The sequence below is a fragment of the Gymnogyps californianus genome, chromosome Z, assembly GCF_018139145.2.
Source record: "Gymnogyps californianus isolate 813 chromosome Z, ASM1813914v2, whole genome shotgun sequence".
Lineage (NCBI taxonomy): Eukaryota > Metazoa > Chordata > Aves > Accipitriformes > Cathartidae > Gymnogyps > Gymnogyps californianus.
The window spans coordinates 29,067,959-29,212,137 of NC_059500.1; the positions used below are offsets into that span (position 1 = coordinate 29,067,959).

The following is a 144,179-nucleotide window of genomic DNA, read 5'->3' on the forward strand; positions in this document are numbered from 1 at the left end:
CCTCTTGGAGAGAAGCTGATGAAAGAACAGCCTGTTGTATAAGGCTGTGGCTGCCCTTGTAGATGAGTTTCTTCATTGTATGGTGGACCTTGTGTTTGGTTGTGCAACCCGAAGGGATATAACCTCCAACTTTGCTACCTGCATGTAACCTTGTTCCTACAACACCTGTGGAGCTGTTAGTTGACTGACACTGAATGGACCAGTGCAAGAAATATCATGCCAGTAAAGGCAGGGAAAGAGTTGGTTTGACACATTTATTTATTTATATGACATTACAAGTTATTTTTTACAGTTCCACTGGGGGGAAAAAATACTCATTCTAAGGTGAAATATATGTCTATATTTTGTGCATTACATAGAGTTGTTATTTCCAGGTACTGCTATTTCCCTTATCCTGATTCAGCAAATACTCTCTACCTAGAAAATTACTTCATCACATGCTTAGGTTCCTAATCAAAGTGAGGCAGTGGAGAGCAAGTTTGAGACTGAAATAAGAAGGTATGAGGATCCCTGAGCTGTTGGATTGCATCTAACTAGTATGACCTCTTCAGAGACACATCAGTGTAAACAGCGTAATATTGTAACAGCTTAATTTGCCAGCATCACATATCACACCTAAGAGTAATTGCTCTACAAGTATCTGAAGTATCTAAAGAGATATGCACACATTAATTTCATGCCTAATGAAAAGTTAAAAATAATAAACAATTAAGTTGGTTGTTATGGCTGGGAAATTATGCCTACTGAGGTGAATAGCTCCCTTCCAAGTTGAGTTCAGAACTTGGGACTACCGTTTTTACACAGGAAAAGAACTACAGGCCACAGCATCTGATAGCAAGCTGGTGTCTCAGCTGAGTATGCTGTTTCCCTCTGTTCCTTTTCTTTGCCAAGAGGTAGAGTAATAAAAGAAGGCAAGGCACAGAACTAGCTGGGAAAATGGAAATTCTGTTCTAAAGTATGTTTGACATTTTGAATCTTGCTTCCACTCTAAATTGCAACAAAGAGGAAAAATGTGACCGCTTTTTCCCCCTCCATGACATGGAAAATCTGAAAAAAGAGGTACTCTGATATGGTTATGTGTTTAGTTTTGATACAGACATGTATTGCTAGAAGAGTCAAGGCAAAATGATTTAGTCATTGCCAAAAAGTGCAGCATTTTTGCCATATCAAAGCAGAATGTCTCAACAGCATCAAATACAAGAAAGTAAAAATATTTTCTGTAGCTTGTTTGCCTTCAAACTTCTGTATAAACTAACACATTTCCATAGAATGCACCTATTTGGCTGACTCTTATTTACTCATTGAAAAATTCCTGACAAAAATGCTTGAAATAGTAATCTCACAACAAAGCTTGATATACTTTGGATAGAGACATCATGATTTGATCACCCGAGTGATAAAGATGGATTCTCGTCTTTGTGGACGACTTCTGTCTGCCAAAGAAACCTTATAATGTAGAACAGTAAATCCTGGAGATAAGAGCTACAGGATCTTTACCCCATCATGCCTATCTGCAGGAATCAGAGCCCTGCTGAGATGGGACTCTCAATCTGTCTGGGGAGGCAAAATCTTGTTCAGAGAAGAGGAAACAGAAAGGGATGGAGCTACAGGGACAAGGGGAGTAGAAAAGGGAGAGTACAAAAAAACCCAACCAGCTTAGGAGCTAGAAGCTGTAAATGGCAGCCTACCAAGGGTTGTTCATAAACCAGGCTTGGACACCTGTGCTTACAAAAAAGAAAATATAATATGCATGCCGGTGTCTGCATGTCATGGAGACAGGGCAATCAATACATGTTTATTTCGGGTTTTATAAGCACAGGCAGCTAAAATTTGGTCTTGTGATAGCTGCAGCAAATGCTCATGTAGAAAGGTCATCTTCAAGAAATCTGAAGTGACTTTTTCTTCAGAGCTAGCACAAATAGCTGAAAAGTCCTTTCACTGTTTTGGCTTAAGGGAAACACCCACTTCTTTAAAAGAATATAGGTATGTTTTTCTATTTGGTTGGAAAATAAAGAGCTTACTTAAAGCCTGCTATAAGTTGAGTGGAATGACAAGAAACAAAGCAGTACTTTTGAAGAGACAAAAATGCTTGAATTTTGAAATGTTTTGACAGCCAGAATTGACAGCTGAAGAGCAAGCAGAAACATGCAGTAGGTTTGTGTTCAGTGAACTAAACTGCTGGAGGGACTGCAACTGCTGCCTGCAAACTACCCTTAGGAAGTGTCTGACTCCTCTGTCTCAGTAGCTGTATTGATTAAAAGCTAATCATCTTGCTGCTGTCCAGGTCCTGCCTGCACTGAACAGTGCTGCAGTTACGTCAGTGTGAGATGATAATAAGGTGCCAGGGGGAAAAAAAAAAAAAAAAGAGGAAAAAGAAACAAAGCAGGTTCATTTTGGGCAGCTGCTTAAGTATTTTCTGTAAACTTCATACTTGGTTTGTGAGCTTTCTTATTAGTATCATTTTTACGTGGCATTGATTTCAGTTTAGCAGTCAAACACCATATGGAATTGAATAATCAAACATTGTATTTAAAGATGCTGAAGTGAAACATCTTGACTCATTTAATTTTTTTTCTCTGGAAACAGACGTTTTTCCTTCTTTTTGGAGACCTGAATATACATTTTTCTATGGAAAATGTGACCAAAACCGATTATTGGCTTATTCCACCTTCCTACACAGACATCAGAAAACGCACAGATTCCCAGCTGGTGGCCAAGGAGTCTGAGTTGCATGGACAAAGCTCCATGGAGGAGATCTTTGCTCTGAGTTTTCTGTACTCTTCATTTGCACCAAGCAAAGTCATGGAGTGGATTCCTATTGTTCTGGTTCTGTAAAGGAGGGATAAGCCTGTTCCCACAATCAGGAGCAGGTATATCTCAGTCACACAGTGCAAACCAGACTAAGAACTGGCTTTTGTATTTTTGGAAGTTTCGGAGGTGTCAGTGGTAGCCTCGGTGTGTGCGGCAGTTCTCCTCTGTCCATGGTGCTGGGAGAGATCCCACGTACAGATACCAATCTCTATCCCTTGCCCTGATGAGAAAACATTGCTATTTCTGAGATTTGTTGCTGTCCAGTAAATTGCAATATTGCCAGATTCATATTGATAAAGTATTCTGGACATAATATATTGTTACATGCCATCAGAAAGAAGATCCACGCAGCATTGCTTATATCATTGCTATGGCTGGGCAAACTGTTATTTCTCTTGTAGGAGGAGTCATGTACCTCAGGTAAATCACATAACAGATCCCCATGAGTCCATCCGTCCAGTTGGGTTTCTCACCAAATTGAGGAAAGGTTGTGTCAGAACCCCTCTGTTCAATTTCCAAGGTAAAAAACTTCTCCAGAAGCCTTTCTGAGACCATTAGACACAGATCTATAGACTACATCACCTCTTTTTGACCATGTCCTTTCTTGCCTCTGTGCCTGAATCCTGTGTGGTGAGGAGGGTACTAGTGGGATCTTTACTGACTGATAAATCAGAGTACCACCTGGATAGGAGGTTGTCCTGGTTTCGGATGGGACAGAGTTATCTCTCTTCTTAGTAGCTGGTACAGTGCTGTGTTTTGGATTTACTGTGACAATACTGTTGATAACACACTGATGTTTTAGTTGTTGCTAAGTAACGCTTATCTCAAGTCAATGATTTTTCAGTTTCCCACACTCTGCCAGCAAGCAGGTGTGCAAGAAGCTGGAAGGGAGCATAGCTGGGGCAGCTGACCTGAACTAGCCACACGGGTATTCCATACCATGGAACATTATGCCCAGTATATAAACAGGGGGGAGCTGGCCAGGAGGGGCAGATCACGGCTCTGGCATCGGTCAGTGGGTGGTGAGCAATTGCATTGTGCATCACTTGTCTTTTCTTGGGTGTTGGGTGGTTTTTTTTTGTTGTATCCTTTTTCATTACAAATATTATTATTCTTAGTTAGTAGTGTATTTTATTTTTACTGTAGTTATTACACTGTTCTTATCTCAACCCATGAGTGTTACTTTTTTTTTTCCTTTCCTCCTCCCCACCCCACTGGGAGGGGGGAGGGGGAAGCAGCTGCATGGTGCTTAGTTGCTGGCTGGGATTAAACCATGACAGAGATACCTAAATCAGGCTCACAAGCATTTGGGTTTTCATCTTGAAGGTACATCTTGTGGGAGTTGCTTGGAAGCTGGCACTTGGGGTAGGGAAGAGATGCTGAAGCTGGGACTAGGAGTATCTCAGTGGGGTTTGTGGTGTGGTGGTCCTGTGCCTTGTTCTCCTGAAGAAGAGGGAGCTGTGAAGTAGCTGGTGTTGGGGTCATGTTTCACTGTCTCATGAGTCTTGATTTTCTGTGGCAGCTGTATAATCTGGAAAAAGTGGGAGTAGTTTGGGGACAGAACCATGGGTACATGACCTTTGGAGAGTCAGCTGGTTCTGGGGACAGACCATCAGCACTAAACAGGTCAACAAGAAGCTCAAGGACCTCTTGGTCTTCTCCTTGATGTGCCTATTGTTTTGCCTGGCTTGCAAAAGCCCCTGTGAATGACATCACTTTATTCTCTGCACACAAGGGAGGACATTTGTCATTGCAAAGCTTGTAAGGAGCCTATGGACAGGACGAATGACATTTCTCAGCAGCCCCACTTGGCTGTGATGATCCTTGGCTGCTACAGGAGTTCCTTGACATAGCATGCTCCAGGCTCAAGGCAGGGAGGAGAAACTTGGTTTTAGGCAATTAAGTGTTTTAACTATTAGCCCGCACTTGTGTTTGAGGGCATTTGAATTGTTCCTTCCCAAACTCCAGGATATAAGAGAAAGGTCTGCACCTGGAGGTTTAGTAGTGTGGAGCAAGCACACTGTCCTCCTCTCCAAGAGCAATCACATGATGAAGGAAGAACGTGAGGTGTTATATGACAGACCCAAACTATAAGCCCTGCTGAAAATTATATGGGCACTTGGGGAGGCAACACAGACCTGGAAATACTGTGTTAATTGCACAGGAACCTGGGCACACAACTCCCAGGTTCATTTCTTGGGCACAGCCATCTACGCTGAGCCACTGCTATGGTACGTATGGAAAAGAGAGCATCAAAAAGATGCTAGTATGCCCTTTGGATTGGAAATGCTGGGGGTGAGTTAAGGCTTAAAACAAGAGGGTTCCCCAGCCCCACTTGGTATTAATTTTTCCTTTCTGAAGTTTGTTAGTAAAAGTGCAGCACTTAGCTACCCAGCTGAGCTTCCTAGGCTGATACTAGTGTCTGTTGGAAAAGTGGCTTTCTGGGAGCTCTTTGAAAAGAATAGAATAGAGTAGAATGGAATAGCTCAGTGGAAGGGACCTACAACGATCATCTAGTCCAACTGCCTGACCACTTCAGGCTGAACAAAAGTTAAAGCATGTTATTAAGGGCATTGTCCAATTGCCTCTTAAACACTGACAGGCATGGGGCACTGAGGGAGACCGAGGTGGGTGGACACTGTCCTGAGCGTAGAAGCATGCCCTCCCGCATCTGCAGGTGGCACCCGAGAGCTTTGCAGGCTGCGGAGCCCTAGTGGTCGGCATCACTGCCCCGAGAGGGATTGGTTAGCCTGCCGTGCCTGCTGGACTTGCATGCCTTTCCCCGCGGTGCCATGTGCGGCCTTGGCGCCCTCTCTGACCTTCAGACGAGGTCACCCAACGGGCCGTGCCAGCGCCTTCCCAGGATGCCGGCGCCGCTGCTCTCCCACCGCCGGGCTCCCAATTCTGCCAGCACCATTCTGCCTCGCCCCACCTCCCCCCCTTTTAGCCCCATATCGGTTGCTTGGGAAGCTGCTGTCCCACCTCTCCTGCTGGCGACAGAAGGGCGGATTAGCAGCAGAGCTCGTCCCCTCCCCACCCAGCCCCAAGCCGGCTGTCGGCATCCCTAAAGGTGGGTGCTGGTGCCCGTGAGGGGGTATCGCTCTGCTTTGCCACGTAGCGCTCGCACCGCACGCAGCTACTTCCTCGTCACCTTCAGATGCCGCCCCGAATCCGGGCTGGACAGCGGATCGCTGCACTCGCGCCCTTCAACCGGCAACCTCAGGGAGGGGGCTGTCCCCTCCCCCCCCACCCCCCTGACCTCCTCCTGGGCTGCAAACACCTCTGGATAGCGAGAGAACTGAGCCGAGCAGCCGGCGATCCTTCTCCAGCCACAGTAAAATCCGAGGCGAAGGAGGAGGAAGGAGAAAGCCGTGCTCCCTCCCTATCTTCTTTCTTGCCTCTCCAACTCCCTCCAGGACCTAGGGGATGAAATGGGATCTCCGGGAATGACCCAGAACAGAGGACGCGGATCGCTCTCCCACCCTCCCCCTTTTGTAGGAAGCCGTATTTGCAGAGATTTCCCCTGGAACACACACACTGACTCCCGAGGAGATGCAAGGAAGCAACTGCAAAATGCAACAGCGGGCTGACAACCTCCCCTCCTTCCCCCACGGCAAAGCGCAAGGACACGCGGCTGCTGCAGACAGCCGGGGATGGGGTGGGGGACACGCATGCAAATACACGCACCCCTCCGAGCGGCTGGGGAGCGCTGGGTCCCTCCTCCGCGGTGAGCATCGAGGGGCGAGGGCGGCGCAGGGAAGGGGCGGGGGAGCCGGAGGCAGGGGGAGGGAGAGAGCCCAGCTCCCGCAACGAGGGGAGGAGGAAGGAGGGACCGTATCGGTGGGATGGTCCGGAAATCCTGTGATAAAAAGAGGGGCGCGTGGGAAAAGTAGGGAGAAGCTCTGGACTCATTCTCTCACCCCGCACCCGCAACTTCCCCGGAAGCCCTCAGGCACATGGGCACCGGCCGGAGCCTCTAGGAGCGGAGCGGTGCGGAGCGGACAGGAGCCGCCGCAGCCACCTGCCGCCGGCCCAGCTCAGCTCAGCTCAGCTCAGCTCAGCGCCCGCCGCCGAGCGAGGTATCGGCGCCGGGGCGGGCGGGCCGTGCCGTGCCGTGCCGGCCGGCGTGCGGAAAGGCAGCGAGGAGAGGTGGGGTGTGGGCACGCAGGGATGGGGGAAGCCCTCGTCCTCCCAGGTGCTGGCAGGCCGCGCAGCCCCACGGCACGGCTGTGACCCGGTACCGAAGCCGGTGCCGGGCGGGGGGCGGCAGCCTGTCCCGGAGCCGAGCCCGCCGCTCCCCGCGGCCGGGACCAGCAGAGGGAGGCAGCAGCCTGCGTGGTGGAGCTGCTGTGCTGCACCTGGGGCCGGCCGGTCTCAACCTTGAGCCGTCCCAGCTCTTCCTGAGGAGGTGCAGCCCTCGCTGGCATTGCGCTGGGGGCTTTCTGGGTGAGGTTTCTGAGGGGTTAGGGTGGAGGAGCCTGCCCCGCATCTGTGCTCTCCATCCTGCCGCCCGGGCGGCATTCGCACCCAAGTCGCCCAGCTTCCCCCGCTTGCCCTCCAGGGCACTTGCGGAGCGCTTCACCTTCAAATGCCCCCTCGGCGGTCCGCGGCGGAGCTGCCACTCCGGAGCTAGCCCTCGGAAAACCGAGAGGGCGAGAGGCAGGCGAGGAAACGAGAAAGTTCAAAGGTTTAACGCCTTCCTGCCCGTCTGCAGGAGACAAGCCGGGAGGAGCACCGCACTGCTCCTGCAGGCTCACTCCCGGCCACCTGCCCTGCCTAGGGGAACAACCGTGTCCCCGTATCTCCTCCTCCTCCGACAGGTTCCCCACCTGCCAGCGTGCAGCTCTGCTCCCCAGGTGCCTTGTCCTGCAAAGCCAGGGTCTGCAGGGATGGGAGGTTGGAAACTTGGCTGCACTCAGACAAGGGGAGGGAAGCTGTGGAGAGAGAGCTGAGAAAGACCAGGCGTCAGCCTTTTCTCTTCCTAGAGACACCATTCTTCTTTTGATTGTGCCTCTTTGCAGGCTGCCCTCCAAGGATTCCTGGTCTCTGTGCATGTGAAGTGTGAAGGTGGGCAGCACCCCTAAGCCATCATCATGGATTTTGTTATGAAACAAGCTCTAGGAGGTAAGTGTGGTTGGCACATGAGGGGCCTTGCATACCTCCTACCCCTCCCCTTTGCACCTGGCAAGAGGGAGAGTGGACTGCTATGAGCCTCTGGTAGGGTCTGCAGCTGGAATAGCTGTTTGGGGACCTGAATCAGTGACAGGCATGCCCTTCCATGATCCCAGAGCCAAGTGTTTGAAGAATCTGAGCAGGAGAGGGCAGCAACAAGCAGAGACCAAAGCCTCGTGTCAGGGGAGAGATCTCCCACACAAGGTGTGCAGGCCCTGGATCATGCCTAATCTGGCACCCTACCAGCTGGCTGCATATCCTGTTGTACAGTGTGCAGGTCTTGTTTTGCTTCATGCCATGCCACTGAGGCAGGTATTACAAAGGCTGCAGACAGGTTTAGCCAGGGTAAACCCAAAGAAAGAGTAGCATTTTGTGTATGTGTATGAGCCCCCTTTTCATCCTCCCCCCAAACGTTGGCAAGACCTTGACCAAAAATTGGCCAGTGCAAAAATTTTTGTACCTGGTATTTGGAGAGTTATTTTTAATAAGAATATTGCTGCAATAAGCAGGGCAACAGTAAAAAAGTATCCCCCCCACACCCTACCTGGATTTGAGGTAAACCTTTTATATGGTTTCAATATATTTCCTTCCAAGTGTGATGAATTGTTTCAACCTAATGGTGGGAAATAGAAAAGGCAGTCGTGTGGGGGGGAGAAATTGAAAACAATGCAGAAGTATTTGGGAATGAGATTCCTTTGTTCTGCCACAGTTATGCTGCCTTTCTGGGCTGCTTGGCCTGAACATGCAGTCAAAACAAGGCTGTCACTGAGATGATGCTGAAAGCTGGCTGCTGTTGGAAACTGGAATAGTTGGCCTCAGAGGAAGTCGATGAGGTGGTTCTGATCATACTCTTTTGTGCTGTATCTCATGTGTGCTTTTTCCATTAATTTTTCTTTGGAGAAAATGTAGAGTCATGGGACTGTAGGAATGTTTCATGCATGGTGTTACTGATGTCATATGCAGCTTCAACATTTACTACAGGACTCTCTCCCATGGCATGGAAACATGATTTTCATCTTTGAAAGCAAAGGAACTGGGTTTTTTTTCACCAAGCGAGCGAAATTCTCACAGTTAAGAATAGAGCAAGCAACCCAAGTTTTACTTGGGGTGTTTTGAATGGGAAAATCAAACTGGAGAAGAAAGGGTCTAATCTGCTTGCACAAAATAGCAAGATATGAAGATATCTATACGAGAAGATAACTGTATGGTAGCAGTGTTACATTTCATTACTCTTCAGTGCCTGTTTTGAAGGAGAAATAGTTTTGAGAAGAGCAGATTTTGCACTGTTTACTACGGTGTGAATAACGTTGCTTGCACAGAAATGAACAAGTGGAGATATAGCCACTGCAGCTGGAGATCCGTGAATCCACAAAAGGGAAATAACTGCTTAAAGACTGCAGTTAAAGGTAGGGGGAGGAGAGTTGCAGCAAAGCAGTAACAGCTCAGATGCATGCCTTTTCTTGCAGCTTAGTGACTAACCTGAGTTGGAAGCACTGTCTGCCCATGCTTAACAGCATTTACTCTGGGCAGACATTCATTCTAACATAATGTTGCATGCCAGGGTCAGGATTTGCATTATAAAAGGAGCTGCTGAGAAGGCAAATTCAAAAAGCATCTTTTGGTGAAGCCTGAATTTCTGATGTCCATCAAGATGCTGCTCAGGGCACCAGCTCTTCTGCCAGATGACTTAATGTATTAGCAAAATGTGTCTGGAACTTGCCCACTTACTCAATAAAGGAGAAGTCTCTGCAGAGTGGCAAAATCCAGGAAATGTTAATTCATTAAGCAGAGACCTATTTTTGAATTAGAAATAGTTTCAAAGAGGAAAAACAAGATCTCCCAGGGCAAATATAACATGGAAAGTAAAGGTGGTTTTGGACACTTGTTTCCCACTGGAGTTAAAGCCCAAGCTGATGCAAGCATGCAATCTGGCTGCACTGGCAAAGCAAGACAAGGAGTAAAGGTTAGTTTGTTTCCTTAATTATGGAGCCAGAACCCTTTTTGTCTGCCAGTTCTGACATCCAGAAGGAGATGCTCAAACTGAGCAAAGCACCAAACCTCTGGCAGGTGACAGGCTTGCTTTGGCTAGCATACATGGTGTGATCTGCTAGTAAGCGTTTTTATTGTCCCCACTTTTAGGGAGATCTTGCTGTGGATTTCATGGATCTTTGATTTTAGTTTAATATGGCTTTTCCTAGAACAGCTCTGAATTAATTTTGCTGTCTGCTTGGAATTTTTTGAATGGTGCAAAAGTTCTTATCCTATCCTCAAAATCTCTTCTGGCACTCCTGGAAGAAAGAAAAAAATACTGCAATTTTGTCAGTAAGATGCCCTTGAATTTACAGAGAATCAGACTTGCTATAGATATTGCTTGCAGACCACCTACAGCTATGATAGCTTAACCCTTTCACTGTCTCAGCTGGGGATACCTCACAAAGGCCAAGGGCCAATTGGGTTTCCTTGTCTGAGCATTATGAGCATGGCATTTTCTCTTCCCAGCATCCAGCACGAAAGTGAAGCTTAGGCCAGAGCTTATGGTAGCTAAGAGCCTGGATTTGAGAACTGTTTGCAGGTGAGGTGCTTTTGCCCTTTTCCTGCTGGACAGGGCTTTGCAGGGCTCTGAAGCATATGAGGACTTTGGGACCAGGTTTGGTCATACTGGAGTCATCAGAGGACGTACTGGAAGGAAAACATCATTGCTCTCCCACCTCCTCACTCACCTTATAGAGGAAGAGGAGGTCTCACACTCTGCTTAATTAACAATAAACAGTAGCCTTAGCAGAACACTCCTGTGGGATTTTTCCCATTGCCTTTGAAGCAATCCTTGAAGACATTGCCTTTGTCTCTAATGGCACAGGACAATCAGATTTGTTTTTCCTTGGAGTTTTGCCAGTCAGAGGGGAAGAAGGCAGCAAGGTGTTTTGAAAGGTAGGTGAGATAAGTTAGCAAGCAAGGAAGGGCAGTTTTGTTGTGTAGAGTTGCTTTGTTCGGCAGTCTGTATGACTAGGGGATTTAGGTTTTGTGAAATCGGTTTGGCACATTATTGTATTGATGAAGTAGAATGTGTTCTTTCCCTGACTTGTTGTTAAAGGGGGTCTGCAGAAGCCTGCTGTTTCTGTGCAGTGGAAGGCCGTCCTGTGCTGTGCTGCCAGCACTGGGATTTTGCTGCTAGTGTTGGCAGCAGAGTCTTTGCCTGGCCGTTGACAGGCTTGAAATGTGTCTTTGCAAATCCCTGGCCTCTTCAAGGTAAAATCCTTGACCCTTTCATTAGCACTGGGGACTGTGGTCCAGGAAAAGCAGTACAAAATATTAGCTTAACTGGCCAATTTGCTTCTGTGGCTTTTTTGTGCTCCTGAGACCTTTCAGCACCCCGTGTGAAAGTCACTCCATTTATTGTCTGACATTGACAGAAGCTGTAGAGATGAAATTCAGTCATGATGCTGATTAGCTGTGTAGGACAACAAGAAGAAAATAGCAAGAGGAAACCTAGAGGCTTAAAATTGCTGCTGCTTCTTCCACAGAAGTAACAGAGACAGCAAAGGGATATTTTATACCTCCGACCCTGCCACGCCAGCAGACATTGACATAGGTGTGTAGCCAGGGTGATTGGTCACTTTGCTGTTCCTGTAACAGTTCACCAAATGAAGACAGCCAAAGTGATTTCATGATTGCATTTTACATTAGGATTGCTCTTTACCAAGCCAGCTCAGAGCTCCGGAGCACTGTTGTCATGACCAAGGTGTATGACTTCCCAGGAAAAAGCTGGAAGTGGAGGACCTGAAATGGTCCCTGGAGGAATTTAGCCATAGTGTTTTTCACTGGGCATTGTTTATTTCTTCATAGGTTTGTGTGAAAGCAAAGGGTGCATTAACACCTGACTCCCATGTCATACTACACTCTCTCACTTCCTCTGTCACCGGTGGCTTGGACAAATAGGGAAACTGGACTGAAGTAGAAGACAATAAACTTCATGAAGCTCTGCTGCCTGTCATCTTGTTACTGGGAGACTTGAGGGCCAAGGGTCTTAGGCATTTTCATATAGAAAAAGAGAAGGGGAAAGCCCATGGGAAGGTGAGGAGGATTTGTCTGAGGTGGGATCACCATATGGTTGAAGAGAGAGAGACTTCTTACTGCAGAAACTAGCATTGTGCAGACCAGAATGCTGTGAAGATGTGGATATACAGAACACACAATAGCTATAACTCTGTATTATATGGTGTTGTGCAGGGCCCTTTTAATGTGCTCCTTCTATTGCCATGGATAGGAGAAATGCCTAGCTGGGGTGCCTGCCTTAAACAGTGACTTTTCCTAATGTCAGCCTGTGGATAAGTCATGTAACTCATTTCATATATAATGATGCATATGAGTGGTACTCTCTGAATTTCTTCTTCATACTACCAGTACCCCTTGAATTCATTGTGCAATGCAAGCCCCATCAGGAGGAAGGGTATATTTGCATTTCTGGATAGGTATTCACTGGGCTATATTACAGGCACGATTTTCTGTTTTATTGGCAGCAGCTTAGAGTGAGGACTGCTGCTTGGCATTCACTTCTTTATTTGTCAAGATTCAGTGGAGACTTGTTCTGGTTCGTAAGGATTCTTAAAATACTGTAAGCAGAAGACAAATGCAACCAGATTGCCATCTGGAATATGTCAGCAGGGGGGGACTGCCTACTTCATGTCCCTTACTGGCAGCTTTGGTTCAGCTAAGCATACCACAAAACACAGTCTAGAGGGAGTCCTCTTGTTCTTGAAAGAAGGCAGAGATTTAAACCCTCCTGAAGATAACAGGATTTAAGTCACTGTCCATAAGCTCTGAAAAAGCATCCCCTGTGCTAAGTGTAATTAGCGAAGATGTGAGTGTGAGTGAACGCCAGATAAGCCTGAATGGAAACCGTACTAGTGTTTAGCAACATCTTAGCAGCGGCCTTCTGTGTGGCTTATGAAGCGTATATTGTGCAGATGCATTTGCCTCACTTTACTTGCTTGTGATGTGGGCATTAAGTCCTTGATTTTCCCTGGAGAAGTCAGTGAGATTGAGTGCAGTTAGAGGCAATACAGGCCTGTCCAGGGTGGAACAGGCAGTGAAAGAAACACAGTGGTTTCTGCCTTCTTCTCCAACTCAGCTTCTTGTTTCTCGTTTTTGCAGTTCTCTGCTGAGCCTTTCTCCTGCTCTGGGACATCATGCATCAGCTAGACTGTGCTCCACCGGAACAGGCTTCCTAGAGAGATGGTCAATTCCCCATGCCTGTCAGTGTTTAGAGGCATTTGGACAATGCCCTTAATAACATGCTTTCACTTTTGGTCAGCCCTAAAGTGGTCAGGCAGTTGGACTAGACGATCATTGTAGGTCCCTTCCACTGAGCTATACTGTTCTATATTATTCTATTCTATGAATTCTTAAGTAATTAAGAGTATAAGATGAATTCTGCAGCCTCAGTCTGTAGTATGGTTGTGTTGTTGATCTATTATATTCTGGATCCTTTTTTCTTTGTCTGATGCTTTGAGTATATGCATTTTAATGACATTTTGAAGATGAAGAGGTAGTGTTGATATCTGATGGATACATTTTTCACAAGGAAGGGTCTTTTTATAGGCCTTTTTTTTCTAATGTGTACTGCTGGCAAAGAGATTTTCTTCAAGAAATTGGATTAGGTTGAGTGCAATCATGATGTCTGTTGCCGAGACAAGGATAGAAAGGAAAAATTGATGTAGGTGTCTCAGTGCTTCCAGAAAAACAAAGCAAACGTAGGTTCTATAGCTGTTCAAGGCTGATTAATCTATACCAGCCTTGGATCTTCCTTGTTCATTTATTTGATGCCAGATCATCCAATGGCAACCTGTGGGGCTTAGTTTGTTCTTCAGGAATTTCCATTAAAACCAAGGAGCAAGGTGTCTTCCAAGGAAGCAAATCATTGACTGTGCAGATGATACCAGTGAAACAACTACAATGAGGGTCCGCTGATTTATTCCATCCATGATCCAAATCAGGAGGAGGAAAACTGGCCAGGTCCTTTCTTTCTGTGCTTTTCTTGAGAAACTTTCCTTTTATGTTTGCTTGCCTCTGTTGGGCCTGTTGCTGTTAGAATCATACAAATGCTCTCACTTATATCTGCTGGGATGTTACTTATGTTTGTCTTATTTGTGAGCAGACACTGAGAGCAGAGTGTCCTTATTTAGTATCCTTGGACGAAATGAGCAACCTTCAGCCTTGTAGAGTGATTGTAGAGGTATGCCACAAAGAGCTTAACCAAGATTTCCCCTGCTGAGCCAAGCTTGCCAAGAGCCTGCTTGGAGTGGAGTGACATGGATAAGCAGGAAGTTTTCTTGCTCAGAGAGGGGAGAGAGGGAGAAATAAGGCAATTCCACATGCATTAAGGAGTTGGTCTAGGATTCCCTCATGGCAGAACAAAAGATGCTTCTCTTTGATTCTCTGTCCACTTTGAAGGAAGTTCTGTGTACTTTTCATTATAACATCTGTTGCTGTACACCTGAATATTTCTGGCTTTTCTTATTTTGTATCTTTCATAATTGAAGTTGGTTCTCATGGGGGCAAAGAAAAGTGGTGGTTTCTTGCCAGCTGCATACTTTTGGCACAAATAGAGTTTGTCAGTGCTGACTTTTTGGCCTAGGTTACATAGGAAACACTATCTGCAGGAGTGGATTTGAAGCTGGGCAGGAGTCTAGTACATGATACATTACAGTTATTCAGACCTTCTTGGTGAAATGAGACTCCAAAAATATAAGCTACTGGTTTGCCTTTGTGTTGGTCCTTGGGGAGAGGGAAGTTCAGACTATAGTTCAGTTCAGCTGTTAGCTGTGGAGACCTATTCACTTGGTCATGTGCTGGCAAATGGACAGCCATTAGAGAAGTCTGGTGTATATGAATGCTTACGTACATAGGAGGGCTTTGTGCTTTGATTAGAAGTGAAGATAAAACTATGAAATCAAATTCATGAGGGCTACATGCGTTTAGAATCTTGCTGAGTTAAGTTGAGAGTGTATGGACTGTTTGTGTTTGTTAGCACTGCAGTAATGTACAGGGCTCCAAAAGGCCTAACTAATCTCTGCAAAGACTTTCCATTCTTAAGGGAAGACGCGCACCCTGCCCTTATGGAGGACAGGAATGTGTCGCATTCTGGAGCACCTCCAAGGCCAACAGCACTAAAATCCATTCTAGCAGCAAGATGTTTGCATGGGAAATTGCAGTATGAAATCTGTGGCAGCTGCATGGAGATTAGAAGCTCTCCAGCAGTTTTTGAAGGCCACCAAATTGTTGAGAAGGCCTGGAAGATGAATGGCAGTAAGCAGGAAAGGCTGGCAGAAAGAAAGGGGCAGATGTCTAGTGTGTTGCCACTGGCTTGTCTTATGTCAGAGGGCTACATGCAAATGCATGTTCTTCTGTTTGAACATCATGGTCCTCTCTTTGGACATTAAGTGATAGTGCTCAGAGAGCAAAGAGAAGGAATAGAGGCTGGTGCTGAGACTCAGAGACAGATACAGGTTCTAGTGTTCTCTAGGATGGGAATCCACAGTTTTTCAGGCCCTTGGAGAGGGGATATGGTTCATAAAGTGGTGACTATGGGGCATTAGTCCCTCAAAGCTGCAGAGTTTCTACTCCCACTTCCAACAGCTGCAGATGCAGCTTGCTGAGGCTCTTCCAAGTTCTCTGAATCTCCTCTTTCAGTGGTGGGGCAGAGAGCACTCTGCCTTAGCCTTGGATGCTCCTCTTTGGGAGGCTGCAATTCTGCACTGCCTTTGTATACTCATTCCACGTGCTGAAATCAAGTGCTTGTTCAAGGCTATACAGTACCTTAAACATTTGCTAAGTTATGGCTTTGAGAACTATGTTGGTTGCTGTCTTATTTTCTCACCTACAGCTTGATTGTGAGAGCTTGGATATAGTCAGTTCTGTTTCTTGCGGGTTGGCTTTAGTGGCTGGAGTATGTGTCTCAAAGGATGTAGACCTTTGCTGAGAAGGCTGAGAATTTCCACAGGTTGCTGAGCAGATGATTGTGTGGTTTGTTAAAGGTTAACAGCTGCAATTACAGACATGGCAAAGGTTACTAGTGATCTTCCTATCACTGGTACAAATCACAGTGCATATTAGAAACAAAATACCTTAAACAAATTGTGTCCCTCTCTACTAGGGACAAATCAATGATCACACTGTGCAATTTGAGAATTGATTCCCCCCCCCCCCCCCATCTGCAGTTTTAAATGAGCTGATTTCAAATTGGGTGGATGCTGTCACTGCAGAAATACATTAATACAAACAATACATTTAATCTGCTGACTTTGATGTGCATCTTTTTACAATTTGAATTTGTCATTACCTACAAGAATGAACCTGCTTAGCAGCTACTTATGGTTTTCCAGCATAATTTGAGTCTTGTGGCTTATTTGCAGTGATACTGACCTTGAAGGAATGTCAAACATGCAACATCAACAGAAATTTGGGATTCAAATGGCTGTGAATTATCTTCTGTGGAAAATAAGGAAAGAAACAAAGAAACCCAAGTCTGGAATGGTGGAGCTGTTTTGATAACTCTCATCTCCTGAGAGAACGGGAGCAAAGAAGGGGCAGAAGAAGGGGCAATGAAGGCAGACAGCAATTAAAGGAAAGGGGATGGCAAAGAAATGTGTGTCAATGCTTAGGCTGACAGGTAGCTGAACTGCCATGTCTCTGTGTCCCTGGATCCACCTCTTCTCTTTTGCTGGCAAGCACAGGCAAAGTTGACCAGCAGAAAAGAAGTTTGAACCTTGTGTTTAAGGTAACTGAGTGGGAGATGATTGTCTCAACTGCTGGCCTCGTCTGTGGCAGAACCCTGGGTGTGCTTGGGAAGGTCACTTGCCCTCTAGGTTAGATGGTGTCTCTCCCAGTCCCCTGCCATAGGAAGCAGTATGTGGCTCCATTACCCCAAGAGCAGGACAGAGTCAAGTATGACTCACAGGCACCTAAACACTGCCCTTCTCTTCATGGGAAGGGAATAGAATTCTTTTTTCCTTCTATCACTCCTTCTACTTCTTGATGCTTGTCAGAGCTGAACTTGCATACTTAATGGACTCGAATGTCTGCCCTTGACTTGATATTGGCAGTGAAACTTTCTTGTTCATTTTGCCTCCCTCCCACCATGTTATTGCATGTAGCGTGAGACTTTCTGCATGCTCCCTGAAGGGGCAGAAACTGTGTGGGACTGCCTGGTCTCTGCTCCAGTGCCTGTCCTAAGTGTATGTGTCCATTAAATTCCTTGAAAATTCATGTATTAATTAAAATTTTATTTTGCAAGAAGACTTTGGAAAGGTTTTACTAAAACATTTTTTTTCATGAAAAGCTTTTAAACACACACAGTTTGTATTTTCTCAGCAATCAAGAAGAGAAAGACGCACCACAAACCTGAAAGACTGCATGAGACTAAGACATCTTATCCAAACAGATGTATTTTTAATCTGTGACAGCCATGTATTTTATGCTGGAGTAAAGTGTATCCATGCCACTCTTCCCTGAATCAATGTGTGGCTCTTACTCAGTGAAATGTTTTGTTCTCTGTGAATGAACCGATTTCTCTTTGCAATTTCCTTCAGATTTATTTTTTCATTAAATAAAAGAAATTTTATTTAAAAAACCCAAACAAACAAAATACAAACAAACAAAAAATTGAGGAGAAGGAGAAAATATTCAGAGGTTTTGGTAACTGCCAGCACATCAACATAGCTGCTCCTGTGCACAGTTCTAGCTGGGAATAGAACTGCTTGGGAAAGTGTTTAGAAAAAACCCAACCTCCATTAGAAATAGACAAGTCTTTTTAAATTTTTTTTTTCATTCTGTATATTAAAACAATTTCCTTGTGACATTTGCAACTTTCTCCCCTGTATTTTTCTTACTGCACAGTTAAATATCAGCAGTTCCTGTTCCATGTCAGCCATGCTGCACAGTGACAGATTAAAAGGAGCACAAAAGAGGAAATTTGTAATTACATGGAGATGCATTAAAATACTGAGGAAAAAAGGTTAAGAAGGGACACAACTGCTCTCTCTAAATAAATGGGAGAGGTAAACACTGCAATGAAAGAAGAGCTACTTAAAGTGAAGGACAATATTGGTAAAAGAATAATGTGAACAAATTGGCCATGAACATAGTCGAGTCAGGAATTAGAGGAGTGTTTCTGACTAGCAGAAGAGAAGAGAGGTGCTGGGGGAGCCTGCTGCTGGGGGAAGTAGGGAGAAATGGAAGCTGGGTTTCCAATAATGTATCAGTGTATAACTGAGCATGCCCAGAGAGATAGGGCCAGTGAGGCAGGAAATAATTTTCTATCCTGAGTACCTCTATAGAAAGCAGACAACATCTTGGACTCTTCACTTGTAAGACTGTCCATAATAACAAAATAGTTTTTAAAAGAGGTTTAGTTTTTACACTCAATTTTGATGTTGTTACAATATGTGATAGTCTCTGATGGGGTCCAGGGGTCTGGCCCAGCTCCATGGGAACCAGTAGTGTGCCCCTCTGGGGGAGGTTGTCACAGAGCTGTGGTTAATTTTCACTTTTCTGAAAACTTTTTAACCCTGTTGTGTCCGTATGAGAGGAGGAGGGGTCTGCCAGCTATATCACCTCACTGCTGCAAGGATGATCTGAAATCAGCTATCAGATTCAGATTGAAAGTGATTTTATTTCAAAGGACTTGGTGGATATGCAGAGTCATTTCTAGAATAGCTGGTCAGGTTGCTTCTGAGTAAAGCAAGCTCACAGCTACACTGGATATTTTTCCAACTGTGATGTTTCAGCCCGGGCAGAGATTTTGAGTTTCACGTAACAAGTGTAGCTTGAAATTCCCTCCATGGTAACTTCTACCTGCAGTTCACATGGAAGCAGTTGTTTTCAGTACATTTGTTCATTTGTTTGTTTTACGCTACAGTTGAGAATTAAATCATTTCAGAACTAGGTGTTTCCCTGCAACCTCCTCCCAGTTTTGAACAGTTGTCTGAGAACAAGCTATTCTGTCTTTCTCAGTACCAATATTTACTATTTCACTTGTGAGGGCAAATTGTTAGACTCAGTTTATGCTCCTCACTTTATGCTCCTGCTCTTTACCCTGACAATATATCCTGAACTCAGGCTCACATTTCAATATGACTTAAATCTCTACCTAGGTAGGCACTTTAGGAGGGTGCCTTATGCTGGCTTAGCACTCAGGAAGAGAGGCATGTTTTATATGCAGGACTGACTCCCTTGGGCTCAAATGTCTCCTGTAGCATTGTGAGGCTCTGTCCCCATGGCCAATAACTTTCCACCCAAGTCTCCTTAAAACTGCCTGATTACTTCAGGAGTGCCTACCCAAAGGAAACCTTCAGCAAGGGCACACAGGCAGATGGCAGGACACCAGATTACTGCCATAGCAAGATGTTGGCTTCTGGAAGAGAAGACAAATGTGCCATCCCTTTCTGCTGACTGCATCTTGTTGTATTGCCAGTGAGCACTCTGCCAGGCAGAGATCCCAGTGCAATTCACATCTCTCTGAACCCCATGTCAAGATACTCCCTTTTCTGTTCATGTGGCCTGAGTTCTCCTGTCATGGAGACAATGACTTGCCTCCTGGCTAAGACGCTTGATTCGGACTTCTGGTTTTGCTTTTTAACTGTCATCTGGTAAAACTTTTCAGGTGGTACTGCTTCTGCCTGGACCTCAGTTCCTCTCCTCCAAGACAGTATACATGTGTTCCTGCTATGCTGGCAGCTGCGCTAACAGTTGCTTAAAATAGGTGGGTAAAACACATCCTCTTGATCATCACCACAGACAACAGTGTTCTGCTTCCACACCAGCTAAAGTGATTACAAGGCTGCTACAGTTTTAACTCTGCTTAACATCTTGAATCCTCTCCCCAGGTTAAATGCAGGGTATGTCAGCTTCAATGCTGTTTTAACTCCAGCCAACTGTTGTGAATTGGCCACCCTGAGTTAAGAACATCTATTATTTTTTCTCTCAGCTGTAGACATGCTGTCTTATTGCTGGTTCTTACGTGGTTATTTGTCTGATATTTATTTAGGGCTCACTTTAGTGTGTATCTTGCTTTGTACTGGAGAAGACTAGGTCCTTTTTATGTACTTAAAAAATTAGTCCTAATTAGAAAACAGCAATTGAGCTAATCTGGTCCAACAGAGACAAGTTCTGGATGACCAATGAAACCCAGGGCTTGATTCTGCATAACAGGGTCCTGAGCCCTCACAGGCACTGCTTTGATACAGCATAATGTAATTTACAAATTTCAGCTACTCTAAACATGTCTTTTTTGACAGAGAGCTGTCAGTCTATAGCAGCTGAAGACCAGCTTTTCTACTAATTTCTTGCAGATGCAAGTAAAATAATCACAGATTTTTTCTTCCCCTTCTCCTTAAAAACTCACAAAAATTCCCTCAAAATCTCATGGGTTGGAGTATTTCTTGTTTCCACACAGTCTGAAAAGGATGGGTCAGATCTACCGTCTCCACTGCTGAATGTGAATGGAAGAGGCATTTGTGGCACATTATTAGGGAGGGCTAGCTAACCCAGAGATAGTATTAGTTACATAAGATCTCAAACATACCCCAAGTGCAGCATGGATGCTTTGGAGTGAAGCAATTCTCTATTTTGTTGTGTTAAAAGCAGAGCGACCTATATTCTCTCTTCTTTTTTCTCTTCTTCTTTTTTCTTTTTTTTTCTTTTTTCCTCACAGGGTGGCCCACTTTTAGTTGATTAAACTGCAACTCCATTATAACTGGTTGTGCTACAGTTGAGAATAAAGCAGATGTAAAGAGACTGGAGTTGATAAAGTAATTTATTTTTTGCCTTGTTGGTTAGCTGGAAATTATGATTGGGATTAAGTGACAAGCATTAGTTTTAGTAGCTTTTAGGTAACAGACATCTCACAATAACCTTGGCTGGCAGTAGGGAATGCAAAAGTAATTCAAAGAAAAGTCGTACATTTCATGGTAAGAAAAAAAAAGGTAATGGTCTAATTTATAAAAGATTTGAAATAAGCTTTAAATCAAAAATAAGCCCAAAGTCAGCAAATGCAGTGACAGCGTGCTTCATATTTTGTTTGAAGTGAATACATAAAACACATTGACACTTGTGCATTATTTATGATTTTAATGCACCTGCAAATTCTCTAATAAATCATCAGAGGCATCAGGAGGGCAAATAAATCATCCAGGTAGAGTCTGCAAAGGAGGTGACCAAACGCCAGCTGAAAACAACCCATCCTACACAGTCTTTGGTAACAGAATTATCCTTTAGATTAAGAACATGACAGCCAGGTAACATGTGGTCCATGCTAAAGAATACGGTATTTAATGGAAACTGACATTGGCTCAGTGTTGTATTTGTTTCCTCATCTATTTTTTCCTCTTGCTTAAAAGCTCAGGGAACAGAACAAAAGCGAATCTGTTCAGTGCAGGACAACCTGGAAAGTAAAAATCCTCTTCCCATGAACTTCAAGGAGGGAAAGGACCCAATGAGAGCTCTTAATCACTGAAGACACATAGTAATTAACAATAGGTCAAATTACACTCCTAGGTAGATATCTCTAGGAAGATATGTCTAGGTAGATATCTGCAGCAGGGATGAAGCTGTGGATGGAACCCAGCACCAGATTTATGCATGGACTCCAAGTGGTGGGAGAGGTACCTTCTGTCTCTTTGGGCTGGATGCTTAGCACGGCTTCTTGCTGTATTATTGCATCACCTGCAGCTGAACAGCATGCCTTCACACTATTGCCACCTGCACATTCAAGCATGACAACTTTGCCAGGTGAAAAAGCATCTGGCATTCTGCTCTTATTTCTGTCTCTGACAGTGTGGAAAGCTGGTGCTGTAAATACATTTACTGATGGCAGGACAGAAGAAGCCTACCCATTCCTCCTCTGAAAAGTCCCGTTATCCAAGTTCAGTTGTAGTGTGCTATCTTGCTGCTTACTTACTACTTCAGTCTCTGAAAGTAGTCTTAGAGCTGCAAAGTCTGTTCTTTACAGTGTGAGACGGATACTCTCCTTACCTGCCTGGATTCCCATTTGTCTTCAGCAACACATGAAAGAGGTATCCATCTGTGCCAAAATCTGGCTTTGATATTTTGGGGCTTAAAGGAGTTCCTCAGGGATCAGAGAAGAGCTCAGGGAGAAGGACCTGGGAAAATCCTCCTTCCTGTATTTGTGCTGAACTTCCCGATATCAGGGAGGAGTGCGCTGGTAAGGAAGCAGTATGCAAATATTCTGGGAGACACTATACCAGGCTGATGGCTGAGTTCATTGGTTATGACAAAAGCCAGATCTGCTCCAAGTGCAGCTCACTTGGAGCAAAAGAGAAAGATCACACTCTTCTATCTTCAAACAGTTTGTAAGAATGAAGTGCTGTTCATCTTTGTAGGGAAATTTTCCTCCATTGGGAAGGATTAATCAGAGATACCACAGAAGATAAAAGCCAGTCATGTAATTTGAGGGCCTTGAAGGCCCTAGAAGGCCTTGACTTAAAGATGACTAACATCAAGGGGAAGGCTACACTTGATTTCAAATGGTCTGAGTGCCATTTGAAATTTGAAAGCAAACAACACTTGTATATGATTTCAGATGCTTTTCTGCATCTCCTCCATGTTGTGCTTTTATATTGACTTTCATGGTTGATTTTCTGTCCTCTCTCAATAGCTAACATACACAGACATGGTCATTGGCCTATCTTACAGTTTTCTTTTTCCCCTCATTTCATGAACTCTCCTGTCAGGATGTTATCTCTCTTTGTTTTACTTTGGTGCTAAGATAGCACTAAAACTACTTAACAGGAGAGCTTAGGAACTGTTTCTCGAGGTGTATCCACCAGGATCAAACTATCTGTGTGGTATTCCTTGTCTAATATGTGGTGCCTAGCAGAGGGATCTCATTGGCATCGCTTGTCTCAGCTGCTTCAGGACTGCTGCAGTGCCCTGAGGAGGCACAGAGAGGCCTGTCCCTCCCACAGAATCAGGAGTGCTTTCCATAGTCCATGTGAGAAAGACAGGCAGGCCTTGGCCCTGATAATGCTTTCTTGCCTGTCCTTGTCACGCAAGGTCCTTCTAGCTGGTCTCTGAAGGCATCTGGTGATTCATGCCCATTTTATCGGCCTGCACAGAGCAGTAAATCATGCTTGTCTACCTACGTGGCACTGTTGGGGATCCCTTTCTCATGTACTAGTTAGGAGCAGACATTTTTTAACAGTGCAGCTGGTAGGGAGTAGCAGCATGAATCCACGGACATTTTGCTAATGCTATTTGGTATGGCCAGAGCTGCTGTCTGCGTTTCATAGAAATGTTGGTGTCTGTTCTTCCTGGTGACCTCTTATCAGGACAATGATGGAAGGGAGGAAATGAAACAACAAATCTTGTCCGAGGGCTCAGTACTCCAGTTATCCACAAATAAACCTGTTACCCTTCTTTGGACTGCTGCAACTTCTTCCCTGCAACCATATGCCTGAATTCTGGTACTTGCCGTTATCTGAAGCCAGGTGCTTCTTGGGCCCAGCAGTGAGGATGAAGACAAATAAATGATAGCCTGTGAATTTACACAGCTCAGTGGTCTGGATTACAGGGCTAATATTCACACAGTGCTGCTGACAGAGCTGGGGTGAACTACCAGTGGAGTGTACATATAGGGGTTAATGCTATCAGAGAGCATTTCATCCAGTGAGCTTTGGTTCTGTCTCTGCTCATGATGACATGGTAATTTTGTGATGAACTGGACTCACAGTGGAATTGTAGCAATTTATGCTGGGGCAACGTATGTGCAGCTCTCCCTAAGAAAGATCTGGCCTTGGCTTTAATGAGAAAGCATGGTGACCTTTGGCAGAAAAGTGCATCCTGACCTAGGATGGGAAAAGAATGAGCTCCTTTATGCATGGGGCATGCTTCGGAGCTTCCAGCAGTAAGTGCAGGACCTTGTTCATATGGTGGCAGTACAACCTGTACTGCTGCTGGGTGTACTGCACCATGGAGCACAGCTGATGGAGCCTACTCATAACCTCAATTTCAGCAGATCTCTCCTCCCAGAAAGCCCATAGCACCCTTTGAAGAGCCATTCTGTGCTGAGAAGGCATTTCCTCTCCCTTTCCATCTGTTAGATATGCTCATTGCCACATGGAAAAACCACCAGGCTGGCTTTGCTAAACTGCTAGCCTTGCTGAGAAGGCGTTCCCTCTGTGCCTCCCACTAGTGTGTGTACACAGTAACTGCAGAGTAACGTTGTTGTACCGAGCATTGAATATGAGCAAGAAGGAACCCTTCCTTGACTGTATGGATTATATGAGAACAGTAGCTCAGAGGTAGGAGAACTTTCCCTGTTATCCACCACTCCCCATAACTCTCATTCCATGTGCAAGTTTGTACCACGGAATCAAAAAGACTCACCATGATTGTATCACTGACAGTCTCAGAGTAGTTAAATTCAGTTCAGGGTTCAAGCAGAGAGACCTGAAGTTCCTTATGTTCTGGCAAATGCTCACTGTTCATGTTTGCTAACCTTTTAATTAGAGAACCAAATAGAGAAAGTGATAAGACGTAAGTGGCTTGAAATGCAAAATACTCAATAGAGCTTTCATTTTAACAAGGTCCCTATTCCCATTCTCTTTAACTACAAAGCGCTTATAAGGGAGACAACTCATGAGTCAGTCTTTATTAAGACATGTATTAAAACTGGCAATAACTGCTCTTTAAAAAATAAGAAATTAGTTGTACTGGGCAGAACAGGGTTTATTGTTTTTTTTTCTCTCATTTGAATCCACTCCCATGCCCTTAAAAGCAAACCAAGAAACACACACTGAGGCAGTGAGAGGAGAGAGGAGTACTGGCATAATTTGTCTTCTTGGAGAAGCTTTGTTGCTCAAGGACAGAGAGCACAACACATGCAATCAGCCACTCGGAGACCTGGCTGACTTTTGGCTCATTCTGCGGTCATGAGCACAGGCCAGTCTGGTAAATGAGGCAGAATTGCCTATCCAGGAATTTTTCTCCCTTTCTGGCCTGTTGGATTATGTAATTTTTCACAGGCAATATGGGAAGTCCTATCTGTCTCACAGCATATTCTGGGCCCCCGAGGGATATTGGGGAACAGAAGCTGTGAGCAGAGAGCTTTCTCCTCCCTGTCCGCCACCACCTTAGCCCACTATGAGAAGCAGAGCTACTTCTCCCTTTGCTCTCATTCCTGGCATGTCATTGACTTCTGGTCTCAAATGGCAGTTAATTGTTAGATGTTTTCTCAACACTGTCCATATACTGTCGGCAGGCCTCTGGGTTTTAACAAGCTCAATCTGGCTTATACCTACACTGACCTTTATGTGTATCAGTATGGTTATATTTAGTCATTTGACGAGTGCAGAGATTATGCTTTTCTTCCAAGATTGTGCCTGTAGCCACAAATGTGTGAGAGGAAACCACTCGGACAGGCAGTGGCACTGTTACTCCTTTTTGGGGCATGGCCTTTAGTTTTCCAGTGCAGTGTCATGGCAGAAGTCATGGCAGAAGTAGGTTGGACTTCAGCTGTGATGGTCTATACAAAAAACAATGGTGCTATGGTTTCACTGCTGCACAGTCTATGTTAGAGAGATAAACACAAGCACAGATACGTGGCTGTGTGTTGGGAACCAGTCAGCCACCACAACATCAAAGGATGCAGAGAGTTGAACTGGTTTGGGTGGAAGAATATATTTGCAATGAAAAGCTGTTCATCGTTATCTAAACTTCAGCTTAATTAACTTGTGACAGATTTGTCTACGTAACTTTCCAGCTGAAATATTGAAGTTCCTGAACAAGCTTATTACAGAGCTCAAATGGATAGACCAGTTTGACAATGGAAAGTAACACAAATAATTTTAACTAGAGACTGTTTCATTATGTAACATTTTAAAAATGTGCTTTCCTCAAGCAGATCTCAGCATCTCTGGGGAACACTTACAATTTCTTCCTATGAGTAAGCATGTGTTCCTTCTCTGGCCCAAAAGGTGATAATGAAGTCATTAAAAGGACCTGTGGTAGTTCTTTGCTAGAGAAGGATGAAATACAGCATTGGCCTATATTCTGGCCACCAATAAAAGGAACAGGGTGAAGGTAATTTACACATTTTTAGCAGAACACAGTCACTCAGAACATCAGGATGATTTGCTGCCTGATACACTCACACTATGTCAGGATGAGGGAGAGCTGTATTTAATAGCTCTTCTCTTTAATCTGCAATATGAGCTATTTCCTGGCACATTGCATTGATTTCCATCCCATCGTGATCTTGTAATAATTGTAGAGGCAGAACAAAACCTAATCTAGTCTCATTTTTCTAGTGTCTTCCACGCTTTAGCTGTGGCAGTAGTTTATATCTCTGTCATCTCCTTTTCAGCAGAACTCCCAGGGAGTCCCCACTCTCTTGCGGGGACTGTACTTATACTTGTGCACTTGAATATTCCTCTTTTGGTAGATAACTTTGGTTTTGCACCCCATCTGTTTCATGCCATTATTTGAGAGCACTTGTAATGCTAATTTTGCCCTGTGTGGTAGTCCCTTTTAGCTTGCCATCATCCAGACAAAGAACTGCAGAAAGGCTGGTGTGCTTGAAAGCTGCTCTGTTTTTTCCCCTGGTAATGCAAAGTATTCTGCCCCCTAACAAGCCATGCATCTCTTTCTTACTTCCTTACATTACCCAGTTTACATTTACACTACCGCAACAATGGGATAAGTGTCCATGTTGTCATTCAAGCGATTAATTAAGATGAGGGATAGACCTTGCAGAACACTCTCCCTGCAGCACATCCTTCCAACCTGACAGCAAATCAATTGTGCATCAGCTTCCAGACTTTACAAAGCGATACAAGTGGTCTCCAGGAGCCTTTTTATTGTTGCTTCTGCAAACATACTGATGGATACAACTAACACAGCTAACCAGCAGATTCTCAGGTCCCCTCAAAGAAGCAACATTAACTGACCTTCTAAGGGACCTCCCAGAGACACTGGCTTCTTTCAGGAGAATGGAGAGAACACAGGCAATGTTCCTTTACCATATCTGCTGGATGCCCATATTAGCTGAGATGGATCCTATTAGGATTGTGTTCCTGGGAGAAGGCCCTAAATGGTCACAGCTACAGATCCAATTTAGGTTGGCTCGAAATATTTTCAAAAAGAAGAAGGTCTGTTCTTGCTTTCATGCCTGCTAACTAGCAGTCAGCTTTACAGCTTCATTGCAACAGTTTACTCTTCTATTCCTTTGCTTGCCCCTGTTAAAGCTTGGTAGACAAATGGAACAAGGAGAGGTGCTGTGAGACTAGAGAAAGTTTTGAGATGAACGAGAAGGTATCTTGCCAGCAGAATTTGGAGTCTGACTGGTCTTGTATTATTAGCTGCCTTAAAGCTGTGGGCATCCTGCAATGAGACATGCCCCTGATCTTCTCGAATTTAGATAATAATGCTGAGAAAGCATCCATAAGTTTTGTGATTCGTGTTACAGTCAAGCCAATAAACTAAGCTGTTATCTGTGTTATGTCTTCTAATGTATTGCACCCTTCATAGGTGCAAGGAACAGGTTATTACGTGTTAGCACTGTTGCTATTGCCTCTCTCTGAGTGCTCTTCAGTCTGGTTTGATGGATGTTGGTCCTCTTTTCTTGAGCAAACTAAATCCTTCTGTCAGTCTGGAAGCCTTCTCAGTGAAGTACTGTGTTCACAAAGTGTAGCGTTTAAAGCAGGAGGCATTTGAACCTTAATTCAGTATGCAAGAGGCAGCATGGATGTGGTTTCACGTATTTCAGGGACATTGCTTTGTATTTTGATAGAAAGGAAGACATAAGCAGCATGAGCCATTTCTATGTGCTGTGACTCCCTTTAACTTTTTCAGTGCTGCATACGTTTACCAGTCGCCTGGAGAAATTATAGTAACAAGCAGGAGAGATTTTTTTCTGAAACAGTATAGGGAGTGTTTCTGCACTGGAGACATCTTAAGTTGAGGTAGGTGAACTGGGAGGAAAAGACCTCTTGAATAGCTTTCTCTTCCAAAGCTGGAAGGAAGTCTTCAGAATATCAGCCAGATACCAAATTCCCTTGCGACTCTCTTGTGGGAATTGTCTTCCACAGCCACACCATTTGGGCAAATCAGTGATGAGCTGAAAGTACAGAGATGCAGCAGACTTTCTGCTCCATGGTGTGTCCAAAAGGCCCGCACTGGAGTTAGAACTGGAGCTGTTAAACTGAAAGCAGTTCAAGGATATGTTTCCTATGAGTCTATTTATGTTTTCATTATCCCCACTGCCCTTTCTGGGTACTTACTTCTTCCCATTGAGAGTGTGGCCACAGAAGGAGACAGTGCAGCACAACCAGAAGCTCCCTCCAGGGCAGCAACGAAAATGAGATGTCATACGGTGGATTTCTCTTGGTTCTCTCAGCTGTGTGAATGCAAAGATAAGTTGTCTGACAAGGCTAGCAGAGGATGGATGTTCCTGTAGCTGGTCCGTGGGAGCAACAAGGGTGATAGTCCTGTTTTTGCTTTGTCCTTCCCAACTGGATCATCAGCGGTGCTTCTGAGACAAATTCAGAACCCTTGTCAGAATCAAGAAGGGGCTGGTCTTATGTAAGGGCAACATAATGAAGATGAGAGGTGAGGATATGGGGGAAAGTACCTGACATGCCATGTTCACAAGAAGAGAAGTATGGTTTACAGGAGCTGAAAAAAGAGTACAGTAGCTTGCACTGGGAGTAGGTCCCTTGAACAGTTGCCTGAAGCTACGGTGAATAAGATATGCTGCCCCTCTTTCTGACTATCTGTCACAGTTGCACTTTGCTTGAACAGGAGTAGCTGGCATAAACTTATAAGCGACACATTTGTTTTGAATATGCCCACCAGTCTAGCAATACTTCAAGGTTCCAGCCTAAAGAGGCAGGCAGCTCTTCTTAGTTCTGTCTTCCATTCTGCAAAAGCGTCTAAACCCATGGCAGTCTTCAGGTGTGTGCTGATTTGGGACCACGTCTGAGCTTTTTTCTAGCAGCTTTGGCATTTAATCTCTTTTTTTTCATGCCAGCTGTTAGGGGGAGGTGTGATTTCCCAGCAGTTGTGGTCCATGTAGTGTCCCCTTGTGTGTAGGTTGCCTAGATGGTGGTGGGAGAAGCGTTCTTTCTGTACTGGAGAACAGCGCACTGAGTTCACAAAACAAGTGAACCTGTTCTGTTCTTTTAAAATAGGATAACTGGAAATTTGTTGTTGGTGTTCGCAAAAGGAAGAAACAGAATGGAAGTGACTCAAGGATTAATCAGATTGTCCTATTTGCGGTGGTAATCACAGTTGAGGCATGGCACTCAACAAAGATTTACCTCAAGAGCACTGAAATTGTTCTCTGTTAGTGGTCTTCTCTCTTTTTTTCATTGTGTTTGAAGCTGGGGCTTTGGTTTTGGCTCTAAACAAAAACAAAACTTCAAAGAGGTGTTTTGGTGCTGCTACCTGTTCCCCAGCTCCCCCCATCTCTCTGTCTGTCTCTAAGTCACTGGCTGTCAGCCTTGCCACAGACTTAAAAGGGGGGGAAAAAGCCCATGTTAAGGCATGACTTTCTCTGCAAGCTGAATAATTAGGATTTTTAGCATAAAAGGATGAAGGTAAATGGGATTCCTGTGATCCCAGCTGATGATTTGTGGCTTTAATCTGGAGAAGCTTTAAATTATGGTCCATCAGAATCTATCCAAGTCCCTAGCTGAGAGAAGCATTTCAAAAGTTCACCCTTGTCATCAGTAAGGTAAAAAGCATGGACTAAAATTTAAGCATATGTATAGCTCCTTTGCTATGTTGGGGCTCTATAATTTTCTGTACACAGTGAGAATACTAAAACTTGCCCAGCCTTTATAGCTCTCTTTCCTTGTTGTCTTGGCCTAGACTGAGATCTGTGCATGACACAAAGCCTACCATGAGTGCAGAGCTATCAACAGAGGGCAAGAACATCAGTGAGAACCACAATGTGTTGAGACTTGTGAGGAGACCCAGGCTACAGTCATCAATTACTAACTCCCTTTATAAGACAGTCTTTAAGCCTTGTTTCTTGCAGGCACTGGCATTTATTCTTGGCAGCAGAAAGCCCTGTTTGCCCCTTATTTTAAACATTTGGTGTTTGGCCCATTTGAAGTGTGTGCAGTCACAAATTTTTCCAGCCACTCTTCTAGGTCATGTCCCATCTTTCTTTGCATCAGTTCTCGGTCTCCAATATTGCTTCAGATGCAGCTGTGCTTCTGGGTTCTTTTGCATAGCAGATTTAAAATTGTGATAAGCAGCTGCTAGTTGGAATTGAGGCTTAGGGGCTCATTAGCTCACAGAGACACTTATATTTTCATTTGCATTTTAGGGGAGCTTATGATACCCTATAATTACAATGTCTGAAGGCTCTCCATCCTCCTGGGGCTGAGTAGCCACTGTTTTTCTGCTCGTTTGATAAGTAGCAGCAAAATTAACCATTTGTTTAGAAAACAGCTAAATTTCTTGTACCATTGACAGCCGTAGAGGTGGTACTGTCCCCATCCCTCCTGCATGCACTGGGACACCTCTTCAGTAATAACAATGGATCCTACTTCTTTAGAACGCGGTAGACTGCAAGGTATTTTCCAAAGGATGGGACGGTCTTTACTGCTTTTCACAGAAGAGAAAGCTAAGGCTCAGAGGTAAAGTGCACTCACTGGGATGTGAGTAGGGTGAACTCGCCATCCTGACTAAGAACTAGCTGTGTCCCCAATGCTCATCTGTGCTGTTGTATGTGTGGAGTGATAGAGGGCTGACACAGGCTTGGAAGATGGTTTTCTTCTGCTCCAATCTTCAGTCCCAGGTATTAGCCTTTGAAACAGCAGTTGGTAGACTGACTGGCTTTGAAATGATCTCAGTCACCAAGGCACCTAGGATAGTGTCCCTATGATAGGAGAGAAGAGCCTGCAGCAAGCAAAAAGGAGTGGGGAAGGAAATGGGAACATCATGTGAGGGAAGGAGACAAAAATGGAGATACTGTGAAGTTTCTCTGTCTAGAAACTCAAATTAAGCAAATATGCTTTAAAGAAGATGCAGGTCTGAATTCAGACCTGCTTTTAGCAGAGGTTGGACTAGAGAGGTCTCAAGGTCTCTTCCCACCCAAGTGGTTCTGTGATCCTGTGGTATGTAAAGTCTGCTCAGTGCTGGTTCATGTCAGTCCTTCTGGAGAGAGCACTCAGTGAAGACAAACTAGAGATGAGAACTTGTCTCTTGTCTGATGTGCTGTTTTACAGCCTGAGTAGAAATCCAGCAAGCCCTTCCGTTCATCTCAAAATCTTGTTACGGGCACAAGGGAAACATATGTTACATATGTAAAGCCAAGAATGTATTATTAGTATAATTGAAAGTCTGATGAAAGATGTATTATTAGTTCAGATCTAGTTCTTACAGAAAAAGAAAACCAGAAATGAGTACTGCTACACAGAAAAATTCTCAGTTGTAATAATAATACAGTTAAAACTGTCATACACACTTTCTAGTATCTATCTTCCTACCCCATTTTGTGATGGTATGCTCGCTGTTCTACTGCTCCTCGAGGTCCTAAGGAAGATAGCTTCAATCTTGTTGAGGGTGTGGTTGAGTCATCCGTATTGGCAGTCCTTCACCAGGAGAAACATGATGATTTCCTCTTCCTCACTCAAGGATCCCGCTGGGGTCATTTTTATATGTTTCCTAGCACACTTTTACACCTTGCTCTTTTAATCTATATTCTAATAAACTATGTGTGATGCCATACATGTATATTCTTTGTTCTGTTACCTCTGCAGCTGTTTTTGTCCATCTCCAGGTCTGCATTTCTTTGACTGACTATTAGTGAGTTACAGGATCTCCAATCCTAACCTGTGCTACTTCTTCTATCACATGCTCCTGTAGCAGTCACAGACATGATCTACAAGGGTTTACCTGCCCTGTGGGTATGTAAGATTGTGACTGTGGGGTTCTCAGGATTCTGTAACACACAAGGACATGGAGTTTTGGGTTTCTGTGAATTTCTTTATTATAGATTACTACAAATTACTACTAGTAAAGCAAGTATAGATTACAGGTTACTACAAAATGACCACTAGTAAATATCTATCTATATATATAGATATATAGATATATATATGTATAAGCCCCCAAGTTCTTAGAATCATAGAATGTTTTGTGTTTGAAGGGAACTTCAAAGATCATCTATTTCCAACCCCTCTGCCTTCTACTGGATCAGGTTGCTCAAAGCCCCATCTGTCCTGATGTTGAACACTTCTAATGATGGGGCATCCACAACTTCTCTGGGCAACCTGTTGTTATTACAGAATTACCAAAAGGAAGTATATACTTATGATCATTTACCTTTATGTTCACCTACATATATTATGAGAGGTCTTACCAGTACAACACTCATCAAACTGTTCCCAGGAGTGTGGCTAATCAATGACGGAAAAGTGTCTCTTCACAGATTATCCACATCATGGAGTTTGGAGTCAGCCAGGCATCCCCAGTGAGGGTCCAGTCTAGGAGATGTCATGCAGAGAAGCTTTCTCAGAGAAGTTCATGCAAAGAAGCTCCCACAGAGAAGCTCATCTTGGGTAGATAGCCAGTTAATTTTTATACGGTTTTCGTGTAGACACATAAGTGGTCATAAGACATAGTTCACAGCTTTTTTCGTCATCACGGTTTCTTTGTTCTGCCAGCGGTACCTTATCAAGTATGTCTTGGCTCCTGGAGACCTTATCAGGGATATCCTGGGCTCCCGCTGAGCTCATCATGGAGGCCTCGGGAGGGTAGCCTGGCTAAGTAGATATTCATCTTTGTCAGTAGGTTTACTTGGTCACATTTATGGCTGCTCATATCAACTCTTCTTTACAACATCCTGTGTCTCCACTTCTCAAGGCCCCTGCTTTCTGTTTTCTCCTAAACTATGCCAAATTATGCTAGAGTCATAGATACAACTACACAGAATAACTGCCTGCTTTACTACCTTTTTAAAAAATATTTTACTGTAGAAAGATAAGCAACAGTAAGACAAATTAGCTATAGCCACCTGGTCATTAGAAAAACTGCTGTTAGAGCTAAACCAACCATAACTGTAACTCCAAGAGGGTCAAAACCAGTTCAAACAAAGGGCTGGGAAGCCTCAGCCCTGAGGCCACACAGACTCACTACAGAGTTTGTGCTCTGGTAGTCACACTAGCAGTACTGCCTCTGTCAGCCACCCAGTCTTTAGCCAGGGTGAAGTGGGACGCATGGCCTCTGGCTGTTGTGGCTGTCTACCTGACTCTCATCTTCTACCTAGATAGCTTGGGCCTGTTTGTTTTCTCAGATTTACTGTCTCCAGCTGCACTTAGTATAGTGTAATATACAATGCAGACATTCTACTCTTACAGTGTCTTTAACAGCTCTTTTTTCAGCTCTCCTGAGGAAAGTTTTAGCTCTACCCAAATTTAATTTCATTTGCATTTTAATGACTTGACCTCTCCATGCTGACCTATCATTCATGCAGATGAGGATTACACCCATGTACCTGTGATCTAGGGCTCAGATTTTTTCTTTTTTTCTTTCTTTTTTTTCTTTTTTTTTTTTTTGACTTTTTTTTAATGCTTAGCAAAGCCACATTGGAAATGTTCCATGACTGCCATAATCAACAGCAACTTGAATCTGCCAGTATTTGTTACCAAGGTCTTGCAAAGGAGACTTTCCTGGAGGAAGCACACTGCATTATATGGTGTAGTAAACACTACACTGAGTTCTGTAGCATTTGCGGGATCCTGTGTTTGCCATACTAATCAAAATGTGTGTGTTGCATTGTCTTACTGTTGCAATTTGTTGTTTGTTTTTGTGTGAGATGCAGCAGAACCTCATCTCAGGCGACCCATGGTAGGGACTCCTACAACAGCTTGCTACGGATTTGAGAGGGGGCCCAGCTCTCATGTGGAAACTTAGAGCACTGAAGAAGAAAATTTACGTATGCATGAGCAGGCAGCATCCAAAATCTAGTTGGAAAGGATAAAAAAGGAAAGTGGAGGGTAATAAAAAGGATACAAATATCTTTACTGATAATGAATGGCCAGGAAGGCTATTCTAGGAAGGATATACATAGCCTCTTGATCAAACTCTAATTATGTTACTAGTCAGACAGAACCAGTCCAAAGTTTTATGCAACAAGGACACATGTCTGAAGACAGGGTTTCTTTCTGAGAATGAGCTACAATTTTGACTTCCACTGCACTTGTATGTTACCTATCCTGCACTTCTTCTGACATGTACCAAAATAGATCTCAGGTCTCTAATCACCAGGGCATATTCTCCATTTATGTTGACTTCACAGAATTGCAGGCTAGTTCACAGAATGTAAGAACTCAGCTTTTACCTGTAACTCTCAAGCAGCAGCTTCTGTGTCCCCCTTACACACACTTACTGGTGATGCAAGCTGACTAATGTATGTAGAATAAGATTAGTGCAGTACACACATTATATCTGAAAACAATGAAAGGTTGTAAATGGTTTGAATCTGCTCTGTACTCTAGGTTAGAAATGTAAAGACAGAATAAATTACACAGGGACAGAATTTCTGCCTTGCAGTGAGTGTTAGCAATTTTTGGTATTTGGCATAGCAGGCCTATAGGAAAGCATTTGTTATAAATAAATCCAGGATGAACGCAGAGGGGATCCTGATAGGAACTGAAAAACTGCTGAGCAAGTTAGATACTGCCTTGTGGCACACAACGCTGCTCAGTATGCAGCGGGATTGCCTGGGTCATTAAAACCAACACAGTTGCAATCATGTAAGCTGAAAATCATCACTACAAATCCAGCTGGAATAAGCACCGGGCGGGCAAATCTTAATACAGCAAAGTATATTTCTATGCCCTAGCTCCTGTTAGTTCCTAGCAGCTGCTTTGTGCCTACCATCACTGAAATTCCCTCAAGATTCAATTCCTATTGTACTCCCTCGTGCTGTAAGTTTAATCCTTCCTTTTGAACAGCAGACACACCAGAACTATAGGAATCAGTTTCACTGTTGTTTATAGTCAGTTCAAAAGGATATCAGATGGCAGGACTCTAGCAGATCAAATGAAAGGACCATCTCGCCCAGGGTTGCCTCCAACAGTGGATGTGTTTGGAAGACAGCGACTGGGGAAGCGTGGTGGGGTTCTACCCCGGAACACTGTCCAGCCTCCAGTAGCTGTGGCTTTCAGATCCAGACTTATTACCTCTGTGTAAATCTGAAACGTGAAGATTCTCTGTTTGGGTGCCAGGGAGTGTTTATGTCAAAAATTAATTTGATGTGGGATTTGAATAGAGACAAAAATTTGTTATTCATCAGTCTTGTAAAACTGGATCTCCACCCCCAAACCTGCCTTTTCTATTGAACTAGATTTGTCATTTAAAACAAACAAAGCTCTGCCATTTTATAGGCTGTCCAAAGCAATAGGAGAGTTTAAAAGGCTGTGAAAGTCATTGTGTGGAGCACTCTGTGCCTTTTGCTTCTATAGGTCCCAATCAAAGACTCAAAGGCATTAGACGAAAAGCCTGGGCGATGTATGATTTGGGGTGAATAAAGAATTTTGACATATACTCTCTCTTCTTGTGATAACGATGGGTGAGGGCTATCAACATAAAATTGCTGTAAATCATGCTTATTGTAAAGATAAGGGGCCTGATTGCAGTCAGCACTGAAATCTCTAGAATATTTCCTGGAAATCACTCACTTGAAAGGTGGAATTAAAAGATCTTGTGCTAGGCAGACTCTACTGGAGAATTTGCAACTCATTGGCTGTCCATTTGTGTAACTAGGATACACAGTATTTAGAAAGTCTTACAAAAAACTGTTGCCTACTGTCATTTAGATGCTAGCTTTGTCTGTCCTTTCCGCAAAGAGGTAGGCAGATTTCTGCCTACATCCTGCACCACTGAAGTTAATGTGGTTTTTTTAAGTTCTGAAAGGCTAAGCAAAGAAACACAGACCTTTCTGATCCTATGTGTGGTGTGGGAAGCTCACACTGTTTGTTTCACCCGTGTCTCACATCATCTGCTCACAGTAGGGCCTTTTTACTGATCTGGGATGCAATATTCCAGAAATATGTGTAGGAGGGCAGGTCTACACTGGATCAAAACAATGGTCTGCCTCTTTCAGCATCCTGTCTCCAGTACTGGCCAAAGGTAGATACTTTATGAAAGTGTAAGTACAGGGCAAAACAATAACTTCCCCTAATATTCTCTCATCTCTCTCATTCTCTATTTTTAGTCCAGGGGCTTCCTGGGCTATAAGTAGTTTCTTTGTATTTAATGATCCTCAGTGGAATTATCCACTGTGAGCTTGTCCAGCCTGTCCTTTAATCTGTGGCACCTTCTAGTGTCCATGGCATTTCGTGCAGGTTTTACACCAGCCTGCTACCTGTTGCACAAAGATCCAGTTCTTTCTGATGGTTTTGAATCTTGTTCCTCATACCTTCATCTGCTCTCTCAGCTGATTTTCTGGAAATTAATTCTATGGGGCAGGGGAAATGCATTGTGTTTTCCTGCAGTGAGAAGGTCTGTTGTTTCCCATAGCCCCACACCTAAAGGAATTCTTCTGAGAGGCATGATTCCCAGTACACATCTCAAGCATTCAAGAACTTGTTGCTGAAGATGGTTGCGTAATCAAAAGTGGAAATCACATCCTCACTGACAAAATCCACAATGTCTTCTAGCAGTCTGAGAACACTTGTGAAAAGAACAGGGTAATCTTGGGAGGGATAGCACTGTTGTGCCATTGGAGCACAGTTGCAAAGACTCCTGAAAGTCTCTTGTAGTAAAGGGACTCTTGAAAGCATTAGCTCTGATCCTGAGCAGTAACTGAATTTGATCAATCAAGTACAACATCTGTACAGTTTTCTTGCTATACAAGAGCAAGCTCAGCCTTCAAAAACAAGTGGAATTTATATTTATCTACCTGCCAGAAATCTTTCTATACCTGCAAAGTTGTCTCTAAATATTCAATAGGTCAATTAAGGAGCCATAGAAAGTACTATGTGACCTAGGCAAATAATTGCCTTTCTGACGTAAGAAAGAAGAAGCAGCATAACTATGAATGAACAGTACAGAAAGCTCCATCACTTGTCAATTCTCTGTCCATGGTCTGCTGGCAATGTGAAGAATTAACAGCAGCACCCCCAGCAATTAGAAAGAAGATTGCGTGGTACTGCTAAGTTGCACCAAAAAGGATGCATTGGGAATAATTAGACTAGGGCTCACTTGTTTGTTCTTTCCCTGACTTGCTCAGGTAGGATGAGCTGATTTCATATAAGTCTAAGCCTGGCTTGAGATAGGAACCCAGATTGCAGACCCACCTGTATGGTTAGAAAGAAGGTGCTTTAAGGAAAAAAAAAAAAAAAAAGAAAATACATTAGCTATTTCCACCTTTTTTGCCTTCAGATGAAAGGGACAGTTCCCTCTTGGTCATTTTAAACTATTATTGCTGTTATTATTATTGTTGTTGTTACTTAGAGTTTTTAAGTTAGTCTGGGGAAATTAGCATCAATGAAAAAATGGAGGAAAAGGATCAGCTCTTATGCTGACAACAGATGAGTAAATTAAATGATTGAGGCTGAGGATGGAAAGTGTTTACAAAAGAGCAGAAAATGGGCAGTTGTATCTTTCCTCTACAGTGCTTTGTGTGAGAACCACCTGTATGGAGCAAATTGCTTCTGCATGAAGGGGTGCTTGTGCTTTGTAGGGGTAGCATGGGGTTAACTGAAATTCCTTTTGCTTTCCTACCCTATGCCCCAGTGCAGAGAAACTGTGTGTTAACTTGCCTGAGAGCTGAAACTCTGGGCCATTCATAGTTTTGCAGCTGAATGACTGCAGTGCTAAAGATAATAGCTGAGAAATATCTGGACCTCTGCTCCCAGAAAAAGAGGATGGTGTAACACAACCCCCCACTTTTGCCAGCACAGATTTATTCATAAGCCCCTGCCTCAGTTGGTAAAACTAGACCCATGACTATGCACAAATATCAATATGGCATGTGGGTGGCCATGAGATCTGAAGAAGTTCCAAGAGACTCTACAGTTGGTGAAATCATAGCTTAAGCCACTAAACACTTCCATGGGCTGGGAATTCAGACTTCCTCTCTTCTCCAACTCAGTATAACAATTTTAGTGCAGGATATTTGTAAAGCAGTCAGTATAAGGATGGGGTTTGGGACATGCCAAGTCTTGGCTTTTTGGCTGAGCTAGCTGTAAGAATACTTCTGAGATTAAAAATGGGAACTCTGACTGTAAATATAATGCACATGTGGTGGTTTGGGTTTTTTTGGTTGGTTTTTTTTTTTTTTTGCCAGGAGTCTGTATTTTGTGCACGTTATTGAACTGGCTTCTCTTGCCTTCCTCTAGCCAAGGTATATTAGAAAGGGTTTCCCAGGATAGCACTACATCCTGCTATTGGGAACAGAAATATTGCAGTGTAAATGAATTTCATGGAGTTAAATTCGCCAGATGTGAGACACATGTTCCATGGAGAAGATGTTGCAAGGTGAAATTTAGTTTGAGGTGCTAGCATGCTTCTGTGGGGTAAACACAGATGGTGTTTCCTATAAAACAGCCACAGTCTGTATCCCACACTTGTTCTTGTCAAACTGTTGGAGAGTCTCAGGGGGACTGTGCTGGCTGTGCCTTTCAGATTGGTATTCTCCCCTGGAGAAAATCCCATTAGTGACACATTGTTCTGCAGGCCGCAGTGTCCTGACTAAAGGCTTATTTTTGTGAGTATGTATGTCACAGCCAAAAAGTAATTTCTGTGGGGGAAAATACTAATGTGGCTTCTCGTTCTTTTGAAGCAGAGAGGTTCCAGCTTTTGCCTTAATATTTTGCCTGTGCATATGAATTCTGGCAGATGATACTATTGGCAGTGCTCTTTTACCTGTGTCCCTGATCAGAGTAGTTTTGGTGGAGAACTGTGACTTTCTCTCTCCTGACATGGTGCTATAGCACATTTGATAGGATGCCTTGATTGGATACAAAAGTGTCGGTTTGCAGTTCAATTACGAGGGTGCAAGGGAAGGAAAACACAAGTTAGATTTGATGTTCAGCAGGAGTGAGTGTGATCACAAAGAGGATAAGAGATATGAGGAAACATAAGCATCCAACTTTTCATGGTTTCCTTCTACACTACAAGTTATCCCGACCTGCAGCTTTTCATGTGTCATCCCTGAGGAAATTTTGGACATGCAGAAAATTAAAATCCTTTTCTGATATTTAGACAGTGAACTTGCTCATAATTCACTGCGGTGAGGGAAAAATATCCTACAGGAAGGCAAGGGATAAAATAATAATAGAAAAGAGAAGTATTGCTTTTCTTCTGCTTTTTACTTTTTCACGGTGACTAATCTGTCCTAAAGTGCTCCTGAAATTGGGAAAACAAGTTGGAGAATGGATGGCTTGGAAGCTTTAGTTGTTATTGCAGGCACACAGAAAACTGGCATTTCTGAGACAACCAACAGTCCAGAATTTCCTTAGCACTCAGGAAAAGGCTTTGTAAATCTATCCTTGTCCTTCTGTGGCTCTTGGATTTTCAGCTCTGAGCATAGTTGTCATCTGGGTCATGTGCTGTGTTCATTTTGTGAGGTGGGGTGTCATAGCAATGACAGCACAGTCCCTTGCTGCACAAAGTGGACATGGAGATGATGGTTGCCTTTTAGAGCTCAGTTTTTGCTTGCATACCATCACAGTATCTTGAGCTGAGGCAGATTCCTGGATGAGCTGTCTACGAATACATAAAGACAGATCTGTCTGACAGAATTCATGAGTGTCAGAGAATGAGAAGTAATGAAGTCTTCAGTAGCTTCTTTCCACCCCAGAAAAGCACAATGCTATGTCTTGGACCAAACCATTACCTGAAGGATAGTGCCTGCTGGTTTGAATATTAATTCCTACACTTAACAGGAGTACTCTCAGAAGCACAGAATAGTTGAAATTGAAAGCGACCTCTTGAGACCTTCTACTCTTAACTCCCCTGCTCAAGCAGGGCCAGCTTGAACTGCCCAGGACTGTGCACAGTCAGGTTGCAATATCTCCATATATACTCTTGGAGGAAGAGAGAAACTTCTCCATGCGCGTCGTGATGACAAAGTACTGGTTTATACTGACTTAAGGAGTGGGAGGGGGAAAGTGGCCAGGATGCAGATATCTGGCAGAGAAATTCTAAATTCCTTCTTGGGTGTGGGCTGGGGTAGAGTTTCTTCCGCTGAAGAATTAGCAACAGGTGAGAAAACAATCCATCAGATAAAGTGATGCAGAAACAGCTTCCTAGTCACAGTATGAGAATGGAGTGTGTGATTTCTTTGGGATCTTTCCAGCCCTATTTCCCATGGTTGATTTTCCCTGATAAAATTCTACTGAATTATTGTTTTAATGAGGAGCAAAGATTTCTCATTTTAGGTTGTGATAAATTATTACAGTATTAATTAGAACTTGCATAGCTAATTTCATTTTTCAGAGATTTTAAAAAATGTTAATTACTTTATTAACAATAATTAACATGTTCTTTGGGAATTATAGTACTTCTTTTTTCCAGTTGTTTGTTTGCCATTGATTTTGTTCCTTCAGATATGTTTCTTGTTCTCACTGTGCAGTTTGGATGATGCATTTTCCCCTGGTATGTTCAAATGACACTCATTTTCTTCCCCCTGGCCCTTTTGCTTCTGATAAGACGGGTCATGGGTGCAAGAAGGAGTATGGATCTATGATGGACTGACTGTACAAATGAGGAATGACTTCCAAACATTGCTTTAAGAGCCCTGTGAATGGGAGACCTCTCACCCTGACTGTAGAGTTAGCCTGAGTCCTGCCATACAATACACCTGGTGTCACAAGTTTTTTGTTATCTTTAAACGTGTTTAAGGAGTGGTTTAGGGTTTTGGAGGAGGCAAGGTGATGGTGGTGATTTTTCCCCCCCAGTAGACTGCTATTCTGCTGGAATGTTTGCAGTGTTCTGTGAATTGATTTGGCATGTTGTCTCCAAGGCTCTTGAGTGCCCAGTATATAGATGCATGGCCAGGGTTATTCAGTGAAGTTTGGTAAGTTGTCATGATGTGAAATTAGGAGTCCAGCTTGGCTCCTACCATAGTTGTTTCTGTGGCAGTGAGTGAAGTCAGCACCAGGTGCATAGTTCAGCTGATTAAGAGGAGAGTGGAAATATTTCCTGGCTCCATTGCTGGATAAATTTCACATTGCTTTATTCCCAGATGGGAAGGTAGTACCTAGCACATAATTCCTTGACATTCTTAGGAAGTACTTGCTGATGCAAGTAAATTTGTTCAAAACAAGGCCTCCACGTGTTATAGTAATACTGCTTAATTATGTCATTGTTAAGTTTAGAAGATGTAACATGAGTTACCCCTCAGATCTTTGCTGGCTGAACAAGTTGCAAGGGACCGTGAGCCAACAGTGAGCACGGGGGAAAGCACTGGATATGTAACTACTTGCATCTTCAAGAATATTTCAGGTCCCTGCACAGATTTGTGAGGGAGTGAGTTGGGCTGCATACGCTTTCTACTGGAAGTGGATTGTGGAGGGGTGTTGATTGGTAAATGATTCAGGGATTGTTCCTTCTTTTGAAAATATTGCTAGGGATGCTGTCCCGGCTTTGGCTGGGATAGAGTTAATTTTCTTCCTAGTACCTGGTATAGTGTTGTGTTTTGAATTTAATATGAGAATAATGTTGATGACCGACTGATGTTTTTAGTTGCTGCTAAGTAGTGTTTACACTAAGTCAAGGACTTTTCAGCTTCTCATGCCCTGCCAGCAAGAAGGCTGGAGGGGCACAAGAAGCTGGGAGGAGACACACCCAGGACAGCTGACCCAAACTGACCAAAGGAATATTCCATACCATATGATGTCATGCCTAGTATATAAACGGGGAAGGAAGGCTGGCAGGGGGCTGCTGCTCGGAAGCTCACTGGGCATCAGTTGGCAAGTGGTGAGCAATTGCGTTGTGCATCACTTGTTTTGTATATTCTAATTCTTTTATTACTGTCATTTTATTATTATTATTGTTATCATTGTCAATATTATTATTTTCTTCCTTTTCTGTCCTATTTAACTGTCGTCATCTCAACCCATGAGTTTTACTTTTTTTTTTCGATTCTCTCCCCCATCCCACTGGGTAGGGAGAGTAAGCGAGTGGCTGTGTGGTGCTTAGTTGCCGGCTGGGGTTAAACCACGACAGATGCACACTCTGAACTTCTCATCTGGTGTAAATGTTTCCCTTACACTTACAACTGTGGGTAGCAGCTCTGTGGCTTTCTGTAGGAAGGTAAAGCTATAGCCAGGCCACAAAGACTGCCTGAGCAAGACTGCATTGAGCAGAGTCTGACTTCCCTGGAACAACTTTCCTATCTGCTTTGGCTTTTTTGCAGGTTTATGTTATGCCCCAGCTCCTTGCTATAACAGAGACTAAAAGATAACCACACTGCATCTTGGTCACCTATATTATCTCTTTGAAAAAAAAAGGGGAGCATGTAATTTATTTCAATAATCAAGCAATTTGCTTGCTGGAGTAAAAAAATATCCCCACTTAAGTGTGACATAAAGGTGATTGGAGGGAATAATCAACCTCAATTCATCTTCAGTGATTTTCTTTTCCTTTCTTGCACTTACAAAAAGCTGAACACTGGATATTGAAAAGACTTTACTCCACGGACTGTCACCCCTACCCCAACAAGCTCTGCAATGCTATAATCAATCATTCCTTGTAGGTTTGGGGGAGCCTCTGCCCACTTCAGGAAAACCAGTGGCATTCCCAAGATCTGTTGGTCATCCTGAAAGGATACAAAACTAATTAAACAATATGCAAAGTCCAGTGCCTTTTGAGTGTATGTGGTCATCAAAATGGCTTAGGAATCAGCAGAATAAAGCCTCACCTCCTGTGAACTTGTGTTTTGGTCTCTCATTTCATAGCTAACCTATCTCTGCTTTCTTGCAATCCTGTCAGTTCACCACCTTGGGCACTAGCTTTCTAATAGTACCCAACTACCTCTCATATTCTCTTTTCTCCCACTCCACAGTTTTCTTTGCTTGTTCCTATACTGCCCATCTGTATGGCCAGCATTGGTGGCTAAAGAAATACTGACTGATCTTCTGATCACTGTCCCGTGCGATAGGGAAGGTCATCATCTCTGTCCCTGTGGGTACTAATTTCAGTTCATCAATCTTTCCCTATCTTTTGCTTTTTACGTAACATGTCAAGAGCTTTCAGGGTGGCCTGCTCTGTCTAATCTGTTTGCAACTGGAAAACAGGGCTGAAACTATGCACGTCCCCATGTCAGTGGGATAGCAGAGAGAGGGTCAGTGTGTCACATTTATATATGACAGTGTGGTGGCATACGAATAATCTTCCAAGGAAGCAAGCTTAAAAATCAGGAAAAAAAAAAACCCAACAAACTAAAAGATGCAGTAGGTAATATAGTTGGTATTTTTATGGGGAGATGAAGATGTCCTATCCAGCCCTGCCAAGGGAGGTCTTTCAGAGAAGTTTGACAATGCTCCAACTATTCCAGAGATTTTTACTAAATATGTACTGGGTTTTGACTGCTTCTCAGGATTCCCCTAGAAAGTAATGTTGTTGTAGCAAGTAATCACTTGAAGATGTAGGAAAAAGTCTTTAGATGAATGAACCAGCAGGTTTGTGAATATCTTGTTAAGGAACACTGATTGAAATTTTTTCTTTTTTTTGCAGAGGTTTCCTGTATTTTGGTAACCAGGGCCCTTGCCACAGTTCTGAACATCTGGATATACAGAAATATTTTATGATTAGATTGCAAAGTTTTCTTTATTAGTCTTGCTGCTCTCTTTCTAACTTTTTCTCATTTAAAGTGGGCAAAGGGAAATTGTCTCTGATGATAGTTTGAATTAAGTTAGTTTTTTTTCTGGCCTGCTCAGATCTGATTTCCATAGTGGGAGAGACTGAAATCAAGGTAGGAGGATAATGAGAAAAGCACTTCAGAGCCTCAGGGCCTAACCAGGAAATCAACTGAGCTTGCTCAAAACTTCAAGCCTGGTCCGTTTTAGGATTCACCACTGAATCCTAGCCTTCCTGCCATGGAGAAATTTAAGGACTCTGCCAGACTGTCATTTCTTTTTTACCAAAGTTCAAAGAGAGACTACGTTTCATGCAAAGCCCAGGTTTCCAGCCTGCATGATCAGGGAAATAAAGAATAATTTTTGCCAGTCATAAAAATTGCAGAGTTCATCTTCTCAATGGTTTGGGTTTTTGTCGCAGAAGTTAAGAGAGAACTGACTGCAGAAAAATGAGCTCCCAAGACAGGACTGGATTTGTCATTGTGCATGATGCTGTGCTACTGTCTTCCTGGCCCTTCCAGGGGTACAAAATGGCACTTTGGTGGATAAATTCTTCCATTGCTATGAAATAGGTTTTACTCCCAAATCCTCTGAAGATCTGGGCTGAAGGTCATTTGTCTGTTGGTGGGAAAGAGAAGATCTGCCTAACACGTACTTGCTTGCTGTTGAAGATTAACACAAGCCATTAGAAAAACAGCCACTTCAGCACACTGTTGTGCTCGAGGTGTAGAAGGTGGGGAGAATGGGTGCGTCATTTGAGAGGCATGTGTGACTTCTGTCAAGTGGAGGCAGAAGAAGAGGAATTGATAGGTGCGTTGCCCAGCTAATAAGCCAGAGAGCAGAACTGGCAGATATGAAGCCAGGTGGGGTGGAAACAGATGAGCTGTAGGCTACCTGGTCATCCGCTTGCATGTCAAAACAGCATTGAAATCTGTTGTCTGCACTAACGAACAAATGAGATTCTACAAAAATAGTAGCCTGCCTTCCACTTGTGTCTTTGTTTTGTGTGTGTGTTTCTTTACATATATAGAATGACAATTCACTTTGCGAGCCCTTATCAGCCTCCTGTGCTGGGAGAACTTGCAGAAGGTACTTGTTGCAACATCCAGAGACAACACTGGCTCAAACTCTTAAGGCTGGTTTCTGCAATGAGCCGTAAGACTGACAGTCAAACAGACCTAGTGTCATACCCAGCTCACTTCATCCTGTTTTGAACTAGAAGGAATTGGCAGTCTGGACTTTTCCATGGGGTACAAGTGTATCTGCATTCATTTGTACTCACACTAGTATGGGCACTGCTCTGCCAACCCCCTTGTGCTGCTGTCTAGAGTCCAGGTGACCTCTGACGATGGTGAGGACTCAAAGGAGTCATACCTTCCCACAATTTCCTACCCTTTTGGAAAATACAGGGATTCTTCCTTCTGGTTTTGAAGGGAGGTGTGCTGGGTAAAAACAGAGCTGTTATGAGCCTGCTTGCTTGGCAGCTAAGGGAACACCTAGGTTCTTGCTGCAAAATGTTAGTGCAATGCTGAGCTTCTCTTGCCATCTTTTTGATCAGCACAGGGCACTCCAAAGGCAGACTTTTTCTGGAAAGCTTTTTTCTCCGAATCAAACCTCCCATGAGATCTGCTTTTTTATCAAAAGCAGCTTATTCTCCATTCTGACCCTGCATCTATCTAGGATTTCACAACTAGGATGTAAATTCCATGTATTTAGAAGACTAAGTGGTGCAAGTATGGGTAAGTCCACTGTGCTGACTTTTACACCTTAAGCCATGTGCAGGCCTGAGCGATCCACTCAACTTACGTAGTGTATAAGTAAGAGACGTTGACATGTATAAGTACGAGACATTGACACAGACCCAGCTTGCAGACTGGATGCTGAAGCTTGGACCTCAGATATCCTCACCTTTGCCTTAAACCTTGCATTTTCTCCCTGCTGAAGGCTGTTCTGTCATTATTTATGTAGCAAAGTCTGCATAGCCTCATGTCATGCCGCAGGAATGTGCAAGATAAGGAAGAAATGAGAGTAGCAGAAGGAAAACACTGCTGAATGCAGGATGGAGAGCACGTGTGTTTTTTTTCATTTCAGATGTGGACCACAAGACTTAAAAATAGATTAATTCCTTCTCTTGAATGAACAACTTCTAAAAACACTAATTAAAATTAATAGGTAATAAAAACCATTCTAAATACCTTTCCCCTGCCTCTGTCCTTATGAGATGTGTTGTCTCTCAAGCCTGGGTTTCAATTTAACTCAATTCTCTGCTATATTGCTGGAAACATTTTACACTTTCCTCTCCTCCTTGGGAAAATCTCTTTCTATCACGGCAGAGCTTGGTTGCATGTGGTTGTATATCCTCCTGCCTGTATCATCCTACAAACTAGAAACTACCCTCTTTTGTTAGATGAACCTGGGGAGAATCTCAGGGATGTGGTCTTGTGGATCCAGTGTGCAGAGCCAGGATAAGGCATGCAGACACTTTCCTCCTTGCTACCCAGAAATTCATGGACTGCCTGGAATGCCTCAGACCAAACAAGTAAAATGGGATTGTCTGAGAAGGAAGGCCTACATTTAGTGAGCTGTCATCAACATGTTACCAGGTAAGGAAGGCAGAGACATAGAACATGGATTTGGATTTATGTTTTGAGAAAGATTCACTTCTCAAAAGGCGGCAGAAAGTCAAGGGATTGCAGAGGTTTATCAGTACCAAACTGAAAAGCCTCAATGGTCTGGTCTGTCAGAAGCTGGATGCTTGGACTTACAAACTGGAGGTATCAGTCTTTAATTGAGCTTTCCAAAAGCCCCAGTGCCATTCAAAAATTCTGGGACATAATGAGATTTTCTGCTAATGTCTTCTGTATTACCTCCTGCTGAGTACTGACTGTGAAATCTCAGCCTCTGTCTGTTCTTGAGATGTGTGAAGAAAAATGGTTGAGCTAGGATATAGATGAGAAATAGTGCAATTAAAAGCAGTTCTGGGAGCCCATCAAGACGTCGTTGCAGCCTGTGTGACTCTGGCCATGCATGCAGCATAATCCCCTCTAGAGCTTTCAAATGTTCAGCATGACAGTCTGTACCCACACCCAAAAGATGCTAAACTAATGCTTTAAGTGCTTCAGACCTAATTCTCTGAGCTAGTGATTCAGACCTAAGCTTTACCAGCCCACCCTGTGCACTGTGAGTATAACACAAATGCAGGACAAATCAGAAACGAATCTTGAGCAGGCGGTGTCCATGGGAAAGCTGGTCCTGGAATTACTAGCAAAGCCCGTGTCACCAAAATGCTACTTTGGTGCCAGACGTTTTCCAGTAGCCTGCTGCCCTTTTCCTCCTTATCTACGTATGGCGGAAAAGGAAGGAGAGAAGGAGCAGGAATCTTCCTGGTGATAAACAGGTGATAGACAAAATCATCTTCACAGCAAGGTCTGGCACTGCTTCAATACACATTTTACATCAGTCCTGCAGGTTTCATTTCCATCTGTCCTTGCCATCCCTTCTCCCCAGTCTCAAGTCTTGTTCTTCTGTTGGTCAGAGTATTATGATGGCCCTTGTCTACTTCTAAAAGATCTCCCAGACGACTTTCTGTTGATTTATTGTCAAGGATGTCACAATAGGAGCAGGGTCTGTAAAAGCCCCAGTCTTTCCTCTTTTGAGGGCAAGCTTTTAATTCTTGATTCAAACGTTCAGGTGGACATACGCCATCAATCTGCGATGAAGCACTTCCATAGAATAGATTTGGCATAGCCTTGTATTTCCAGGTGATTGTGGGCTTGCATTCATAAGACCAGAGACCTACAAGTCCTTTTTGCTTCCAGCTCCTGACATTGTTTAGAATTGTTGTGCTTTCACTTCTGGACATTTAGACCTGGGTTTTGCAACTCCACTGATATTTTCACTAGGTGTTAGGATTCAGGTGACTCTGTCTTAAAGCAAACTCTACAAATTATCAAAAAGAAATACAATCAAACACATCTTCTCTTAAGATTTATCTGCATGTTCCTTTTTCAAGAACAACTCATCTGGGAATATCTGCATGTTTGGACATGCCTGTTCCAGAATGACTTGGAGTCCAGAGTAGCTTAATTATCTTTTAAAGATGTTGCACTTGAAACTTTCCATTTCCCTTAACCTGAAGGAAGTTGTGGGTAAAATATCCCACACAGCAAGTTGCATTTCGTAAGACTGCTGACCATAATAGCACACAATTCTTACCAGTGGTTAAAGGAAGAACTGTTCCTGGCTGTCATCAGAATCAACTGTTAAAAATCAAGGGAATAGATTTTGCCACTGTGGGTTTTTTGTTTTTTGTTTTAATAGAACCAGTACTTGTTAGTGATGGAAATGTGATAATATGCGTGCATTTTAAAGTGGTCCCTCTGCAAATAACTATCTAAATATTGATAAAACTGTTAGAACAGTCATGCAAAGCAGTTCAGCAAATATTTTATCTTGGAAAACAAGTACTCCTCTTATTGCCAGCCTCCCCTTTCTAGCTTGATCACCGTTCACCCTTATTTTAAAAAATGGTATGTGTGTGCTTTAAGTATCCTTGAGCAAAAACTTCTGATGAAGCAATATTTGTCTGGCAATAAATTAGGGTGAATTATATGGGTGTATGAGCAAAATGGAGCAAGCTGGTGTAGAAAGGGAAACTCAACTCAGATGCCAAGGGAGGCATGAAGAATTAGCAAGTGGCCAAGGCTTAGACCTAGTTTCTTTAGTGACAGCTGGCCTTGCAGTGTTCTGCACAAGAAGGGATGCATTCAGTAAGTATTTCTACTGGGACAAATGGTACAGCCACGATGTATAAAACTGGTGAGATCTTGCCATCCCAAGAGGATGAGAGCATTTACAAAATTTTAAAATTTTTGCCCAGGGAACTCTCTGAAAAAGTAAGATTGTGTTTTCCCAGTAAGTTTTTTGAGTACTGCAGGAAGTCCTGAAGAAAATTGATGTTACTTCAACAGCTAAATGTTGAAAGGGAAAGGGGGTGACCCAACTTCATCTGTATGTTGAAAAAATCAAGAAATGCCTGACACAAGGATGCTAAGTGCATGCTTCAGTGTGCATGGTTTAATTGATGCCAGTCAATATACATTTTCTTAAAAGTATATCGTGTCACACTAAGTCAATTCCTTCTGGAAGTGAGATGACATGCCAGACAGAGTTGCAGTATTGCTGATATAATACCTTGGGTTCTGGAAAATGTGAAGGTAGGCACTGCGTGCTGTCATTGAATACATTAGGATATCAACAGACGGCATACTGAATGGGTTAAAGCTGAGTCCTAGGTCAGACTCAGAATGTCCTTTTAAACAGAAACCATGGGCTTACAATATATGCTGTTATGTGGCTGGCAAGGCAAGGGCTGGTGAGCCTATGCTGAACTGATGGGAAGTAGATGCTGTGGTCCAGATCACCATGCTGCTGGGTGTCCAGCTGGCCCAATGACCCAGCAAAGTGCCACAGAGACCACAAGGAAATCTGCATTATTCTGGTGGCACACTGATGCCAGGTACTGACTAATGGCTTTCAGAAAGAACTAAGGCTGCTTGCATGCAGATTTGCCAAGACTCTGCCCATGTTATGGGCAATATCCTTTCCACATGCATGATTCCCGATTGCTTTTTAACCAGTCTTTTCAATGAATGATTTAACCAGGAAAGTTTGTGGAGCTTTGCTAGGGTGTTGGAGGTGCAAAGGCACACAACTTGGGTGTGGTGCATAGTGGAGTCCATAACAGAAGGCTTAGATTCTGTGTCCATATTCACATGTTCATCTTGCTGTTGGCAGAGTGGACTGTTTGCCCAGGCTAGGAAAGAAGGGGCACCTGTACTGTACCTCCCAATGGCTGCTTTGAGATTTGGGAGAGGCAGCAACATGATCACTCTGTAGAGATGGTTCAGGATGGGCTATGTACTTGATAATGACAGCTTAAACAGGCCTAGCATTCTTTGCAAGGGTAAAACTGTAGCCAAGGGCCTGCCTGTGCTTTGTGGTGGAAACGACTGAATTCTGTACTCAGATTTAAGCCAAGAATTTCACGAATCTTGTTTCGAGTTAGACTGTACGTACTTTCAGCATGTTCAGGATAGGACAGCAGATAAGCATTCCCCATCCTCTCTACCTCCTTGCTCATCTCTGTGCAACATCAGGATGAAAATATGTTCTTGACCAGTACCACAGTAAATATTAGCAGCTTCCTATGCTTTGAGCTAGCAGTAAGATGGGAGAGTCCATACAAGTGTGTAAGAAGGGATCTCCTTTCCTTGTTTATCCTGGATACAACATCACAATCCACATTAAACTCAGACCCACATTGTTGGCTGATATTTTTCAAGGTACCTGAAGGAGCATACAAGAAAGGCTAGAAATATTGGTGGAAGCTAGGGACTCTGTGAAAAGTATCTGGGCCTTTGCACATTGTAAGCTACAGTCTGGCTAGTGGTAGTCCAGGCTGCACCAGGCCACTGTAGTTCATTGATTGATGCCTTGAATGCAGCCTAAAACCCAGCAAGAGGATTATGTTTGGAACTATTCTGACAGTTAATTTACAGTAATAAATGTTGACAAGTTCATTGCATGGATTTTTGGGCATAATATGTAAGCTGCTGTACCAATAAATTAGTTTTTAGCAACATCAGATAATATTCAGAGTAGATTTCTCTGATGGCGGCATACAAGTCTTACCTACACCGTAAATAAAGCTGCTGTCAAGTCATTCTGAGACCTTGTTCATGTTTTATATTATGCACAAGAAAAATTCAAACTAGTATGATAGAGGGAGAAAAAGAAAGCTGACATTGCAGGGAGATCAGCAGAAAGCTTGATGGAGCTTGTCAGTGAAATGAAATGATCCATAAATGGTGTTTATTTAGTAAAAAAAAGAGCTGGACATATCAGGGGCGATCCCTTCATTACACAGTTTGGGCAAGAAGGAAGGTTGTGATTTTTGCTGAACTTGGTAAGAACAAATAGGTTTTGAGATGTCTTAGGGAATGACAAAAAGAGCCTGTATGTCAAACCCAGAAGATGTTCAAGGCTTTGTGTATTTTGGCAGCAGCAAAAGAGATGGAACAGAAGAAAAGTATTGATCTGTTTGAGGGCAGAAAGGCTCTGCAGAGGGATCTGGAAAGGCTGGATTAATGGGCCGAGGCCAATTGTACGAGATTCCACAAGGCCAAGTGCTGGGTCCTACACTTGGATCACAACAACCCCATGCAACGCTACAGGCTTGGGGAAGAGTGGCTGGAAAGGTGCCTGGTGGAAAAGGACCTGGGGGTGTTGGTCGACAGCTGGCTGAATAGGAGCTGGCAGTGTGCCCAGGTGACCAAGAAGGCCAATAGCATCCTGGCTTGTATCAGAAATAGTGTGGCCAGCAAGACGAGGGAAGTGATCATCCCCCTGTACTCAGCACTGGTGAGGCAGCACCTTGAATACTGTGTTCAGTTTTGGGCCCCTCACTACAAGAAAGACATTGAGGTGCTGGAGCATGTCCAAAGAAGAGCAATGAAGCTGGTGAAGGGTCTAGAGAGCAAGTCCTATGAGGAGCGGCTGAGGGAACTGGGATTGTTTAGCCTGGAGAAAAGGAGGCTGAGGGGACACCTTATCACTCTCTACAACTACTTAAAGGAGGTTGTAGCAAGGTGAGTGTTGGTCTCTTTTCCCAAGTAACAAGCAATAGGATGAGAGGAAATGGCCTCAAGTTGCGCCAGGGGAAGTTTAGACTGGATATTAGGAAAAATGTCTTCACTGAAAGGGTTGTCAAGCACTGGAAGAGGCTGCCCAGTGAAGTGGTTGAGTCACCATCCCTGGAGGTATTTAAAAGATGTGTAGACATGGCGCACAGGGACATGGTTAAGTGGTGGACTTGGCAGTATTAGGTTAATGGTTGGACTCGATGATCTTAAAGGTCTTTTCCAACCTAAATGATTCTATGATTCTATGCAAAAACCGATGTGGACAGGCTGGAGAGGGTCCAGAGAAGGGCCACAAAGATGATCAAAGGACTAGGAATCCTCCCATATGAGGAAAGGCTGAGAAAACTGGGTTTGTTCAGCCTTGAGAAAAGAAGGCTTAGGTGAGACCTTATCACCATGTTCCAGTATTTAAAGGATGGATACAAAGAAGATGGATACTCCCTTTTTACAAGGAGTCACATGGAAAAGATGAGGGGTAATGGGTACAAGTTACTCCTGGGGAGATTCCGATTGGACACAAGAGGAAAATTTTTCACAATGAGAACAATCAGCCATTGGAATAATGTCTCCAGGGAACTGGTGGATTGCCCAACATTGGGCACTTTTAAGATTCAGCTGGACAGGGTGCTGGGCCATCTTGTCTAGATCGTGCTTTTGCCAAGAAAGGTTGGACCAGATGATCCTTGAGGTCCCTTCCAACCTGGTATTCTATGATTCTCTGAAAAGCAAAAGCCAAAACAGTACAAGGCATGCATGCCATAGCAACCTAGAAGCCAGTCTGAAGAAACTCTTTCTCCAAGTAAAGCTCTATGTTACATGTCTGTTTGAAGATTGTCTTGCCCTCTGGTGTGTAATTAGAGGTCTGGGGCACCTGTCAAGGGACAATGTTCCAAAGGCAAGAGACACTGAGGTGTTCAAAGGGTTAGAGGAAAGCTTCTGGACTGGAAAAATGAGTTAGTCAAACCCAAAAATGGTGGCAGGAGAAGACAGCAAATGAAAGTGCAGGGATCTAAATACAGCAGAGGTATCAACACTGGTGGCACTTCAGACTGCAGAGCCACTGGGGTTGTGGCTGCACTTGTGTTTCCCGCCAGAATTCCATTTAGCTGATAGGACATCATAAGCACCAGGCTTCCTTTGATTAAGAAGTCTGTGCTTTTAATAGTGCTCACAGATGCAACCTGCTCTACCATGCACTGAAGTCAGTGAATGTCTCTTTACTGTTTTCAGTACAACTTTTGCTTCAGCATGTTTCAGACTTTCACTAGCCTGAATTCCTATTCTGACCTGCATAGGTTAACAAGCTGCATTGCTTCTTCTGCAGATTGTCCAGTACATCACAAAAATCCTTGTCCTTCTGATGTCTGTTCCCCCAGTTTCCTTAAACAAAGGTCCTCTGTGAGAGACTATCTGTACAAACCCTACCATTGTACAGACAGGTTTAAACATTGTGCTGTTAATATGTCCATGTTGGAGCAAATTACATGTTTTCCCCTTGGTTGGCCTGGCAGGGGTAAGGACACAACTAGTTGTGAAAAATCTTTGGTTGATAGTCCTTAATGATCTACGTGGAGCTGGGAAGAATATACTGCCAGGAATGGTCTGTGGTGGTACTGGCAACAGGACTGGATGCTCCATTGTGGATTATTAGAGCAGTCTTCTGGAATAATTTGGCATCCTTTTGTGGCTGTTAATGCTGTTTGTGGTGTCTGGGGCAGCAGGAAGTCACTATGTCTAGCGATGATAACCGTTCTTGAGAATAGTCACCTAATACTAGGCTAGACTCTCTTATTATTGTAGCCTGGACTGTACAATAAAGGTAACTCAAAGTCTATTATTAGGCAACTGTATTTTGTATAGTCCTAGTACTCTTGGCAGTGTGGTGTCAAATAAAAATTAGTTGAGGAGTATGGGAGGATACCAGTATAATTACCTAATTACATGTTTGCACAATTATGCTGGTATTATGACTACACTCAAAGACACAATCAGCCTTTGTATAGAAGTGCCTTATACTCTTTTAACCTGGTCTTTTCCTGGCCTGGGATCGAGTGAGAGAGGATTGGAAACACCTTTATACTAGTGTCTGTTTCACGGTGAGATTCCTTGGACAGCTGTATATATTGAAGGCTCAGAAAAATGTTGCTCAGGCTGCTACTTGAGGCCTCCCAGACCAATCAAATTGGCCAGTTTGGTTTCACAGATTCACCTTGGATCACAGCCACATGGCTGGAATTGAAGAGCTTAGGAAGATAATTTCTGGTAGGAACAAGAAGGGACAGGACTAAATGGCTGAACGTAATGAGTCCTAGCAAAATGTATGTTGTCTGTACCCAGGCTTGCTTTTTGAAAAGACACCAAGGGCTAATTGGCTGTGGGATTCTTGAGACTTTTGAAAAATGGTCTGGTTTTATGTTCAGCCTCACATTTTGTGAAGCAAATAGTGCAAGGTGTGGTTCCAGGAATGGTAGATGGTGACAGTTGTCAACACAGCAATTCCTTCTGACATAGTTTCCCATCTATTTTCAGAGAAGCCCTGCAAAGATTTGCATGGGGACATTTGGGGTTACAGTGTGAGGACAGAGTAAGAGGAATGAAGTGGGAGGATGGAAACACTTAATCCTACTCTGTGATTGAAGGCAAAATCTTAGCCTATGTGTATAATTTGATGAGTAAAAGCAGAAATTTTCAGTCTGGCAGGGGGCTCTTTACCTGCTCCCAGAACAGAATGAAGGTTCCAGGCACCAGGCCCTGTCATGGCAAGTGCTTCTTCATCCATATATCTCAGCTACACTGCGGTGCAGCATTCAGTACAACAGCATGACTTGCAGTCAAGTGTCACACACATGCACATGGATAGAACCTGGGACTTAAGCAGATACCTAAATACAATATAAAATTCCTGAGTATACATATTTCCCTTCTGCCCTCTCCGAGAAAGAGTCCAATAGCTGTAAATGCCTCTTTGAAGAGAATTTGTATTAGATAAATAGCTCCGCAAAATTTGCAATTCAAATGAAAACTACTTGTGTCAGTGTTTGACAAAGCATGACCAGTGGGGTGCCCTGTAATTCCGTCACTGAGCAGATGGGGAGATGAACGATTATTGCTTGCAGTATTTCATATAGACAGCACGTTGCACATCACAGAGGAACCCTCACAGCTGAAGTTTGACAACTGCTAATGGAAAAATACTAATGAAGTAAAATGTAGCCTATCGAAATAGTAGGCTTACATTATGAGAATTTTTTTTTTTAAATGGAACTGTTTTCAAACTTCTGAAATTCTTGGGATTAAAGGGGGTACATTTGAGTTCTTGCAGAAGAATGAAGTTGTAATGAATAAGCAATTTATCTTTTTTATGTTCAAGTATAAAGTCTCTATTTATAGATAAAGCAAGTGTTTGGTGATGGGCTTGGAAGGATCTCCTTGTCCTGCTGCAAAGTCTGATGGCATTTTTAATTTCTATTGTGACCTTCAGTCTTACACTGAAGTGCAGTGTTAGTCTGTGTACTGAACTCCAAAAGCTAAAGCATACTTGGATATCTAGTTGATCTAGTTATTTCAAAGCTTCTAGTTTGATAGAAGCACATTCCTCATGTAGCAGAGAAAGACGATGTGTTAATTCCCAAAGCAAAACAAAATTATATGGACTTGCAAAATGGCTCTATTTGGCTTTGGGGTTATTATCTCCCAAACGCCTTCCCTGAGTGAATATGTTGCTTGAACCCTTAAATTACTAGCAGAAATAAATATCCAAATGCTTAATTTGAATGTCTGTAACCAAAAAGCTGTTGACCTTGAGCAGTATGCTGTATCTTATTAAACACATAAACCAATACTTAGACTTGCTCCACCTGTTACAGGATGATATTCTTTTTGGTCTAGCTCTATTTTCTCCTTCGCTAACAGTTATGTGACTATTACATGGTTTACAGCCCGTTTCTCTACTTAGTCATCCACACATGCTGTTCATTTATGTGAAAGAAAAAAAAGAAAGCTGGAAGATTATTCTCATCATGTTGAAAAGATGAGGTCCATCTTGGCTATATAAAGTCAGGCTGTCAATACATCTTCCTCACATCCCATCCTTAGTGTTGGTTTACAGCTGCTTCCTGAACAGGAACAACAAAATCATTCCATTAGAAGGGGGTGTATTTGGGGGGCAAGGAGGGCTAGTTCAACTTTTAGCAAGAGACTTTTGTTGCAGCACTCGCTTCATGTGTGAAAGTGATGTCAGGACGAACTCAGGCATCCTTCCCTTGACAGGGTCCATTCCTGTGGCCTTGTCCTGGTTTTGGCTGGGACAGAGTTAACTCTCTTCTTAGTAGCTGGTACAGTGCTGTGTTTTGGATTTAGTGTGAGAATACTGTTGGTAACACTCCGATGTTTTAGTTGTTGCTAAGTAGCGCTTATCTTAAGCCAAGGACTTTTCAGTTTCCCATGCTCTGCCAGCAAGCAGGTGTGCAAGAAGCTGGGAGGGAGCACAGCCGGGGCAGCTGACCTGAACTAGCCAAAGGGGTATTCCATACCATGGAACATCATGCCCAGTATATAAACATGGGGGAGTTGGCCAGGAGGCGCGGATCGCGGCTCGGGAACTAACTGGGCATCGGTCAGTGCGTGATGAGCAACTGCGTCGTGCATCACTGTTTTTATTTCTCCCCCCCCCTTCCTTTTTTTGTTATATTCCTTTTCATTACTATTGTTATTATTATATTTCATTATTACTGTTGTTAGTATTATATTTTACTTTAGTTATTAAACTGTTCTTATTTCAACCCATGAGTTTTACTTTTTTTTTCCCTTTCCTCCTCCTCACCCCACTGGGAGGGGTAGGGGGAAGCAGCTGCGTGGTGCTTAGTTGCTGACTGGGGTTAAACCACGACAGGCCTGAAGGAATTCTTCCCCAGCTAGGAAAGGAGTGGAAGTAAGTGCGATAATTCAGTATATTTAGTGATATCTCATTTTACATATTAAAGGATCTTGGTGGTGGAACAGACTTGGTGTGTCTAAATCTTCTAATGGTAACAGCCTTTTTTAAACTTCCAAACACCAAAGAAATTATCCATACCATGTAGTAACATTATCAAATACTCGCACAAATACCCACACGCTGCTTTCACTGCAGGGAATAAAAGGCAACAAAGGAAATCATGTCTTGATGGGACATCAGGGAAGATGATGTGCCTCAGCTTCCAGAAATTGTAATAGAATTTGCAACATCACATTTTGTTTTCTTTTTTTAAAGGACTCTTGCACAAAGGCCTCAGTTTCCGTTCATTCTCCTGCCCCCAGCCTAGTGTGGAAACCTAATATCTATGGGTATGAACTCCGATTTTACCTTAATCCTAATCTAGGCTCAACATCACACACTGCTGGAACAGCAGGATAAGAGCACAGGTCACTTGAGCCCCCCATCCTGTTGCTGCTCATAGTGAAAGCTATAAGAATTAGAAGAAGTTTACAACCATGTTTCCCCAAATATTTTCCCAGCTTCCAACAATGCTGGTTCAGGAACTTCTTGAAGAGAAAGTAATTTCTTCATATTTAGCAGCTCTCTTTTTCTTCTTGGTCTTCTCTGTTCTCCTCTCCATGCCATGGAAATCTATAGGATTTGCAATATCCTGTGGCGAGGAGTTTCACGGGTCAGTTACTTGCTTTATGAATAACCACATTCTTTTCTTTCTCTGGAGTTTTCCTCAGACTAACTTTGTTTGAAACTTGCTTCCTCCTTAGTTCCTGCTTAGCTCTTATATTTAAAGACACAGTGAAGAGTCATTCCTTCTCCCAGTCATTCCCGATTCTGCAGAGCTCCAGCAATGCGTCTTTTTCCCTGACTGGAAAGTTCCACTCCATTAATAGTTTTTTGGATCGAAGCTGTCCCATACCTATCATCCTTGATGGCCTACTTTCATGTCATGTCACTTACCTTGACAAGCTGCACAGACCTTTCCTGCAGTGCAAACAGAGTCTAAATTACACGTTTATGTGAACGTACATGTATTCATGACGGATACTGACTGAATACACACACCACAAAATGCACTGTGCTTCTCTCAAGTTACCACTTCAGACTATTTCTGTTAGTGAACATCATTGATAAACTTTGTTTCGCTGCTAGAAGATCTTTCTAACCTTTGATTAGCAAGTTTCTTTTGACTTAATTTAAAAGATGTTTACTTCCTATAGCTGAGAATATATTCTCTTTAAATCTTTTATCCTTTTTTTCCCATGCATAGAGTGAATGGTGAGCTCTCAGCCTTTCACAGGAAAAAATGGGCAGCTTCTCAGTATTGCAGCCCATCTGTCTGCAAAAATGAGACTGAATCCAGTTGCAGTTGAGGTTGCAGATGGATTGAAAATAACAGTCCCTCCTACTAATTCTTCTGGAGCGCATTTGTTAAACATCTCAATGCTGAAACTGTCCATTTTATGTCCTTCCTTATGCCTGTAGTTCTGGGTTGTAAATGAGGATCCTAAATGTATTTAATTGGCTATTGAAGTGAACAGTATTTGTTTTTCTATGTAAAGCTTTTAATTGTGCTTTTCCCTCCTTTCCCCTGCATATGGTCTCTGTGTATGACTACAGCATTCTAAGTCAGGAAGAACAGGGCCAAGAACAGCAGGCCACATGTTGGATTATGTCTTTAACAGCAAGCAAGCTATAGCCTTTGAAAGATGCTGTTTGTGCTGTCATGTCGACCTTTCTCCAGTGACTGTTGATTCCAGAGCAAGTACTAAGGGTACAAAAGACTTAGCCTGAACTACTTCCCCCATAGCAAATGATGTATGTACTTGTCAGCACTGGGTTGCATTGCGGAAGCGTGTCTTTACTGCATTGGTGACAGTGGAGTTAAAAACAGTCTTTCTCCAGTGCTAGCTTATCCTAGTTGAAGCTTGAGGGCTTGGGGTCTCTATGTATCAAGTTTTCTTGCTTGGTACCGAAAGCTTTATATTTGGTCCTTGAGCTCCCTTGGGTCTCAAGGCTTGTAGGCATGGGGAATGGCAAAGCGGTGTAAAAGCAGTACTCCCTCCAGGGATAAGGGTTTTTTATGAGATGCTAATTCCACATTCTACCATAGAAAATAGGCAGTAAAAAGCCAGTTATTTTCTCTTTTGGCCTGGGGTAGGGAAAAGCAATACTCTTAATGTACAGTAAACACCCTGGTTCTGGATCCTGATGACCTTTTGTAGATAGCTACAGGCGTGTTGAGGTGCTCTGAGGAATTCCCCTGCTCTCTTGGATGGCTTGGGTGGCCAGAGGGCTCCCAACTGACTGGGAACTGCCTGGGTTCAGCAGCACTGCTAACATCCCCAAGAGCTTGGAAAGGAGTGTGGTGGAGGACCTACTTTGGATACGTCCCAGCTGGCTTCATCCAGGTGCATCAGCTACTGTTGTGAGCACACATCTAGGTAGGTACAGGAGCTCTGCTGCTACCAAAAATACTGGCCTGACATCTGACAACGATATTCTCTCCTCTTACCTACTGCAAGTACTGCAGTGCTCAGGTTCACAACAAAGACAGGTCAGCGTAGCTAATGAGCTGTGTGTGGATTCTCCCTGAGTCTAGAGGAGAGGAGACAGGAACACCAGGACCAAACTCAGAGCTGCAGAATTTTCTATTCAAAGTCAGCTATTGCCGGTCTCATGTTATCTTCCAATTACTTCATTCTTAAGTCTGCATCATGCTATTTCTGGTTCCATTCTGACAGTAATGACATATTGAGTCATATTTGCATTCAGCATAGCCCATAGGGGATGGACTGGAGGAAAAAAATGGAATAAGAGAATTTAATAATCATCTTTCCTCTAGGTAAGAGACCTCATTGTGATGCTTCCATGATAGGATTAAGCTACTTGACAAGCCAATGTCAATATTGTACACTTGTAATGTGAAGCAATCAGTTTAGTAATAATTCAGATGCAGATGTGTGAATATAAGTGTCCAATGAAAAGACTATGCCGCCATAGAATATCTATTTACCACAAGACAAGAACTGCAGCTTTTTAGCACGATATTGGAATCTCAGATTGTGAAGTAGTATTTCATACACCAAGTGAATATGGTGGTCCTTTCTTCAAGGCCATGAGGGATACCGCTCCCCCCACCTTAAAATGCTTAAAGAAGAGCATGATGCAATCCCAGTTGATTGTGCTGCATTTGCTGCTAGGGTATTTAGAACCATATGCTATACTCCTTGCCCAGGGCAAATCTGTACCGTAGTGTAGTAATCATGTTCTTGGGCATAGCTGTCCCCTCAGAGTCTCTTTCAAACCCTGGCTTTTCTGTTGCTCAGATAAGGCAACAGATGTGGCTGTGGCTTTTAAAGAAAGACTTGTGGAAGGCTGCTTTATACCCTCATGCTGTACCCTCCATTCTGCAGAACAGCAAGAGGGACAGAGTGTCTCTGGAGAACAGGCTTAGTAGACCTACAACAATAGACAGCAGTTCCCAAAGGAAAAAATACATTTCCATGAGGTATAGTTGGTGTCTGAGCAATCCTGACCACCATTTGCAACACTTGCTCTGGAGCACAAGAGAAAGTAACATTCATACAAGTAATGAATGCAGGGCGAATGAAGCTGTGTTGCTTACATAGTAAGCTGTTCCCATGTAAATCCAGATGAATTCAAGGAGTCAGAGCAACAGTCTTACATAACTGTTTCGTCGTCTTTTTCACTAGATAGGCATTTATAAAAATACATTTTGTTTTAGGACTGCATTGTTGGTTCTTTCATTTATGTAATATTGAGTTGAGGTTTATCTAGAGCTGTGAGCCATTAAAATCTTGCTTACCTCATCTTTCATCCCTAAATGAGAATGTGAAATCTCAAATTGGGCAACATTTAAAAATCGCCTATAGAAAAGTTTCCAAAAAATATTTTCTTCTGGTTTGAATGTGCCCTTCAATTTTCTTTTGGCTCTCCTGCAGTGAAAAGAAAGTACAGAAATGACATCAATTATTTTTCTTGCCCAATTATCTCCTGATCCCTTGAGCTTTTCTGAGAAATTCTATAGACTGAGGTAACTCCATACCATGCTGAAAAATGCATAGATCAATAGCAGGCATGGCCTATATATTAAAAACAGTGAGAGAAAGAGCTACTGATGGAAGACTGAAAATAGAATGAGCACATCTTGTACAATCAAGGCTGTAAGGTGACTTGCAAGAGGTCTTTGCTCCCTTGGTGTTTAACAGCATTATGGGGCTTTTGTCTCCTGAAGTAAATTACTATAAAATTCTGCAGGAAACTTTACCCTCCTTCTTTTAAGAACATTTGTGCTGAGATCTGCATGTTCTAGAAGGGTTGTGGAGGTCTCACTGTGATGGAGACTGAACAAGATACCAGGGTATGAAAGAGGAACCAAGAACAAAGCTATTTAGACTCTTCTCATCTGTTCTCTATGTGTGGGGGTTCTCTTCTCAGTGATGCATGAAGAGCGCTGCTGAATCAGGATTTTATATGGTTCAGGGTTATGTAGCCTGGCTATGTTGTATGAGACAGGGTTATGTAGCTTGGTCTTGATAGAAGGCCCACAGAAGTTGATGGCAGGCTGGGCAGCCATTGTGGCCTCTCATCTTGATGGCCTTGTCTTGGGATATTTCAGTGAGTCCTTTGATGTTCTGTCTCACAGGAGAGAAATCTTGCCTTGTTCTTGCTTTCAGATGAGGTAAATGTTTAGATTAAATTATAAATGAAAGTTCTTTTGAATATGGTAAAAGTGCTACTGTATTTCCCTTACCTTTCTTGTGCTGTTTGGACAGGAAAGGACTGTCTTTGGTATTGGGTTTTTGTGTGGCCAAGCTCTGAGTGGTGCTTCAGGTGGCCATATGGGTCTTTCTGACTCAAGCTACATTCATGACTTTTGCTTTGAAAAAGGGAGATGGCTTCGCCTTGGCATCCTCAGAACAGCCTACAGTACAAACTTCAGTAGTGTCAGATAGCTGGAGTGTCCTTAGATTTGTCAGCAAATGATAAAACCTACCTTAGGAGCTGTCTTACAAATCTCTTTCTGTCAACATAAAAAGAAAGAGCAGCCTTTGTTTTGAGGGTGTTACCCATTGGGGTCTGCAGAACCCAGAATCACAAATGTTGGGGTGAAAGAGAAGGCCTGCCTCCAGGGTAGGAACATGTGCAACAGAAATGCTACATTTGTTGGTTAGGGAGTAGAAGATATTTCTTGTTCTTTCCAGATATTTGAAGGAAATGGACTTACCTTGGGATGTTCTTAGTCCTGAGAGATGGTGTTCTGGATGTCAGAGTAGATTTACTGCTCACAGCCTATCAGGAAAAAATGGCAAATTTTTTTGTTGATGTGTTCAAAGGCCTGAGTTGCAGACTGTGTGATGAGATTCCTGAAAAGCATTTGCAGACACTGGCAAAAGTGTAAAGTCACCTTGGTAGAAGGGAAGACAGTGATGTGAAGTTCAGAATTGTGTTAATCAACACTAAAGGCTAAACCAAGGTGTGGTGCATCTGAAAAGAGACGATAGCCAGGCCAAATGCAGGAGCTGTGTTTACTGATTGAGCAGGTGTAGGCATCGAGATTCCAACACTCTGTAGCTACATGCTTGTGAAGGCAACTTCTTCAAGTCTCTCTTCTATGGATACGGACTTCAAAGGATTTGCAGATCAAACATTTCATACTGAATCTGCTTCTTGCCAGGACAAAGATTTTAAGGTTTCTAGGTGAGATACAATCATCACAGAATAACCCAACAATGACAGTTTTGGAAACAACCTCACACATATTATCTAATTATCAGACTTGAAGCATGAACAACAGTTCAGTGAACTTTTCCTTTAAGTTAGACATTAAGACCATTATTTCCTTTGTTTTATTTTTTTATTCTCTAGTTTTTTGAAATGTATCTTCAGCCTTCCATTTGCACTTCCAGTCTTTTAGAATATGAAACAATGTAATATGTTAATTATTGCCTTGCCATTGTCATTTTTTTAATTACTTTTTTACAAATAAAGCCATATGTCTCAGGTTGAAAGAGACTTCAGTTCTTTGTTTCTCATGACAGAGTTTTGGCATCTCAGATCTCTTGAAAGCTTTGAACTCAGCAGGGTTCCAACTGCTCCGGCACTGCTTCCTCTTCACCTTTTGGGGATCTTTTCTGTGTTTGCAGTTTTCTGAAAATAGTCCATCTAGTGACCTTCATGGAATCCTTGAAAAGACCAGGCAAATATCTTGCTAAGTTCTATAGTAGCAACCAGACCCAAGGCCATCAGACAGGAAACAGTGTTCAGAAAACTGTTCTTTTTTTTTTTCATGTTCTTTCATGAACTGATTCTGTCTACAGTTGCTAATAGCTCTAAATTATGGACACAGGTGGCCAGAAAAGCAAGTTTATCCATTGCATGTCTGTTTCAGCAGATTGGGATACTCAGTGCTGTATTCTAAGCTTGCCTGCAGGTAGCAGCACATTGTCAACTTGTTTCAGGAAATCCTTGTCCTAAAGTTTTGCTGTTGTGCCAGTGGAAAGGCTACACGGTGTGTTTGTATGTGGGGGGAGAGAGGGGACCATTCATGCTGTGTAACTTTGTGTGAATCAAAGACAGTGGGAAACAGGAGGTGAGAATTGGCTGGGAGCATCTGCAAGGCTTCTTTGCCAGGACAGCATAGCCTAATGGTAGTATGGAGATAGCTCTCTCAAGGCACAGTGATGGGCAAGCCCAGGGATGAGTGGCAGGGAGGGGTCAGACTGGGCACGGCTGCTGGAGGGACGCACAGGACTGCCTCATCAAGTGACCCCAGAGGAGGGAATGGCCTAAGGCTCTGCAGCAGGTAACACAGAGACTCCTGGGTGAGAAGTCACTAAGTGCAGGTGCTGGGCTTTGTAGCACCTCTCATGTGAAGCCAAAAACACACTCCTCTGCCTCTGTTTCACCAAGGAAGCCCTTACAGCCTGGGACTCCTCATTGGCACCTCCGTGCAAAAGACATTGCAAATTACACTGTTCCTGTTCTGCAGGGATGTCTGTGTGTACCCCTTCGCTGACTCTGGGCCAGCTTTGGCAGTGCTCTGCAAGGACAGGGATTGTGAAAGGTGCCATACAAGTCCCTTTGTCAAGGAAACTTTTGAGGCATTGACAAAGAATCCTGTCACCTCAAATGATGTCAAATCTGTTAATAAGCCTGTTGGGGTTATGACATGGATGATTTCAGAAGAAGTCACATCTCTGAAGTAATTTTTTTCTTCTCTCTCTTTTTTTTTTTTTTTTTTTTTTTAATTGAGGGAAGGTAATGGCTTTTGATAGCTTCTGTTCTGAAAGTTCTGGAGGCACACTTTGCCTTTTTCTGTCTGGATTTTTCCTTCCAGATAGATTTGTCTGTTTGGGGTTTTATTTATATTCCATCAGTGCTGCATCCTAGGTGAAAAATCCCACACAGAACTGAAATAGCCCAAGCTGCAGAGAGAAGAGCAAGCTACTCTGGCTAGCAGATACAATGTTTGTGAGTGTGTATGTTATGTTTCTGTCTGTGGGTGTACAAAGAAACTGCTGAGAGCAAACTAAATTTAAAGAGTTTCTTTCTGGGCGTGGTGTGTCCACAATAACTGTTATTTCTTGACTATGGAAGTTCCACAGCTTCTCATGAAAACTCTGTGTCCTCTACTCACAGCCTACCTACTGACCCTCAGGCTTGAGAAAACATGACAAATCACTGGCAGAAAATACGTTAACAATTTCTTCAAGCAGAACTCGATTGTATGCAATAAACTCAGGTTTACAAGCACCTAATTTGAGTAACAGCCCATTCCAAGAACATTTTTCTCTGTCTGGTGTAGTACCATGCCACTGATATTACTGTAGCTGCCAAGAAGCATCACAGCACCAGTGTATTGCTATGCTGCTGTTGCCAAGCATCCACATTTCTTGAAGTATATTAAGAAAATAAGTGAAGGTGCATTAATTATTTCTAAGGAGTTCCTACATTTTCTGATAGGTAAGTAATTTCACCAGTTAGAGTATATTACAGCTGTTTAAAATTTTGCGGTCAGAGGATGTTGTGTTTCAGTGATGGTTTAGCTCATGGCCAGTCCCAGTGCCCTTATGCAGTATCATTTCTTCCTGCCAATAGGTGCCTACAAGGGTGTTCTTCAAGGAGACATGCCTTCCTGGGAAATCTGCTGGGGTGGGGGAAACAGTTTGCAGTCTCCCACCCAGCCACTGAGGAAGCAGCCGAAGCAGCCATAACATCTTGCTAAAATGTCTGGTCTTCTGGTTTTGTTTTGTTTTGTTTTTTAAATAATTGTTTGTTTGTTTGTTTTCTTGCTCTTAATACTATTAAACAAATTAATCTGACTTTGGTGCTAGCATAATGTTTTGAAGCTAACTGGTATAATCCTTGGAACACAGAAGTCAACATAGGGAGCAGCATTTAATGCCCCGCCATGGCAGCACAGATAGGTGACTTGCCTCCCACCAGAGGGAGAAGTCATGTTGTTCTGACTTCTTCAGTCTCACTGCTCTCTTCAGGTGGGTTTGAGCCTGCTGCCAGTTGTGAAACACTGTATGTATATGTATTAAACATGTCACCAAAGTTACTGTTGTATGGTGTTGCTCCAGTCTCTATTAGCTTTTCTTTAAAACAACAGGGAGATTCCAGTCAGCAGGATTGTCTGACAGGCTGATGTTGTCTGGGCTTCCTGGATAGGTTCATCATTCTCGTCAATCAGAAACCATGGTGAAGACTGTCATTTTCCAAGGCAACAGAGAAAGTCTGGAATCTGTCACCAGCATGAATTTAGGAAATCTATTAGAGCAGCAGAGATCTGCATGCTTAGCAATGTTTTTTTGATTCAGCTGTTCTTTCTGTGCCAAAGTGAATAATTTCTGTGAAGCAGGGAAACACGACTGAAACAATCGTAAATCCCAGGCAAATAAATATTGTGGCAAGCAGAGCTGCTTTCAAGTTCTTTTTTCTGTTGGAGCTACAAGCTGCATATGACTAATGCCAGGATGCTGCAGTGCAGGTGGGCTCATGTGAACAAGGTGCCTAGGTTCTCTTCTCCATCAGTAGATATCCAGCCAACAAGTCCAGAGGAGAATTCCCCTCCTAAAGTAGATGCTTCCACTTGACTGGAAGAATCTCATCCCAAGCTCTGTGTCTATCTGGAGTAGAGATCTTCATGGACTAGGAAGGGAACCTGGGCAGCTGGCTAGCATCTGGATAGCAGTGATTATTTATAGCTGCACCCTAGCTGGGTCATAGGGGTCAGGAAGACAAGACAAGCATTTGCCAGGGATTATTGATCAGAACAGGAGCAGAAGCCACTGCATTTATGGTATACAAGAAGTTGTCCCTGCTTTTTGATTGTGGGGTTGCATGGGTGTCCCCCTGAGAATGGGACTGCACCCTTCTAGGTGTAGTTACAGAGATCTGGCTCAAAAATGCCTGCTTCCAGAGGATTTACAATGCAGACAGTGAAGATGAACAAAATTCCTGAGAAGGAGAAATAGGGGTACCTCCCAAAGGTGTATACAGCAGGTCTGTAACAGAGGTGGCAACAGAACCTCCTGTTATCTTAATCTTTGTTAATTCTGTTAATCTTAACCTGTCTCTTAATCTCTTACCCAGTCATAAAAGGCACCGTCTTTTGTTTTAGGGAAAAGAGTTGTATAATAGTTTAAAAGAACAGTTCACACACTGAATGGCTTGTTATTTTGGTGTAATGCAGCTGAAACCATACTAATACAATGTGTCTTAAGGCAAGGCAGCGTGTTTTTTAACTAGGATTGCACACACTTTGCAGCATAAGTAAAAGTCTGTGGCCTTCCAGGTATCATGGAGTAATAACATCTCTCCAAAAGAGCAGTCAGGTTTGCACTCTTCAGCTGGCAGCTCAATCTGGTACACCATGATTACTCCCCATCATGTCTGCATCATTTTCATTTCTGTTCCTCTGCAAGCTGCCTGTACCCAGCAGGGGCACAGTGGTTGAATATCTTCTTAGTGCTCAGTGCTGAAGGCTGATGATTGTTTTTGTTTCCAGCTTTTTGCTTTTTCCTCTTGCTGCCTTGTAGCAGAATATAATTAGCAGGAGTTAGGTAAAAGGAGGCTCAGGAACTTGCCTACTGTGTGTGTTGGTCTCAGGAACAAAGATACCTCCTCCTGGCCCCTCCTTGCACAGCTGCAGGACCTTGAAAGCTCATGACCTGGTGCTCTTCAGCAGTGGACACAGCCATCAGTGTGGGATGGGGAAGGGAGAATGCTCCTTCAAGATACCTGTTTGTGAAAATGTCTGCTTAAAGTATGTGGGAGTTAAAGCCTAACTTTTACCTTTGGAGGGATCTGGGCCAGTAAGGTGATGAGCTGGGTTTGTTTAATGGTGTGTTCCCAACCCAAGGCATCTTTTTGGGGCAGGCTGACCCAGACACATTGGCCCTGCTCACATTGAGCTTTGCATGTGCATCATCAGATGTTCCCTTGTATGACAAGGTTGGAGTTGCAGGTGTGCTACTTAAAACACATATGCACACTGAAGTAAAGCCTTTTGTAACAACACTGGAATATAAATTATGTTTGAAATATTGCAGAAAAACTCTGTTCTTTGAGCTGGTTTTCTGATCTCGTCTTCAATGGGACCTGTTTGGGTGACCTCACCACTTTTCCGGACAGTCTATTTGCAATCAACAGGAGTATTACTTTTGCCAGTGACTGAAGTAATAGTCAGCCTTTCCTAAGGGCCTGTGTGCCTACAAAGACAATGGTAGAAGTGCTTCATCGTGGTTTGAGTGTTGCAGAATGATGCACTCAGATGAAAAGGAAACCAATCTCCTGCAGAATGCGAGATGTGTGTATGCGTGGAACTGAGACTTCTTTAACCTTTCAAAACTGAAGTGCAGCAGACTGTATCAAGACATCTCTACTAGCCTTAGGTTTCTTTTTGCTGCAAAACCTTACCCCCAGGTCAGAGGTAGATGATAACTTTCCCACAGCTTGTCTTCCCACGTTTGTGTTGTACATTTGTCTCAATCATCTCATCATGTACCACCACCTTGTAGTTCGCGACATGAAATGGTGTCATCTTATGATATTAATAGCTGTTTGGCATACAATACACTTACGTATCAGAAAATAATTGTTCGTGCTGCCTTGTAGGCTTCACAAGAGGTCACAGAGCAGAAAGAGAATGAATGAAAGTCCATCAGGGAATATAAACTATTTCAACTAGGAATTGTGCTTATTTTTTACAGCAGAGGATGTTTGCAAGCTAATGAATCAACTGAAGTGAACATTTCACTGCTCAGAGATATTAAGTATACTAAATCGAATGTGCACGGCACAATAAGAGATAAGAAGAACACTGTCTCTGATGCATACAAATGAGATACCACTGACAGGCTATCAATCAACAGTGTTTGACATCCTTCACAAATTGATTATAAAATGCAGTACCTGCTTCAACCTGGAAAAAGCCCTATCAAGTCATTCTGAATAACAGATACGTAATAGCCCAGTGGCTGTTTCTAGTTTGTCATGAGATGGAAATTGTGATTGGCAATTAAAAAAACCCAAACAAAACTAATAACAAACAGCAAGACTAAGGGTGGGGTCCTGCACTTCATTCACAACAACCCCATGGAATGCTACAGGCTTGGGAAAGAGTGGCTGGAAAGCTGCCTGCTGGAAAAGGACCTGGTGGTGTTGGTCAACAGCTGGCTGAATATGAGTCAGCAGTGTGCCCAGGTGGCCAAGAAGACCAATAGCATCCTGGCTTGTATCAGAAACAGTGTGGCCAGCAGGACGAGGGAAGTGATCATCCCCCTGTACTCAGCACTGGTGAAGCCATACCTCAAATACTGTGTTCAGTTTTGGGCCCCTCACTGCAAGAAAGACATTGAGGTGCAAAAAAGACATTTGTCCAAAGAAGAGCAACGAAGCTGGTGAAGGGTCTAGAGAGCAAGTCCTATGAGGAGCGGCTGAGGGAACTGGGATTGTTTAGCCTGGAGAAAAGGAGGCTGAGGGGAGACCTTATCGCTCCCTACAACTACCTGAAAGGAGGTTGTAACGAGGTGGGTGTCAGTCTCTTTTCCCCAGTAACAACTGATAGGACAAGGGGAGACGTCCTCAAGTTGCGCCAGGGGATGTTTAGATTGGATATTAGGAAAAATTTCTTCACTGAAAGGGTTGTCAAGCACTGGAACGGGCTGCCCGGGGAAGTAGTTGAGTCACCATCCCTGGAGGCATTTAATAGATGTGTAGACATGGCGCATGGGGACATGGTAAGTGGTGGACTTGACAGTGTTAGGTTAATGGTTGGACTCGATGGTCTTAAAGGTCTTTTCCAACCTAAATGATTCTATGATTCTATGAAAAAGAAGGAGACAGAGCCCCATACATCCAGGATAGTGTCACCTGTCATCAGATCAGATGAATTTCACCTGAAAATTATTTCTCCACATACGTTGCATAGACAACTTTATTATTCTGGTTAAAGAAGTATAAAAAGGACTTAGCACCAGTGCAAAGGAATAAATCGTATCCTAACTGAAGAATTCACTTAGATACATGAATTGATAGTTGTAAGCTATAATGAGGAAATAGAAGAGGGACTTACAACATCCATTCGTGGCACAAATGCGCAAGTACCATTAAGATTAGATGTTGATTTGTGTGCAAGTACTGTACTGCTCTACACAACTAGAGAGAAACTGTCACTGTGCAGAGATGGAGACTTTGCAGAGGAAATGTCCTGGTTTCAGCTGGGACAGAGTTAACTCTCTTTTTAGCAGCTGGTACAGTGCTGTGTTTTGGATTTAGTGTGAGAATACTGTTGGTAACACTCCGATGTTTTAGTTGTTGCTAAGTAGCGCTTTTCTTAAGCCAAGGACTTTTCAGTCTCCCATGCTCTGCCAGCAAGCAGGTGTGCAAGAAGCTGGGAGGGAGCACAGCCGGGGCAGCTGACCTGAACTAGCCAAAGGGGTATTCCATACCATGGAACATCATGCCCAGCATATAAACAGGGGGGAGTTGGCCAGGAGGCGTGGATCGCGGCTTGGGAACTAACTGGGCATCGGTCAGCGGGTGGTGAGCAATTGCATTGTGCATCACTGTTTTTTTTCCTTTCCCCCCCTTCCTTTTTTTGTTGTATTCCTTTTCATTACCATTATTATTATATTTCATTATTACTATTGTTAGTATTATATTTTACTTTAGTTATTAAACTGTTCTCAACCCACGAGTTTTATTTTTTTTCCTTTGCTTTCCTCCTCCTCACCCCACTGGGAGGGGGAGGGGAAAACGGCTGTGTGGTGCTTAGTTGCTGACTGGGATTAAACCACGACAGGAAAAAACATAGAGACTAAGATTTTAGCCAAAGAAATTATGCTGATGGGGCTGGCAGGGTCTTGCTCTAAAAAGAATACTTTCTTTTGTCTGCCAAAGGAGGCTCTCTAACAGCTTGTAAAATAGGAAAATCATTATGTTCTGTTAACATGGCTATCTACCTCATTCAGTTTGGGGCTTCAATACCCACCTGCAGAGTGAAACATTGCTCTTGCACATGTTAGAACCTACTGCTATCTCAGAAAAATGTGGGAAAATCATTCCTAGAAAGTTCTATGTGCCTCCACATGGATTTGTACGAAGTTTGAAAAAGGCCCTTCAAAATCTTTAAAGTCTGCCTTTGGGTGTGCAAGGGAAACAAAACATTACCGTGGTGGTGAGAAGAGGCATTTGTCTCCATATAGCTGGAGTTCCAAATACCTCCAAATATCCTTAAATATTTCAAGTACCTTTACACAGAGTTTGCTCAACTTACCAGTTTGTTTCCCAACAAGAAGACCTCTGAGCAATGCAGTTTGTCTCTCTGGCTAGAGAGAGAGAAAGACTGAAGTAAAATGCCAGAGACAGAGAAAGCTGAGTCTGGGGAGGGGGAATGGCTGAAGCAAAGGTCCCCAGGGACATTAATATAAAGGCTTCTCTGTCTAAACATGGACAGTCAGAGCAAATGCCTGCTTGTTCAGGACCCTTTTCTGAAGAAGGAGCAAGGAATGGCAAGGCTTGAGAGTTTTTCGGTGTTACACCATGAACACAGACCAAAGTGTGGTAAAAAATCCCAGGATCTGGAAGAAGGAAAGCTAGACAATAGATATTGTGCTGATGATCACCCTGATGTCTTGATCACCCAAATGATCACCTAGTGTCTTGTCACAGTGCTGATTCTGTGAATAACTTCTCACTATTACCTCTATCTCTTTGTCTTGGTACCTGTTACATGGGATGGGTCTCAGTGAAGCCTTTGTTCTAGGTGCCTCAGACCATGTCTTTCCTGGTTAGCTGATGGTAGGGAGTATTTTAGATCCCAGCATGAGCACTCAGAGAACAGGCAGGTCTGAGTCAGTGAATTCCACTAGGTTGAGGAATGGCAATTACTACAGATACTGAGAAAATAACAAGCCAACAACCTGGAAAATGGAGATGGAGGAAAAATGAAAAGACTGAAAGCAGACCAAGTCTGTATTGCAGTCTGATGAGCACTGCAGTGGCCAGCTAGCTGTTGACCACAGCCTTACCATTTTGCCTTCAACTCTACAGTTCTTTGATAGCAGGTCAGACCAAGGGCTGACAGGAATAGCATAAGGCTGATCCTTGGGGCAAGGGATAGACCAGACTTGTGTCTTGCATTCTCATTTATTTGGAAGGTAATCTAACCACTTTGTGTGTGGGGAAAAGGAACAAAATAAAAAAATAAATCCAGGAAATAAAAAATTCCTGTGCAGCTTTTTCTCATTAGTGTTTGTTTACAAACAAAATAAGCTGAAGCTTTCAGTGCTCCTTTTCTACTCCTTCCTTATGTCCATTTGTGTTCTGCCACTACATAACTTGCACAGTACCCATGATCCATGGCTCACCACTTGATATGTTCAGGTGGAACTCACTGGGATCCTTCCAATGTTATTTTTCTGTGATATCTCAGAAAACTTAATGATGAAATGGATAGGCATCTCACTGAACTGGAAATAAGCCTAAAACCATAGATTGGCCCGGGGAGCAGAAATGCGTATAAACACCCCTTCTCAGTTGTGTAAGAAAGACACTTGTGCTGAGTGGATCCGGAAAAGTAAACAGAGAAAGAGTTCCATGTCTGCTTTGAGCTTTGAATCTCATTAAGAATTTCTTCATTTAATACAATGTTAATGATCCTTATCAGAGATCCCCACTGTACCAAAAAGACTAGAAAATGGCATTTTCAGAGATGTTATGATTTCTCAAGTGAGCTCCTCAAGTGAACTTGGCATCAGTTCTTTGTTTATGAAAGAGGAATCACTAATGCATTTCAGTAGGTGTATTAGTTATACTTAATTAAGAAATTGTAAGGGTTCCTTTGGAACTATTCAGTACTAATGTATAAACACAGTATTTTGTTCATGCAAGTACCACTTTGGAATATCATGCAATACCCTCCTGAAGGGCTGTTACATTTTTATTGAAACTTTAACAGGAGGAAGTAAGGATTTTTTTCAGCTGAAAGGATTGGTGTTGCATTTACTTTTTTGTTGGAAAATAGTAATCTGGTGGCTAATAAAACTGCAGAAGAAAAAGACCCTGCATCTTTATCTTCCAGTTGAAGGAGCAGGACACAGATACTAGAGGCATCTTTGTTCTTATCACTGAAGAAATGTGCAAACATTTGCAGGACAACAGCTTTCTACAGCAAGCATGGAGCTGTACTCTTTTGTTTCCAAAACGTTCCTATAGGCATTGTTTTGTTCTACTCCTAAATGGATGAAGAGCAAAGGTAGGACTACTTTTTGTACTTGCAAAGAGCAGCAGGTTAATGTGGACACAGGCAACAAAATCTTTCCTGGCTATTGTCTTATTGTACTGATATGTGGAAGATTTTTTTCTTCCAAAACAGGTGTGATGGCCTGGATCCCTATGTGCCAGGCCCCTCTCTGCCCTTCCCCTTTTTGTCAATGGGACAGAAAGACCAGGCAGACACCAGGCTGCCCCAGTAGTGTGGAAAAGTCAAAGGCTTTATTCTGACCAGCTGACAGTATGTACTGGTTCTTTGTGGATGAGTTATTTTGATCTCATCCTTGACAAGAAAAAATTTGTCCATGCAATTAAGGGTTCTTGAACTGGCCCTAGTCTGAGTACAGTGATTTTGGAGTATGTAGTTTGTAACCTTTTTTGCTCATGTCAACTCTGATAACTTTCTATTGGGTTGTACCAAACTCTGTATTGAAACAGGCATCGCCTGGTGGAAGCTGACTCAAAAAAAGTAAGAAATCAGGAGCTGCCTTACATTGTGCACCTCTGCAGAACACAAAGTCTTGGAGTGAGATTGGCATCTAGATTCATTGCTGCTTTACAGATGGGGAGACTGAAGAAAGGAGATGCAGTGGGGTATGTCTGAAAAGCTCACAATATACAGACTGTAAGTCTCGGGAGAGAGCCCAGAAGGGAGCATAGGAGATCTTACTGGGCAGAGATCCTGAAGAGCTCCGTTCACTCATTCTTTCCCAGTGTCATTTTCAAAGAAGAGTGAGACAAAAAACTATGGGAAAGTGCAAGTCACCAAAACCATCTTGTAATGTCAAGAACTCTCAGAGTGAAAGACAAAAATGACGTTGTGCCGCCCATCCATCATCAACTGCTCTTTATTCCTTCCTGCTTGGCCCATCTAGTTGCTGAAAGTCCGAAGGCCATTGTTTTGTTTTTACCCAGTCCTAAGAGGGAAAATGTACATTCCTCCTGGGTTTAAACAAAGTTGCAGGAGTTATTTGTGTACAAGATAATGAGCAAGGAGTAGTACGTTTGAGGCTGTTTCATTTTTGGGAGTCAGAAAAACTCATGGATGATTCAGTTGATTTTGCAAGGCATTGTGGAATGGAAGTGTGTTGCAGTAGCACTGAAAAAATCCCAACAAGTTCTAGAGATCAGTGGGTTAGGTCTGGCTATAGAATACGTACTCCTTACTTTCCATTTTATTTGAGACTGAACTAGCTTCTTCGTAAAATGCTGTTTAGTGATCATTCATCTGTCACTTTGTCTTAGCTGCAGGGGATGGTGGTGATATGCTGGAAACACCTCTTTCTTCTTTAAGGGTGAGAGGAAGTGCATTAAAATGGGATTGCTGTCCAAACATAACATGTTTGGGAGCCTGCTGTTTCTTGTCTGTATTTTATGCTAGGGAGAAGTTACACTCACCCCCCCAACCCCTCTCATTCTGCTCCTGTAGACTGTAGTTTTGGATTTTTACTCTGTCTCTCACTAAGATCTGTATATAAATCTGGATCTCAGCATGATGCTTAGCTGACTGTTTAATAGATCAGAATAGGTGGAGATGCATCCTGCTGTGTAAGAAAGACACATAGGCCAAGGAGTCTACATGAGGTATTGACATGGCAAATAGGTATCTAAACTCACCAAAGGTGGGAGTGTGCTTTACCTGAAGCTTAATGCAGCTTTGGACTCCATTTCCTGGGCTGTGATTCAGGCTCTGTAGGAAACCTCACTCTTCAGTGGTAGACAGAGGCAACTGAAGGTCACAGTGGGCTTCTATTTACTGTAATGGGAAGCCAGATACCCAGCACACGTGGACACATCTCTCAGCAGAAACTTGAATCTAGCCATCCCTGTTGGGAACTGGATTTCACTCTAGTGGTGAGAACTGCTCTCTCAGCCAGTCTAGCTCATTCAGGTGTAATCAGCAGATGTAACGACTTTGCTGGAGGAAGGTAAATGGGCAGGAATTATAGCACCATATTTTGAGGACAGAGGGAACAGAGGTTCAGCTTGTATTTTGTCTGAAAGAATCTCACCTACTGGTGTGTATTTTGGCTGCAACAGACAATGGAGTTTATGTCACAGCAGCCAGGGGAAATAATTTGAAAACATCTCTGTAACACCTAAGGGATTTGGACAAAAACACTTGGTCAAGATCTGATTCCTTTAGATGTGATTCATATTGGGGAAAAATTGCATATGAAATTCCTTTGTTTAGTGAAGTCTTCATATAAATGCCAGCCTAGCCTTTCCTGACAAATTAGTGATTAAATATCTTGACTTCTGGACAGAGTAAGGAGTCCCATAGTGATGGCTATAAGGCTTTTTTCTTAATGGCAAATTCACCTTTTTCATGAGCCTTAAAACGAGGAGAGGACTTCTTGTATACCAGACATCATAAGCTTTGTGTTATGGCCTTGATGAAAAAGGTCTCTCTCCAGTGATTCCATAAAACATTCTTAGTTCTCGTTCTGAAGTGATGCTGCAACAATGAGTGACCCATTCCTGTTCCAGTACAGTACTCTGTACTTAGCTCCAGATGTTTGGATGATGTGATAAAAATCATGCTGTGATTTAGAAACTCTGAAACATCAGTTGTCCTGTCCAATCTAAATATGGCTCAGCCACAAATAGTACTACCAAAAAAACATCTGCAAAATTTCCTCAGGGCATGCCTGCTTCAGGTAACATCTCACTGCTTCCTCTGACACCTGTGATTGAGAGGGGGAACTTCTGCAACATATTATGAGATCTAAGCACACGCATATGCAGCCGTCCTGAAAGACAGGTATGGGGTGCTATTTGTCTGCAATATGAAATGAGATTTGTGCAAAAGAAATTCTTCTGATTTCACTTAATTACCTTACCTCAAGAAATGGTGTGTGCAAATTTCCATCATCCTTTGCTTAACTAAGAATGCCCAAGATGTTCCTATTAATCTTTTTCTCTGTAAGTCATCTTTAAATATCCTAATCCTGATCCATATAGCTTTTGCGGCAAATAAATTTGCATGTCAATATTTAGGAGAATTTTTTTTTTTTTTTTTAACAAGTAAAAAATTGAGCACTGCTCCTGCAAGTTGATTCTGTCAGTTTATGTTTTCTGTGTGAAAGCTAGATTCATGTCAGTCACCCATTGAAGGGTTAGGTCATGGGAGGTGGTGCTCCTGTGACAGAGGTCAGGCAGTTTAAGAATTTACTTCCCTTCAGTTCAGATGCAGGATCTGTTTGGGTATGTGCTTTTCACTCTTTTCCTTGGAAAATTCACTTCAGTCACTTTCAGTTGCCATTTAAACCACTTACTTGTGAGGTCTCACAGAGTGACGGAATATCTGAGGTTGGCAGGGATCCACTGGGGTTGCCTAGTCCAATCCCGTTCTCAAGCAGGGTGATCTACAGCAGGTTGCTCAGGGCTGTGGCCTATGAAGTTTTGAATATCTCCACAGATGGAGATTCTGCAGCCTCTTTCTGCAACCCTAAATTTTTTTTCTTATGTTTAAATTGGATTTCCCGTATTTCAGTTTGTACATATTATCTCTTCTCCTGTCACTGGGCACCAGTGAGAAGAGTCTGGCTCCCTCTTATTCATTCCCTTTCATCAAGTATTTACGCACACTACTGAGATCTTCTCTTTTTCAGGATAAACAGTCCCAGCTCTCTCAGCCTGTCCTTGTATGAGAGATCCTCGAGCCTCCTAATTGTCTTCATGGCCCTTTGCTGGCTCGTTCCAATACCTCCATATCTCTCTTGTATCTGGGAGCCCAGAACTGGGCACATCACTCCAAATTTGGTCTTACCAGGGCTGAGTAGAAGGGAAGGATCCCTCAACCTGCTGGCAACACTCCTCCTACTACAGCCTAGAAAGCTGTTGACCTTCTTTGCTGCAAGGACTCGTTGCCGGCTCATGGTCAGCTTGTCCACCAGGACCCCAAAGCCTTTACTGCAAAAGTACTTTCCGGATAGCTGACCTGCTTTCCAGCTGTTTCACTGAGGAGTGTCTCCCGTATGTTCCCGAACAACTGAATTACTCTTTTTTCAGATGGCTGATGACAACTTAAACCAGCAGATGTCACATGAAAGTGTATCTGAGTGCACTCGTAGTATTTGGCTTAACACTTGCTTGCCTAGTTCTTTAGCCCATATGGATCAAGGGAATGACTATTAGTTTGGAATGCCTGCCAGGCCACTTGTCTTCCAAAAAACCCCACCTCTGAGATGCTTTCCCTCAAGGAAGTTTTTCCCTCAAGCGGCAGGGCTGTTTATTATAGCCAGAAAGGTGACAGTTTGCACATGTTGTCCTGGAGCTTTAGCCATTTCTGTGTTCTTCCTGTGGCCTTGTCTAGAGACGTTGGAAACAATGTTGATTGAAGCTCCTTACTGATTAGTGATTACTTTGGCATTCTCTGTCTTCTCTTTATGTCAAGGTAGATGTTATGGCTGGGATGTGAAAGAAGACAAGAAGACCCAGGCTTATCATATGAACAGATTCAGTAAGCGTGTTATTCTCCTCTGTTTCCTCAGAAGATTCAAAAGAAGGCTTGAGGACAGAACTCCTGCTCTTCCCTTCTGCTTGTGCCTGTAACTGTAGCATCTCAGTTGCATGCAAATGAAGTCTCTGGAGCCTCCACTGCTGAACTGTTAAAAACAGAAGCTGTTATCCAGGGAATGTTAACAACAAAGCCTGAAGTTTAGGATGAAGAACAAATGAGACAGAAAAAAAGCTTTTCTCTACCAAAAGTAACACAAGAGATTGGAGTTAAAATGTAGTGTAAAATTTTGCTTCTCATAATACATTTCCTTCCAATTAGTTAACAGTGATACCACAGTGCAGCATTCTGCACATTTAGAAGGTGACTTTGAAATCAGCAGTGAATTAAGAGAGTCTGTAAGGATCCTGAAATACATTCTTGTTCTTGTAGGTGTCCTGTGTGCTGAATAGCTGCAAAATCAAATGTCTAAAGTATTCAAAATCTTGGTCTTGTCTAAGAGATAAAAGAAAGTCTACACAATTTCATTCCTTACATGATGAGCTGAGCTGACATTATAACTTAATGATAGTCTAGAAGTAGTGCTTAGAGGGAAAAAAATAATCTCTTTCTGCTGCTGAATTCTGCTTCATAAATAACGAGTGTATTACACTGTCTGGGTAGCTATAAGTGGAGAGAAGCTAAAGAGAGATAAACTTGATAGATTATTGAACCCAAATCAGTTTGATCATCAGTGGAAATATTTGTTGAGGGGAATCCAGAAATTAAAGGTGTTACTGGCATTGGTCATCAATGATTTATGCACAGTAAGGCTACTTAGGGACATCCCTGCAACAGGGATGTGTGATCCAACTAGTCTGCATTGCCTTTCCACTTGTTATGAAGTTCTAGCTTGCTTGCAATTTCAATTAGCCTTCCTTGCATCCCAGGAAAGAAGTCACCAGACGGTCTGAGTAAATTTGCCCTCAAAATGCAAGAGTTCCTGTATTACCCTGACCTTGCAGAGGAGGATGCAAAATGACAATAGGGGAAGGCTGACAATAGCTAGGAACCATGAATATTCCAGCTGGGGTTTGTTTGGGGTCCCTGGGTGTCTTCCTCTTTTTATCCACAGGTTTCCCAACAGGATGGAAGTATCAAGAGGCTTGTGGTTAGCTAGCTGAATGGAGACAGTCATGTTTACTGTTATTATTTCCCACCTGGCAAAAACCCCATCTATAACAACCAGATCTTGTCAGGCGTAAAAGGATCAGTTTCCCCATGCTTCTTATGGAAGATGTAAAGGGGCCACTACTCTGTCACATTTTGGGGGATTGGAGGGTTGCTTTTGATTCAGGGTTGCTTTCAATTTAGGGCTCTGGGAAAACATGTGACCTGGAAAAGAAATGTGGAGGGAAAAGCCATGGGATCTGCTCACCTCTCAACAAATTCCTTGGTGGTTGTTAGATGCAGCAGTTAATCTGATAACTGTCATCTCTGGGGCAATTCAGGAGGAATCATCCTGACAGGTTGCAGCTGTTTCTCCCTGTAAGAACCAAGGTTCCACCATTGCCATTCCAAGAACTGATGTGGAAAGCAAGAGCAAACATAGTCCTCCAGAACTGTTGACACGCTGAAGAGGTAATTTATAAGGGAGGGATAAGGGGTTGTGAAAACCTCTTCCCTTCACTTAGACTCCAATAATGCCAACAAACAATTATTTGGAAGGACTTTGACAGTGTCTTCTTCCAGCCTAAGATAGGCCGGATAACTTTGCCTTATGCAAGGCAAGAGTTGTTAAATATGTATACATGTATGTGCATGTGAGTATGTGTAAGAACAAGGCTGTGTCAGATTAACTCAGTTAAGTCTCAGCCAGCAAGGAGCCAATCTGGAGCTGACCTGACCCAGGAACTAAGGACAGTAACCAGCCACCTACAGTGTTCTTCCAGGGTGAAGGTACATTTTTTAGTAAATGATGCAGGGTGTTTTCCTGCTTCAGGCAAAGTCCAACACAACTCCCAAAGGATATGTGTCTTCACTTCATCCATGTAATCAGGCTTGATCCTGCTGCAGCCCTCCAGTGCCCTGAAGATGTAGTATCACAGTAAATGCCTTCCCCCTTTCCCCAGCACCTGCTTTCCTCTCCAGCTGGATGATTGCCAGTTATTTGCCAATAAAAGTGCCTCTGAAATACAGAGTAAATGCCTTTATGCAGCCCTGTGGGGACAGAGCGGCATGCAAGAAGCCTCCCCATTTGCATAGTTGTGCAAGGGCTTTGCACAACAACAACGAGCTGGCTCAAGAGCACACAGGGGCTGAAAATTTTGGACCAATGTGCACGCAGGGGTAGAAAGAGAACCAGGCAGAGCCAGGATCCCACCTACGTACTAAGCATTAGAGGCAGTGGTGTCCAAGGGTAGATAAGAGACATGTAGAGATGCTGCTGCTTTCTGATCCATGGTAGGAGCCTAGAAATAATCAACAACTCCAAATGTTTGCTAATGCTGTGTGCTCCTACCTGTCATGGCATGTGTAATTTCTGGCAACAATTAAGGCTGTGATTACTCATCCCTGCAATCGAGATTTCAAATTCTTTTCCTAGCCCTGGTGTCATTTCTTTCTGGATGTATCACCTGCCTGTTACATTGAAGACCCTCCAAAATCAATCTTCAGTCACTTGACTGAGCTGATGGAGTGAAAACATTGTATGGATGGCAGCTTGCCCCCTTCAGGACTGCGAACCAATTGTGTTGCCATCATGCAAGTCTACAGATATAGTCTCTTCCTGTTGCTGCCATGCTTCTCCCACCAGTGCTAGGTAACCCACCTGGTCAGGCTGGGTGCTTTGCTCACCTCCTGCCTCTGTGGGGAGTGTGCCTCCTCCTCAGTGGAAGGAGAAACCTTTCCAGATGCAGAGGGAGTGGAAGGAGGTCCTGAGTGTGGGGAAGGAGAGAGCTGGCATCATAGTGGTTTTCCCACATTCTTACAGAGCTGACTTTCTCTTGTGCTTTTTTTAGGGGCTACCAAAGACATGGGGAAGATGTTGGGTGGGGATGAGGAGAAAGACCCAGATGCTGCCAAGAAAGAAGAGGAACGACAGGAAGCTCTCAGGCAAGAAGAAGAAGAGAGGAAAGCCAAATATGCCAAGATGGAGGCTGAAAGAGAAGTTATGAGACAAGGGATTCGAGACAAGGTAGGGATCCAGCTTTCAGCACACAAGGGCAACTCATAATACTCAGTGGAGAACTACCGTTTTCAGCTGATTTGTGACCATTTGCCTGAGCACCTGGCTAGAGCCAGGTAATTACTTTGCCACAATAAGCTTTCCAATCTTGTGCACTGTCCCTCGAGCTCTGTCCCTGTTTAAACACACCTCCCACACTGAAAAGCCCTGCAAAGTTGAAATAGAGAGAAGATGAGGGGAGAAAAATGTCTACTTTTCTCATCATCTGTTGAACACTCGTATTATTTTAAATGTTACAGGCTTCTCTGTCCCTGTATGGGTGCTTTCCAAGCTTGCATTTGTGGTTTGTGAGAAGGGTCATAATTCAGTGTGTTTCTGAGAGATACAGTCCAAGTATCTTCTGTATTGCTTCCAAGGCTTTCTTTGTGTTGACAGGTAAAATGGGACAAATCTACTCTACTTTTCATATTTAGGCTTCCACTACTCACAGGGGATTCATCTGAAAGAAAAAGAGTTTCATTTGTCTGAGGGACTGAACCATTGGGAAGCACTCTCTTCTACTTAAGTTGATTCTTGTAATGATACAATTTGGCGTGAGAAGGAAACGAATAATTGTGAGGATTCAGAATGAGATTGAAAAGAAATGTACAAAACAAACCTTTACTAGAGAAGTGAGCTTAATTTAAGGTAGCTGAACCCATTGTTACGATACATTAGCTTTTAAGGATTGATGTGTGAAGGGAGAAGGCAGTTTTGCTGCCTCACCCTCAAGACCGCATCAAAATTGTCTCTTTAGAATAACTTAGTTTTATAGGAAGAGGTCCTGGAGCTCAGATAACTTGGAAAGAAATGCGGGTAATGGTTGGAGGAGGGGTTTCTGATGATGAAGGCCTGTGTGTTGACTTACATCACATGCCAAAGAACAATAGAAAATACCTGTAGACAGAATGAGGAAGTCCTGCTCAGTAAAAGAGATGTTCCCTGTGCAGTGCCTACCTCTGCACAGGTTACAGTGCCCTAAGAACATGTCTGGAAGAAAGCTTAAAAGACTCATCACAGGGCTGAGATGTCCATATGTCCATCACGGCTGTCCACAAACAAAATTATGTCTGCACTGGGCCAAACTTCTGACCCAATCCTTATGATTCAGGAGGGAAGTACGGATAAGGATGACTTGTTCTGGTGGCATAGTGCATCTTGTAAAGAGGTATCAAGAATTGTTCTGCAAATAAAGAAATTTGGGAGTATGCTTCTAAGAAAAGAAAGTACAGGGAATTGTCTACTAGTGACACTGCCAGAGAAAGGTATTCATATGATCATTTAAAAGAGGGTATTAATTATCAGACAGACAGATTCAGAACCCCTACCTGGTCAAAATTTGTTGTTTTTATAATGTATTTAATGAATTAAATACATTAATTAATGAATCTAGATAGTGTAATACATTAACATAAACATATCAATGTGTGCAGTATATGTTTAATGTATGTTTATAGGTGGAACTCTTTCTAAGCAATGACATAGGTCTACATTAGACACGAGGGAGAAAAAAAAGAGAGTAATGAATTTCTGAGTTGCAGGCAGATGGGCTAATGCCCTGTTTTCACTGGTCGCTGTCTCTTCCGCTAAACCATTGAAGTGTTCCCAGAGGTAGATGGGGTTGCATTTTTCTTGCTGTTGGGCAAATGGCTGTAAAAGCATTTAAGAAATCTGAGATGCCCTCTGTTACAAATCCAAGGTGATCTAGACTAGAATTCACACGTTCATGAGTAGAATGCATACAGCCTGAGCTTGGATGAAATATCCAGCCAACAGGGATTTCCCTCGGATACTGTCAGCTATCTAGACTTTGTTGAGCCAGGCTGAGTACTGGGTAGTGAAGTCTCTTGGAAATGCATTGACTCCTGAACAACATGGCAAAGGGTTGGCTCTGCAGAGAGAGTAAAGTGGGATACTTGGAGGAATGTTGTTTGACCTCAGTCAAAGCTCTGGATTGCAGCTTTTCTAGTGAGGTGGTGGGTTACCTTTGAGATTAGCAACAGGAAGTCCTGCTTTGGGGAGTGCACCCAGCTTGTGAAAACACAGGAGCTCAGTTTCCTGTGGTTTTCTTTCTCAGGGGATAATCCCCGGTAACATGCATTTGAAAGACGAAGCTGTTTTCTGCAGAATCAGAAAAGATGGATAAAGCTGTAGAAAGGAGCTGTATTTTTTTTTTTTAAATTTGAGAGTTCCATGAAAGAAAGAGATTATTTTGTCCTGTCAAAGAGATGGATCTGATAATATACAAAACTCTGTCTCCAAGTATCGTGAATTGGTGGCTGGAAATGTGAAACAAATGTTGAAAGAATAGAAAAAAGGGCTGGATTATTTCCTCCATTACTTTTTTATTTAAGAATTACCTTCATTTCTTCACCAACTCCACTAAAAGCAGAAATATAAAAAAGGAGAAAACTGAAACAGAGATTCTGTCTGGTATGTATACATACACAAGTTGTTGTTAGCAGGTATGAATTAAATCCAAGAAGTTTTAAGTATTAGAGATCTCCCTAACGATATTTGCTCATTTCTTACATAAAAGAGTAAGAAATGAGCACGTGAGTTGAGTGAGTGAATACAAACAGATTATTTATGCAGAATACAAGTTTGAAAGTGTGTATCCTAGGTCATGAACCCACAGTCACGAAGTTACTCCCTTAGTGCAGCTGCAGGATGTCAGGGAAACAAGCCAGGGAATCACAGCTTCATCACTTAGTTAATATGGCTCTAGCTGAAAGGACAGGCTCATCATGTTTGTTTTGGACTTTTTGCCTTGGCTCTTCCACAAGTGTGATGAATGCACTCTCTTGTTTAGGGCTTCAGGAAATGTGGGAGCTATGGCAGAGCTTGAAAGGAATGATGACAGGTACCACAGATACGTTCCAGCATGTGTTAACTTCAGGTTTTAAATCCAATCTGTTAAACTGAGATACACAAGCCCTCAGCCCAGCATAGCAGCTGGGCACAGAAATGACTTAGGGAAAGGGTAGAATCAACTATGCAGCAATCAAATATTTTTTCATAAAAAATATGCAGTATTTTCATTTGGAAATGAATATTTAAGGATGACATTTGGACATAACGTTTTGAAATAACTGGACCACCAGTTGTCTGCCAGCTCCTACCCAATATTAAAGTCCAGCATCTGATACTGACAATGGATTGAAAGAACGTAAAGAACATAACTGGGGTATACTCCAGCTTCCTTCTACCCCAAGGTGCATGTATGCAGCTTGCTTTCTGATCTGATCTGGGCTTGATCTCAACACTACTGCCTCACAGATCTTCTGGGCCCTACCACAGCTGTCTCTGGGGAGAGGTGCCACACCTGACCAACACAGGCAAGACTGCTGAGAGGCATTCAGTGCCCCTGTGCCTGGTAGGTCAGGGTCTGTTGCCAGCGCCCCAGTGGTGAGGCTGTGGATAGCTAATATCCCTGTTACCTTGCTAATATCAAATACTATCAGCTTGCTGTGCTAGAGCAACCATCTTGTTTCCAGTGCTCGTCGGTAGAACACTGCCTTCTATAAACAGATGACCTTGTTTGTCTTACATACCTGCACATCTCAGCAGTGAAAGCTAATTACTTTCTTCATGTAATGATCCATAATTACTTATTTACATAATTAATTATTTCCACCACTGTGGTATAACCCAGGCCTGAGAGAGCCCTAGTACATGCTCTGTAATTAACACTCTACCTGTCTTGGCTGCTAGTGAGACAATGCCTGTCGTTTAGCTTGCTGCAAATCTTACACGTGCTTTACTGAGTCGGTATTGCTGAGTCCATGCTGAAAAGTAGCAAGAGCTCAAGGCTATCCTCACAATGGTGGGTTTCAACCAAAAAGTACGTAAGCATGGTCCTCTGTCCAAATGGCCTGGCTTCAAGACAGAATTTAGGTTTGAATTTAGGCCATGTTTGAGATGGAGCACGAACTGCTTCAGTAGCTATTGTATACTCAGTTCTCAGAGTGAAAGGGGGAAGTGTCTCTGGCCCAGCTTGTCTTTGACCAGCCTTACTGTCGTGGTTTAACCCCAGCCAGCAACTAAGCACCACGCAGCCGCTTCCCCCTTCCCCCTCCCAGTGGGGTGAGGAGGAGGAAAGAGGGGGGAAAAAAAGTAAAACTCGTGGGTTAAGAACAGTTTAATAATTAAAGTAAAATATAATACTAACAATAGTAATAATGAAATATAATAATAATAATAGTAATGAAAAGGAATATAACAAAAAAGGAGGGGGAGGAAGGGAAAAACAAACAAACAAACAAACAAAAAACCCACCAGTGATGCACAATGCAATTGCTCACCACCTGCTGACCGATGCCCAGTTAGTTCCCAAGCTGCGATCCGCGCCGCCCGGCCAACTCCCCCCTGTTTATATACTGGGCATGACATTCCATGGTATGGAATACCCCTTTGGCTAGTTCAAGTCAGCTGCCCCGGCTATGCTGCCTCCCAGCTCCTTGCACACCTGCTTGCTGGCAGAGCACGGGAAACTGAAAAGTCCTTGGCTGAAGATAAGCGCTACTTAGCAACAACTAAAACCTCAGAGTGTTATCAACATCATTCTCACACTAAATCCAAAACACAGCACTGTACCAGCTACTAAGAAGAAAATTAACTCTGTCCCAGCCGAAACCAGGACACTTACGTACTGTGGGGAATAAAGCAGAAGCTTAGTTATGTTAATAAGGATTCCTGCCCTCCAAATTGAGCATGAAATCTGCATGAGAAGTATGGAAAGTTGGCAAATGGAAAATTCAAATGCTGGAAGAATTAAGGTTGTCTCTACAATTGTAATTGACCCTGTTGGGTGCTGTGTAAAGATTGTGGCACAGTGCTTAATTGCATGGTCATACATTTATACTTCTAGGAACCTCAGCTCTCCCATTGCACAAGACGAGGTTAACTGTCTTCTTAACAAGCAGATGTTCTGTATTTCGTCTCTGCCACTCCTTACAATATGTGTTCTCAAGCTCATTTACTATGCAGTATCCAAATTCTAATGGCAATATAATGCATTTCCTCATTTGAGGGTTTAATTCTTTGTTGTTATTATTGTGCTTTCAGTAACATAGTTGATGAGTTCATCCCAAGTATGGTTTCTTCTGAGATTTATCTGGGTGAAGAACAAAGAGTTTTGTTGATTTTTTTCTGTTTGCAACGTACAAAAGCAATCATTATGTGATTAAAGCCCTGGTGGCAGAAGAATGTTAACATCTTGTTGCATCAGTGAGCCTCCATGGCACAGTAAGAAATGCTCAGGACTTCCTTGTCCGTTTTCTGGCAATAGGGAAATGGTGAACTCTGGGGTTTGATGTTTCTTCCTGCAGGCAGCATATCACACAGCAGGAGAACATGCAGTCCTTGTTCTGTTTAAGTGTGAGTCCTTCCGTCTCTGGATATGTTCCATTAATTCTTCCCATTTTTCTTGTTGGGCCATTAAATGCTCTTAGTGGTTAGGCAGTAAGATTCTCTGCAGTATTTGGAATTGTCCATGTCCCAGGAAAACCATCAAAACTATTCAGTTCTTTGTAGATATTTAAGACATATAATTTCCAGGTCTTCCGTGGTTTAAGGTAGGTGGTATTGGAATTTACTTCTAGAAAAGTGACAACATTTTGGTTGCTGGCAACGGGAGAAGTCCTAAGTTAGGGCCTTTGCTCTCTCCAGTGGGAAAGTGTTGTCATAATACTGCTTTTCTTTCTTTCTTTCTTTTTTTTTTTTAAAATCTGATTGCTGAACTCACTTTTGGCACAAAATCACTCAGACAAAAAGGCAATCAGGATTTATAGCTGCAGTCCTAGATTCTTATGTGAGATAATCAACATGCAACATCAGATAATTATTTACTTTTAATATTTCATTTGCATATTTCCATATGTAACTGACGCATAGCTGTGAAAATCCTGTCTTAGGTCAGGAAAAATACCAGAATGTGAATTGACTTTGTTCTCCAGCAATATCAGACCTTTGAAACTAAGCTCCAAGCTCAGGAGTGCAAACTTAACTTTGGTAAAACTTCATTGCTATAAAACAGCTTCACAATGTTAGCTAAACTCTTTGGTGTTAGTACATCTATGGGATGTTTCATTCTTGTCTAACTTCAGATGCAGATATTGCCAAGGGCTTTAAAAATTCCTGTACAAAGGAATGAAATTTCACTGCCTGAAAATGCAATTTTGAAGGTGCAGTCTTCCTTGTGAGGAAGAAATATATGGTACTTTTTTCACTGGAGACTATCAACAACTGAAAAAAGTGCAGAAATTGTATTCTTTGCATGTCAAAAGGTGAAGGATCTCAAACAAAGAAAAGATTTTCCTCAGCAATGAATCATGTTCTGTAATTCAGATGATAAAATTCATATCTCAATGCACAGAAACATTCTATCTGATCTCTTCCCTGTTAAGTCATTGATATTAAACCAGTGATGTAAATTTTTGTCAAGCACTTGTGATCTAATGAAGCTGTGGCTACTGTTCTGTGTGTGGGCCTTAAGATAGATTTTCAGAGACATACATGTATTGCGCAGATGGAGCGGTATCATTAACTTGACTCTTCTCCTACTTCCACGGTGGCTTTTGATAGTTCAGGATAAAAAACAAAGAAAAAAATTCTTGCTTAGTTAAGTTCAGTGCAGATACTCTTTGTGCTATAGACCAAACAGTGTTTACAACTGGGTCACGAGCCCTCTGGCTATGAGAAAGCAATAGGCCTGGCTATGACACTCCCAGTGTGATGCTTTGCAAGACAGGGATTATATTGTGCATTCCAAGAAGTGGGCTCTGGGGTGAGTGGGAACAGTTATAACACCAGTAACGATGACAACTGAGAAGAATTGCACTCTTTGTAGCAATTAAATCATGGGCTGTTCTGAGTGAAGAAGGCTGCAAGGGCAATGTCCTGTGGTTTTTGCTGTGTTCTGGACACATTTGATTCATTGGTCATTGAGGACAGTGGAAGCTGGAGTAATTACAAGCAGAGTCAGAAGAAAGAAAGGACATTTGCAGGGTGATTGAAGAGCACCATAACCCTGCAGATCATTTTCATATTGGTATTTGGAGGCATCCAAGGGGATAAAGTGGTTTGACCTGGACTAGACTTCTGACCTCCTGCCAGAATTTGTCCCTCAACCAGTTGTATGCAAGGATATCCTGACTGGCCTATGTTGCCTCTGAGCCAGATTCTTGAGTTTCTGTATCAGTTTTCTCCATAGCTTAGAGTACAGATCTTTAGCATCTAACTTGTTTCCAGGCTACAGCCCTTTGCAATTTTACTAAATCACCCATTTCTTTTCTCTAACATTTCCAACCTTTGGAAATTCTAGCCAGATTCAATTTTCTGCTTTGTATCTCCAGAAAAGTCCCCTTGTCTGCGAGGCAGTGACTGTCTTTTGTGAAAAGGTGAACAAACTGGTCTCCTCCAGTAAGAGGAAGCACAATTAGAAAACCAAAGGTTAACAAAGTTGTCTGGGTATGCCTAAATTCAGCAGTCCCTCTTGAAAGCTGAGAGAACAGTGCCTTCCCAGATGTGCTTTTCAGCATGGAACAGGGACTGATGTATCTGCTAAGGACCTCCAAGGCCATTATTAAACATAGTCATCTTCAGAGTGATTTTAGGGAATCTGTTCCTACCTAACCCCTGTAGTTTCATCTTTATATTCCCTTGGAAGTCCCAGGATATGCAACATGTCTTGGTCTTTGCAAATCCAGCCACCTACATGTATAGAATTCTCTAAGTGGTCTGAATGAAAGAGTGTGTGCTAGGTCTTATCTTTTGGCATTAAACTAAAACAGAGCTTCCCTGATGGGAAAAGCTGCATGGATTCCTTCCTGCGCTGTAGCTTTAGGCCATTTTTAAAATTCAGAAAGGGGAGGCACCATTAGCAAACCACTGGAGCTCGGAAGCAAACTGACGTCTTTTTCATCTTCTTCCACAATAGTTAGAGGTTCAATTATTTAGCAGAACTGAGCAGGTTCAGTTTCCAGCTGCTGATTCCCCCACTCTTACCTTTTGGGGCTCATTAGTCAGCTTCTTTGTGCAGCTCTGCCTTGCTCTAACTTCGTTTCTGTGTTTCACGCTAATCCAAATCTACACCAGTAGATGTCACTTTGGATACTTGCTAGCGAAATCCCACTGGGTGATGCTTCTGGAGTTACTGAAATGTCTCTTGAAATGCAGCCTCTTTTACTGTTATGCACTGACTAGGGTGTCTTGTAAAGTCATTTAGCTGAAATCCTCACTTAACTTTTGTCTCACTGACCTGGCTGGCAAAACTTATGCACATTGCTGGCATGGGGCTGAGCGGATTCACCCACTCGGGACAAGGTGCAAAATAAACCCAAGTGGATGACATACAGTGATTAGTACTGGAATTTAGCTAGGAAGGACATCTGAATGGTGCCTCCAGCCTTCCTGGCTGTGATTTATTGAGACTCCAAGCATTTGGCTCACCTACTTGGAAAGACAAGAAATATGGACCCCAACAAATGGCCTTTTGCAAGTTCTCTTCCAGTACCATTGAAACTGAGTATCTGTGTCTGAACAGCCAGACATTACTACTCTACTGGAGGTGCTGTTCTACCACCTCACAGTCCAATCTACACTTCTGGCCCTCATACCAGGATGCCCCATTACCAGAAGATCTGCTTGGAAACTAATATCCAACAATTTCAACTGACAAATTATTCTGTATTCATAATAAGGAACTCTTCAGTACAGCCCTCCCTCCCCCATCAGTTATTTATTTATGTTACCACCCAGAGGACAAGAAAGGTGGGAAGGCAGTAACTATTTGTAATTTATTGTCTGATCACACAGTACATCCTCCTTCTCTTTCCCTTGTGCCTTTTTTTTTTGCTGGTTGAACTGCTGTTTTAGGAGCTTTCCTTTTTTTCAGAGCCAGGATAGACTGACTACATTGCAGACTAAGAATGTGTGATCTGCGGAGCACTGCTTTATTTCTACAGAACATCATTACTATAGGGAAACAATATACACAGCCATTTTATATTACCAAGTCTGTGTGCATGTACACATAGAGAAATGTATATATAGAGAGTTTGAATAGATTTTCCTTAATCAGAAATATTTTTTTCTTTGCGTATAGGAGAAGATGAATGCAAAGGGAATGTCTGCATCATGGACAAAGCCTTACTCCCTTCCAGTTTCAGTGGCAGTCTGCATTCACTCTTCACCATGTCTAGTCCACAGCTTGAGGAAGTCCATAAGGGACTTGCCCTTCTTCAGGGGACTAGCGATGGTTAACACCTGCATAAAGATGCTATTGAGTTATAGCTTATTAGGTGGTAGCAGTCGCAGTCATCCCTACACTGACAGGTCAAATCCACTACATAAAGAAGGAAGGAAAGCTACGTACATGCATGCTGGATCCAGAGTTCTCTTTTTGCAAAGCCTGCAGACTTGTCTTAGCCTACTTCCACAGCAGAGCAGGCACAGCCCACTGTCTGCTTGAGTTTTGGCTGGAGTCATTCATGCTGCCTCTCCAGAACAGGAACTGCCCAAGTCTGTAGAATTAAGAACCTATATGAAGAAAACAATGGCAAGTCTTTTCTGTGGATTTCTGCCTGGACTCCCTATGAGAAACATAAAGGTAACAGTACGCATTCACCTCTGAAATACCCGTTAGCTCTGTTTCTGCCTTTTTGGTGCTTCTTTGTGACTGTGTGGCCAGATGATGTTTCTTATTCACATCAGCCAGCAAGACCAAGCTGCACAGAGGAAGGGCTTTTTCCCAAGAGATCTCAAAAATCTAATTTTTGAATTATTATCATTTAATTTAGTTTTATATACTATATAATTTATATATTAATTATATAACTTAAAATGTATAATAGATAATGTATTTTATATTAATGATATAATTTAATTAATAAATTAATTATTATTAATTTTTACTTAGCATTATTGCTTGTGATTTACAGGTGGAGAAATTGAGGGACTTGCCCAAAATCATGCAGTGGTTGAGTAGGGAATCAATTTCCTGACCTGGAGGCCTAGGGATAGTCTGACCCTTGTGTAAATGGGGTTTCCTCTCCTCCCAAAAACCTGGGCACCTCCACAGACAGCAGTCCATGACAGAAGTTTAGGACTTAGAAGTGAAGACTCTCCCAGAGCCTGTATGACCCACGTTCTCATTGCTACTGGTCTCTAGAAGTGGCTGCCGTGCCCACACCCTTCCACTTGGAGTTTCTTTAGCCAATAGAGCCAAGACCACATGGAATCATTTCTTGGCTAAATACCAACAAGGGCATGAATGCACCTCTTTGCATCGAGAGGCAGAACAGCTTATTTGCTGCTCTGCTGCTTTGGGGAATAAAATATTCTTTTTTCAATGGAAAAATCCCTTAGTCAGGATGGTATAAGATTTGGCTAAGTGGCTGGAGGACCTCTGAGTTTTTTCCAACACACCCTCTCCAAATCTTTTGATTCATCTCATCTTTAAAGGTAGACAGTTCTGTCCTGGATCATGCTGCTTGTGTCAGCTACAAAATGCAGACAATGGCATGAGAGTAATTTGATCAGTACCATTGCCTGTAATAGGTAAATCTACACCATTTTTTTCATGTAACTTCTTTATTTTTTTCCTAGCTTACAAATCAGATGCAAGGAGGAGGGCTTGTACAGTTGTTGGTTCTTTTTTATGTCAAGCTCATTCAAGGACTGTGAAGGTCACCAAACCGGATTTAAAAGTCTGCTCCCTTTTTGCTGCAGCCAAAGAGCTCCCATTACCACTTAAAAGCTGGCATTAGCCACATTATGTCTCTTATATTGGCAGTTTGTTATCTGAGTCTTGAACGATCAGATAACTCACCAGGACTTACTGAGACCAGTGGAGTTACACCTGCTTGAGAATGCAGCCTGATGCCTTCACGGCTCAGCTAACAGATTCATCATTCTTTTCTGTTAAAAGTCATCAGAGCCAGGCTCAGCTTTTGAAATGCTGCTGCTTCCTTAGAGCAAGATGTGACTTTGTGCTGGCCTCACCACGAAGCTCTGCATCTGTTCTGACATTGCTTTAAGTTTCATCAGCCTGGGATTTAAGAATGTCAGGGAGAATTAATCACCCCACATGCCTGAAAGAAGAAGGGCTGATACATGGCCACATCTGAGTTCATGCATGGGACAGGGTGATAAAGTTTGGAGCATGCTTTGCTTGTGGTAGTTATGTAGCCTTTGCCTGCTGTGTGTCTTTGTTCCCCATGGATGGTTGTTTCTTAAGGTTAAGCTGGGAGAAGAAGGGAGGGTTTGCATGCCCCATTCCTAGTGAGTGCCAATTCATATGGCCTTCCTGAGGCTCTGAGACAGGCCTCAAGAGTTCTCTTCCCTTCCTACTGGCTAGCTTTGATGCAGTCATGAGTGGAGCTGACTTAATCTTACCAGACTCCAGTGCAAGGCGCCCGGTCTGGGGCTCCAGGCCAGGGCAGCCCTCTTGCTGATGCAGGAGAAGGGCTGTGGCCTTCCTTTGACCATATCAGAGTTTGGGGAAGACAGACTGGCCGCTGTTGGGGGACAAGTAGGGTATCTGGGGAAATATTTGCCCTTTCGTCATTTCCATTGGATGTGGTTTTCCAGGATTCCCTCCTTTTCCTTTCAGCACAACCTTGAGTCCTCTCTCTGCTGTAGGCCTCCTCCTTTGCCAAAACAGCACATAAGTATGCCTACTCCTGCTGGGGAGCACAGACTCAGGTTATTCATTATCTTCTGAGAGGGAGACTTCATGCAGGAATTGCTTTTCCTCAGTTAGGAAGAAGGGAGGAAGAATGCAGCCTGTCAGCTCCAGGCTACCAGATTCAAATTCCCCAGCATTTCCTGGAACTGTTGGCATGGTCTTCACAAGACCATCAGCCTAAACCAAGTACTGTGGAGCAGGTACAGTGCTTTTATGCTCTTAGTCCCAGCCAGACCTCCAAGCAGCCCATTAGAAATTTAGGGTCATAACAGGGCTGAGCTGACTTTTAAAACTGGCACCATATAAGTCTGTAGGATCTCTAGTCATTTTACAGCTGCTGGATTCTTTCTGTCATGCTCAGTAATAGGGATGTAAGTTCTGTCTCCTTGTTAAACAGGCTGACCCTAAATTAGAGGAAGGATTCTTCAGCCAGAGATCAAAACAGAAAGATAGTTCAAGCAAAGGCTTGATGTGGGAAAGGCAGCTGACAAATTGCCCCTTGAATAAAACTCTTCATCCACTCAAATGCAGAAAGCACAATGGGCCTTGTAGGTAGATTTATTCAGGACTTGTATGCCTGATTTCTGTCTTGGAAGTTTATTCCAGCTGCTGTCAAGGAGTTTTGGGGATAGAGACATCCCAGTGTACCTCTGTTGAATATCCCTAGAATGTTTTGTCACTTTCTGATATTTCTGATGAATCCCTGGTTGTTAACTAGTAGGTGGTGCTGAAAGCATTTCTTTCCTCTGTCTAATGAGTGGCTTGTAACACTGAAGATGCTATAGGCAGAACCTACCAATTTAAACTATAAACCTGGCCAGCAAAGGCAAAAGTGGCAAAACAGTATTGCAGACAAGCAGAGGATCAGCTTCATCATGTCTGTGTGCTTGGTCCAGCTGCATATCTGGCTAGAAAATTCTTGTTTGCTATCTTCACATTTCCTGTGCTCTGATGTTTTAATCAGAGATTTCCATGCACTGTAATTTGCAGCAGGTATTAGGTTTGTTTAGAAGGAAAGAAGCTAGTAAACTGCCTTCAATGAGGTCAAGGACAGCACCTCCACTTTCTGCAGTCAATCTCTAGTTGTATGACAAGGAAGACTTTTCTGCCCCTGCTCACTTCGAACTAGTTTCATATAACATGGGGTTTTAGCTCAAGGTGGTAATTCAAATCTGTGGCTCAAGTTTAGCTGAATTTTAATCTGGAATTGAGGCTGGAAGTTTTAGGAGAGCAAGGCTTCCGGGATATTCTCCATCCATACCTCATTGCTACTACTACAACTCTTCTCTAAAGTGTTTTTGCTCCTGGCCAGCTCTGATAGGAGAGATGAATCACAAGATTTAAAGCAGAAACAGATAAAGATGTTTTTGAGGCATGCTCAGATCTCCACAAAGCCTTGGACATGATGCAGAGCCTTTTGGAAATCTGAGAGAACAGTTCCCCGACTTCATACAGGGCCCTGTCTGTCTGATGCTTTGTAACAGAAGCAGGCTTACATTAGTTAACTCCTAAAAGTTTGACAGTGCTTTATAAGTCAGGAAGTACAACACCAATGCCTTCTATCCATGTGCCAGCTAGTCTTTCAGCCTTTGCAAATCTGTCCTTTCTAATTTAGAGAGCCAGCTCTCACTCCTAACTATGCTGTCTCCTTCAATAAAAGAGGCAATAACATTTATGTGCTCTTGAAACAAGTCTCTCAGTCTTGATGTGTGCTTTCGCTCTTCTTTTGCCTTTCTCCCATATCTTGAGAAAGGAGGCAGATTCCAGAGAAGGAACTGAGCACCACAGATCAAGCTGAGAGCTGCAAGGGAGGCTTTATGCTGAATTCTTGCTGGGGAAGTCTGACTTGGACAGTGAGAGGGCTGTGGACTCATCTCTCTACAGACATTGGAAAAGTAGTCATCTCATCCCAAACCCAATGGTTTTTAATGTAGGGGTAGGGTGAGGGTATATGTTCTATTTCTTACAGTTGTTGCAAAGAAAAAGAATGTGCAGTTGTTAAATTTCAATGCATGATGGAAGAGTCCCTTCCTCCTCCAACAGATTTGCTAGGGAACGGTGATCTACAAACAGAAACAAATTGAAAAGCACTGGTCTGCTTTTGGATGAATGGCCACTCTTCTGTCATTCAGACTGGGTGTTTGGCAAGTGCTTTAAGCTGATTCTGTGCTGCCACATGCTTTAGGTGTGGATTTGGAGATGGAGGGAGGTGGAGGGTGTTTAAGGGCTTCACTTTCAACTGATAGTGGGAGAACCTCAAATGAGAAACTGCCAAGCTATGCCCAGAGATAGGGATATCTCTGCTCCTGTAGGGCATCTGACACTGTCAGGGAAGGAGCAGGAATCTAATTAATTCCCTAATTGCTCTGGAGGCTTTTTTGCTTGACAGGTGTGTGTGGCCCCTTGTTTAAGCTTCCATTTTCTCAGAGATTTAGCAGTCCACCTTGTTTGACAGGCTCAGCGAGCGTCAAGGAGAAAGGCCTGTCGCTTACGCTAGTCATAATCTGCCTCTCACTCTGACATGTCACATTAGAGCTTGTGTAAAAGGCACTCTGCACCCTCCAGGCCCTTCCAGAGGCTGGAGTCACAGGTCTGTTTACCAACATTTTTGGCAAGAATCTCTGAGTGCATTTGTTTGGCAAAAGCAATCACAGTGACAGGGCAAAAGCAGTTCACAGATTATGGGAGAGCTCAACACACCAACATTTGTATTGATTTTTCTCTTCCGTCTTCTGGCTGTTCACTTGTGCTGTTCACATAAAATGGTCCATTCATGTTCCCAGCACTGCTTTTTATCTCTGTATGTTTTTACCTCACAAACGCAAAATCAGATTTTAAAACAAACAAGACTGTGTTCTTCTCCTTCCACTGGCTGGTCCTGAGTTTCCAAAACGCACCTTCTCCCTGCAAAATACAGCTACTTCTCAAGAGCAAACTTTGGATTTTTGAATACTGAGAGCACTTACAGAGGCATCAGGCAAAGGAGAGAAGGCATGGTGCTTTGCCTTAGATTCAGTACTCCCACACTGAGTCAGAACTGGGAACTGACCTGTCTAAAATCTTTCTGTCTCTTCTTTTCAATTTAATGATCCACATGAACACATGAATGTTAGAGGTACCACATGACAGATAACAAACAAATATCCAACAGTAACGTAGAGCTTGAATCCGTTAAAATAATTTAAATCTGCTTAACACAATTATTATGAAACCATACCCTTGTTAAAACTTCTTCAGTGAAAGGTTTTAGGCTCAGTGACATGATATTTTTTAAGAAGTCTCATCACTTGGACAGTTTTGAGACATCTTTGTTTCCAGTCCCAGTGATTTGGGCATCCCTTGTGTGTTTCCTGTATTGTTCATATATATTAGTAAGGCGGGCAGAGACAATATTTGAAATCCTGGCAGGAGATGGTAGTTCAAAGCGCCTCCCTGCCTATTTCTACAACATGTGTCTTGGCAAGCGTCTGAACCACAGAGCAGTGTGAATAAGAGCACTGGCATAACCACAGTAGCTCTATGAAAGATTGTCTGTGATTTGTCATCTGCTTTTAGTAAGGATGCCCAAAAATGAAAAAAGTATACTTCAGGCTTAGTGAAATGATTTATTTGACTGACATGGACTGTTTTCCTCTAGTGGCCTGCAGTAGTTTAGAAAGAAATTTGAATTTTTGGTTCAAAAACTAAATGTAAAAATTCATCAATTTCTCACAAGTCTGATGTGAAATGGAGTTGTAGAACCAGCTATTGATTTACTGAATGGGGGACGTAATTCAGGACCAGAGAGACCACTAAGGTGCTTTGTCTGTCCTGATAGCACCAAACAGCATGAAATCCATTCCCATCTCGCACACATACACCCTGCAGGCTTTTAACATAAAATGTAACTCTGCTGTTTCTTGACGTTTGCTCAGTGATGACTGAGAAACAACGCGATAAGCCCTGCACTGTTGTGCAAATGTAAGTTTGTACATGATTTTGACAAAGAAGCCTGAAATAAAAAGTTCAAAGCTTCAACACTAGGTAAGCACAGCTTTGAAGGAGTTTGGTAAGAACCCCACAGGACAAAACTATGGCTCCTCCTAGTGCAGCTGTCTTGCAACAGCATTGCACAGTTCCTGTTCCCGTAGTCTTTTGTAATCAGAGCATCATGATTGAGAAGTAAGGCATTTGCTTAAAAGATACTAAAAATGTCACAGCTCCTCTAATTAAAATCAAACTTGAAAGCTCTGAAGTGTTGGCTAAGTGGACTAATAGTTATTAAAGCACCTGGGTCTTGCTAGGAGATACCAGGTCTCTCTGGCTTTACTGTACTCAAGGGCACACTGAACAACACAATATGAATGAAAAATCAAACTGGAAGCTGCACAATGGGATGCCTGTGGAAACAGACTAATTTATAAGTTGGTGCAGAGCTAGCAAAAGCCTACATCAGATGGATTTATCATGATTTTGATTCATAAAACACAACACTGTCCTCATAAGTCTGATTAAATAGGGTAATCTATGCACTTTCTAGAGATCATGCTCTTAAATGCAGCTCCACTCCTGTAAAAACGTCCAGTCTTGCATGCAATATAGTCCTGATGACAGTGGCTAAAACTTCTGATGGTTCCTGGTTTACAAAACTGGCACTCAAAGGCAAGAACCTCATTTGTTGAGTAGTGCTTGGGAAAATTCAAGAGTTGTAGTTGCTTTATAATCTACAAAATACAGTAAGTGCCACCCCAGTAAGCAGCCTCATGCTTTCCAAAACAGAAATTATGGCAGTGCTTTTGTGACAGGGAGAAAGGTGAAGTAACACATAAGAATAGGGATAAATTCACCTCCAGTGCAGCCTGGAGAAGAGGATCTAAGTCTCAAGAAGCAGCCTGGTTTTTATTTCCGGCAATTGTCTGAGTTAGGGCTATTAAGATGGTTCATTTGGTCTCCACAGTTCCTCATGGGAAAGGCAGCATGCACTTGGTGTCAAGGTTATCCCTGTCCTCAGGACACTGCTAGACAGACGTGCCAAAGTGAAAGGAAAAGCAGATGCAGAGAGGTGGTGTGGTGTGGGCTAGGTATATGACAGGGCCTGGGTCACAGATTAGTGGGCGGTTTCCTCCGTCCTGCTTGAAATACTGGTTTATGATACTACAGGTCCTTGTCTGGCTCGTTTACTCAGCCAGATGCCTTTAGCTGGGAGGCAGAACATTTTAGGAAGATGATAGCACAGCTAAGAGAAAAATACCCTGTGGTAAAGAAGTGTTATTAATGATTCTGCTATAGATTGCCATCCTAATGATGACAGCAGAAATTAAATTTGTCATGCTTCCTGTCACTTATGCTACACTATTCACTTAATGAGCCATCCCACTGTGAAGACCATCACAGAGCATAGCAAGAACAGGTACAAGCTTCTTTTGAGTCTGTGTCTGTTATCAAATTTGGATTCCACACCACCCTCTGCCTCCCACCCCCAGAGCAAAAAAAAAGAAAAAGAAAAAAAAAAGAAACCCAGTTAATTTGAAGTCACAGTAAGCTGCTGATTATAAGCTTAAACAAGATAATACATGCATGGATTTTTTTTCCACTCAAAAAACCACCCAAAATATTAGCTACAAATTAAAGTAACTGACAATTTTATTTACAACTCTTAAACTGCAGAGAAATGTCCTACAGTATTTAACTTGTTTAAATGCAAATTTACAGATTAATACAAGAACAATGATATTGTTGTGCTAATCACAACATTTTTCATCTTTTCCACAAAAGGCTGATTTTCTCTTTTTTTTGCTTCTGTAAGAGCTGGTGTGCTCTGATTCTTTGTTCTGAACCAACGAAAGTATTCTTTGGGAAAAACGCAGGGTTTTTTTGCCATGAATATTGCACATACTGTAAAGGAGGAAGCTTTGCAATGCTTTCTGCGTGGATAGTTAAACTTGTTTTGTGTATGTGTGCATGGGATGGTTGTTTACGGTTTATCTGCCCTAAGATACCAGCCTTTCTGCTCCATGACTGTTTTTCACACAGCCTGTAGGTGGTTTTTCTTTCTTGAAACAATATCACTGAATGTCAACTGATAAGAAAATGTCAGAACCTGATATTGTATGTAATATCTTCTTACATGATCGGAGACATTCACTATATATGAAATGGAGTTGAAAATATTTTCTCTGTCCTTTGACTGTTTAAGTCATAATTTAAATTTTGCTTAACTTATGTCATTAACTTATGCAAATTAAAGGAGCAAAATACAAAAGTCAAGCCAAGATTTAAAGGCATTCTCTCCATGAAAAAGGAACTTATGTCTGTGCAAATGGTGGTAGATCTCTGCCACCTGTTCCCAAGGCCAGTTGTGCAGCTGCCTCAGGACTCCTAGTCCTCAGCACCGTTCTGGACAGCAGGCTTGTGTCTTGCATGAGCTGCTAGATTCTGTCAAGTGCAGGAGTGGAGTGCTATTGGCAGAGCTTAAACACAACAGAGGCTCTGGTGATACTTCTCAGCCTTATAATCCTGAGAAGTAAAATATCCTATAGTTGTATGTCAGACCATGGGCATGATACCATGGTCTCCTTTACTCCATGTAAAGTTAGGAGCATGAACTGCTTCCATGTCTCTGCAGTCTCCTGGCTGCTAGTGAGCAGTTCCTGGCTCTTCTTTGTGCTCTGTATAGAAACAATAACAGTGCTTATACACTAATGTAAAAACAGTGAGTGCTCTGCCAAACAGCTCTGTCCCTGAGTAGCCAGAGTATTTCCACCCTGCTTGGCCCCTGTCTGGGGCTCTGAACATACAGAAGTCCATGCTGCTCTGGTGCAAGGAAGCAGCTTGGACAACATGCCACCGACTTGCTGTGCCTGTGGTCTAGACTGTCTAGGAACAGAAATGTTCTCTAGTAGCAGGTGAAGAGCCTGTAAAGTTAAACCCTGGTCAGCCCTTCCCTCGCACCATGTGCTGAATTCCCCATCCTTCCTCTGACATGGTGAGTTGCCTGTGCTTTCTGAGGCAGGTCTGAGGCAAATGATTCCAAATACTTCTGAACTGATATTCTCATGCTTCACGTACAAGATGGGCTGTAAATTGGTGTCTTCTATGGCTAACTGTGTTGCAACACAGAACTGCACAGCCAACTCTTCAAGGATCTAAAATACTTACCTGGAAAGTGTAGGAAAAAATCTTCTTTATCATGGGAGACTTCAACTGAAATGAAGTATGCTGCATAGCTACTACTGCCAGTACTAAAAGCATCCTTGGAAATATTTTTCCTAGCTCAAGAGGTGTTGCTTTCACATGGAAATTCTGTATTAAACTTCATCTTGACAGGTAAGTAGGAATCAGTCTCAATACTTAAGGGTGGATGAATCTCAGATGCAACTGATCATGACCTGAATATATTTGCAAAACTAAATTTAAATAAGCAGATACTATTTGGTACTTCTGATGGGTGGCTTTAAAAAGTTCAAAACTTCATGGGCTAAATGAGCTAGAAGATCATATTTAACCAGGAAAACATAATTAATAATTTGAAACTGTTGAAGAACTTTTATCAGGTGCATGCCCACATTATAGAAAAAATCCTCATAGTCTTGGAGGGAACAAAAGTCAGCATTAAAAACAGAAAACACACTGGAATGAAGAAATTGTGGAATAATAATACAATCAAGATGGTAAAAAGTATCAGAATTTATAAAGGCAGAAAAAGAGCAGAAGCATAACTTTAGAACTGGTAGAAACAAAGGCAATAATTTTTTTTTTTTTTTAAATGCATCAAGAAAGAATACTTCCAATAATATTGATCTGCTAGTAAATGAATTCGACACCACTGTTAATAATGCTGAAAGTTTTTTTCTGGGTACAGGAGACAGAAACAATGCATATGAGATGAAAATTTTAAAAAGTCATTCACAGCCAAAGATGGTGCTAGATAACAGCTCTGATGTGAAAAGAGCAACCTTAGATGATTTATACTGTAGATATTGAATGGATTTCAGGTTGCTTTCTTTCCCGTTTCCTGGCAGGAGTGAGGAGAGGAAGGGGAGTAAAAGCTTGCAACCTCCCTGGACCAAATTCTTCCCCTCTCCCAGAGGAACAGAGAGCTGCAGGATGAATTTTAGACAAATCTATACTGACTGCCTAAAGCGTATCTCTGTTTCAGTCTATGGAGCATTATAGACCTGAAGCAAAATCACTGTTAAGCGAGAAGAATGTGTGCTGTGGGTAGCTCTGAAAGTCCTATCAACCAATTGTCAGAGAAGAAAATTTTGCTGAAAACACTGATGTTGAAGACCTTTGAAGAAAATACATCAATTTGAAAGATATTTCATCTAGTAACAGAAGAACCGAATGTTTCTGGCCTGATAAAACAGCCCTCTCTCAGGAAATATTTTTCTTTAATATTGAAATAGCTCTTCAAATGACAACTTATTGTTGAGAGCGAGTGAAAAGACCAGTGTAAGTAGAACGTCTTAATTTTAGTAAAACAGATCAATTCAGCCTCTGTTTGGAACTCATTTTCATGTAGTACAGCTTCTTTTTTTTTTTTAATAAAGAACAGTTTCAGTGAGGGAGGAAAAAATCAAACATGGAGCGTTTCTTACAAAACAGCAAAAATATCATGCCCTTTGAAGTTTTGTTAAAGCCAATAGCAAAAATACCATTGACTTCTGTGGTGCAAGATAAGGTCTAAATAGCTGGTCATAAAGAGCTCAGGACAGCAGAGAAATTACAAAGAACAAGGAGGCAAAATGGGTTAAGTGACATCATCAGGATGACACAGCAGTTTAGTGGCAAAGCTGAAAAAAATCCATGTTCCTTGAATTCCTGTATCTGCTTAACTGTATGGCTTTTCAGCATGAGAAGGTAATCCCACTGATTTCCAATACTGTAAGAAGAGAAGAAATCTGATTGAGACGCTATTCATGTGGTGTAGAGAAAAGCAAAGCACTCATGTACTTTAGACCCTGGCAGACTAGGCAAAACAGACTCCCTTGTGCAAATGCTCTGAAGTGATTAGCAGAGTAATATTTGTAAAATTTATTCAATTTAATAGAGATGAGGAGAAGAAATAAGACAGTCTTAAGCCTGATCCCCTGCTCAGAGAAATCATTGAGAGACTTTCATTACTGTTAATTGGAATGGATTGATCTTTTTAGGAGCATTAAGTTAGCTTGAAATCACAATTGAAAATGCAATCTTATATTAAGAAATGTAAGTTTGTATTATGATCAGAGGACACAAAGTAATAAATAAAATATGGCCCCAGTGCCTTTAAGATTTATAAAATGTAAATTGATAAAGGGCATGGATGTGGTTAACTCAGAAAGGGTAAGCAGAGCAATTAGAAATAAGTACATCCGGTACATTCACAGAATGGAAAATCAGAAAGTCAGCTCTAACCTGTATCTTCAGACCAGTGTAAGTAAGCTCAGTAAAGTCTCATTATGACAACAACTTTTAACTCAGTCATAAAGATCAGCATGGTAAAATATAGGATATATTTTATGTTTATCTGGTATGTATTTCATTAAATGTCAAGATGTTTTTTTTATTCTCTAATTATACACTTCCAAAACATAACAAAGAGCTGACACATTTCTGAGCTTTTTGTTTGCCAGTTGTAAATTACCAGTAGTCATAACATGCACACACTGGAAAAGCATTCATAGCACATTTCAGCTTTGCCTAGAAAAGAGACACACAAGCCAAATGAGGGATTGTAAAGAACTGATTTCACGAAATATTGAAGAGTATATTCAATCAAAATAAAAAAATATTGATTTTTTAAAAAGCCTTGAAAATTGAAAACGCACAGAATGGGAAGATCATGCACAAAAGTGTTCCTCCAAACATATGCTGTCCCAGCTCTGCGCTACAGCTTTGAACAAGAGAAGCCATTTAGCAGGCATGTCCTCCAGGACTCAAACTTCTTTGCCGAGTCCAAATAAAGGTAGACCTCTGTAGCGTTAGCTGTATGTCTTTAAATATATATAATGAGCAGATTATCTAACTGTGCTACATTTGGTTGAATAATAACTTTATTAGTGAAGAAGTGCTCCTTCAGACTAAAGAATGGTCACGTCCACCCATGACACTCACTCTCTCTTCCATGCTTTCTGGAATTTAATCTTAACACAGTAGTTCAGTCTCTAGCCATGATTGAAAGAGCACCTGAGGTGTGATGCTGCAACATGGGAGCGCAGAAGAATGTACGACACTTGCATCCATCTCAACAAATTCTCACAGAGATGCCCAGTAAGGATGAGATTTGGGAAGTCACCCTAGCAACTCATGAGAGAAGGAGAAGGGAAGTAGGGTTTTGCAGGCATTATGAAATCCTTGTCACAGTTTCAGGTGTGTTGCAGGTTGCATCCATTTTTAAGCATCATGTCTGAAGTCTTTCAGTAGAATTGGAAATGCGAAAATACAACAGGATTAAAAAAGAAGAAACATGACATCCATTCGTGGAGAAAAGCTAAATATGACAGCCCAAATGCAAGCTTGGTTTCATGATGTCCCTAAACTGCTGATGGTTGAAAGTAGTTGATGCCAGAGGCAGGATCACTTAGTAGCACCCCAATTCTTACAATCCTTCTTAAAGCAGCAACTTCTGACTGGCTAACTGGAACCTTGATCTAACAGAGTATTACAGTTCTGCTGTACCATTGCATTCCTGCTACTCATTTTGCTCTGTGGTTTTTTTTCCTTTCTTTTCCTTATAAGCCCAGACTGTGACTTATCTCTGCTACATACAAAGAGGAGAGCAAGTCTGGGCAGTTAGCACTGATGACTGTCTTTCCCCTCTCCTGTCCTCTCTTCTCCTCCCTGCTTAGTCCTGTCTCATACTCTGCATGGCACATTCTTAGTCTGGAATGTGGACTCCTAGCATTTTTCATCATCCTCATTGGAAGTTTTGCCCAAAATCTGAGTTTGTTTAGGAACAAGCTCAAAGACAAAAGCAGTTCCACTTTTGATGGGCACAGAAATGACTCTAACACAAATCCATATTTTCTACTTCAAAGTTCATCCTGATTCATCCTGACTCTAGGTGATATGTCTGGGCCTTGTGTCATACTGGAAGGCAGAAAGGAAAGAGCCTGAATAGGGTCCATTGTTCAAACCACAGCACAACTATTCTGCTCAAAGCCCAGCAGAAGACTGTTATGATTTTAATCTTCTGCAGTGAAGGAAGCTGTTGCTAGAGGAGTGCCAGGGCTGGGAAGAACTTAGGACACTGGGATAGGGCTGTGGAAACTTGAAGGCATTGGCTGGAGGACAAAGAAAGTCACTATAGTTTTCTAGATACTACATACCAGAAAAAATACTATGGGAATGAGATATTTACACAGCATTGTGCTCTATCCTTCTGCACTTGACTCCACCAACTATGGACCTCTACACACTCTGCCCAAGGCTCCTTTCTCTTCCAGTCTTGTCCCCCTACCTGCTATTTCCCCATCTCTGCTGCAGGAAACACACAGTGTTCAATTTCACAGATTGTCCCAAAACACAACTACTGGCATAATTTCTTCAGACTGTCATAAAGTGATACCTGATGAAACCTCATTCTTGTTGCAAAATCTTAATTCTCCCCAGAAACTGAAAATGTTCTCTAGAACTCTGACTGGCCAATGAGATTTAAGTACCCTGCAACCACTCAAAGCTTAAGACCCACTAGCTCCCTTCAAGGAGTCAGTCTGGGAGGGCCTCAGATTGCAGGAGAGTAGTGGTGGCAGACCACTGCCCAAAAAAAAGAGCTGCTGGAGGTGACCCTACTGCACTGTGGCTCAGGATGTGCAGAGAAAAACAGCCAAAGCTTGTTCCCTAGGCTTTTCCCTGCAGAAACTCTCCAGCTTAGCAGCATCAATGAAAAAGGTCCACAGGTCACTGAGGGAAACAGGGATAGTTAGTGAGGTGGGGCATCAGGCTTGGCTTCTCAAGAGCTCAGCTATTCCTGCTGCGCATTCCCCAGCTGAAATGATCATTTTGTGCACGATCTCTCAATTGAGGGGCAGGTAGCAAGTATTATCATCCTGACTGGGAAGCCATTAACTCTGTGGAAGGTCTTTCATATTAGTCAGGGGAGACATATCTTCCTTTTTGCAAAGAGGGCAAGAACAGGACCTAGAGAAGCTGATCTTTGGTTCCTCAAAGGGGTAGGCCCCACATTTAAAAAGAGCTAAGATCTGGCATGCAACAAAAAGTCTTGTTGTAAGGAAATGAGAATTGCAGGAAGACTATCCTGAAACTACATCTAAATTGGAATCCATGTGTGAGTAAGCCAAGAAGTATGTTTGATCAGCACTAAATGATGGTAGTTTGACCTTCATTTTAAAAGACTCTTTTTCTTTGTGCTAGCTATTAGCTGTGAAATGATAGCGTGTGACATAATATACATTGGAACTAGTTGGGACATGCTACGGTGAATCTCACAGCTATTGCCAGCTTTCATTAGCAGAACCCAAATGTATTCCCAGGCTGTTTCCTTTTCTGCAGAAGGATTGATTACGCCTAAGGGGAGGGAGGTTGGGGGGGGGGGGGGGGGAGAAAAAGGAAGAGGAATCTTGCTGCTTTCTAATTTTAGTGAATCAGCCAGAATGAGAACAGGTAATTAAGTATCTATTTAAAAAAAGTTAAAGAACTTCACAGTGGGCACCTACAGAGTTCAGAGAGAGAGGGAAATTAATTCAGTTGAGGAGGGAATATTTGGGATCATTTTAGGGATAACCAGGTTCATGAAGTGGGTTTGCTTTATCAAGCTTTAGCTATCAAACTGTTCGTTGTCTCCACCTGAGCTGGTGGTCAATTCTTCCTCAGTACTCAATAGGGAGAAATGATGATACATCAAAGGATGATGTCCTAGGTGCCTGCCTTAGGACAGGATCTGTTGCTGTCCACAGTGTGTGTATGTCTCCGGTGACTAGAAAAGCTCAGAACAGATGCTTAACTTGCAGCCATCACACTGAGCAAGGTGCTCGTGGGGAGCCTCTTCTTCTATTACCAGATTCATTGCAAAGCCTTTGTGGGGAGGAGTGCCCAAAATGGGAGAACATCGTGCTAAATAATTGTCTTAGTTCCTCTTAATCATGGCCTTAAACCAACTACCAGTTTGCAGTCCATGTCTCTCTGGAGCTGGAACTGGCTGTGTCTGGCACAGGGCAGCCCCTGGCCTCTTCTCACAGACGCCACCTCTGTAGACCCCTGCTGCCAGCACCTGGACATGTAAACACAATACAGTGTGGCTTCCCAGGCTTTGTTCTTTGTGCTGTAGAAATCCTCTGCATTTTTAAAGCGTGGTGCAGAGGGGAATTGCTCTAGTGTCTGGAATTTTTGTTTTTTGTTTTGAATATACTTTCCAGACAATATCCCAGCAGGAAAAGCCACAAGGCAAAGTGGGAAAAATATTGTTAATGTCTTCTAATTAAATTCATTGAAACAAAGCAGCTTCCTGCTTCCTACATTCTTCATTGTCTGCAGCGTTGCTGTCCCTCCTCCAGCATGATCTGGCACCTTCTTCTCTTGGGAGTCCCACACCTGCTCTGATAAAGGCTGATGAAGTTAGTATCCCAGAAAAGACATTTTCCAAACACAAGCCTGAACAGCCAAGCAAATAACATTTCCACACAGCATTACTGAATAATAACACAGTGTCCTCAGGCTTGCTGTGCTGCGCTGGGAAGCAGATGTGTGATGGAATATTGATGGGTAATCTAGAGAGCAAGTGGGTGCTTTTAGAGCCAGCTATGATCATGCTGTCAGTGAGTTGTTCTGTCTTCAGACAATCAGAGACTGTGTGTCTCTAAGGCTCCCGCTTTTTTCTCTTGACACACCTGTGGGAGGGGCTGGTTTCTTTCTGGGTAGAGAATGACGTCAAGCAAGAGCCAGAACTGGGGCTGAGGAACCTGCCACATTGGGAAAGTGACAGGCAAGCTGTTGCCAGTAAGGATGCCCAGAATGTATGAATATATAAATAAGAGGGAAATTTTCTATCAGCAAGAAAATGCACACCATGTTTCCCACTGTCCTTGAAAGAACTCCAGAATTAGAAGCTTGTGCCCAGCTTAAAAATCTGCACACAAGTTTTTTGCCAACTAGCAAACTTCCTATCCTCCCACACTATACAAGCCCCTTTGGCAGAAATCCTGCAGATGGGGGATTTCCGCCCTCAAAGCACAGCAGGTCAAGAGCAACAAGTGCCAGAACTCAAACACACACCTCAGCATCTGCTAAGCAAGATCTGAAAGGTAATCACAGGGTAATATACCTGCTTGACCTGTTGACATGGTGCCAGGAGCTGCCCATCAGTGGGCATGACACAACATCTCCTTTCAGTCCTGGAACCCAGCCAGCTCAGACACAGAGCACTTGTCCTTTTTGCTTGTCCTGCCCTGGCTTTACGTTGGGCTGAGTTGGTTGTTGGCTTCTCTGTTTTGCACACAGAGAGCCCTTTCTTTCTAGTGCTTCTCAGAGGCAACACTATTCCTTCCAACAGTATCAGGGTATCTGTTTTCCTCACTGCATTTGTGCTAGGTTCTTCTGTGTGTACTTGCATGGCAGTCATTTTTTAAGTACTCTACTACTAGTAAAAGAGACACTTCCACTAACACAGGACTTCTTTTGTGGCAGCAAACACTGAGATTTGAAAGGGGTTTTCTCCCTGCTTCTCAGCAAAAGCTATTACATGAAAAGATTCCAGGTTTTAGCAGCAATTTGGATGACTAGGGCATTTACCAAAACGTGCTGCGGCTTTGGCCAAAAAAAACCCCCACCAGCTGATCCAAAAAAGCTCATGTGTGTTTCAGTGAAGTGTATTCTTAGTTGTTCTTTTTAATTACTCTTTTTACATTTGAAGTGTAACTGTTCATTAATAGCCTGAAGAGATGGAAATTTCTGAAGTGATAGCATTCCCACTGGTTCATGGCTCTCTTAGGCATGCACAGATATTTTATGAAGGGAAGATTATGGGAAGGTACTAAATAGTGGTTGAGGGCATGGAACAGCATGATCAGCTGAACATGTTTTTGATGTGCGTCGTCATATGTATGTGCAGGCTCAATTACTGATGTGTTTCCTTCCAACACTCCCTGTCACTTCACATCATCCAAGGCTCAATTTCGGTGTGATTGTAAGGTCTCTCTCACCCCTCCCCTCCCCTCTGCCAGGAGTACTGGAAGTCTCTCATTAATGATGCCAAAGTGCTTAGACAACATAAAAAAGAGAGCCAGCCTTCATCTGCCTAGCTTGAGGAGGGTAACATGAGCATGGCTGGGTATCACTTATCTCATAAGTGAGTACTTAGAGCTGCTGCTTTTTGAAATGGACACAACAAAAAGCCAACATGCCACTGCAAAAGATCCCATTCATTGCTGTGTCAGAAAAAAGCACCCAATCAGATCGAGAGAGAGAAAGAAAATGGGCTTGTGACTCTTGTCCTGACTCATTATCTGGAGGATGAATGCCTCTACCTAGCAAAAGGTTAACATTTCAGCTGTTCCATTCCCTCCTGGCTGACTAGCTATGAGGTCCTGGATATATGGAGAGGGCAAGAAAAACTGCAGGTCACAACCAAGAGCTCAAGAACCTTTGAAAATGACTATAGTAACTGTTCTCCCTTGAAAAGGCTCCTTTCCCTACTTTAGTAAATAGAAGCTGGTAGGAGTGAGATGAAATTCCTTTATCTTGTTGCCATAAAACAAAGGCATGCCTATGGGAAATGTACAGTAGAGTCAGCAAGCTCTTCTATACAAGGTCTTAGCTTGATGTGGGTTATGAGCTTCATGGGATCTGCCCCTGCTTACGTATCACTGACAATGCTAAACATCTGTTCTCTGATCACAGCCAGTCAACAGAAAGGGTGAGAAAAGGTCAACAGCTGATTCCACCTGGAATAAATGTAAGACATGCACCCCATCTCTAGTGTGGGTTTTGAGCTATCAGCCCAAGCTGGTTGCAGGCTGTCGCAATGGTGGGAGCTTTATTATGCAGTGGCTGTTCACAGGTGACAGCAGTTCTCCAAATTTGTAATAGCAACCCAACCTTGCAGTACTATAGAGCCTGAGTGGGTCCCTCTAGCACTGTAATGCCATTAATGCTATTCAGTTGGATTGTTAGGATGTACCAGATATTCTCCCTTACCAACTTTCATTCACTACAAACATAACTTCCACGGCTTCTTGGAGAGCAAGAAAACTACCTTGAACTACAACAGGGAAAGGCTGGTGTGCCAGATCAAAAAGGGCTAGAGAAGGGTGACTTGCCCTTCATTTTTTCATGTCCCTGTGAAGGGCTACAGCATATGAATAAACACACACACATACTTTCTTACTTGCTCTTTTTGGGTGTCAGAAGTGTTCTTCCCATTTTTAAAGTATTTTGATGTCAGAGTTCTCCTCTCTGTTGCTGGTTAATGAGATTGAGAAGTACTTTTTGTACTTCAGAGGAAAGTGTATGTCAAAGGTTTGAAACTAATTGATTAACTACCTTTGATTTTACTGAGTCTTGGCTCTGAGCTTGTGGCAATGCCTCGGTCTCCACAGATGCACTGTCAGGGTGGGTGCACTAATTAGATCCTAGCCGCAATGGGGTATGGCAGGATTTATTCCACACAGAAGCATCCCCAAGGAGTTGATGACAAAAATTAAGTAGTCTCACAGCAAGGACTAAAGATAATCACCTAACTAATCTTTCCTGAGCTCTTACTATTGCAGAATTACATCATCTTGTGCTGTCAGCAAAGTCAGCATTGAAAACATTGGTGTAGGTTACTGAAGGAAAAAAATTCTTAGAGAGAAGTTTGAGGGAGCTTAATGTCCTGTCAAACTCATCCTCTCAATTCAGGGGAGTTACTGAGGACAGAATAACCTTATGAGAATGGCATGGAAGCAACTTGTTATATTTCAGTGTGGCATCATCATAAGCAATGACTGTGTTTCAGAGCAGACTCTCTCACTGCAGCCCCTTTGGAAGGGTAAATCTTACCTAAGTTCTCTGTCCACCAAGAAGAAATGAATTCTCTCCCATACAGGTGATACAGAAAGCTGGGAAAAAAATGCATACCTAACTGTCAGTCTAGGAGACTATTCTCCTTCCAGGATTCTCAGCAGTGGAGATACGAGTGCTCCTTTTATATCTGGGACTGTTAGTTGGCTCTCTTCTAATATGTTGGAATATTATTTTTTTTTGCTTCTGTAACAATTAAGTTATGTTTATGATCTGTTGTCTTTGTTTAGATGGAATTTAATCTTTTTCATTTTCCTCAAATCTGCTATCTAATGGAAGAGTACAATTGAATGTAACTGTCCCTCATAGTGCTGAACTACAGTAGGGAACATAAATTTAGCTGGAGCATACTTTCAGTCATGTACAACGATATCACTTCCAGAATGCTAAGTTCCTTCTTGATCTGCCGTGATAAGCTCTTTTACCTGCCACTTTTCTTTGCTGGTGACACAGTCCTACATATTCAAGAACACTTTTTAGTGTACTACAAAACGCCAAGGACAACGTAAAGTTCATAATAGCAAGAGCTGACATGTGCACAGAGAAATGAATGCAACATGCTGGAAACAAAACTGGCACTAAAATTGTTTTTTTAAAAATCTGCTCTTAGTGGCCTCCCAGAGATTTGCTAAGAGATCAGATGCAGAGAGCTCACGTAGTTCATCTACGGAGAGCTGAACTTGAAATGAGTCTGCCAATTAGGGTTCAGCCTCTGAATTTCAGCTGGCTTCAACCTCCAGTCTGCCAAAGTGCTTGTGATCAATAAGGTAATGAAATGATGAACCCTAGCAAGCACAAATCTAGCAATGCAGGTTGATAATAATTTCTAAGCCTCATGAGCAGTCAGTGAGTTCCCTATCCCCCTGGAGAGGACAAACAATATTTCTTTTGGCAGTTATCTATCTGCATCTTCACCATGCTTTGCACCTTAAGACAAAGCTGACTCCTCATCCTGCAGTGAACCACTCTTCATCCACTGGAGCACTTGTATTAGGTTCTTGTAGAAACACAAGCCCAAAGCTGCCCTGACTGGACTAGAGCTTTCAAAATAAGATTAAATAATGCAAAAAAAAAAAAAAAAAAAAAGAAAAAAAAGAAATAAAAAGAGCTTTTCACATATGGTAAACGGAGGCTATGTAAAATAAATAGTTTTTTCTAATCTAAATTACTGCAGCATCCTGGGGAGTTAATTTTACCAGCCTTGTACTAAAAGGAAGGCTTTCATTTCATTTGGCAAAGCAAAAAATTGCAGGAGAGAGGAAGGAGGAAGAGCAGCTTATGATCCATGTTCTGATCTTGCAAAGTGTACACATAGACACAGATACATCCTATGGATTTATTTATGCTGTCAGATACATAGGCGTAACATAAATTCTTCTAAACTTATACAAGCGACTGCATTTGTGCATTTCCAGGGTCCCTGCCATTGGCTTCTGGGAAGCTTTTCTTGTAAAAAAATAAATGCAGACGTTGGAAACACAAGAAATCATATCCCACTTTGGCTGGGAACATGCCTGCTCTGCATCACTGGAAAATGCCTCTGTTCTCATGTTCTTCTGCAGCTTGACCCCATCCTGGTGATCATGGAGCAAAACTAAATTTTCACTGTAACCTATAGGCAATTAAACTGTAATTGTTAGTGTGGAATACGTAACTTTTCTTTCTTCTTATCCTGTCTCAGCTGCTTTGAAGAAGAGAATTGACCCAGATTTTCCTAATTGAAGCTGCAAGTTGGGTTCTGGGGGAGCGATTTCCAAAGGACCTAACAGGCTTAGGAGTACAATATGTACAGTACTTATCTTGGGCCCTGTGGTCATGAGTCAGTGTGGTGATTTCAGTCAACCCTCCAGGTACCTAAAATCAATATTTTGGAGCCTCTGATCCTATGCTCTTCTTCATGAGTCAGATATTCTTTGCTTACTCTGGAGATTTCTTCTCTGATTACAAGATGGAAGTCTTTGCTATTCAGCAGTAATTTAATTACTTCCGCTCCTGAAACTTTCTAAACCTCATTGCCTCTCACTGAGGCTGACCATTATGCAGTAAGACATAGTTTTAATATGGATGTTGCATACACAAGAGGAAGCAAATTAACATATTTGCAAACACAGAGAGAAAGAAAACATGTTTTCTGCTGAGTATTCTGAAAAATTCATGATATGTGATACCTATGCCTGTTCTTTCTCATAGAGTCTTGCTTCCCAAAGAGGAGTAAATTTGTTCACGAATTGTAGTTCACACCATCTGAAAGTAGTAACGGGAAAGAAGCATTTTGACTGGGACAACCTAGCATAGTCCAGGCAGCGTAGACTCAGCATCCATAGTGGATCAAGCCAAAACAAGTTTCCCATCTCTCTCTTTTAATGATATATGTCTGGTCCCACCTCCATTGAGAGCAATGGAAAGATTCCCCTTGATCTGAGTTTGCAGCAAATTCACAGTGTCCTCTGCAACCAGGAACCAGATGTAGCTCTGTTTTTCACAGAGCAAACATGCAAACAGCAAGCATTGGACAGGTGTGATGTTGCTTCCAATCATGGTGAAGTAGTAAGGCTTGTTGAGTACAGATCAGATCTGCTCAGGAGAATAGTGCTTTATCTTCCACTGTCTCCATTGTGGGGCAGCAGAAAAGCAACTTTCATATCTATTGATTTGGGCAGCACTACTCTTGGATGCTGGGGGCAATGGATATTCCCATAGGAATGTGTTGCAATCCTACAGCTAATCAGAATGGAAAACAGGTGTGTGGTTCTCAGGCAGTGATGTTGCTGTGGGGGAGAAGGACATGACTGTCATATTCCCTCAGTGTCACCAGAAGAAGATGCTAATGGGAGGCAGGTGAAGATCAGATGAGACCTTTGAAATCCACATCTGCATCTCATCTGTGCTTGTGGTGCAAGCGGAAAACTGCAGGCCTCTGTGTACCTGCCATGGGAGTCTCCTGAGAGAAACAGGGGATAAGACTGAAACGCATACTGAAAGACCTGAACCAAGATAGGTGATGAATGAAGCGCTGCTGTGATTTTGACAGACCTGAAGGTCTGAGCTAGCAGACAGGAGCAAGGCACATGCGGCCACAGGGAACTTGTGGGGAGATGGAGCTTTGGATGAGGTAAAGGACTCAAAGGACAGAAGCCATGTCGACAAATAACCTCTGCAGGAAAGCTGGCTGAAAAACTCTAACGGCCCCCAGGGAGATGGCTTGGGAAGATCTGTTCCAGGAGAGACGAGGCATGAAGCAGAAAATGCTCATGCATCCATAGCTCTGCCTTTGCATCTTAAGTGCCCCCTTCACGAAGTTTTATTGTCCTCCTTTCTCTCTGTCTGCTGAGTTGTGGTCCTGTTTGGCTCACACGTAATTGAACAATGTAATTTAGGACTGCAGTTTCCAGACTTTGCCTTGTTCTTTTCCATTATTAATCAACCCTCTTCCACTAACACAGTGACAGGGTCCTGGTCAGCAGAGCTATGCAGCAGCATGTGATGACAAGAACACTCAGGCGCACACACCCCCGCCCCTCCAGGGAGTGGCAGGGACCGAGACACCCAGCACTCTCTCTCTTACCTTTCATTCTCTACCACAGCTGGAAAGTTGCATGGTTCCTCATGTGGCAGGCTGTGATTCTTTGTTTATTACTCCTCACAAAGCACAGAGATTATCCAGGGTCAGCATGGCTGAGCTGCCTGAGGCAGTCTGGGTAATTCTAACAGTGCATGGCAGAGCTTAGACTTAAATGGATAAATTGAAGGACAAAGACAGTGTCCTCTTTTCAAGTGTGTTAAAAGGCTTCCCCAGAAGTTTTCTGGGGATTAATCCTTGCCCCCTCTCCATAGCAACTCCTTGGACATCAAGCCAGGGATAAATGAGCTGATCAGAAAGACAAATAGACTAACAAAACCAAACAAACAAACAAAAAAGAGCCAAAGTTGACACACAAATGAAATCAAGAGATCCCTAATGTTGAGGTGGAAGAAAAGCCAGTGCACATTGCTGGGCGAAATCCACATCAAAGCAGGCTCTGTGTGCTGAGAACAGAGTACTCAGGACTCTGGGTTTCAGCACTGTCATCTCCTGTAGGAAAACCCTTCTCTCATTCTGCAACATCCCCAATGCAGGGGCTTGGAGGGAATAGACACAGGGGAAGAAAAATGTGTTGTTTCCACTGCCACTTAAACACACAGTAGCACTCTCACCACAGGAAGATCTGTACGCAATACTGTAGCATCATTCAAAAGGCAAAATTAGAGCACAGTCCATGACAATGGCAGATACTTTCCTAAGCCCCTGACTGAAAATTGCCTCATCTTCACCTGAAACTTAAAGCCTAAGATATGTTTTGCAACCTCTCACAGAGAGACCACAATCATGTAGAAAGACTTCAGGCTGGTTTAAATGAAATACACATGGAACCTTTTTCTGTACCCCAGACTCTCACAGTTGTGGAGCTAAAGGTCAGTGCTAAACCCTACCTATTGCCCTCAATTTGTTTCAGTCCTACATAAAGTCCTGGTAGAAGCTTCCACAAGGTAATGATGGGAATATCTTAACTGGGCTGGTGTTCTCTTTGGTAATGGAAGAGAAAAAAATAACTTAGCACACATAATAAATGAAGCCCAAAAGAACAGATGAAAGATAAGTCTTTTTGCAGTAGCCATGTCTTTTCAGTTTTCCAGACTTTTTTCTTTTAAAAGGCATTTCAGAAAGAATTGGGGTAGACATGAGGAGAAATATTTTAATTGTAAAGGACAGTTACATTCCAGATCAGGTGAGAGTTCTTCCCCAGCTGAGGTCTCTAAGAAAAAGACTGGTTCAGGTCAAGTCAACCCTTGAGGTGGAAGGGTGGGCAAGTTGCCCTCTCAGTGTCTTCTTTAACCATATTCTTTCAAGTCTGGGTGACAATTTTGTTCTTTTTTTTATTGTGTTGTGGGTTGGAATGTGAATGAATTTTAATAGACAGGGCTGTGTAAGAAGAGACAAGGTCTCCCTTGTTTTGTATATGAAGCAAGACAAGGAACAAGCATTGAAATCTCTTGGTAGCTTTTAAAAGCTCAGCTGGTAAATAAAATAGTAATTCCAGAGACGGCTGTATCTCCCACATCTGTTCAGACATAGATTCAATACCACTTGCAACTACATAAAAACACTGAGGAGAAAAATTCCCTGAAAAGAAATGTAACCAGTATCATTCATATGCCAACCTTTTCCCAGAAACTAAAACTCAGAGTTAGCTGATATGCAGTATTATTTCTTGGGATGCAGGCTGAAGACCATTTTCAGGCTCTGAGAGCACCTTGGGAGGAAGAGGTGTTTCCTGAGTGAAAGAAGAGCAATGTTGCCAGTTGTCCACAGTGAAAACAACCGGCCATGAACAATTCCTAGCACCATGGGTGGTGCACAGCTGTGTTGCGGGGTTCCTGTATGCATACCTCCAGATTTCTATCACCTAGATGCAGCCACAGTGGAGGAGACTTAGTTGACAGCTACTACCAGCCACGAAAAGTGCTGGCCGGACAGGTCCACCTAGGATGAGTTGTTCCATTACAAAATTCCTGCTATCCAAACCTGCATGGGTTTATGTTAGCAAGGCATTACAACATTTACTTGCATCCCATTGCCTGCTGTAGGCTTCATACACACCCCCTAAGTCAGCTGAAACTTCTGTTAGTCAGACTTGAGAACATGTCAAGTTAGCCAAGGGAACATGGTTCCTTCCTCTGCTCCAAGGACTGAAACATGCCTTTGTGTATCTTCGTTACATTCCCCGCAGCTGATGCTGCAAGTCTGGGCTACAGGACGGGTGTGTAGTACCAAGAGCACCAGTCCTCATTCCCTGTTTGTCCAGGTATTAGGAGGGAAGAAAAGTGTGCAGTGAAAATATCCAGTGATGAAAGAAGCTGTGACTATACGAAGTACATACGTAGTGATATTTCATAGTTTATAGAGACTGTAAAACATGATAGTTCAACCGTGGCAATAGTAGATACAATTATGTGAGTAACTATAACAATCTTAGTGAGTAACTATAATAATCTTAGCAGCATACAATCATGGTAAATATCAGTAGCATAATGTTATGGTTCTGTGTTACAGTTAACCCAACCTGCTAAGGTCAGCAAGACCACTCTGTTGGTCTTTTCAATCCCTATCTAGAGTATGGGAGTCCCAGGGGCACCCTGCCTGGCATGTTAATGGAAAAGTTGTTCATCTTGGCAGCAGTTTATTCTCAGACTCCAGAATCCTCTGCACTGATAATCTTCTGCTGGGCCCCCCATGCAGTCTTTGAATTGTCTTTGTATCCCCCACAAAACTCCTTCTGTATTTCCTTAGCTTCTCCAGATAAATCACTTGTTGTTCCTAAGGACTCAGTTCCAAATATGATCCAAAGATAACCACTCACTTGCACCTTGAATGCAGCTGTCTTCCTGCAGAGTCAGTTCCACAACTGACCCAGAGATAAGCAGTTCCTTCTGCAAGTGTCTTAACTGTCATGTTACTACTTTATTTATTCTGTGGCCTAGATATTGCTGGATAGATATCTTCATTTTTAGTGAGCAGTGGTATCTTGTTATAAGAAATGGTAATTAGGTTTGTGGTGGGTTGACATTTTAGCTGCAGGTCCACCTTGGCTCAACAGTTCTCCTGTTCCTTGACACCCTTACTGCCATTAGTTAGATCAAATTTCCAGCATGTTTCTAGTTCATGCACTTACTTCGGCTTCCTGTGGAAAGCAGAAGGAATAGGGAAGCAAAGAGATGGGGAAGAAGTTGATGGCAACATTGTTAGTCTGGTCTTTTCCTGTCAGTGAGTGTGGGGTAAACCAAGGACCATGGTATTTTTTCCCTACTCTTTCCACCTGATGACTCTAGCCTGCCAGTATTTCACCAACATATGACTCAGTGAAAAAAATCCTCATGTGACAGCATAGTAATGACTTTAGGAGCAGCAAGGTGGTTCACATACTTAAAATAAAAGTTTCATTATTTTGCTGGGTTAGGTCCGTAATTCTACATTATTGACTATATGGTGGCGTGAGTGAAGGCCAACCAGATAATGATACAAATACAGCCTCTGGTATTAAATTTTGTGGGGTTGGACCTTGAAAAAAATGGAATTGTTCTCATCCTTCAAATTTTTTGTAGATAATGCAATATTTCCCATCCTCAGGAAAGCACCAAAAAGATTCTTTATTTTTAGTTATATTTTTTTTAAATTATTTGTTGACTTCACCTAAAAGATTTTGTGTGAAGACACTAAGATGCTTTTTAAAAATTTTGCTCATATTAAGACTTCCCTTTCTATAATTTGATTTTCTCTAGAACAATTTCAGACCTGAAAAATGCCGTTTTATTCACCTATGAATCATCACAGCGTTACATTTTGATTAATGTAAAGCATTTCAAAATACCACCAAGTTTAAATGATAACACTGAATTCTCAAACCTGATCCTTTGTTATAAAAATTGGTTTTGATGCAATGTCATCTTTCTCCAAGAGAAGAATACTTCTGTCCAAAATAAATTTGTATTTGGCTGTTACATATGTACTAGGAGGAAATGGCTTGTTTCTACATGTTGTAGCATCACTACAGGTAGGAACCAAGAAAAATTAATTTCTGTACTTGGCATTTGTGCCAGTAAGCTGAAACAACAGAATCTAGTTTTCTTGATGCCCTTTTGCAGTGAAAAATCTCTTGCCAGGCCATGTAGTGCCCTATTCTGCAGCTGCCCCATAAGACTGGCCATATCTTGTAAGAGCTAAGGTCTGTCTAGCACTGTGCAATTCTCTGAGGGCAATAAGTAGAGGCTTCCTAAGGAAACATGTCAGCACAGGCTGACAAGTACCATGCTAATTCCTTCATGTAATCTTTGAGCCTCCCTCTGTCCTAACACACAGTAGCGCTTGAGTGGTTTCTTTTGTTCCACAGTGTCCTGTGGCCTGCATGTTTGTTCAACAAGTTCGTGAGCTAGAGGATCAACACGCCATGAGCTGATACTTGTTTTAAGATGGGGGATTTGAAAGCATGCAGGGGACCTCTGTGTTACTATGATTTGTGTTGTCTCCACTACTGCTCTTCTCCTCTAGCTGGCAAAGGAAGGTAAAGTCTGTAGATAAATTACTCTGGGAATCACCTAGAGACATCTAGCAGTGGCTTGAGAGGGAGAGTGAGTATCAGCCAGCCATACAGACTGTCCACAGCCTAGCAGTGTATGTCTTTCCCCCTGCAGTGGTTGCTGGTCCTATGCTGGATCTTCTTTGTGGTGTTCAGCCCTGTAACTACAAGTTGATCAAATGCTTCCTTAGCCTCAGATGTGAATGGAGACATCATTTGTCTTGAACATCTCTCCCATGAAATCTGGTGTGACCAGCATCCACTAGATATAAGAATCATAAGACAAATGTCCTTAATGAACATTTTGGCTTGAAAGAATTAATTTAGAGAACTAGGGATTTTTGAAGTTACTGGTTTCAACCTTCAGGCTATCACCCTAAATCTTAACGATGGTGGAGAAAGGAAGCAAAAATATTGCCTTTGCTCAGAAATGTTTAGGAGTTTCTTGTCAAACCCAAGAGCCCTTTGAAATCAGGAAGTCATGACAGCAGCAATGAATTTTTTGCTTTACTGGTAAACAATTTGATCTATTCTTAATAGAAAAAATGAAAAAAGGAAATAATGAAAAGAGCATCTACTTCATGTCTATTGAGCAGTACCATACTGTTCATACTAGAAAATACTGAGTACTTTGTACCAACATAATTCTATGGTGTTTTTGAAATCATATCTAATTATCTTTTCAAAGTTCTTTTCAAGTTTATTCATGCAAAATGTTTTACTGACCTTTGCATGAGTTTAAGTTAGTTACTCTATGGTTCTGATGTACTGAGAGCAATCTTAACTCCATTTGGTACTTTAATTAAAATTTAGGCATAAGTAAAGGAATGGCTTACAGAGCAATAATTTTGAAGCTGACAGCTGCTACAGCAAACCTGAATGCCTTTGCTCTTCCTCACAAAGGTCAAATGACTCCCTAATGTAGCTGAAGTGAAATGATGTAAGTAATTGTGCAGGTGCTTGTGAGGTCACTGGTGGCTGAGGAGGTGACAGGGCAGGAGCAGGCAGGTGTGAGCAGCCATGGTTAGAAGGGGAAATGACTGAGCAGAAGACTGTTCCTGCCAGCCTGGGAGCTGTGAGCCTGGGGACCAGAAGCACCCTTGAAACATGCAGCTGGCCTCTTTGAAGCACAGCTGGGCACCAAGAAACAGTCACCTCCTGAAATTGCATCGATGATCACAAAACCAAGAAAGTTTAACCTCCATTTATTGTCAGAAAAAGTGGAAACAGTCTGAGAAATTTAAATTGGTCTGAATAAACAAAACAGGTCTCTGAGCAACCTGATCTAGTTGAACATGTCCCTGCTCATTGCAGGGTGATTGGACTAGATGACCTTTAATGTTCCCTTTCAACCCAAACCATTCTATGATTCTATAATAAAGAGGGTAGCTTGCAAGTATCCTTGCTGCTGTAGATTTGCATGTGACAGTTTGAGTTGATTTTTTTTTTAATCATGTATCACCATAATCTCCAAAATTTCTGTGCAAACACTTATGGAAATAGCAGCAAAACCTGAAAATTACTGAAATGTATGAAGGCTGAGGAGTGATGAGGGTTGGTGGTGCAGAAATTGTTTTCCTTAGACATGCCTTCAAACTAGCAGTTGGAAAGGAAGTCCTAGTCACTGTGGGAGCTGAGATACTACCACACTTTTCTCCCTAGTCTGAATCACTTATGCATATCTTTACTCCTCTATTAAATCTAGCATTTTGAATATAAAATCATAAAATGAGATTCTGGTTACTCATGTAAAGTCTTAGTGGTGTGCCTTTAATTCTTAATGGGAGTAGCAAATTTCAGGTATCCATTCCACTCGCAGGCTTAAGGATGTTTCTCTGCAGACACTATGGGTCAGCTTTACCCCCAGAAGTGCAGAGTTCAGTGTGCAAATACAGAGTTTCTCATGAAGGTTTATTTTCACTAAGAGGTCTTTCTGTCCCACTTATGCCAAGAGAACAGGAATGAGGATGTGTAGGGTATCTCCTGCATGAGAATATCTAAAACTGTAATTTTCATTGCAGTCTGCCTGTCTGTCCTGTCCTGTTTGCTTTCTTTTGTTGATAATTATTTTTTTCCTGACGTTTTGCCACATCCGTAAACTTTTACTATAAAATGCTGCAGATGGAATTTCAAAATCATTGCAGATGATGGACTTGAGCATTAGACTTCTTAACAGAAGAGAGCAGGATCAACACCAGTGGAATACCACCCCAAAACTTTACTAACACAGAGCTTGTATTGTCATTGCTAGGCCCACAGCTGTATAGTCCCAAATTCTCTCCCATGCTTGTTTCTGAGTGATCTGAGCATCTGACCATCTTGTCTTGTGAGAGCTGTCCATCCACTGGCCTGTACTTAGCAGGGCGTTGTTAGGATGGATAATTTGCGTGTCTGTGTAAAAGAGCAAAAGCAGAATATTAAGTGATATTCATACTGCAGAATATGAGGCACCATATGTGATGGCTGGCTTCATCAGTCATCCTGTTCAGTGGGTGACTGACAATGTGTTCTCTCTCCCCTGCAGTATGGGATAAAGAAGAAGGAAGAAAAGGAAGCAGAGGCCCAGGCTGCACTGGAAGCTAATGCTGAAGGGAGTCTGACGCGCCCAAAGAAGGCGATCCCCCCTGGCTGTGGGGATGAGGAGGAGGAGGAAGAAGAGAGCATTCTAGACACAGTCATCAAATACCTACCAGGGCCCCTGCAGGACATGTTCAAGAAGTAATAGCTGCAGACTGTTAGATGGGCATAAACAGTACTGCAAAGGATTTCTCTTTTGCCCAATGGGGATTTACAATCTTGCCATCCATCACGCAGCCTTCCCCACCTCTGCCCTCTACTGCTCACTAGGAGTCCCTTTGCTTCCCATTCCCTTCTGACTGCCTCTTTCCCTTCCCTCCACCCCAAGACTCATCCATGCCTTTTTTGTACATAGTCACATCCAGTAGATGCCTCTGAATGGATGTAAAGATTAAAAAGCTGCAGACTACACAACTTTTATTATAAGCCATAGTACTATGTATGTTAAATAAGGCAACTGTATATTAAGCATAGAAAAGGAACAACCTCATGTGCATTTCCATCCAAAGCAGGAAGAAGTGTTCACTAAGTGTGAACAGTGGCCTCTTTAATTTTCTTTAATTCTCTTTTTATTATTATTGATAATAATTATTAGTCATTATTATTAATGTTCTTGTTGATTGGCTTACACTAGGCATTTGTTGAGCACATTCACCCTTGGAAGGGATATCTCAGTTCTCCCATGAAAGCAGAGCTTTTCTGTTTTAATTCCATCACTAGCATAAATAAGAGATAATTTGGAAGGTAAATCATGCATGATTTACACAGCTGACATCACTCAGAACTGTGGAAGTAGTGAGTCCTCTGCGCTCAGACGCTGGTAGAAGTTAAATGCCTCAGAATCTAAGCAAGAGTCATGTTACTTTGGGAACTAGCCATACACCTAACTTGAAAGAGCAGATTTGGTCAGACAGTTGCCATACAGAGAGCTGAAACCACAGGAAAGTGCATGATGCTCTGGTCGAGGACCTCCCCAAGCCCTTTGAAGCCAATGATCAAGTACATAGGCTGCTCTGATTAACTAACCTTCTTCTTTCTGCCCAGTGTCATTTTCAGCTGTCCCATTCGCAGCAGTGCTTGCTGGATGGACATTTGGTTTCCAGTATATTGTTGCAGCTGTGTCCTGCCCACCCCTTCCTGCAGTGTGTGGGAGAGTGGTGGCCTGAATGTTAGCCATGGCACTGGAGATCCAGATATCCTGAGTATGCCTGCTACGATACTATGCTAAATTACTGCGTTGCCTTGGGGAGGTTACTTATTTTTCTGCCCCACCCAGCTTCTTCAGCTGTAAAATGTAGGTTTCAGTCTCTACCTACTATAAAGGCATAAAGTAAGGATGCTTCTCCAGTGCTGTGCAGGAGCTAATTAATATTATAACAGTGTGTGGGATCCCTTGATGCTAGTAGGGTGGAAGGAAATCTCTCTCTCACCATTATCTTTGTTGCCTTTTGCAGACACAGATACAGAGGGCTTCTCAATACAGCACTGCAAGTACTGAGTAACTGCATAAGATAAGCCAAATTCTACTGGAGATGTTGACTTGCTAGTACATACACAGACTCACATACGTAGATAGACTTATTCTGAACACAGACCCTCATGATCAGGCATCTGGCTTGTCATCTGAAGAGCTGATCCTGGAGTTTTTGCATTTGGCTAGGTCTCTGTAGTTCCTGCTGTGAAAGCATCATGCCATCTCAGTCTCACAATCTTGTAAGAGAATCAAGGTTTGGCAGAACTGGTATTGCTTGACTCTGTCATGGCAACAGCGAAAGTTTCCTAAGTACATGGAAGAGATTTGGAAGCAAATATGTGCTTTCTACTGACAACTAAAAGGAAAGCAATCTCAGACACTTCATTATGTACCTAAATTAAGCATATTACTTCAATGGAACTTCTTTGATGCACTTGTTCAGTGGAACTGAGTTTAGGCAAACATCTCAGTACTTTCCTGAATAAGAAATTTAAAGAGATATTTATCATCTTTTCAGGTAAGGAGAAGAAATCTGCACCATGGTTAAGGCAGTGAGCTTGTGAACTCTGTGTCTTTTAGCAGCATCTCTCATAATAGGGAAAAATACTATGAAAGAGGAGAAATATATTTATTTTGTCCTCCTCACCCAATTCTTATTCAGCTATGATACTCCTTGCTTCTTCACAAATAACTTCAACCATAAGTTTCTACTGAATCCAAGGTGGAGGCGGAGGAAGTTTGACTGATTTACAAGTCAGAAGTGGCTGATAAAGATGCAACTTATTTCAGGCTGGATCTACAAACAAGACATGTTCATTCAAGTACAAGCTGCCAAGGGCTTCCCAGAGGAAAGAGAAGGCGGGTTTTACTCTTTCAGATAATGTCAGTGGATTTTTACCCTAACTTTCATTTAAAGCAAGATGAGTGTCTCCCCCCTAAGAGCACTCTTTATCTCTGAATCAATGCTTGGGTATAGCATAGCAGTGTTGAACAATTTACCATTTTCTAGGGAGAGTGTCCTACCCCATGCAAATTCAGCAACTAGTAATTTGAGCCTCAAAGAATTGAAAACTCTCCTTCTGTCACAAAGGCAGCAGCTGTTTTTGATGCTCTGCCACAAAGGGAAATAAATCCAATACCCCTGAAAGCTAAAAGGCAGAGGCTGGCTCTTTGCTTCAGCCACTCATTGGTAGTGAAATCTTCTAGCCCAGATCACACTGACACACTGACGTCAAAACTTTTGAAATACTCTGACTAATGTCTGTGGCCTGTGTTCTCTAATACATAAGCAGAACCAGCAGAAATGTGCCCCTGCTAAAAGGAACACATCAATTCATATTTTCCCCTGGCCTTGTGCTGGACAACTCTGCAAACAAACAAACAAACAAACAAACAAACAGGAAGAGCTCATTCCGCTTTGCTTTGGCCTTTCTCTGCCACTTGCTTGTTGACCTTTCCCTAGCCCCCATCACGGCCTCAATTCCTCATCCAGCCAAATAGTGTTCCTGACATCATAGAGTCAGAATTTTCTGCCTGGTGTCCTCCTTGTGGAACGGTACTGCCAATTGTTTGTTTTCACAGTCTCCCTGGTAGTGTGATGTGCATGTGTGTGGAAATACACGTGGAAGATGACGAAAAGGGAGAAGATAGGGAGAAGAGAGAGAGAGGAAGAGTGTTTGGTATTTTTTCTAACTGTGCCTCAGCAGCTGTGCCACTGAATGACTGGTCTAAGTCAGGATCTTGTGTGGCCTGTGCTCAAATTTCATATGCAGGTAGCACTATCCCTGGGCTTAGAGCATTAAAAATACTACTTCTGTGAGCTGAGCTCCTGAGCTGTGTGAACATCTGGATCCAAACCCTGAAGAGGGCCATAAGAACTTTGTGCTGAGTTTGTTAGGCCTTATGCCAGGTTCACAGAGCAGGAGGGAAAGGGAAGGTGGTTTATTAAATAATGTTTCCTGAGTCTTTTTCATTGTGGGAGCTTCCCAGTCCAGCCATGTCATCACTTCTGTACCTCAGCTCTCCACACTCACAGCAGCCCTTCCTCCATGAACAGCAGAAAGTTCAGCCAGGTGTCAGCTGGTAGTTCCCATTTTAATTTTCCTTTTCTTTCAATAAAGAAGCATTACAGAAGATCTACCACAGGTACTGGACAGGTTTTTCTTGATTTTGCCTCACGTAACTTTTGGCACCTTGCGTGAGTTCTGGACCTCTCCTCAACTCATTCCACTGTCCCCGAAGTGCCTAAGCCATGCTGAACAGACTCGAGAGCAGGCACTCTCCCCTCCCTTCTGCCCATCCATTTCCCTTCCCACGCTGAACTGGCAACATGGGATACAGACACCTTTGGCTCATGTATGGGTGTGAGAAGCATTGTCTCAGACACTTTCCCCCTCAGCACTCAAACAGGTGTTGAAGCACTTAAACAAGACCAAAGAGAAGCATGGTTTATTGTTTGGATTCTGAATATCTCTTTCTTTTCCCATGCCCTTGTTTTATCTGCATCACTGATCTGTTCAATCTCAGGTAAATGAGGTCTTTTGTTTTTTTAACTAGTTTTTATTTACACAGAAAGGTTGGTGGCTAGACACTGCAGCCGTTTTCCTTCACAGCTCCAAGACCTTACTGGTTAGTAAAAAAAAAGTCAAAGGGCCTCCACATTTGAAGGGTAAATGATTTAGTTTGCCATTGACCTTGTGAACTCACATTTATATTTAGAGAAAGCCATATGAAATCAGACTGCAATATTAATTATGAATGCTACTCTTGTGTTTAAAATAAATAAAACAAAATATAAGATCATGTGCTAAACCACTTTGGAGTTCCTCTGTCTATGTTTCTAGTACCATACCTTGGCTTAGGTCCCTCCCAGCCCCTCTCCTTCGTCAAGAAAGACCATACCATGCTGCTGAATACATCTTTTTGGCAAGCTTACTGTGCTAGAATAAGCATTGTTAGAAACTAGCTGTTGTGACCTCAGTGTAACGTCTTATGTATCTGAAAGTTGTCTGTATCTGTTCTGAATCTATGTTATCAAGATAACTGTTTCTTCATGCACTGAGTTGGTAAAATGTTTCAGTACTGTCATTAAAAAATTGTTTGTTTTCTCTCTTTCTCTCACACACAGAGTAAAATTCAACTTAGCCATGCATTTTCTAGTATAAATGCTCCCCAGCTTTCTTTCAGATGCATGCAGTACTCTCCCAGCAACTAGAAGATGATTTAAAGTAGAGACTTTGTGAATGTGAATTTCATTTGCTATTTGCCTGCTGCTTTTTCCTGCATGACGTGGGTAAATGATATGATGTTCTTTTAAAATGGAATCACAGCCAATAAAAAACCCAGTGATTTCATACATTTTTTGCAATGCTTTCCTGTGAAATTCCTACCAGGCTACACTTGGAAATCGAAGTATGGATGCTGACATACAAATAGAATCAAGGAACAAGTAACAGAATCAGGAGAAACATGGATATAATTTGAACGGATATGTTAATTTTTTCATTTGTCAAAAATACTGATGAGGATTGACATCTACAAGTGATTATCCAATTTTAAATAAGTTTTGCTATTAGGAATTACTTTTCCTTAGGAAGGGCAGAATAACATTCCTTTGAAAGAAAAACAGGCATCTAACTATGGTTTGGTGAGAATATGTTTGGATCTTAAAACAAAAAAGGTAAAAAGCTCATTTGCAATGACATCGAATACATCTCTGGATCCAGAATTTGCGATACATACAAAGCTCTTTGGGTGGCAAGTTGCACACAGCTAAGTCTCATTTTACTTGCTCAGAGACAAATCAGTAGTTGTTATGTTCAGCATAAAAGCATTGTATCATGTTAGAAGAAGAAAGAGAAATAACCATACATCTCATAGGAAATGTTGGTACTTTTTCCCCCAGGAAAGCTCTTCCTTATGGCCATTGCATGGCGATATGTTTGGGGTTTTTTTACGAACAGAAACAGCCACAAGACTGTCACAGAGAATCAACCCATATTATTTACATCCCATAACACCTACTCAGACTTTGAGCTGAACACTGCTAAGGCCAACACACGCTAATGCTACTGCAGCCTGTGAGTTCAAGGACAGGCTCTTCATTTATTCTGAGTTCCAGGCGAGGTCTGTGTTTGAGGAAGATAACAGGGCAAGAAAGTATTTTTCACTGGTTCCCCTAAGAAACAAAGAGCTCAAGGGAACCACAATAATCATATCAGGCCAGTGTGGCCAGAGGAGAGGATTCAGATAACAAAGAAGGAAAGCAGGTGATTTTGACAGGCTTCATTTTGCAATGGAGGTAAATTATTCTTTGGAACCAGCTTCTGCCTTCTTATTAAAAAGATACAGAAGGATAATTCCAGTGGTTAAGCTGGTGCAATCTACATTTTCCCACTTCAAAAGTACACTTTGTCAGGTAAAACATTCTCCAGAGGAGAACAAGACAAAAAGAAATCAGCAGGCACATCATGAGTGGTTCTGGTGAAAAATCACTCCAGTAACAGAGGTGCATTAGTGTTCTACTTCTCAGACACTGGTCCTGGGATGCCATGAGTATCCCTACTGCAAGCTCTCAACCTTCACTGATGGCAATGGAGGTACAGACTACATGCTTGGGGCAGATATTAAACTTCTAAATGGAAAGCTGGGTGCAATGATATTCACCATTGGTTGTCCTAAGTCCATTTTAATGGCTTCATTTCATTTTCTTCCTGAAGTACCATGGACAATCTAGGCCTCTGAAAATGGGACTTGAATGAAAGCTACTGGACAATGCTGGCACAATGCTGTCCTGTGTACTGGCATCCAAGGAGGTTTGTGGCAAGCATCAATAGCTCCAGTTAAAAAATCTCAACTAAGATTTTCAATTCTCCCTCTCCAACTGTCCCTCCTCCCTTCAGGAAAAACAAGGTTACAACTGCATTGGGATATTCCTTGTTGAAGATAGCTCTGCTACAGCCTGTCTCTGGTGATTTTACAGACGGTTTGAGATAGGTGCTGAAAGCACAACTGAGAAAGACAAATGGCTGGAGCATGTGATGTCAAACACCCATGCTTTCTTGAGCCTTCAGTATTTAGAAAGGAAGCAGAATTCTGCTAGTGCTGGGGGATGGAAACAATTTTTGCATCTGAGATTTGCTTTCCTTCCAAACCCTATTTTTATACTAAAGGGTCAGATACAGCAATGTATTTGGCAAGATCAAGCTGCAGCAGCTGAGGGTGTTTTAAGTCAGAAAAAGAATTCTTTAAAACTTATGTGGTGAACATTTCAGCTGGGCTATGAGAGGTTTAGACCACAGCAAGCAACAACTGCCTGACTGAAAAAGCAGTTCAGTTCTATTTCATTTTTAATAAAAAATTATTTTAAAATTTACACAAAATGGAACATCATCTTTCCAATTTGTCAGCTACTGGTCAAAGAAATCAAACCCAAACAAAGGCCAGTCTGCATGAGAAGGGAGAATGTGTACTGAAATGGAATTAAGATATTAAGACTTTATATTCTGTTTCAATTTTCACTTATTGGCGCTGAAAATAGCCAAAGTATGTGTACAGTCATGTCAAATTTGGTTATGTAAGCCATTGTCCTGAAGCCCACGCATGGTTGAGATGGGACTCTTTATTATTCCAGTTTCATAGCCTGATAAACTCTGAATTTTCTGCATACATGAACCAAATATCTAGCAGCTGGCTTTTAAACTCTTGAAAATGAGACACCTTTCCAGGTTTCCCTATCTTATCAACAGCTGAACAGCTCATCAGGTATTCACCCCTCAGCCACAAAGAATCATCTTTTTTGTGAAGACCAAGCATGGCAAATCTCAGACAAAATGTGAACATTTTAAGGTGAATGCATTTACAAATAAATAGATTAATAGAGATTGACTCTCTGAAAAAATATCTTGGTACTGAAACTCATCTGGGAGACTTGGAGACAAAACCCACAGCTATTATTTCTTTCTAAGTAATATTTGAGGAAATTCCAGCACATCTATTGCCAACTGTTAGCAGACAATCAGGTTACAGATTGAAAGCTCTTCTTATTTAGATGATTAAATAAAGAATTGGGTTTCACAATACTAAAAGGGGATGAGATGCAAGGTATTTGGAGGTTTTTCACATCATGTTACAGTATAGCGTTAGGAAGATCCTAATGATCTCTTGTTTTTACCTAAAAAAAAGATCCTTCATCCTCTGTGGGATAGCAGCCATTTTTAGTGTGGAGATGAACCAGACTAGCTTAATAGGCTATGACAAAGAGAGGAAAAATAAAATGTCCACTACACAGTTAAAATCATGGGCTGGCAGATGGCGGTTGCTCATGGGTTTTTTAGGTCAGCTCAACACAGCTCTACACTACATTCAGGGGAAGAAAAATGAGAATAGAATATTTTAGTGGAAATTTCCTAGGCAGTCTACACAATTTCTCTTATCCACTGAGGTTGTGAGGGATAGCTTAGCAGGAACACTACAGTCATGCACAAGAACAGGCTGTGGAGAGCCATCCCCGTGCAAAGCACAAGGGAGAACACTGCCCAGTTATTAGAGTCTAGTTCATTTGCCTGAGAAACTAGAGCTACAGAGCTCCTTGGTTTTGCCCACTGGTGAAGTGAGGATAATGATACTGACCCCTCTTTGAGATGTCACAGTGAGACGCACTGTCCTTTCAGCTTTCTCTGAGGACTCTTGCAACTCAGATGTCAACAATATCCAAGGAATGTATGTTAGAAAGACTCTTGGGAATGATGAGATGAAACAAACGAAAAAGATGTGACTTACCAAATGTTACTGTAGGCTATGACACCAATCAAAATTAGTTAGAACAACCTAGGTGATAGTCAGATATTTAAATGTATTTATTTTTCAGATGGAAATTTATTTACCTGCTGTAAAGTCCACTACATACTTATATAAGTGGAGCACATGGAGTGTTCCCTTAAACAGCTAACTGTGCTTCATAAGCAGCTTAGCGAACGGGAGAGACATAGTCAGTTCACTACAATTAAATGTTCATCGAGGACAAAATGAACCTGCTGTTGATTTTTTTTTCACTGCATGAACTGATCTAAGCCTCTTCAAAGCTGACCATAGAGTGGCCATTATTCACTTAATGTTTTTTTTTTTTTTCTCAGAGACTGCAAGTGTTTTCCACTCAAAAAATGCCTTTCTGCCCTCATTTTCTTTCTCAAATGCTGAGACAAGACAGTCCTGCCTCACGCGAAGCATTCAGTGGATGTTGCATGGGTGTTAAATTAACCCTCAGCAGAAGTGGAACATCAAGCATCTCACCAGGAGCTTTTCTCCCAAGTCAGGAAGTTCTCTGCACTAAGAGTATTTACTCTAGTATTTTACTCACTTGCGATTATCATAGTCTTCCCAGATCAAGGATCCTCCAGGAAAAGCAATGAAGACAAAATTCTCAGCTTGTTTAAAAAAACAGATAATGAATAAAACTTCTTAAGACTTTACATATTAATAAGCAATGTAAGAAAGAGATTAATGAAGAGCAAAAATTTTGCAAGTCCTCTTCCTGCCTCTCTCCCACTAGTAGCTCTGAGTGAGAGCTCAGGAGAGGTTGTAATCAGCATGAAAAGCAATGCTTAGGGCTGAACAAATGCAGAGTTCATTGTGAGTGATGTCGCATAGTCCCGTGGCTGGTAGTAGTCACTGTCAATCAGGTGACTGGAAGTCTCCAATTAAGACCAGATTCCTCATGGAAGCAGGCTGGGCTACATTCAGGGTCTCAGATATGGTACCAGCTGCTGTCAGGGAAAAAGCACAGGCCTGCCAGTAGGGGCCTGCTTCCCAGCAGATCTCCTGTGCCAGAACACTCTTGTCTGGTCAAGAGACCAGAAAGGAGAGAGAGAGCATTGCACTGAGAAAGTGAGTTACTGTGCTGAAACACACTTCTCCACTGATCACTGCAAAAGGCTTCTTAAACCCTGTCTGTTCTGGCTTGTAAATCCCTGGCTTGGTTCTATCCAAAGGAAGTACCCAGATTTTATGACTAAAATAAAAAAAAAAAAAAGATGTCAGAAAGGGCACAAACACACAATAGTGGTGTGGCACATGATGGGACAGGGAATGGCTGCTCAGCAAGCCTGAGGGACCCTTGAGGTGCTCTGGAGAGGCAAGGCTGGGGTAAATATCCCTCTTTCTACAGTTTGTGAGTCTCTGCACAGTCACTCTTGACAGTGCTTCAATTTGCTAAGCAGTGAAGGACTTGAAATCACCAGGGGAAGTGTTTCGTAAGCCTGGGAAGCTCAAGGCTCGGCTGTGGGCATATCAGAAGTGCTGACCAGAGCTGAAGCGTTATGTGTTCATTTCTCGTGTCAGCTAAACTCTGCAAGAAAACCCATTTGCCTTCCTTGCCCAAGACAGAAGGCCGATTCCTAGCTCTGCCTAGTGACCACAAAGCAACACATGGCCTTCTCTGAAGCACAGGCCCCTAGACACCACATATTTCCCTTTTCAAACCTCTCTCCTTTTTACCTGGAAAGTGAAAGGATGAGACATTTCCAGGTGAAAACATTTTTGACCAGCTCCACCCTTGCATTATATGGCTCTTATATCTCCATTGCTACATTGTTTGCAGGGTTCATTCCTTCTGTGCCTCTCTGCTGAGGTAGACCTGGGACCCCTACCCTCACAGTGGCCAGTTCATAAGATTAGTAGCTTCTTTGTTCCCTTGTCCCTTATGCCAGCCATCTCAGCCATGTAGAGAAGCTTTTCCCAGGCAGAGAAGAAGCTGATGAGGAATAAGTTTCAGGCAGTGCAGCAGATGGCTCTGCTTGGCCTTCATTGGCAGCTTTGCAAGCTGATGTCCAAATTTGTTCTGAGAGACCGCCCCAGAAACTGCACACTGCACCAGCAGGTTTCCCAAATGTCACTGGAACACAGAGGGTCAGTGACAGCATACAGGACCTTCATAATTTGCTTCCTGCTTCCATATGTCCTTCCCTACTACCCTTCCACACCTCCTTCAATGGTCTGCCTAACTGCATCCTGACTCTTTGGTTACCAACATGTTTGGTGAGAACCTGGGACCTTCTCCAGCTTCTGGGGATCAGAGAGCCAGGAAGGGAGATTTGAAATCCTTGCTCACAGATACAACACCTGATATCTCACTGAGCGTCCATGCTGTTGGGCAAAAATGCCAGGGCATTCCTTGTGCCAAGGAGCCTAGCACTTGCTTCTCCTGAGTGATAGGCTTAAGAAACATATTTCCCAGTCAGGCTGCCACCAGTTCTTTCCCAAGAGTGAGTGCCTTACCCAGGCTCATGCAACATTTTTATGTGCAGTCACCACAGAGTGTTCAGATAAGAAAAATAACAGCAACATCTTTAAGCTTGTATTTGGAGATAATGCACAACAACTTTTCCCCAGTGTGTTGCTGTTTGGCAGAGAACGTCTGGCTCTGGTCCACCCTAACTCTCTGCAGGCATTTGACACCTCTCTGGTTCATTAATTGGTGGAGACTTAAGCTTACATCTTTCACAGACTGCCTTGCTATTGCCAATAGACTTTGGCAGGTGACAAGTGAAGAAACGTTATTCATGTTTCTCCGAGGAAGACCTCCATTATCTAGGGAGGGGAAAAAAGCAACAACTCTCTTCTTCAAGAGAATTAGTTATACCTAAGCTTTTCATGCTATTGGGTCAGTGTTATAAAGATATGATGAAAGGTGACAGACCAACAAGAAATTTACTCATATTAATGAGCCTGAAGTTGGCTTGGCTTTTGGGAAATTAATTTTAATTGATTCATCAAAGAATCGTCTCTCCCTACCATTTTCCAGGGGGTTCAAAGAGATACTGATCTAACAAAACCCTCTAATGCCTAGAACTTTGATTTGTCTAAACAAAAAATGCACTACATCCAAACCTGGGTCTTTAAGTTCAAGGCACCTATGAGCAGCACTGTGGTCATGAGAGCAGGCATCATCTCAACATGACTATGTTACTCTCTCACCCTCTCAGATGAGCTTTCCTTCAGCAGGGTTTAATTAAAATGTGTCACACATTCCCTTAAGGCCCTCCCTACTATGGTCTCAGTGGAGGCTAGAGTGATGTTCTTATTGCTGATCATGGAAGAAAACTCTCCCTTTCATCATGCCTTGCAATGGCAGCTCTCCGGCTGCCCTGCCCAATTTCTGCAGGACCACCTTTTGTTACTGTTGCAGCAACTGAGATGCCATCTCAGGGACACTACTAAGACCTAGAAGTACTGTTAGAAGTCAATGTAATGTAAGACGTCATACCTTTGGCTGACAAATAGCTTGGTGTAAGACAGTTCTGGAAAATCTCCCTTCATCTTCTCTGAGACTGGCAGTCTCTGCTGGGTGCTTAACACAACTCCAAACTGCATGCACAACAGTTCCCCTGCAAGTAGTAGCCATCATGCCGATGCCAACATGAGCAGAACAGAAGTACTTGTGTGAGGATCAGCCTGATTCTCAAAAGCTTCCCACCTTCACTGTGTTTATGAAGAAACCCATTCCTGCAGGACCATGGGTGCCATGTGACTGTAGCATATCCTTGTGCCAAATAGAAGCTGTAATCCAACCAAGGCCTGTGGCTAAACATCTACCATCCCATGGCAGCAGGTGCATGGGGCAGAATGTGGTACAAACGACAGTGTGACTAGACAAGAAAAGGGAGCACCAGACAGCATTGGGAGACTACTAGCTTTTGCAGGCTGACTGCTAAGGACAAATCGCTTTCCAAGGACATGTTGCCAGTGAATGTACTCCAGCTGTATCATGTCAATATGCAGCAGGATCAGCTTGTCTGAGAGATTAAGGCAGAAGATGAATGGCTATGGTACACCATTGAGACTTGACTCCATACAGTAGGGGTTCCCTCTATAGCTCCCTGCTCTTAATCTCCCCTTGTGGTCAAGCTTGCTGTGGAAATGTCTTTTCAGGAAGAGAATACACTATTATATGTCTCTGTGAGTCACCAGATGCAGCCTGGGTCTTCTTTGGTACAAAAAGCCTGAGGAAACAGAGAAACCAAACCTCCTCATTTGGAGTAGCAAATGTCTTCAAAGGGAGTATGAGATGGGATAGAGCAGAGGATGAGGACATTCAAGAGAACAAGGTTACTTCTATCCTTAGTCCTGCACATTTTCTGTGAGTGCATCCTCTAAAGCTAAGAAGAAGTGACAAACTGAAGCCCCAATTAGCAATGCTTCCCCGGCATCTCCCCAAAGACCAGATCTATCAATCTGCTTGGCAATTACTCACCAATTTTCTCTTAAATTCACACTTAACTAAAAGCACAGGCTTCTTTCTAGTAACATTACATGTAAAACTGTAAAAATTGAACTAATAGCCATTTTTTTTAACCTCTGCCTTAGGTCTCTCCCACATACAAACCCCACAATAAAAAGCCAGTGTGTGTTCACAGTGAGAGTGTTGGGTAATACACAATAACCAAACCACGTCCACTCTACTTTAACTCATAAATGCAATAACCACAACCAAGCATAGATATTTTAATAGCAATCACCACAGAAAAGAGTCCAGTGGGGCCACAACATTTGAGGTAGACATTACTTTGAAATGCAGCATTACAGCTCATCAGGACTTTAAAAAAAACCCAGTTACTTCTGAGGCTGGGCAAAAGTTAAGCTGTTCAATAAAAAAAAAAGAAAAAACAGCACAGACAAACAAACGAGGTCTGGTTTTAATCATAATCACAGCTTTGTGGATGAAAACCTGTAGGCAAGCATGGTTTTGTCACTGTCAAACAACTGCATGAAACTAACAATTATTACAGCTGATGGGAGCAGTGGAGGAACTAATCCCACAGCAATAAACATAGTCTTCAAAACGTCCCTCCCTTACTGAGGACAAGACTGCCTGAATGTGGGAGAGCTAATAGGAAGCTGCAGGTGAGGCCAACTGTCAGAGCTGGCTATGAGTGAGTTTGACCTATTAATATTGCCTGGTAAGTCCACATGGCATGTGGAGACACAATATCCCAGCCCACAAAAACCCCATAAAGTTATGTGACAAACGCTGTGTTCTTGGCTTGCAAAAGTCTCGTTTCACAGTAGCAAATTTGAGATGAGTGCTTATTTTTCCACTAACATTTTCTTGGCTTTGAGACCTAGCTGGCAAAAGTTATGATTAGAATAAGGCAAAGATTCAGCATTTGTTGTCTAATCCAGCTCTCAGAATGCTATATGGCTGAGACCAAAACAAACTGAATGAGCACGGGAATGAAAGAGGAACAATGCTCTCTTCTTCATACCCTGGGGAAGAACTGGCTTGTTCCAGTGGTGATGAACTGGATCCCAGAGGAAGGGTGCTGGAGTGTCACTGGCTTGGAGAGAAACAAGTGGACTGGGAGCTAGGTCACGAGACTAGGATTTAGGGTGGCTTTTCTCTGCCTCCTCTTTTTGTTACCTTCCACCTGGAAGCTGGAAATTTCACATTGATCTTTTGTTCAAGTGCTGAGTGCTACTGTGCCTTCAGATGCCTGAGATCATGAGATGCTCCCAGAATATAAATCATGATATAGATGTACATTTACATTTTAGAAGCAAACTGCCAAGACAGAGCTGAACTTGATTTAAAAATAAAACAAATTAAAATCCATTGAAATTGGGTGTTCAAATCCTATGGAATGGCTTAATTATTAGATTCCTCTTGCAAGAAAAAAACCCCATCTGAGACTCCAAGGAGTTTTCCTTCTGCAGAAACTATCAGAAAGAGGCTGTTTATAGATTTCAGACTTAAATATGAAATTTGCATGAATTATAAATGCAAAATAGATGCAGGTTTCAAACTTTTAGGGCTAGCAAAATGTTCAAGGGGATGCTTCCAGATCTAGAGAAATGTTGTTCTCTCATCTTTACGTTACATGCTGGAAGACAGGATTTGTATAAAAGAACAAGAGCATGAAATTTAGGTCTTTGATGAATAACACTAGGACTACTTAAAAAAAAAGAGATACACAGTCAGTAAAAAACTTTACTGCTAAAACTTAGGCAATACTGAGTTTTAACCAGGTGCTTATTGTGCATTGCAATGTGATGCATATTGAGAAATGACAGTGCTGTTTTAAGTTGGTGACAATACCAGAACAAAGAAAGAGTTACACAGCTGAAGTGCAGCAGAGCAAAGACAGGATCTTGAGTTAACAGGCTATAGAGTATTGGGTGGGAAAACAGAAACAGAAAAGCTCTTGCATTTCTAATGGCACAGATAGACAGTAACTTACTGAAGTTTTCCTCTTACTAATCAATTTCTATTTAATTTTTGTGTTAAATATTAATTTCAGGGGTGTGAAATAATTTACAAAGTCGTGCATATGGTACTGAGGTAAAATTATATAAAACTGAAACCATCTCCAAACTTCGTAATCCTTGGATAAATTCACTTCTACAGCTTTTCTAAAGTTGACCTATGGTATTAACAGATTCCATGGAGGAGTTTAGTAGAAGACTGGTTTTCCATGTCTCTCTCCAAGCATTAACTGGATTCAAAATATGAACAAGTTTACAGGGGTTAAGAATACTATTACTCTCTGCTGCTGGTAAGTGCTTGCTGTAAGCTTCTAATCAATTAAAGAATTATAATTGTTCATTGCTTTTCAGAGCTTCCTTTCTGCAAGAAAATTTGGTGGAGGTTCATGTGATACTTATCTTACATGCCTTATCTTGGCTGCACTGCTCTGAGCAGTCAGTCCCAGCACTTCCAGCAGGCAACTGGGCATCCCATCTCCTGCCTCAACAGCTCTCACCCTGCTGCCTTCAGGTCCACTATGTGCTCTTTCTGAATCCCTTTTCAGCCCTGCTTCCTCATGGGATAAAGCCTGATGACTTACTAAAAGTCCAGTTTCTGTCCTTTGCTGGTCTTCCCCTCCTCCAACCCTAGTTTGCTGGGGATTTAACGTTGCTTTGGGATCATGCTGGGCTAAGTAGTGGAGACTCGGCCAATTCTGTCTCAAACAGTACCTGTGCTCTGTTCTCATCCCACAACAGAAGGAAGAAGAAGAAGCTCTTGTAAAGCAAACCAACACAGCATGCTGCCAAGGTCAGACCAGCATAGCGCCCAAGCTAATCTCACTTAACTGAGACAACTTTCTGAGGATACAATGAATCACTACACTCTAAGCATGTGAAAAGTTACTCAGGCTGGGACATTCACGTCTTAGAAAGCTGAATGGGTTTCTGCAGTGGTAGTTCCACAAAGAGGCAGCATCAGTCCTCTGGTACTCTAAAAACTAAAGGTTTAAGTTGGAGTTTAAAGGGTTTTGTTTCAGCACAGATGAGAACATTTTCTGCAGGTTCTGAGCTATCTTTGGAGGGGCCTTTTTTCTAATTGTGCTTCTTCTCAAGAAAATGGTTAGCAAAAGCTGACATCACTTAATTGTATAATGGCTGAAAGTAACTTCATATCATTTAGGAAAGACATTGGTTTAATCTGTCTTTTTTCTTTTTTAATTAAATTTGTCACGGTGATGTATTTGCGTTATTAAATCATCTTGAATTTGCAAGAAGATTTTAAAACCAATACATTTTTAGAGTGACTCATTTTCAATCAATCATCTGAATGGGCTTGCCAGGAGAAAGCAGGCTGCAGAAGGCACAGCAGGGACAGCATTCTCCCAGGAGAGGCATGCAGGCTTATACGGTTTCCTGCAGTGTGCATTGCATTAATCCTCCACCTGAACTATAGTAAGGGCAAAAGATAAAAGTAAAAAGCAACTTAAAGTGTCTTAACACTATCAAAGGCAGGGATATTTTCATTTTCTGATAAAGGTCATTATTTTTTTATTTTAGAAAAGCATAGTGAAGGCTTTGATTAGCACTGACAAGAAGCCTATGCCCAGAAGAGGTGTGCAGGGTCTGCTCTAGCTTAAGTTTATAACCTGCACCCAGCTATGGACAAACCCTGTGCTTTGAAACATCAGAGCTGAAACCATATTCTGTGGTTTGGAACTGAGACAAACAGGATTAAGTTTAGAAGATCCTTGCTTTGTTCACTGCTTGGCGAAGTCCCCACTCTTGGCTTATCTATTCTGCCTCTCCCACTCCTCTCCTGACAGTTTTACAGAAGCCAAAACAACGCTCAAGAAGAGCTGGCTTCATAGGTGTGCTCAAAAATCCACTGAATCTACATAGTTCTCAGAACAATGGACAGATCCCTTTGCTTTCCAGGGTGTTGGTCTCAGACTCTTGGAGCCAGAAAGTGAAAAGCGATCCAGGATGAGTTTTGGAAGGAGTTCAGTAGCCAGTACTGAGTGGCTTGCCCAACAACTCTGAAAACCTGTTTCCCATGGTTAATCGCTTGTCTTCGGAAAAGTGGGGACCACTGTATATTGTATACCTGTTAACCTGTCCTCCATGGACTACATGTAAAAAACCCTGGTCTAGCTACTACTTTGTGAAAAAGATTTTTCTTGCCTTGAATTTCCTTGTTCTACATTCTTTCCATAACCAGAAGAAATTTGTATTTGTCCTCTCACACTTTCACATGACAAACACCCTACTTCCTACTTACAGATGTGGAGAAAGAGTGACAATCCACCTCTATCTTACAGTGGTGTTCAGCTTAATTTTCACCTTGTTTCACGCCTTTTCTCTGAATGACAGCACTGAGGTTTTGAATGAAGCTTAACAGATTTTTCAGGCCAAGTAATCAGGAAAAAAGCTTCAGCATTTCTTAAATAGCTTTGAAAATTACAGCCTTCAAATGCCATTCTGAATGGGCTTTACTGCTTCCAGATATTTTTATAGATAGTAATATGGAGTTACCATTTCACTTTAGTGCTTTCTTTATAATTTGTAGATATCTGTGGCCTTTGTAGGTAAGGTGAAACAATAAGTAGTGTATTTCTAACAGAATGAGTGCATTTTCCTTGAAGAGATGAAGTTTTCAAAGGACCAGTAAGTTTTGCATCAGAGAAGAAAACTCAGCTTTGACAAAATCACCTTGTAAAATAAATCTGCTGTCCATCACAGTCCTCATTTGACCTTGTGTTGTACTCTTGCTGAATTAAAGCCTTGGTTGTAGAATTCTTTGATTCTTTCCCTTGTTGAGTCCTTTTCAATACCTCCAGGCAACAGATAATCTTGCAAACGGATATGAAAGGATAGCTGAATCTGATGATTTTTCACAGAGATTTTGCAATGACAGAAACATCTATGCCACCTATGCCAAGTACTCCTCTGCTCATCAAATGCTACGATCATTTGCACTGTTTGACAGCACTCTAAATTATAGGTAAGTTTTCCAGAAGGGACAGCAAATTAACTAAGCCAATGCTGGAATCTAGTCCTAGATTTGATGTGACCTACCCTCAGTAAATTTCAAATTCAGAAAGTAACAAGCCCAGTATCAGGAAAATGTTTTCTACTCTTTGTGATCTACTATTAGCAATGATGCTATTATTGTACTGTCACGATTAAAGATATATTCACTTCGGTGCTTCAGAAAGGGAATTTCTGTGATTTTTATTGCAAGGAGGGGAAAAAAAAATCTCGCCATAGTTTCACCCCATTATCTGTGAATAAAACTTGAATTGTCCAACAAGTTTCAAGACAAATCAGTTAATTGCTTTTCAAGGGTTGACCAATTAAAATCTGTCACTGAGCTTTGAGTTTTACTAAGCCCAAGTTACTTAAAAACATCCACTGCAAAAAATCATAGCCTATGAGAAGTTAGCTGAAGTGTTAGGGTGAAAATGTCTTCACTCATGAACAAAAAAACAAAGTAGGAATTTGCTTTACTTGGCTTATGTCATAGTCTGCCAGCACAGTCACAGTGAATTGAGAGTTTGAAGATTAATTATCCCTGAGATCTCCAGTAAAACACTAGCTGATCCTCTGTTATATTTCAGCTATATGATACAGGGCAGTGAGTTCAGGAGTGTTCCTCTCCCAGCTGGCTCCAGACAAAGCAAGTTCTGCCTTCAGAAAGCCCAGGAATGATTTGAGAGGGATCAACTGGCTCAAGGGTTATCGGTCATATTTCTGAACCAGACGATTTATCCCCCTCCCACCTTCTTTCATCTGTCTTCCACCCCAGCCATTTCTCCACTCCCTGCTGCTCCCTTTGGCACAGCTTAGATATTCTCCTGATGTGGGTGCTCATTAGTGCTCTATCTGTGAGTCAGTGCCAATCAGTGGAGCTGACTCCTGCCACCTTCAAGCTGCTAAGATAATCATTTTGCTTGGTATTCTCACAGCTGGTATTCTTTCCAGCACCTTGGAGCACCAGTCGTATTAACGGGAATTGCGTTCCTGCAACATAAGGAACTCTTGGCACTCAAAGGACAAGGGCATTCAACAGGAGGTTGCAAACAACTAATAGCTTTAAGGATTCCAGACCACTTTGTGCTGTTTCTCATTCCTTTAGCCTTTTCACAGGTCTTTGGCTTTTTCCTGATCTCTGCTGCCCCTCACAAGGCTTAGGCATAAAAGATACTTATTTCTTATGGAATAAAGGTATAGTTTGCCTCATTGCATGCTGACTAATTTTTTGAGCATCTTTCTTTTTCTTCCTCAAGGAAGTCTTCGGTCTTCTTTCAGAAAGGTTGTAGTGAACAGATTCAGCTGATTCTGAACTCCACCTGTGGCATGGCTGAGCAGCAGAACAGAGAATCAAGTCAGGAACTCTTGCCTACTGCACAAGATCAACTAATGTGGTTTAACCCCAGTAGGCAGATAAGCACCACACAGCCGCTCGCTCATTCCCTGCCCAGTGGGATGGGGGAGAGAATTCAGAAAAAGAAGTTTGCAAGCAAGGCTAGACAACCCTGTGTGCAAATGTTTTGGATGTGGAACATGGAGAAGGGGTGTTGCACCTGTCCAAGAACTGCAGCATCTCTAGACACCAGGTAGCCCAAAATTAATGATCACATTTGAGTCACAACAGGCTCTCAGTAGCCCTGAACTTTTAGGCTTTGTAACTTGCTATGGTCAAATAAGAAATCAAATAGTAAAGTCTAGCCTGAACCCATGTCCTCTCAAGCACAGACACTGACCATCTTTTTCAGCATGGAAATCCGTTTTCAAGCAGACTATTAAAAGCTTCTGAGGAGAAAATTCTGCTGAAAGAAACCATTCTGTAGTGGCAGATGTTGAGCCACAGACAGTGTGATCTTCCCAAGATGGGAAGAAGCTCTGACAAGCTTCTGATGAGGGACAAGCCCTCTGTGAGTACTGGATGTGGCAGGCCCTTCTTTTGGGACAGCCGAAGTGATGACCATAGTGCATTTCTATGTTGGCTATGAATTGTCTCTCTTCCTGCTAATGTGGATGCTTGTACTCCTGTGAGACCTGGGAGCTTCTTAGGAGAGGAAGATGTTTTGATGCATCAGCAGCTTAACAAGTAAAACCACAAACAGGCAGGCTGCAAGAAGATTGTGACCAAAAGCTGACTATATTGCACAGAGACTAAAGGTGAACTCTCTTCACCGGCAAGCACAGCCACAGAGACTAGAGGGAGACTAGAGGAAAAAAAGACACTCACATAATCCCTAGGCCAGCACGCTGGGTGGAATATTATCTATGTGGATGGTAAAATCATAAAACTCTTGGCCATGTGATGCAGATCTAGACAAAGACAAGAGTCCTTGTGATGTGGACTGAAAATCAAGGCATTCCTTCTGATTTATATAAGCTTTGCCAAATTCTTCCTGACACCATTTTGAAAGCACATCTTCTCAAAGTAGAGCTGCTTATCAATGGATGTCTTGCATCTTCCCTACCCTCACCCCCTCTCCCCCTCCCCCCACCTCCTGTCTTCTTCATAATATGAACAATACACCTAGCTATGGAAGAGATGGGCATGCCAGGCTGTCCACAGTGACAAGATCACTCTAGATTTGAGCAGGAAATCAGAAGCAATTGTGACTGGTGACAGATCCCATAAGCACAAACTGGGAGTGAGGACCCCAGTCTGCATACAGGCAGAGCACAGCTCATTGCAAGATTACTGCTGTCTGAGATGAAGCACTCCATATTTTCTTTGATACCAGGGTAAAGCCCTTTGGATATTTTGAAATTGCAGCTCTCAAGTGATTCAGTTTGTTTTGCCATTTTCATGCAAAACAGGAGCTTTCACAAACAATTTCCCTGATTAACTCCACTGAAGGATGTTGATATTGATTGTTCTAGATGTGTGCAGGGCTCTCCTGAGTCACAATACCATACTGAGAAGCAAAACTAGAATGAGAACAAAGGGTTTGTATTCTTCTATAAGATAAAGACACTGGGGTCAGACATCCCCTGGTGAGAAACTTAAGATAATTTGGACAGGCGGTCTTGGAAACCCTGAATGGGAAACTGCATATCCAATATACCACAACCTGTTTATATAACCTGTATTTGGGGAAGTTTGGGAGATTCAGAAAACTCTCATGTCAAGTCACTGGAATGATAAATCATTGTTACACAATGAGGACAGGAAAAGTTACTTTATTTTGAGTAAACCTACTGAATGGAAGGAAGGAAGGAAGGGAAGAGAAATGTAACAAATAGTTGCTGTTGGAAAAAAGGTTGTGAATTATGCACCAGAATGTTGGGAAGAGAAGAGGAGAAAAGGAAAAAGCATGCAAGATTAGCAGTGGACGAGTGAGCAAGAACAGGATGCTGGTAAAAGTAGAAGAAAATCATGAGGAATTTTCTTGGGAGACAGGAAGGCAAGGGTAGGTGCTACAGATGTGGTGAAGAACTCTGAGGTGTATTCAGAGCTTGCAGAGAGGTTGAGGGTGCACAGCACAGGGGAGAAGAAATTGTAGATGAAAGCAAAACTTCTGGAATAAAAACCAGACAGGGAAAATAACGACATGTACACATTACATGTTGGAGCCCTGGGGCTTACAGAGCATGGAGAGGGACAGCTCAGCCTCTCCACACCCCTTCAGTCTGCCTTTTACTCTTCAGGGTTACTCTGTTGCTGTAACCAGTACCAGGGCTGTAGGGAAGGAGTGAGACACCAAAGTTGGGTCAGCTCCGTGTTTTCAACACAGGGGTTGCCACAAATCCCTGTTTTGCTTCAAGTCGTGTATTTTTCCCCAGTTAATTTTCCCCAGTATAGGGATTCAACCCACACAGAATAATGCTGTGGGCAGGATTACAGAGCATGGACCTTCCCAGCTGACAGTTAGGGAAAACAGTTTCCTTAGTCTTAGTTTAGCACTGGCTACTAACCAGGCCAGCTTCTTCAGGCAGCTGAAGTTTCTTCCTTTTCATGCAGAGGTCTCTGGTCCTTCTGCTGCCATTCATTGTTCCCATTCATTAATTTGGTCTCTTTTTGACTAATAAGGATGAACAACATCACAACCAAAGCCTGATGCAAGAGTGCAGTTTTTGCACGTGATTTTAATAGTGATACAGAGCAGGCAGATTAATCACTGCACAGGAAATAAAATTGCAAAAATAATTTTAAAATACTAGCTTTTATAATAATTGGTACTTAGAAAACACTCGTGGGAAATCCATTGCTTAGTTCATCTTGTACAGTATATAATTAATCCTTCGACCCTTACAGCATTACATGTACCAGAGACAGATCCAGCAGAGGCACTGAAGTGTAAGTCTATACTCAGGAGCGAGATTACTTGCTGACAGCATTTTTTCACATCAATATTATTGTGGCTTGCCCTCATCTTTCAGTACAGGGAAGCGGAGTTGCAGCAGAAGGCAGATCCCTTCCTTGAGCAAACATTAACTGCTTTGTTCGCTGGAAACATTATGGTGGAGTCCTTCATAAATTAAGGAAAACAGACTGTTTTGATGAAATTGCAAAGAAAACAAAAAAACCCAGTTGGTATAAGGCATCATTGAGTTTATCTGCTCAAAAGGAGAACTTGAGAGCAGCTTATCCAGATATTTTTTGTTTGTGGTGACCAGTTAGCCCAAGCTGTCAAGCTAACTGAAAGTTCTCACTGACACAGGAAAATCACTGACCTTGGTCTGAAATTGGTTTAGGCCCATGTGAACTGAGCTGGGGACTGCAGCTATGATTTATTTGGGAGCACAGTCCCACAGCAGAAGTACTAGGAAAATGTTTTGAGTACAGACAGTTCCCCAGCTCCTTTCCACAGTGCCTGCTGAAGCACAGACCTCCTTGAGCTGTGTAGGAAGGACACTCAGCTCAAACAGCTCCTAGTCAACTTCTCATCAGTCTTTCAGGAGCAGGGAACACATCTGGTCATGTTGCTGCTGACACCCACGCTGGCTTGCCCCCAGCACTGGGCTGACAGCAGAATGTGAGCACAGTGCCAGACATTTTGGATTCTGGAGTCAGCACTCTGACAGGCTTTAGGGCTTTAGTCATTTCCATGTCAGCTTGGGAGTCTGACACCTTCCTGTTTGCAATACTGTTGTTTCCAAGGCTATGTACAGGTGTCAGTCCGTCACCATCCACCAAAGTTCTGACAATAATCTAAATAGGTACTTTTTTCTTCAAACCCAAGTATTTTCTTCAATTTCTGAGCTGGAACTGCTCAGGTATGAGGCTTCTGAAAGCACTCACCAGGTTAAGCTTGCCGTATATTTCTTAAAATTAATAGACAAAAAGAGAAAACCTGCTACATCAAAGTAATATTAAACAAAAATATTCTGAAAGCACAGCTGAAGGTAAGAAACTACTGTCCCTACCTGTTCCTGCTAGGTTCCCTGGTGACTCACCATCACAGAATTTCACAGGAAAGACCTCTCTAAGATGTTGGTCTCAGAGGGCCTGTGCCAGTCTTAATAGGTAACCAAATGAATTAATCACATTAGCTTACATGAGAAGACTCCATCAGATATTCATCCTTGTAAATCCCAGCTGCACTGGATAATAAACCATCTCAGGGCTACTGCAATGCTCAAAAGGGGCACTGCAGGCCAAATGGGATGTCTGCTCCCCAACTGAAAGCTATGTCACATCTCCCACTGCTTCAGTTCAGGCTTCCTGCTTGCAGAGGCTTCAGCTTTAAGCAGATCTGTGAGCAAGGAGAGGTGGCTTGGAGAAAAAACTCCTTCATTCCTGGCTAGCCTGTTTTCATTTTCCAGTTCCAGAGTGGAAGAAGATGGATTTGGTGAGCCCATGTTGAATGACAACACTCTAGGCATTAATTTTCATGCAGACAAGAAGAAGCAGTAGGTAATTATCCTCTGATTCCTGCATGGGATGCTCCTGGACCTTAAAAACCTGAAACATCAAAAGCACCTGGATAGGCCATCTCTCAGACTCCAGTATAAGGGCATGTGCTATGTACAATACCAAGCACAGGAAGCAAGGCCTTGGAGGGTTCTCTCCAGATATGGAAGCACTGTGCAACCACATGTACCTTCCTAAGTGAAGCCTGAACTTTGGGACAAGAGAAGTCACCTTGTGGCAAAGGTATATTGATCTAAAAACCTTTCAGGTCTCCTTCAACTGGCCTCTATGAGGTTGGGGCAAGTCAAAGAACTACATGATGAGCTGCAGGTGCCTAGAGATTATTTCCTGAACTCTCCTGTGGCATCTACAGGTGTAATCATTTTTTCAAAAGATGGATGTTCTCCTCAGAACTCATTCTGCTGAAATAAACTGGGGCCTGCGCTCTTTCAAAAAATCAGATGCAAGACTGTTGAGTACATGTGTTATTGGTTGTTTTAACACCACAGGTAGTTTGGTTTAGCTCAACAAAGTAAACCCCAGTGCAGGTCCTTTCACTTTGGCAGATTTATCCCAGAAATAACAATATCTTTGGAATCCTCTGAACTAATTAAAAATGCTGACTTTAAGATGAAATAATCTTCTGGATTTTAGAGTAAGTAGAAAGAAGCTTATCAGAGGCAGTGAGAATTCTTTCACAATACTTCTCATTCCCTTCTGAGTTTTCTGACAAGATGAAAGAATATGAAAAGGGAATGTGCTTGTTGCAGTATTTCAGTAACAGCATCAAAAGTGTTCTTGTTCTTTTGGTAAATATTTCAGCTTTAATTTGGTAAATATTTTATGCCATTTGAGGGTTTTCTGTGTCCTCTTTAGTGAGGAAACTTGCCAATCAGAAGTTTCTTTTTCCCATAAGCTGGAGCAAAATGAAATTCCCTCTGGAAAATGACAGGGGAAAAAAAAATATTAATTTCATCAAGACGTTATTAAAAAACAACCCAATATTTAATTCTTTACTGTTGAAAAGAAAATACTCTTCTTCTTCCAGGCAGCTCCATTAACAGGGAAAGTTAACAGCAAACACCAAAGACAAAATAGAAATGGCCCTCACAATGTCTCATAAGGCAAAAGATCCAAAGGCCAGAGCCTGCCTTCTCCCATGTGGGAGAAGACACCAGTAGTGATATGAGAGAAAGGAAAAAAAATTATTTTTTGCAACGCTTTCCAGCTATTCTAATACACAATACATCAACTGGTACAATGTTTCACAG

At 42.5% G+C, this 144,179-nt stretch overlaps 1 protein-coding gene across 1 annotated transcript; it reads left to right on the forward strand.

Moving 5' to 3' along the window:
• The first annotated feature begins 6,783 nt into the window (after positions 1–6,783).
• CPLX1 (complexin 1) lies at positions 6,784–121,020 on the forward strand. Its single transcript, XM_050913680.1, has 4 exons — positions 6,784–6,890; positions 7,833–7,935; positions 79,764–79,939; positions 119,271–121,020. Exons 2-4 carry the CDS (start codon positions 7,905–7,907, stop codon positions 119,466–119,468), a joined length of 405 nt encoding a protein of 134 aa, XP_050769637.1. The 5' UTR covers positions 6,784–6,890; positions 7,833–7,904; the 3' UTR covers positions 119,469–121,020.
• The last annotated feature ends 23,159 nt before the right edge of the window (positions 121,021–144,179 follow it).

What these genes read in the sequence shown, in the direction of transcription:
- CPLX1 (XM_050913680.1), top strand. Translation starts at nt 7,905, where the DNA reads ATGGATTTTGTTATGAAACAAGCTCTAGGAG. An exon ending in TATGAAACAAGCTCTAGGAG is followed by an intron (nt 7,936 to 79,763) that starts GTAAGTGTGGTT and finishes TGCTTTTTTTAG; the next exon opens with GGGCTACCAAAGACATGGGG. An exon ending in GACAAGGGATTCGAGACAAG is followed by an intron (nt 79,940 to 119,270) that starts GTAGGGATCCAG and finishes TCTCCCCTGCAG; the next exon opens with TATGGGATAAAGAAGAAGGA.